General features: G+C 44.8%; 2 protein-coding genes across 4 annotated transcripts in view; one reads left to right on the top strand and one right to left on the bottom strand.

Moving 5' to 3' along the window:
• Positions 1-1,891: 1,891 nt before the first annotated feature.
• On the top strand, positions 1,892-55,166 carry LOC123754498 (RNA polymerase II-associated protein 1). Of its 3 annotated transcripts, none has more exons than XM_069326301.1 (12): positions 1,892-2,024; positions 21,778-21,935; positions 23,964-24,065; positions 26,591-26,724; positions 28,733-28,907; positions 30,239-30,756; positions 31,411-31,573; positions 34,485-34,642; positions 42,217-42,411; positions 43,337-43,443; positions 48,089-48,332; positions 52,770-55,166. In XM_069326301.1, exons 2-12 carry the CDS (start codon positions 21,785-21,787, stop codon positions 54,948-54,950), a joined length of 4,128 nt encoding a protein of 1,375 aa, XP_069182402.1. In that variant the 5' UTR covers positions 1,892-2,024; positions 21,778-21,784; the 3' UTR covers positions 54,951-55,166. The 3 variants fall into 3 exon arrangements, with proteins under 3 accessions (XP_069182402.1, XP_045592904.2, XP_045592903.2); XM_045736948.2 differs by lacking the exon at positions 1,892-2,024 and adding an exon at positions 17,147-17,284; XM_045736947.2 differs by lacking the exon at positions 1,892-2,024 and adding an exon at positions 17,191-17,507.
• A 24,177-nt stretch (positions 55,167-79,343) lies between these two features.
• The window catches only part of vap (RAS p21 protein activator vap), a 62,054-nt gene continuing 22,717 nt past the window's right edge, over positions 79,344-118,680 (bottom strand). The window contains exons 10-19 of the mRNA XM_045736949.2: positions 114,769-114,945; positions 112,923-113,063; positions 103,440-103,558; positions 102,251-102,400; positions 97,721-97,925; positions 90,941-91,056; positions 88,259-88,413; positions 86,344-86,510; positions 81,734-81,859; positions 79,344-81,576 (exon numbers count right to left, since the gene is read on the bottom strand). Of these exons, the coding sequence (XP_045592905.1) occupies positions 81,499-81,576; positions 81,734-81,859; positions 86,344-86,510; positions 88,259-88,413; positions 90,941-91,056; positions 97,721-97,925; positions 102,251-102,400; positions 103,440-103,558; positions 112,923-113,063; positions 114,769-114,945 (1,434 nt within the window). The 3' untranslated portion in view covers positions 79,344-81,498. The remainder of the gene's footprint in view (positions 81,577-81,733; positions 81,860-86,343; positions 86,511-88,258; positions 88,414-90,940; positions 91,057-97,720; positions 97,926-102,250; positions 102,401-103,439; positions 103,559-112,922; positions 113,064-114,768; positions 114,946-118,680) is intronic.

Raw genomic sequence — 118,680 nt, 5'->3', positions numbered from 1 at the left:
TCCCAGACCCGTGATCAGATAGTTCCCCGATGGTCTATAATTGCCGAGATCACCTGCCTAGATACCATCTTGGTCCACTTGTAACAGATGGTAAAATTATAGAGGAAGGATACGAGACAACAAACAATGATTACAAGACCACTACTTAAGCTGGACCAGGCATGACTAAGTTGACTACTTAAGCTGGACCAGGCATGACTAAGTTGACTACTTAAGCTGGACCAGGCATGACTAAGTTGACTACTTAAGCTGGGCCAGGCATGACTAAGTTGACTACTTAAGCTGGACCAGGCATGACTAAGTTGACTACTTAAGCTGGACCAGGCATGACTAAGGTGACTACTTAAGCTGGGCCAGGCATGACTAAGTTGACTACTTAAGCTGGACCAGGCATGACTAAGTTGACTACTTAAGCTGGACCAGGCATGACTAAGGTGACTACTTAAGCTGGACCAGGCATGACCCAGGATGTAAGTATTTTCCTAATGCCTCAACCAGCCTTAACCGGTCGGCCGAGCGGACAGCACGCTGGACTTGTGATCCTGTGGTCCCGGGTTCGATCCCAGGCGCCGGCGAGAAACAATGGGCAAAGTTTCACCCTATGCCCCTGTTACCTAGCAGTGAAATAGGTACCTGGGTGTTAGTCAGCTGTCACGGGCTGCTTCCTGGGGGTGGAGGCCTGGTCGAGGACCGGGCCGCGGGGACACTAAAGCCCCGAAATCATCTCAAGATAACCTCAAGAAGATAACGCAAATATTAAGTTTGTTTACTTTCGTGTGTAAAGCCAAGTTTTCAGGAATTATTATTTTATGTTCATTAATTATAAGTAAAGAATTTAATTACTTATGTTTACACCTGCAACTTGCGCACCGCAAAGGACTTTAGCAGTTTTTATTTGTTTACCTTTAGGTTTTTAATGTGTTCAGCAAACAACAGTGGCCGGGCAGTTACTGCGCTGCCGACAACACCTCACGATATCAGTCTATGAAAGTCACCTCCAGACTGAGCAGTTACTCCTGTTACAATGTTAGAGACCCCGAGTGACCGTACAATGTTGTTGTGGAATACTGGCGTACAACTGCTACAGTAATGCCACTCCTGCCTCGGGCTGTCTCCTTCCTGTCCTGCTCCCAACACAACTCCTCAACACAACTCTGGTGTATTGCTGCATTGTTAATGTTGACCAGACCACACACTAGAAGGTGAAGGGACGACGACGTTTCGGTCAGTCCTGGACCATTCTCAAGTCGATGTGAGTCCATTCTCCATTCTCACAATCGACTTGAGAATGGTCCAGGACGGACCGAAACGTCGTCGTCCCTTCACCTTCTAGTGTGTGGTCTGGTCAACATACTTTAGCCACGTTATTGTGACTCATCGCCTGTATTGTTAAGTTATTGTGCAACACCTGTGTGTAGAGATCAGTCACGTGGTCCTCACGTGAGGGAACCAGTACTCAGTACAAGTACTCAGTACAAGTACTCAGTACAAGTACTCAGTACTGGTTCTATCACCAGGGGAGTGCACAGTCCGCTCCAAACTCTGTCGCTTCATCTTCCCACAATCTTACCTTCCTGGAACATTTTGTTTACCGTTGAATTTTCAGAAGCAAACTGAACATTTTCTTCAAGTATCGGCATATTGATCCCAGATAATTGTGTTGTCCGGTTGCTGCAATTATGGAGACCATAGCTTGCAAGTGCACACCAGCCAAGCCTGTCTGCTGTTATCAACATACCTGCAAAGTTGATTGTTCGCCGATATTCCAACAATAGTTTACTTGTTTACGAAGAAGAGTGTGAGTGAGTTCTCAGCACCAAAGCTGGAGCAATCTGAGACAATGCAGTTGACGATTACACTTCCTGAACTGCTTGTTTGGCGGGTGTTTCATGGGGGAGGTGGTGAGGTGTTCCGGCCTCATTGTGAGGGAAGGTGTCTGCGTGAAGTGAGGCACTGAGAGCTGCTCTACTATTGTCTCACCTCGTAAATATGGAGTAAGAAATGTTTGACGTGAGATAGGAAGCGTAAGTACACACACTGGACAGTAGGAACACACACTGGACAGTAGGAACACACACTGGACAGTAAGAACACACACTGGACAGTAGGAACACACACTGGACAGTAGGAACACACACTGGACAGTAGGAACACACACTGGACAGTAGGAACACACACTGGACAGTAGGAACACACACTGGACAGTAGGAACACACACTGGACAGTAAGAACACACACTGGACAGTAAGAACACACACTGGACAGTAAGAACACACACTGGACAGTAGGAACACACACTGGACAGTAGGAACACACACTGGACAGTAGGAACACACACTGGACAGTAGGAACACACACTGGACAGTAGGAACACACACTGGACAGTAGGAACACACACTGGACAGTAGGAACACACACTGGACAGTAAGAACACACACTGGACAGTAGGAACACACACTGGACAGTAAGAACACACACTGGACAGTAGGAACACACACTGGACAGTAGGAACACACACTGGACAGTAGGAACACACACTGGACAGTAGGAACACACACTGGACAGTAAGAACACACACTGGACAGTAGGAACACACACTGGACAGTAGGAACACACACTGGACAGTAGGAACACACACTGGACAGTAGGAACACACACTGGACAGTAGGAACACACACTGGACAGTAGGAACACACACTGGACAGTAGGAACACACACTGGACAGTAGGAACACACACTGGACAGTAGGAACACACACTGGACAGTAAGAACACACACTGGACAGTAGGAACACACACTGGACAGTAAGAACACACACTGGACAGTAGGAACACACACTGGACAGTAAGAACACACACTGGACAGTAGGAACACACACTGGACAGTAGGAACACACACTGGACAGTAGGAACACACACTGGACAGTAGGAACACACACTGGACAGTAGGAACACACACTGGACAGTAGGAACACACACTGGACAGTAGGAACACACACTGGACAGTAGGAACACACACTGGACAGTAGGAACACACACTGGACAGTAGGAACACACACTGGACAGTAGGAACACACACTGGACAGTAGGAACACACACTGGACAGTAGGAACACACACTGGACAGTAGGAACACACACTGGACAGTAGGAACACACACTGGACAGTAGGAACACACCATAATCAGTTAATATACGTGGTTAAGTAACTGTTTACACTCACACTAAAGTGAATTATATTTCATTTATAACATCACAGCTGTTTACTTGCGACTTCATAACATTTATAGTGTCACATAAGTTATTTTAGAAATAATAATTTGTTGTAAACCATTTTACATATCAAGAATATCATTCCATTCTTGACAAACGGTAGAGCAACAGACTCGCTTCATGCAGGTCGGCGTTCAATCCCCGACCGTCCACAAGTGGTTGGGCACCATTCCTTTCCCCCCGTCCCGTCTCAAATCCTTATCCTGACCCCTTCCCAGTGCTATATAGTCGTAATGACTTGGCGCTTCTCCCGATAGTTCCCTCCCCTCCCTCTCTGGACAAAACTTACATTAGCTTTTGATATTTCGTGGGAAACAGTCTGTCTGTCAACCCGGTGGTGTTGGGTTTTGGATATATTGTTCAGCAGCGGTTCATGAGCACTGGTGCTGTGTCCTGAGCACAGGTGCTGTGTCCTGAGCACTGGTGCTGTGTCCTGAGCACTGGTGCTGTGTCCTGAGCACTGGTGCTGTGTCCTGAGCACTGGTGCTGTGTCCTGAGCACTGGTGCTGTGTCCTGAGCACTGGTGCTGTGTCCTGAGCACTGGTGCTGTGTCCTGAGCACTGGTGCTGTGTCCTGAGCACTGGTGCTGTGTCCTGAGCACTGGTGCTGTGTCCTGAGCACTGGTGCTGTGTCCTGAGCACTGGTGCTGTGTCCTGAGCACTGGTGCTGTGGCCTGAGCACTGGTGCTGTGGTCTGAGCACTGGTGCTGTGGCCTGAGCACTGGTGCTGTGTCCTGAGCACTGGTGCTGTGTCCTGAGCACTGGTGCTGTGTCCTGAGCACTGGTGCTGTGTCCTGAGCACTGGTGCTGTGTCCTGAGCACTGGTGCTGTGTCCTGAGCACTGGTGCTGTGTCCTGAGCACTGGTGCTGTGTCCTGAGCACTGGTGCTGTGTCCTGAGCACTGGTGCTGTGTCCTGAGCACTGGTGCTGTGTCCTGAGCACTGGTGCTGTGTCCTGAGCACTGGTGCTGTGTCCTGAGCACTGGTGCTGTGGCCTGAGCACTGGTGCTGTGTCCTGAGCACTGGTGCTGTGGCCTGAGCACTGGTGCTGTGGCCTGAGCACTGGTGCTGTGTCCTGAGCACTGGTGCTGTGGCCTGAGCACTGGTGCTGTGTCCTGAGCACTGGTGCTGTGTCCTGAGTGTTGCTGGGTCATGAGGACTCTCCGGCTGTGGTGGGAGGTAGAGAGGCTGGGGGGGTAGATAAGACAAACTATCTGGGGGTTAATAACTTGAGAGGGAGAGAGAGAGAGAGAGGGAGGGAGACTGACAGACAGACAGAGAGAGCCCCCAGCCTGGGTGGAGGCCAACAACAACAACAACAACAGCCTGCAGGTTGTATGATACATTAGTGTCAGGAGGGAGTTATGGTGGTGAGATACACCCTCCACAACACCACTCACCGGCCGCTACTGGCTCCTGTGTCAATGTGGCAGGGAGCCACGCGCCGCCTCTCTCCCTTAAACACCAATTTCCATAGTTTAGTGAAGTATAATGTTCAGAGCCTTGTCTAGTGCGCGTTGTGGCCACCTTTGTCGCCACTTGGCGCATTCCTGGGCACCAGGATGGTCAGCAGGGTGGGTACTGTGGGGCACCAGGATGGTCAGCAGGGTGGGGGTACTGTGGGGCACCAGGATGGTCAGCAGGGTGGGTACTGTGGGGCACCAGGATGGTCAGCAGGGTGGGTACTGTGGGGCACCAGGATGGTCAGCAGGGTGGGTACTGTGGGGCACCAGGATGGTCAGCAGGGTGGGTACTGTGGGGCACCAGGATGGTCAGCAGGGTGGGTACTGTGGGGCACCAGGATGGTCAGCAGGGTGGGTACTGTGGGGCACCAGGATGGTCAGCAGGGTGGGTACTGTGGGGCACCAGGATGGTCAGCATGGTGGGGGTACTGTGGGGCACCAGGATGGTCAGCAGGGTGGGTACTGTGGGGCACCAGGATGGTCAGCAGGGTGGGTACTGTGGGGCACCAGGATGGTCAGCAGGGTGGGTACTGTGGGGCACCAGGATGGTCAGCATGGTGGGGGTACTGTGGGGCACCAGGATGGTCAGCAGGGTGGGTACTGTGGGGCACCAGGATGGTCAGCAGGGTGGGGGTACTGTGGGGCACCAGGATGGTCAGCAGGGTGGGTACTGTGGGGCACCAGGATGGTCAGCAGGGTGGGTACTGTGGGGCACCAGGATGGTCAGCAGGGTGGGGGTACTGTGGGGCACCAGGATGGTCAGCAGGGTGGGTACTGTGGGGCACCAGGATGGTCAGCAGGGTGGGGGTACTGTGGGGCACCAGGATGGTCAGCAGGGTGGGTACTGTGGGGCACCAGGAGACGCTCCGCCACCTTACAACTCAGGAATGCACACGAGTATTCCGCCGCGCGCTACCGGAGCCGCACAGGACCGACCTGACCGCAATGACATACGCCACCAGGCGTATCTCTGAGCTGTTGTCTGGGGCGCCGCAACTCAGGCAGTCGTGGCGTGGGGCTTATGAGCAGGGGGCGGCCCCAGCCCTGTGTGGGGGCGGCCCCAGCCCTGTGTGTGGGGGCGGCCCCAGCCCTGTGTGTGGGGGCGGCCCCCAGCCCTGTGTGGGGGCGGCCCCCAGCCCTGTGTGGGGGCGGCCCCCAGCCCTGTGTGTGGGGGCGGCCCCCAGCCCTGTGTGGGGGCCGCCCCAGCCCTGTGTGGGCTGCCTCTCCTCCCTACAGGTACCGACCGGGCTCCACTGCTAATCTGCTGCAATTAAAAAGTAAGCGAGAGCGTATATCCTTAGTGTGTATCAGAGCCGTCAAGCTGGGGACGCCTCTGTGTGTGTGCGTTGTGTGTGGCCGCCCTTTCATTGCCCCTGCTGGTGCTGGGGTGTGTGGCCGCCCTCTCATGCCCCCCTGCTGGTGCTGGGGTGTGTGGCCGCCCTCTCCTCCCCCCTGCTGGTGCTGGGGTGTGTGGCCGCCCTCTCCTCCCCCCTGCTGGTGCTGGGGTGTGTGGCCGCCCTCTCCTCCCCCCTGCTGGTGCTGGGGTGTGTGGCCGCCCTCTCATGCCCCCCTGCTGGTGCTGGGGTGTGTGGCCGCCCTCTCATCCCCCCCTGCTGGTGCTGGGGTGTGTGGCCGCCCTCTCATCCCCCCTGCTGGTGCTGGGGTGTGTTGCCGCCCTCTCATCCCCCCCTGCTGGTGCTGGGGTGTGTGGCCGCCCTCTCATCCCCCCCTGCTGGTGCTGGGGTGTGTGGCCGCCCTCTCCTCCCCCCCTGCTGGTGCTGGGGTGTGTGGCCGCCCTCTCCTCCCCCCTGCTGGTGCTGGGGTGTGTGGCCGCCCTCTCATCCCCCCCTGCTGGTGCTGGGGTGTGTGGCCGCCCTCTCATCCCCCCCTGCTGGTGCTGGGGTGTGTGGCCGCCCTCTCATCCCCCCCTGCTGGTGCTGGGGTGTGTGGCCGCCCTCTCCTCCCCCCCTGCTGGTGCTGGGGTGAGAGAGAGGGAGGCAGAAGGGTTATAAACCCCAGGAAGAACCTTGCCGCAGAAGCAGTAATGTCGGGAGTAATGCAATTCAAAATTCAGGCGGGAAAAGTTCCCTGGAGGAATGGAAGGACGTTTGACAAGCGCCAGCTTCCTGTCCCCGGCGATGACACTAGAGATTGCCCTCAGGTAAACTCGGGTTAACTTTAACAAACTGTGAAAGCCGTTAGTGAGGACAAAAACCGTTAAGAGAGGTCGGTTGAAGACGGTTTATACAGTTCAAATTCAAATTCAAATTTTTTATTCAGAAGTACATATATATTTGATTTACAAATATAATGTGTGATTTACAGCTAGAGTTAGTACATATAATACCACGGGCTATGGTGAGCCCGTAGTGGACTTACCCGGCACAGGAGCGGGGCAAGTAGCACGGGGTATGGTGATCCCGTAGTGGACTTACCTGGCACAGGAGCGGGGCAAGTAGCACGGGCTATGGTGAGCCCGTAGTGGACTTACCCAGCACAGGAGCGGGGCAAGTAGCACGGGCTATGGTGAGCCCGTAGTGGACTTACCTGGCACAGGAGCGGGGCAAGTAGCACGGGCTATGGTGAGCCCGTAGTGGACTTACCTGGCACAGGAGCGGGGCAAGTAGCACGGGCTATGGTGATCCCGTAGTGGACTTACCTGGCACAGGACCGGGGCAAGTAGCACGGGCTATGGTGATCCCGTAGTGGACTTCCTGTAAAGTTGCCGGGGACTGGAAACTGGGTGAAGGGACTGATAGACTGGGAGGAGACTGTCTGAACCAGTACCGGTTTGTGGGGCGGAGTCCTTACTGACACAAGTCTGTGCCCTTGTATGGTCTACACCCTCTACACCCCCACCCTCTACACCCACACCCTCTACACCCACACCCTCTACACCCACACCCTCTACACCCACACCCTCTACACCCCCACCCTCTACACCCACACCCTCTACACCCCCACCCTCTACACCCACACCCTCTACACTAACACCCTCTACACCCACACCCCCTACACCCACACCCTCTACACCCACACCCTCTACACCCACACCCTCTACACCCTCTACACCCACACCCTCTACATCCACACCCTCTACACCCACACCCCCTACACCCCCACCCTCTACACCCACACCCCCTACACCCACACCCCCTACACCCACACCCCCTACACCCCCACCCTCTACACCCACACCATCTACACCCACACCCTCTACACCCACACCCTCTACACCCACACCCTCTACACCCACACCCTCTACACCCACACCCTCTACACCCACACCCTCTACATCCACACCCTCTACACCCACACCCTCTACACCCACACCCTCTACACCCACACCCTCTACACCCCCACCCTCTACACCCACACCCTCTACACCCACACCCTCTACACCCACACCCCCAACACCCACACCCCCAACACCCACACCCTCTACACCCACACCCTCTACACCCACACCCTCTACACCCACACCCTCTACATCCACACCCTCTACACCCACACCCCCTACACCCACACCCTCTACACCCACACCCTCTACACCCTCTGCACCCACACCCTCTACATCCACACCCTCTACACCCACACCCCCTACACCCCCACCCCCTACACCCCCACCCTCTACACCCCCACCCTCTACACCCACACCCCCTACACCCACACCCCCTACACCCCCACCCTCTACACCCACACCATCTACACCCACACCCTCTACACCCACACCCTCTACACCCACACCCTCTACACCCACACCCTCTACACCCACACCCTCTACACCCACACCCTCTACATCCACACCCTCTACACCCACACCCTCTACACCCACACCCTCTACACCCACACCCTCTACACCCACACCCTCTACACCCACACCCTCTACACCCACACCCTCTACACCCCCACCCTCTACACCCACACCCCCAACACCCACACCCCCAACACCCACACCCCCAACACCCACACCCCCAACACCCACACCCTCTACACCCACACCCTCTACACCCACACCCTCTACACCCACACCCTCTACACCCACACCCTCTACACCCACACCCTCTACACCCACACCCTCTACACCCACACCCTCTACACCCACACCCTCTACACCCACACCCTCTACATCCACACCCTCTACACCCACACCCTCTACACCCACACCCTCTACACCCACACCCCCAACACCCACACCCTCTACACCCACACCCTCTACACCCAAACCCTCTACACCCACACCCTCCACACCCTCTATACCCCCACCCTCTATACCCCACCCTCTATAGCCCCACCCTCTACACCCACACCCTCTACACCCCACCCTCTACACCCACACCCTCTACACCCACACCCACACCCTCCACACACTTTACACCCACACCCTCTACACCCACACCCTCTACACCCACACCCCCTACACCCCCACCCTCTACACCCACACCCACACCCTCCACACTACACCCACACCCTCTACACCCACACCCCCTACACCCACACCCTCCACACCCTCTACACCCATACCCTCTACACCCACACCCCCTACACCCACACCCTCTACACCCCCACCCTCTACACCCACACCCACACCCTCCACACACTCTACACCCACACCCTCTACACCCACACCCCCTATACCCCCACCCTCTACACCCACACCCCCTACACCCACACCCTCCACACCCTCTACACCCCCGCCCTCTACACCCACGCCCTCTACACCCACACCCTCTACACCCACACCCCCTACACCCACACCCTCTACACCCACACCCTCTACACCCCCACCCCCTACACCCCCACCCCCTACACCCCCACCCTCTACACCCACACCCCCTACACCCACACCCTCCACACCCTCTACACCCCCGCCCTCTACACCCCCGCCCTCTACACCCACGCCCTCTACACCCACGCCCTCTACACCCACACCCTATACACCCACACCCCCTACACCCACACCCCCTACACCCACACCCTCTACACCCACACCCTCTACACCCACACCCCCTACACCCACACCCCCTACACCCACACCCTCTACACCCACACCCTCTACACCCACACCCTCTACACCCACACCCTCTACACCCCCGCCCTCTACACCCACACCCTCTACACCCACACCCTCTACACCCACACCCCCTACACCCACACCCTCTACATCTCCGCCCTCTACACCCACACCCCCTACACCCACACTCTCCACACCCACACACTCTACACCCACACCCTCCACACCCACACCCTCTACACCCAAACCCTCTACACCCACACCCTCTACACCCACACCCTCTACACCTACACACCCTACACCCCCACCCTCTACACCCCCACCCTCTACACCCACACCCTCTACACCCACACCCTCTACACCCACACCCTCTACACCCACACCCTCTACACCCACACCCTCTACACCCACACACCCTACACCCACACCCTCTACACCCACACCCTCTACACCCACACCCTCTACACCCACACCCCCTACACCCACACCCTCTACACCCCCACCCTCTACACCCACACCCTCTACACCCACACCGCCTACACCCACACCCTCTACACCCACACCCCCTACACCCACACCCTCTACACCCCCACCCTCTACACCCACACCCTCTACACCCACACCCCCTACACCCACACCCTCCACACCCTCTACACCCCCGCCCTCTACACCCCCGCCCTCTACACCCACGCCCTCTACACCCATACCCTCTACACCCACACCCTCTACACCCACACCCTGTACACCCACACCGCCTACACCCACACCCTCTACACCCACACCGCCTACACCCACACCCTCTCAGGCCTAAAATTTACGTAATTCAAAATGAAATCGGCTCCTTAAAATGACGTAGAGTCCCGTTTTCTGTTGTGGGTCCTCTGGCTTAGGCTGTTAGGCTACGAGAGGAAACTTTCACATGACGGTTTTCATGAGGTGTTGACGCCTTAGGAGACCTTCCTGCCCGCCTGACCTACCAGCGGACCCTTAACTTGCTGTCTTGGAGAATTAATATCCTGAATTTAATTGGAAAATAAATTTTCATTTTGAATTGGGTCGATATTTGGCCATAGCGAACACGAGCAAAGGCGCCGTGGTTTGTAAGAGGACGGGTTCTTGCTAGGCTGGCTGGCTGGCTGGCTGGCTGGCTGGCTGGCTGGCTGGCTGGCAGGCTGGCAGGCTGGCAGGCTGGCAGGCTGGCAGGCTGGCTGGCAGGCTGGCTGGCTGGCTGGCTGGCTGGCTGGCTGGCTGGCTGGCTGGCAGGCTGGCAGGCTGGCTGGCTGGCTGGCTGGCTGGCTGGCAGGCTGGCAGGCAGGCTGGCTGGCTGGCTGGCAGGCTGGCAGGCTGGCTGGCTGGCTGGCTGGCAGGCTGGCTGGCAGGCTGGCTGGCTGGCTGGCTGGCTGGCTGGCAGGCTGGCTGGCTGGCTGGCTGGCTGGCAGGCTGGCAGGCTGGCTGGCAGGCTGGCAGACAGACAGGCAGGCAGGCTGGCAGACATGCTGGCAGACATGGAAGCAGACAGAGAGCGAGAGAGGGAAAGAGAGAAGCTATAATACACACTATATATGTACCCAGAGTATATATATACCCACACCAGAAGTATATACCGGGTGTGTGAGACAGAGGACCTGACAGAGAGAGACGGGAGAAGTATGAGGTGCAAGGACCTGTCACTGATCAATTAGAGATAGTGTTGGTCAGGCAGTTAAGGTGCGGGAGTGGAGAGAGTAATGGCTCCAGTAAGTCTACCTTAACACCTCACACACAATATATATTTGTGTCTTCTACATGTGTCTCACATCATATATGTGTCTGTACCCTGTACATGTGTCAGGGAATACATGTGTACCATGTACATGTTGTATTATGTGTACCTAATACACTATGGCCATCTTCTCTTTTATCTGAGCTACGACATGGTCAAAAGAGTTGAAACCGAAGTTCTACTGGATCATGCAGCCTCTCCGAGACACACACCAGGGTTTTACACAACTCCCCCCTGCACTCGAGCTATGTCAAGAGACCGTTCTCTCTCTCCGCCCTTACTTCATTACACACCCACACTACCAGTTCTCCCACCCACCCACACTACCAGTTCTCCCGCCCACCCACACTACCAGTTCCCCCGCCCACCCACACTACCAGTTCCCCCGCCCACCCACACTACCAGTTCTCCCGCCCACCCACACTACCAGTTCCCCCGCCCACCCACACTACCAGTTCCCCCGCCCACCCACACTACCAGTTCCCCCGCCCACCCACACTACCAGTTCTCCCGCCCACCCACACTACCAGTTCCCCCGCCCACCCACACTACCAGTTCTCCCGCCCACCCACACTACCAGTTCCCCCGCCCACCCACACTACCAGTTCTCCCGCCCACCCACACTACCAGTTCCCCCGCCTACCCACACTACCAGCTCCCCCGCCCACCCACACTACCAGTTCTCCCGCCCACCCACACTACCAGTTCCCCCGCCCACCCACACTACCAGTTCTCCCGCCCACCCACAATACCTACCAGACCAGATCTAACATGTCAGTAAGCATACATCATGCTGAGCACCTGCGTCAGGTCATCATAGTCTGACAGTCTGGCTGGTGCTTTACTGGCTTGGTGGGGTTCTGGGAGTTCTTCTACTGCCCAAGCCCGGCCCGAGGCCAGGCTTGACTTGTGAGAGTTTGGTCCACCAGGCTGTTGCTTGGAGCGGCCCGCAGGCCCACATACCCACCACAGCCCGGTTGGTCCGGCACTCCTTGCAGGAAACAATCCAGTTTCCTCTTGAAGATGTCTACGGTTGTTCCGGCAATATTTCTTATACTCGCTGGGAGGACGTTGAACAAGTGCCTTGTTTAAGGTTCTTCTAAGCAGACTACATCAACGCTATTGTTTCCAATATACGTGACTAATCTGCCAGTTGTGCGCGCACACCATTTTAAAAACATAAGCATTAAGACACAAATTATCAGAATAAGTTTCAGATATCCGCCGAGACCGGCTCTCTCACACACCACATGTGTGTGAGGTGTGAGAGTGATGGAGACATCTCCTCCCTCAGTCTACAGTGACCTTGGACCATCATGATGGCTGACTTTAACACAACACAATAATTGATGCATGATAAAACACACACAAATGGTTCAGTGTTTGTAAAATACATAACAAAAATCAGAATTACTGTTTTCGACCTAAACCATCTAACACTACCGATTACTCAGGTGGAATTAATTATGTAATAGGTAATTGTGTCTTAGGGAGCCGGTCGGCCGAGTGGACAGCACACTGGACTTGTGATCCTGTGGTCCTGGGTTCGATCCCAGGCGCCGGCGAGAAACAATGGGCAGAGTTTCTTTCACCCTATGCCCCTGTTACCTAGCAGTAAAATAGGTACCTGGATGTTAGTCAGCTGTCACGGGCTGCTTCCTGGGGGTGGAGGCCTGGTCGAGGACCGGGCCGCGGGGATACTAAAGCCCCGAAATCATCTCAAGATAAGAGATAGACAATGATATCCAGGACCATTAGCACAAGAGGTAACTAGTGACCACTATGCCTCGTGTAGCACATACACCATCATATATGTCAAATCAAAACATTGATCTGTTTTGACAGAGAACCCGTCCCTGCCCTTGTGTGGCAGTGCACAGTACAAAGGTGTATTTACATATATCCGTACATTGAAACGTGTATACAGTCTAATGTAGTTGACTGTAACCATGATATATATGTGCATCAGCCTACAGCTTAGACCTATTGTGTTGTGTATGACCTTCTGTGACAGTCAATACCAGCATTATCCTCACTCTAATAAGACCTAATTGAATTCTTCAGATTAGGCAAATTGTAATTGTTGTCAATAAAGATGTTAATAATAATAACCCAAACATTATGACAGAACAAGAGTTAACATCTCTGACAACAACACAAGCACTACGAACACAAACTCTGCGATTGATTGATTGATGAAGATTAAGCCACCCAAGAGGTGGCACGGGGGGTCCGTCTAATTACCACAAGCTACCACAAACTACACAAACTTCAGAAAACTTCCTGGCAATACGTTAGTAATGAATAAATATGATATATTAAGTTAGGCTGACCTAACCTATCCTATCCTAACCTATCCTAACCTAACCTAACCTAACTTAACTTAACCTAACCTAACTTAACCAAACCTAACTTAACCAAACCTAACCTAACCTAACCGAAGCTTGGATCGTCGACTTGATTTGGCGTCACCAGCTTTTTATTTTCGTCTAATTTCTTTATAAAAAGATACTTTTTCAGATTAAAATTATGTTTTTTCGTGTTGTACATTCAGCACCAACATTATAATGAATAAATATATCATATTTATTCATTACTAACGTATTGCCAGGAAGCTTTCTGAAGTTTGTGTAGTTTGTGGTAGCTTGTGGTAATTAGACGGACCGGGCACGGGCATGAATAGCCCGTAAGTGGTGGACCTTTTGAGCCATTACCAGTATCAAGAGCTCATACTGGAGATCTGTGGAGGCGCAACTGCACCCTGCGTGACGGGAGATGTCTCCCGGACCAAATGGTGACCAAATGGTGCGGCCCATTGATTGACTGATTGATGAAGATTAAGCCACCCAAAAGGTGGCACGGGCATGAATAGCCCGTAAGTGGTGGCCCATTTGAACCATTACCAGTATCAATAGATGATACGGGAGATCTGTGGAGGTGCGACTGCACCCTGCGTGACGGGAGATGTCTCCCGTAAACGGCCCATTTGACCCGCGCCACATTTATACCTGGCGCCACCACCAGCCATGGCGGCAGCACGGGGGCCTGATTCCGCTACAAGTAGCGAATTGGGCTACTTTTGAATGCCCCCCCCCCCTTTGAGCTCCCAAATTTTTAATGTCGCTACTTGCGACTTTTTGGGTTAATTTAAAAGCAAGTTGGGCTAATTTGGGCTGTTAATGTTAACAAAACTCAATGATGATTATTTATGCTTTTATAATGCAATGTGTACAAATCACAGCCACTTCAAACAGCCTGATTGACTAGACCACTTATCACAGGAGGCTTGGTCAGAGACCGGGCCCCTGAGGACGTTGATCCTAGGAACCTTCAAAAGAAAAAGTAACCACAAGGCAAAGTAATCCTCCCCAGGGGCCAGAGATTTCCCAACCTTAATTGTCATTAATACTTCATCCCAAAAGCTACAGCTGGTCCACAGAGCTTCAGTAAGGGGAGAAAGTTATCTAGAAATGTACAGATTGATAAATGATGGGAAAGGTCCCTTACAGTTAATACCTTTGTCATGAAGACGATGGTTGGCAAGGAGCGGTAGTGTAAAGCGGCTGTTAGATCACTGGGAGTCTTTAACTCATTACCAATTCACTTCTTCCGCTTGTGATAAGTATGTTGCAAGGTAACTATTTTAAATGTACGCTGATCCCCCCAAATAAGCTATATTTCACATTTCTCAAATCAATCTTAAATGATTTTGAGAGGATGAATTGACTTTATCAAAAAGATGAAGCAGATCAGTACAGCCTTCACACTGTCTTAGAAATCTTCACTCTTGGAATGCTCAGAAGAGTCGTACATCCTCATCATGCAAAGTTTGATGCTAATTTGGACTACAATTCGATATATCTGCCCCTGGAGAAAGTGGACCTTGGTTACGAATTTTCAACACTTCAGGCCACTATCTTACCTTACCTTGAGATTACATTGAGGTGCTTCCGGGGCTTAGCGTCCCCGTGGCCCGGTCGTCGACCAGGCCTCAGTTACTGGACTGATCAACCAGGCTGTTGGACGCGGCTGCTCGCAGCCTGACGTATGAGTCACAGCCTGGTTGATCAGGTATCCTTTGGAGGTGCTTATCCAGTTCTCTCTTGAACACTGTGAGGGGTCGGCCAGTTATGCCCCTTATGTGTAGTGGAAGCGTGTTGAACAGTCTCGGGCCTCTGATGTTGATAGAGTTCTCTCGCAGAGTACCTGTTGCACCTCTGCTTTTCAACGGGGGTATTCTGCACATCCTGTCATGTCTTCTGGTCTCATGTGATGTTATTTCTGTGTGCAGGTTTGGGACCAGCCCCTCTAACATTTTCCACGTGTAAATTATTATGTATCTCTCCCGCCTGCGCTCAAGGGAGTACAGATTTAGGCTCTTTAGTCGGTCCCAGTAGTTTAGATGTTTTACTGAGTGGATTCTAGCAGTAAAGGATCTCTGCACGCTCTCCAGGTCAGCAATTTCTCCAGCTTTGAAAGGGGCTGTCATTGTGCAGCAGTACTCCACTCTAGAGAGCACAAGCGTTTTGAAAAGTATCATCATCGGTACAGCATCTCTGGTGTGAAAAGTTCTTGTTATCCAACCTGTCATTTTTTTGCAGTTGTGACTGACAAAACAATTTTATAACCCAGGAAAAGTTTCAAAAGATTCAAGATGCCATAATTTTTTAGTGAAAACCTGCAAATACCTTCCTTCTCGTATTCTAAGTAATGCTGAGACTTAAAAAAAGGTGAAAAATCTGTCACCTGTCATATACCTTAGCCACACATGGCCACCATTTTCAGAACTTCCATTAGTATTAGCTGACCAATCTAAGCTTAGTGAAACTGAAAGTTAGTGGCGTCAACTGTTAACCATTGACTGATCCAACATTTGTGAGGGACAAATTCCAACATGTGGATTGTAACTTTGGACCAAGACAATAACTGCCATGAACGCTGCTGTCGATCCCATACTGACTGATCTCGCTCAGTTGGCACTGAAACTATGTAAACTAAACTTGCAATGTATCTGTTATCATTTTATTAATTCTGCTAGAATTGACCTACTTAAAATTATCTGTTAGATTAAGGACCTGCCCGAAACGCTGCGCCTACTAGTGGCTTTACAAGATTGTAATACTATGCTATGTATTCTCTCAAACCCAATGGACCTTCTTATAAATAAATAAATAAATATATCTTACCAATCAGTAATGCCCTGGTTGAACGGATATTTTCAAGAGTAACATCTGTGAAAACTAAACTGAGAAATGAATGGGACTTGAGTTTTTGACATCAATCTTGAGAATCAAAACATATCCTGAAGAAAACGGAACTTGTTGTTCATCATTTGAACCACTCATGTCAGTACTTAAATATGAGTCTGTAATATACAAGAACGAGGTTGTGGATGCTGACGAAGAAGATCTTGATAATCTTCAACTGTGAAGACGTAGGACTGTCTGTCATGCTTCATACACAGCAAACATTGGTAGCTTATTCTATTATCATATATTTTTTTTAAATATATATATATATATATGTATGCAGAGATAATATTAACAAAACAATTAAAATCGTGTAGTGTACTCTATATATTAAAATATATTACTTTCAAACCTGTATCGGTCACTAAACAAAAAAATGGGCTACTATTCGCTACTTTTAGCCGGCCAGTTCGCTACTTTAGCAGTTTGTATGTGGCAAGGCTGCCGCGGGAGGGACCAGCTGACGCTGTAAACACAACACTCCGGGCCTCCCTCTACCACACTCTGGGCTGGACGTGGTGTAGTGTGGTGGGTCTCTACCTCTAACACACTCTGGGCCTCTACCACCACCACAACCCAACACACGTGTCATACTCATCATTCTCAAGACTGACGGGTCTCCCAACCTTGTACTGGTGGAGTCATCACCAGGATAAACTCATCATACACGCTGTACTTACCATCAAGAACACCAGAAGAAGTTATCATTTGACCAATATTAACTTTGCCGTATAATTCAATAAAGAATACTGTACGTGATAGTTACCTTATGTGAATTTATAATTCGTTATTATTATAAAGTCCCCATTTAGCCATTCATGAGCTGTATCATTGTGGATATAGGATAGGTGATATTTTAGTCATAGAAAATAATATTGTAGTGTAATGTGTCTCCTGGTTATACCTTGATGTTGTCTCAATGACTGGCTAATGGTTTTGCTTGCGGGATGCCGGGAAACATCTTAAGAGTTTTCCTATAGAGCTGTAAGACATCCCTCTTCTACAGTCTGCATTAATACAGTTCCCACATAAATTGCCTGCAGTCACAATGAACTCGATACTTACATTTTCCAGTTCGTTGAGTCCTGCATCGGATTGGCTGATAAGTGCCAAGATTTTCCCTCATGATCTGTGGCTCTTGCTCTCTTGAGGATGGCAAAAGAAATGTTGATTATTTTTGCCTCACTAGACTTTATTTTTTAATTATATCCATTGGGCAATGGGGCTTGAATGTTCCGCTCTAAGGCAACTGTTTTTTTTTTTTCTTACTACACTGGGTTAAGGAGGATCGGTGACGTGCGTCATCTGAGGTCATCGAGTAGTGATAGTTTTCTAGCCTGTTTTGTGTGTGGGTGTAGGTCCTGTGCCAGCCTCCCAGGCATCACTAGGAGTTTCCTACACTGTAGATATCTGCAGCGAGGCATAGTTCTGAGTCCATTAACAGATGTCATGCTGCCAGTTTTTTTTTTATTATTCTAAGAAGTGTAAGAAGCAGTGCTCAAAGCCCCCATAATCAACAGCAACAGCAGAATACAAAAACCTTTCTCCTAAACAGATGATTTTAATTGTCATAACTGATGCTATATTGCTAGAAAATTGTTTAACAGTACTGTATTTTTTAGATGGTACATTTTCAAAAAATTCAAATTCAAATGTTTATTTAGGTAAAATACATACATACAAGGGGTGATACAAAAATTGATGAATTTATAGATAGAGCTAGTATATACAATGCCTAAAGCCACTATTACGCAAAGCGTTTCGGGCAGATTTTGCAGTATTGCGGTGCGTTACCTCGTATCCAAATGGTGCAGTGCATAATCGGTGTGTAATAAAATAGCATTGCACCCTGTTGGTCTGTATCTAATAGAGAACCCCCCATTGGTCTGTATTACAGTAGCACAGTGCCCCATTAGTTTGAATTTAAATTTATTGCAGTTAAATTGTACACGGCCATTTTACATGCTTTTCATTTCATTGACATTTCAAAATGTCTGTAATATTCTTAAACCTATACCATTTGCTGATGATACTACCTTCATTTATTCATTTCCCAACCCCCACCACACTAAATAATATTGTAATACCAAATTAACCCTTACACTGCACAAAACGTCATATGATGTGTGACACTGAAGGGGGGGCTTTAATTTTAAAAAAATATTCAAATTATGTAAAAATTACTTAAAAATTTTAAACATATCTCCAACTTATTGGCTTCAGCTTCGTGAAACTTTCATCAAAATATTTTCAGAAATTGATTTTAGACAAACATTTAAAAAAAGAACGTTTTGTTGATAAGGAGAACAGCTCCTATTAACTGGAAGTGATGGATAATGCAGTAATAAAGAGATGCAAGCACCTGTCTGACACTCAAAGAAGAATAGTAGTAGTAAGAAGTGTCCACAGAGTGGATATACAGCTGGTGCCTTTACGCTATTGCTGAGTAATACATAATAACACAAATAATGAGGAGGAACTATGTTATTATGCTCTATTTTGTTATATATCATATAAACACATTGCCCAATGTTGTTATCAGTTACTTTCAATAATGTCAAAAACTTTTTTTTTTCTCCTTTGTTTATTATTTGAATTTGTTTTAACCTTTACATTCTGGAGAATGCATACTTGTTCCTAACTATGTGAAGCCAGAATTAAATTGGTCATCAAATAAATCACTTACAACTCTCAGAACTTGGGACTTTGAATTGTGTTTGGCTGATTGTTTCACGGATTTCGAACTCTCTTTTCCTTGTTTCTTTAGGTTGTTTTGATGATTAGGGACCAGATTAGGGCTTTTTTACTTATATAAAGTATACCCTAAATATATTCTCTAAATCATTATAATTATTATAATTAACCCTATATATTTTTTTGGGGGGGGGGGGGGGTATTTTTTCTTGACTTCATTTCTACAGTCATTAACCTACAACTTTCACATACTTGAGTATGAATGCCAAACAATGTTTATTACAACATACAAGTAAAATCATGAGTTAGAACTGCCTTATTCATTGTCGATAACTTCAACTTCAGTTATATCTATAACTAGAATTTCAACTTACTCCTGTGTCCAAAAATCTAGTTTCTGACCGATTCCCACCATTTTTACATATAGTGTGCACAGCCGTCTGTTCTACAATCCCTATAGAATTGATTTTTCATAAACTAAACGTTTGGAGTTATAAATTTTTGTTGTCTAAATTTACGCATATTTCAAATGCCATACTGACAATTTTTTTTACAGTAAACTATACTGAAAACCTATATTCTAAATATATGAAAATGAAGATCATATATTATTCTGAGAGCATAATAACACCAAATGAACAGTTGGTTATATTTTTATATTTTTGCAGCCGATTTCAAAATCTGAAGTTTTCAGTATTCAATTTTATAATTATTTTTTATTTTCTTGTTTTTCAAGTTACACTGGTATCATTTAGACAAAGTTGGAGCATTTGCCTAGTAGATTATTCACAAAACATTTGAAAGGGTTTCAGGACATTTTAAAAACAGAGTTCAATGTCACACATCATATGAGGTTTTGCGTAGTTTAAGGGTTAAAGAAGTCTACAACTGGATGTTGACCAACAAACTCGCACTAAACATAGAAAAGGTTTACTACATTTAATTTGGAAGTAAATCATCACCAAATTCAACTTCAGGTAGACAATGTAAACATTTGGAATCAAAATAATGGAAAGTTCCTTTGCCTTTACATAGACAAGAGACTAAACTTTAGCACCCACATACAACACATGGCCAAAAAAAGTATCAAAAACTGTCGATGTACTCTTTCAAATCAGATATTATATTCCCACTGTGCTCTCCTTTCATTATATTGCTCACTAATCTATCCCTATTTTACGTGGTATCTGTGTAAGGGGTTCAACAACTGCACATTGCCTCAAGCCCATCATCACCCAGCACAAATCTGCTATCAGAACTATGAAAAACTCTGACTTCAGACAACACACAGACCCACTGTTTAAATCCCTAAACGTGCTAAACATACACTTACTCCACATATTCTTTTTTGGTATTTACATGTACAAAATCTTGTTCCTAAATACTAACCCTGATCTGAAACTCTTCCTTGAAAGATGTAATAGAACCCATGAGCACCACACCAGAAATAAATCTCTCTGCCATCCCAGAGTCAGACTAAATCTGTGCACACTCCATGCCAAATAAAAGGACTCGATCTATTGAAATTGCTCACTAACAAATTAAAAACATTTCCAACTAAAAATAAGTGCATGGGCAATGCAGTGATTTTTTTTTTTTTTATATGTGTGCCAAAATTTGAATATGCAGCAGAGATGTATTGCCAATAATTCAAAATGTAGCTGAATTAGAAAAAATCAATATAATTGAGAAACACCAAGATAGAAAAAAATATTGCAGTACTGTATTTCTTAAATAATAGAGTAGGTAATAAGGGTTGGGACAACCTTCTGGAAAAAGTTGTATGTGCCAAACTGTTGTTAGTTGTAAGAGTGCATTTTTCTAACACTTATAAGACAGGGATGCCAGAGGTTGCAGGTGACTGACTCGCTTGCCTTTGCCAACATGAGTAAAATAATACAAATAATGAATTTTGTTGAGGTCAGGAAGCCTGTGTATATATATATACTCTAGGCTTCTATCAAAGGCTGAGGCCTATATTCCAACATTTAAAAAAAAACTGAATTGGCATATGGCAACAATTAGTATTGAGGCATTGCTACTTGCTCTTTGCATCTGGTACACGAGCATCTCAAGTATTTAAGCGTAGTCATAGCAGTGAATGGATTCATTAAGTCGGCTGCTCTTAAATTCTACATATTACTCACGTGGTTTATATTTTGATATTTGTTGCTTCACTCTTAAGTGTTGACCAAACCACACACACTAGAAATTAAAGAGACGATGACATTTTGGTCCGTCCTGGACCATTATCAAGTCGCTTGTGATATGACGATAGAGCCCTTGCCTCCCTCATCCCTCCTTTCTAAGTGTTGTTTGTCTTTCAGAGGCACAATGTTGAGACGACCTCGTGCAGATGAATCGGACGATGACCTCTTGCGCCAAGAGGAGGAGTTGATGTCCCGTGGTACTTTTCAACCAGCTGCTACACTTGTCAAGCCTAACAAACGAAAAACAAATGACTTGGCCTCTGAAAGGCTGTCGGGTACTGTATTTAGACTACTAATAGGTTGTCATTTTTCAATGGTTACATTTACTGTTTTATCTTTATTTTCATATTATTTCATATGGAGTGCTATATAAAATATTTTTTTGTTTAGTAAATACTGTTTGTGTTGTTTTTAATTTCTTAACTGATGTAATTTCTGTGACTTCCTCAGTAGTTCTTTGGTGCTTCCACACTGATCTCTTACTGCCACCTGCTCTGCATGTTCCCACAGTTTCTCCTGTCTGTACAGGCAGTAGCTCCTTGGAGCTTCCACACTGATCTCTCACTGTCACCTGCTGTCTGCACAGGCTTGACTAGACAATGCTTTTGAAATGCACCTATTTTCTGTGGCGAGCCACTTCGGCTCCCTGGAGCTATAACGGGTTGATGTGTGTATATTAGACCATGGCAACAGTCAATCGATGGAGTTCTAGGCCTACCAGGGATCAACGCCAGAACCTGGCCCCCTCAGAGAAGCACGAGGAGCAGTGGCCTATAGACACCCCTGTGTAGTTGGCAGCAGTCTTTATCTGCCCTCTCCCAGGTCAGGCACCCAGAAAGGTAGGAGTCCCAAAACAAACTACAGCTGTTGAAAAATTGCTAAGTGAAAGCCGAACGAGTAAACAGAACTCCCCAATCAGAAAACAAGTAAACAAGCATGACGTCACCACAGCCACTGCGCCGCGGGGGTTGGTGGGGGTCCTACACCAGGCAGACCCCCACCAGCCGGGGGTTGGTGGGGGTCCTACACCAGGCAGACCCCCACCAGCCGGGGGTTGGTGGGGGTCCTACACCAGGCAGACCCCCACCAGCCGGGGGTTGGTGGGGTCCTACACCAGGCAGACCCCCACCAGCCGGGGGTTGGTGGGGGTCCTACACCAGGCAGACCCCCACCAAGCAAAACAAAACAAAGGAAAAAAAGCCTGCAAAAACACAAGATCCCAAGGGGAAGAGAACTGGCTGCGATACATATATTAGACAGCTGCACAGTACCTTGCACTCCAGTCAGCGATGATACTACCTCCTACCAAAGGGCAAACAGGAGTAAGAACAACCCCAGCTGAACCCAAGGGCGGACAATCACTGAGCAGCAAAAGAACGACATGGAGGTAGTCTCCTGAACGGCCTATGGAAGATAACCCTAAACCGCAAGGGCACTACTTACAGGGCACCTAGGGAAGGTGGCCCTAGGCACATGCAGCCCCAGTACTCTTGTGTTATTCCTGGCTAACACACCACCACACACAACACCGCTATGGACAGCACTGCTCAGAAGGATGGAGCAGTGCTGTTGTGTTTGGTGGCAGTCGATCGACTGCCACCAAACACAACAGCCAGTGACCTGGGGTTAGGTATCTGGTGTGGAAGGTCTGGGACCCCCCCCCCCTCCTCTCAGGGAGGGGGTAGTTGTGCAGACAGAGGCGCAGCAACTGTGGTGACGTCATTCTTCTTTACTTGTTTTCTGACTGGGGTGTTTACTCATTCGGCTTTTGGTTAGCAATTTTTCACCAACTGTAGTTTGTTTTGGGACTCCTACCTTTCTGGGTGCCTGACCTGGTAGATGGTAGATATAGTCTGCGGCCAACTACACGAGGGTGTCTATAGGCCATTGCTCCTCGTGCCTCTCTGAAGGGACCTGGTTCTGTCACTGGTCCCCAGTAGGCCTAGAACTCCATCGATTGACTATTGCCACTGTCTAATATATCTACACATCAGCCTGGTATAGCTCTGGGGAGCCTCCGGATCTCGCCTAGAAAATGGCGTTTCATTATATTCAATGCTGGTACATGTACAGTACATGTAAAATCAAATCTCTGAATTTCATTCTGGGATGAAATAATATGGAATTTTTAATTTGATATACTGTACTAATAACATAGTGGCCATTGCTTCAGTTTTCATTCATAATTTTAGAATCTCTTTAAATTGTTATTACTGGAACTTGCTAACGATTAACAATAATAAAATTATTAATACATCATATCTACACGTGTCAATTACATAATATGAAATTCCATATTTCAGATAATGAGTTGCCCTCCACACGCAGGTCCAAGTTTGCCCAAGACCGTGCTGCTAAGAAAAAGAAGGCGAGCATTGTTGATAATACTGTACTGACAGAAGCTAGTGAGTACAGTACATCACATTCTGTTGTCTTCAAAAGATAAGTATCTGGAGGTTTATTGGATCACACGATACTGTTATGTAAGACTGAGTGGTAAGAGATGGTAGTACTGTACCTTGCAAGGGTCCAAGAAGTGAAAATAAAAGTTATGAAGCCGAGACTTGATAGTGATCTTGAAGCAAGACACTGAACAAATGAGCCTCGGTTACATGTGACGTATACAAGGAAGGCTTGGTTAAGTGTCGAGTGTGTTTGGCGTTGGACAAACTGGTAGAAGAATGTGAGGAACAGCTTAGTGGCATGAGGAGGAAGTACAGTAGCAAGAACATTCATACTAATACACTATACACATATACTGTGTAGTATATATTTATAAGCCTAATTCTTATAATTGTACATTAGCACACATTTTGCCTGTAAATATATACATGGTAATCACTCATTTGCTATTGTTAAAAGTTCAGGGGGTTCAATGGCTCCCCCAAGGTACCATGCTGACACTAATTTTCATGAGTAGACAGCATAGAGGACACAGTAAACCTCCAATCTGATGTTAATCAAGTCTTTCAATGGGCCACAGAAAATATGATGTTTAACCACCGCACTGCGCAAAGCACCTGTAGGCACTAGATCGGGGGTGCACAGTGTGCCTGTGGGCGCTCATAGGTATAGCATAGCATTCAAACCTCCCGTGGCTACACAGAGTTCACATCAGCTTCCTCAGGGCTCTTGTAAACAGATGGCATTTTTTTTTTTTTTTTTAAATAGTGGGCAACATTCCCGGGTGTGAGAGCCTCAGTACTGAGTGAGCAACCAAGGTTGGCGCATGCAGCATGAGCTAACAGAACTGCTGTTCACTTTGTGACCACAGCATCGCCTAAAACTTTCAAATTATATGTGTACAGTAACTGGTATTATTTAGCCATGATAGTATTACAGAAGAGCCTGACTGTGATAAAGACTGTACAATGTTCAGACATCAGTGAATCAATGCTGTTCAAGATGTTCACAGCGCTAGCCACAGCACACTACATTATTTCGTCCATCTAAGAATCTTCAAATGACTTCTCATGTTCCTTTACAAAATAAACTTGTGGAAAATTATTCATTTACAGGATTTAGTGATCAGTATTCTGATAATAGCAGGATTGTGGTGATAGAGCATTGTAGTATTGTGGGAGGATGAATTTTGGTGAGGAGGGAGGGAATCGAGGTAGTGTCACTGTGTAGCAGCCACCCTTGTTTGGGCTCACCATACTAGCTTAGTGGTTCACTATGGTGAACACAAATGTAGATACTTATATATAACGTGTGTGTGTATAGTGTAATAACAGCAACAGGAGTATGTTGGGAGGAGCCATTTTGGTGAGGGAGGTGGCGTCGTACTCGTAGCGTCGTCGTCTGCTGTGTGACTTGTCATGCAGTGTATGACACCCCTGTGGTGGCCACTGTGCTGTTTGGACACAATACCAGCTTAGTTGTATAGTTATGGTGAATAAAACATGTAGATACTTATACTCAATGTGTGTAAATATTATAATAAAAACTATAACAGTATGGTGGGAGGAGGAATGTTGGTGGGTATGGTGTTGGAGAAGTGAGGGAGGGCTGGCTGGGTGTGGCAACTCTCTCTTGTTTTTTGGGCTCACCATACCATATTATGGAATGTGAAAAAATCACGGACTTTAGAGATAACGCCATCAATAGTGTCTAAGAAATGTGTAATTTCATGTGTGAACTTCATTCATAATGATGTGCTGCCTGAAATCTTAGCGAAGTATCCAAAATTTGCTTACTGTAGGTAATGCATGCACATGACTGTAAAGCTGCTGCCTAGTTGGGTGGGTGTGCAGCAAGACTAGTAACTGTGTAACTCACTATAGATGTAAAGTGCCGTGTATAGTGACTTGTGACCCTCTTGCTGAATCACTTGTGACACAAAAGATTATTGATGTGTGTATTTGTGTGGGTGATTAAATATGTATGTGTATGTACATATGTGTACATATATATGTACATGTATGTATGAGTATGTGTACATGTATATATAGCATTAATAATTTTGTAATTAGCATCAAAAGATTGTTATTTGCTTAGCTAAACAAACTAGAGGGTTCAGTTCCTGAACCGATTATGTGCCTCTGTAATCCTTTACACCACCGTCCACGGGATGGGTATGTGGTGCATAATAAAGAAAGAAATTAAATTGATTGATTGTAGAATATAATATATATATGTCACACATGAGCCCCATAATTTTGAGCATAGTGATGTTCCACACATTGAACTATATAAATTCCACAAATTGCACACTTGATATTTTTAGTATTATTTTATTAATATTTTCACTTTTTATTATTATTTTCATTATTTTTCATCCATTTGGCTTAGTGGATGGCAGATGCTTCCTACTGTACCTTTCAGGAAGCATTTACTCTATTATGAGATTGTGCAGTACTTGTATGTAATCCTTGCACTCTGAGGCCCACACGACTCCCAAGGTGCTGTAATGTTGTGTAACTTGCAGCTTTGCCTGAGAAGAAGGTCACGGTTCTTGGCCGGATCATCGAGCGTGCAGTACCACCTGACCATAGTCTCCTAGAATGGCACCCTACATTAAGTCCCCATGGCTTTCCTAAGGTCCAGAGACTGCATAATTTGGTAAGTGTTAACAGAACTTATATCAATGTTAATTCCTGTTTGTATAGTACTGTATAGGTTTTGAAAATCGTTTTTAGGTCGTAGAGTGACTTAACTCACAATCTGGCGATTCCCAGATGCCTCCCTTAACCAACTCAGTCACGGTGGTACAAAAGTTGACCAACCTAGAACTCTATTGAATTCTGGGAGGCTCTGGAGACCTCAAACTGGGGCCCAACCAGGGTTTTACAGCCAACCCGACCACACTCGGGCCTATGGTAATGGCGTTCACTCTCTTACGCCTCGGTCAGATTGCAATGAAATCACAATGGTGTGATATACCAATGAAAATCATTTTGTGGCAATGGAGTGACTTGAACTCACGATCTGATGATTCCCAGATGCCTACCTGAACCGTCTCAGCTACGGTGGTACAAAAGTTTTTCATTGATACATCACACCATTGTCATTTCATTGTGATCTGACCGGGGCATAAAAGTGTCAACGCGATTACGGTAGACGAAAGTGTGGTCGGGTTGGCTGTAAAAGCCTGATTTGGCCCTGGTTTGGGGCCTTCAGAACCTCCCAGATGACTCAGTAGAGTTCTAGGTTGGTCAACTTTTGTACCACTGTGGCTGAGTCGGTTAAGGTAGGCATCTGAGAATCACCAGACCCCGAGTTCAAGTCACTCCATGGTGATTTCATTGCAAGTATAGGTTTTATATATACAGGTAATGTATAGTATACATTACCTGTATTGCATGTAAAATGAATTAATGTAATTACTTATGTATAGTTACAGGATGAGAGCCATGTTTGTGCTGTCTTGTCTTTCAACTACTGTCATGTGATGCTTTGAAACTACAGTGCTAGCTGTTTTGGGTTCCACTGCCTACTCACTTACCTTGGTCTAACCATCTACTACTCTGTTCGCAACAGATAACTTTCTAATATTTTTTGACACCTTTGTTTTCTTAGCTTGAATATATAATCTCTTATTCTTGAAGTTGCAGGTTTCAAGAATTCCTCTGTCAATCTTTTTCGATTCGTTACTCTTTTGCATGTAGTGAACATATCACTTCTATTTAGTTAAATCTTCTAGCTTTGACATATTTAACACCTCTACCCTCTCCCTCGTAGCTCGTTTCTCAGTTCTGGGAGTCATTTCATACCATATCTTTGCACATTTTCCTGTATACTGTATTGATGTGCTTCTTGTAATATGGAGACCATCCATACAACTACTTCATATTCCAATTTTGGTCTCACGAAGGTTGTGAACAGTTTCTTTAATATTTCACCATGCATATATTTAAAAGTGATTCTACAGTTAGAAAGCAGACACATGCTCCTCGCAGCGTCCTGTGTGTGGTCCTCTGGTAAGAGTCTACTATCCACAACCATCCCTAGAGCTTTTTTTCTGTCAACAGTTCTTTAATGCCTTTCCACTTAATTGTCGTTGGGGTTTTTGCATCATTGTCGAATTGAGGGTGGAGCAGCTGGCTGACTCCTGGCTGCTTCCTGCCACTGCCCCCCACCCCCAAATGATGAGAGGGTGGGGAGAAGGAGCTGGCGCTAGTTTCATGACATTTACGATTGTTTGTTTACATTGTTTGGAGACTTCTATGGCCATTTTGCAGCCTTGCGTGTGGCCAGCAGTGGTTTGTTTTGACTCGCTGAGTTTCTGGATGCCTTCCTCGGTGGCGACGTAAATGAATAACTTGATACATAAATACCAAAGCTCTCTGCACATCTGTGAGGGTGGGGTGGGGGGGGGGTGTGCAAGTTCTGGCTCGTGTTCCCTCGTAGACCGTAGAACTCCATGACTGATGGCACCCACATCAGAGACAGTAGCTTCATGGAGTCACTGTGGCTCACCCAGAAATTGGCATTTCATTACATTGAATACTGGTTTTTGTGTATTTTGATTTTAATCGAGTACTGTACAGTATAAATTACAATAGAACATTATACTGTGTAAATAATCAACATAATAAATTAAGCTGTAAAATGTAATTTTTGTTTCCAGAATAGCACAAGTAATTGTGCTCCCGGAACAAAGAAGAAATCACTATACATGCAGCAGTTAGAAAGACAAGGCCAGTCAGAGAGGAAAGTGAAAGGTTCCCATAGTGATACTCTCAGCAGTACGAGTCTGCTACCTGCAGGCGGCACCCTGCCAGATTCTGCGCTCTCAGCCTTGGGTAAGATGACATACGAGCACATCATTTTGTGGCATGTTGTCTCAGTAATACGTTAATGTTATTATTTTTCAGCTTGACTTTTTGCCCAATGGCATGCTCTGGAACATTTCTTTCCTTCTCTCTGGTGGGAGTCTCCATGTGGCTCCCTATAGCTATCTTGCTCAGGAGATGGCCCCAAACTACTAGATTGCATCAGCTGTGCAGATGAGTTTGGCCTACTACGAACCAGAGCCAGAACCTAGTCCCCCCCCCCCCTCCTCCTCACAGAGGCACTGGAAGCCAGTGGCATTCCACCATCTCACCAGGGAAGGCACCCAGAAAGTCGGATAAACCTCATTTATCTTTGCAAACACACAGAGTTTAAAAACGAATGCAAAAAATAAAATACCGTTCAAAATTGGCCTCCTCACAGAGGCAAATGCAGTATTTGGAGCTTTCTACAGAAATCCATGCAGGGAAAGTTATGGACAGTGAGATCTGGATACCAGAATAGAATCTATATAAATGTGATGGGTAAATAGGTCACTTGGAGTAGGCTTGTATATTAGAGAAGTCCTTATATGCTCGGAGCTCCTTAACTTTACAAATGGGGTGTTAAAAGTATTGAGAGTAAAAATAGAGAAAATAAATTTAGTTATAATTCTAATATACAAACTGACACATTTAAAGGATGAGGAATTCACAGAACAGATTAATAAAATAGAGAATAGCCTCGATAATCTGGTAAAACCCAATACCAGGTATTGTCTGTCTATTACATTTCCTCCTGCCTAGTCTAAAATGGAGAATAGCAAACAATAATGTTTTACCAGGAAATCCATCAGAAAATAACCTACCACAGATTAGAGAACTACAATACTTCAATTCAATGACAAATTTTTGTTCATCCAGCAAATAACAGCCAAAAAGGGCTGAAAATATTCTAGATCTGATCTTCACAAACAACGAAGAAGTAATCAGGGACATTACATTCTCAGATACCACATAATCAGATCACAAGCTCATTGAAGTGTAAATTAACATTAATACCCATTCCACAATTTGATTTGTGGAATCATTGGAAGAGGAGAGGATTATTACATCGAGCAAGAAGAGCCATGAACTGGAGTTGAATCAGCCACAGAGGAATCAGCACAGAGAGGAGCTACAACTGAGGACAGGTTCCATCAATTTCAGTAGAAGTGAAAAGCAGCTTTCATTACTGCATGCTCTAGTATTGGTAACAATGGCTGAATACCGGTAAATTTACCATACCATCACATTTTTCTATAAACTATTATTTGTTTTCCAAAACCTTACAATTTTCCTTACTGCTATTTGTTCATTTTCAGGCAGTCGGAGTTATGTCCTCAGTGGAGATGGAGTTCTCCAAAACAAATCTGAAGTAGACGACATACATAAACAAAATATTGATAGGATTGCAAGCATGAGCCATGAAGATCGAATAAAAGAACAGCAAGAACTCCTTTCCCACTTAAGCCAAGAGAAGATTGCCTTCCTTCGATCTCTCCGCATTAAAAGGGAAAATGCAGAAAAGACTGGAGAAAATGGTACAGCATCGTTATATCAGTCAAGCACACTAGAGCACAATGAAAATGTGAAGTCCATAATAATGGAAAGTGAAGACTCCAAAACTAGAGTACAAGATGATGATTTGGCTGACTCTTCCACCTCTCTACCCTGCAGGCAGCCCTCATGTGAAGAATCAAGCACCAGTGATGAGACTCGTAAGGTTAAGTTTTCTGATGATGTTGACATGAAGGAAATAAGCAGTGATGATGAAACCATTCCAGAGTCTGAGTTACCAATCCCTCCATCAGAAGCCCGCAAATGGCTCCACATGGACAAGGTAAATGTTAAATCCTATTCAGCTTGGGGAAAAATGTGATTAGTAGTTAATACTTTTAATTATCAGATGTATCAATTTATTGAAGTAGCCAAAAGGAGTACAACAATTATTTTTGTTTTTATTTTTAAGAGTTGTTGATTTTTTCTTCTCCTCCTCCTGTTGTTAGGTTGACCTATAAATGTTGGAGTACTGGAGACTTAATAAGATTGAAGAGGTTTAAAGGAATGTGAAGAAATAACATTAAGCCACATTTCTACCTATAAATACTTGTTTTTAAAATCTTGAGTGTTGAAGAGAGAGAGAATAAGGGGCACCTTGCTAGCTTCCATGTACATTCTTGTTCTCACCATCATTGTTTCAGCAGAGATGGGCAGGTTTCACAAGCACAGTGACCCCCTCCCCTGCCTTGTTGCCATGGGTAGAAAGGCCGCTCAATTACCTGATATAATATCGATGTTGAGGGGTGACCCAGAGTCGGCTGCAAACAAGGGAAGTTACCGAGGTGTCGTCCAGAGAGGAACATTTCATTACGCTCGATACTATTTTGCTCGTTCATAATATTGTCCTCGCCTTGGAAAATTAATGCACAGCTGAATGTGGATATTCAGAGTAAATGTCATGTTAATCTGATATTTTGATTCTTAATATTTTTAGGTTGACATGGAGAAGCTGAAATGGATGACAAGTATGCCCAAGCCAAGACCCCTAAAGGACAAAGAGGGTTTTATTGCAAGGTTCAACTTTGAGGGTGACATCTTGCCTTATGATGCAGATATATCCTATAGAGAAGGGTTGCATCATCATGGAGAGGAGCCAGGTATGTTGATGACTTTCTCCACCTCTTATTACTCCTAATTATCACCACTACCACCCCTTCCACCCCTGCTTTCATCATGGAGTGATAAATCTTTCACCTAGAGAAGTTGCAAGATTACTTTTTTTTTTTTTTTTATGGGAACCAAAGAACAGGCAGTTCCCACTTTACAAACATTCGCCTTGCAAACATTTGTCCATATGAATACTCTCCCAGGTCCCCATGTACCCCCTTCATACATAAAATCATTATATTAACTCACTGGAGCGTCTCCTTTGAATTTGGTGGCAGTGCAAATGTCCGTGTGGCTGCCACAAGGCGGAGTACAGTATTGTACAAAACCATCTGCACGGCCCACTGGGTGGCAGGGCAAGTGAGTGTATTTACTATTTATGCCTATGGGTGGTCTTTGCACCTTTTCCAGTTTGTTGATGTGTTTCTTAAGATATAGACACCATACAATCGCTGCATATTCCAACTTAGGTCTAAGAAAAGTCATGAACCATCCATGTATTTAAAAGCAATTCTGAAATTAGAAAGTGTAGCATAGGCTCCTCACACGATGTTCATTGTGGTCCTCAGATCTCTTTCTTTATCAGAATTTGTTAAAGATTTTTCACATAATTTGTAGGTTGTGTGTGGCCTATGTTCTCCTATTCCACATTTCATAACATGGCATTTATTAACATTAAATTCCATTTGCCAAGTGGTGCTCCATACACTTATTTTGTCCAGGTCTTCTTGAAGGGCATGATAATTGTCTAAGTTTCTTACTTTCCATATTATCTTAATATCATCAACAAACATGTTCATAAAATTCTGTATTCCATGTGGTAAGTCGTTTATGTAGACAATGAACATTACCGGTGCAAGAACTGAACTCTGTGGTACTCCACATTTCTCCAGTTCATTACATTGCCTCTGATTACTGCCCTCATTTATCTGTCACAAACATTTTCATCCATGTTAGAAGCTTCCCTGTCACTCCTTCAGTATGTTCCAGTTTCCAGAACAACCTTTTATGTGGAACTCTGTTGAAAGCTTTTTCTGTGGGGAGCCCCCGTCGGCTCCCTGGAGCTATCGGACTGATATGCGATATATTAGTCTGGGGCATCAGTCAATTGGAGGTCAGCCTATTAGGGACCATGAGCCAGAACCTGGCCCCCTCAGAGAGGCAAAGAAAGTAATGGCCTATGGACACCCCATGTGGTTGGGTGCATTCCATGTCTGGCATTGACCAGGGTTAGGCACCCAGAAAGGTAGGCATAACAAAACAAGCCCCACTTGGTAAGAAAAATGCAACCGAAGACCGAACAGAGAGGCAGAACTCCCCCCCAACACACAAGGAAACAAGCAAACGTCATAAACATGCAGTCCGCCCCCCCCCCCCGAGAGAGGAGGGGGTGGGGAGACACTTGCCCCGCACCGGCTACTATCCCAGTTTGTTGGCTGATACAATCTAGGGTGGTTGTAACTTTGGCCTTGGTTTCTTGGCAGTGTTGTGCCTTAGTGGTGTTCTCTGCTGTTTGTGGTGTGGTGGCCATGTGTAACATCAGTGTACTGGGGCTGCATGCACTTAGGGTTGCCTTCCCTAAGTGCTCTGTAAGTACTACCCTTGGGTGCTACCCTTCCATGGTGCCTTTGGGACTTCACTTCCATAGGGGTTCTTGCTGCTCGGCATTTATCCTGCCATTGGGGCCAGCTGGGGTTTTGTGGCCTATGTTTGGCCTTGGGTAGGAAGTGGTGCTGTTTGCTGGTAGAGGCGCAAGGTGCTGTGCAGCTTGCTTACCAACACAGTGGCCATGTTCCTGTTCCGTCTGGGGATGTTGTACTTTTGCAGGGGTTTTCTTTTCTTTTTGTTTTTCTTGCCTGGAGGGGTCTGCCTTCTTTGGCTATTGGTCCACTTCAGGAATTTTGGTGGCCCTCCTCTAGGCCCCCATGATTGTATACATCGCAGGGGTTCAGTTTTAGCTCATTCCCTTTTGTTAGTTACTTGGGTTTAACTGGTTTTGCAGCATCTTGCCTGGGCTTCCCGTAGCAGTCAGTGGGAAAACCCCGTTGGGGCTTGGTAGACTGATGGATGCGTCTTCCGAGTTTTGAGGTGCTTACCTTTCTGGGTGCCTGTCCCGGTCGATGGCAAATATAGAATGCTCCAAAATCACATGTGCATTTCTATGGCCCATTACTCCTCGTGACTCTCCAAGAGGGCCAGGTTCTGGCCGTGCTCCCCAATAGGCTTAGGATCCATCCACATCGACTGATACCAAAAGTTAGGACTATCCCTATCAGCCTGGATAGCTCCAGGGAACCTCCTGGACTCACCCAAAAAATGGCATTTCATTACATTCAATGCTTTTTTTTATTATTATTTTTTTTTTTTTTTTTGTGGTTTTTGACATCCAGCCTTAGAACTGCAGATGGGATAGTTGACACTGGAGGCTGGGACTCCCCCTTCCCCCCTCCCAAGGAGGGGTGGGGGGGGTTGTGCAGACAGAGGCGCAGCGACGTGGTGACATCATGCTTGTTCGCTCATTTTCATTTGGGGAGTTCTGTCCACTAGTTCGGCTTTCAGTAGCAATATTTTAACCAGAATAGGGGGTTTGTTTTGGGGCGCTTACCTTTCTGGGTGCCTAACTTGGTCGATGGCAGACATAGAATGCTGCCAACCACACAGGGGTTTCTATAGGCCATTGCTCTTTGTGCCTTTCTGAGAGGCCAGGTTCTGGCTTGTGATCCCCGGTAGGCCTAGAACTCCATGTGCATTGATTAATGCCAGGGTCTAATACATTCATATCAGCCCGGTTAACTCCGGGAGGCCTCCGGGTCTCGCCCAGAAAGATGTGTTTCATTACATGCAACACTGGTTTTTTATCTTGTGCCTAATGAAATATTCTCAAATCTTCCATAATTTCAGGTCGAGCCGGCTACACTCTTGATGAACTTTTCACACTCATACGTTCGCAAGTGCTGCAGCAGCGTCACGTTGGCTTACGTACTTTGGCTAACATCCTCAGGAATGCCAAGGAAGGCCTTTATGATACATGTGTCAGCCCCCCTGTATTACAGCTAGCAGTAAGATCAAATATTGTTTTAAATATTTGTTATGATCTTCAGTACTTATTCAAATCTAATGCATTAATGGTGTCAATTTTCTGTGGCTCTCTGAAGCTATAATGCGGATTTAGTGCCAAATTACTATGAATTCCACAACTGTACCACCAGTTGCGGAATTCTTTTTGGCCTACCAAAGACCACGAGCCAGTACCTGCGCCCCCTACAAGGAGGCACCAAGAGCAGTAGCACTATAAAACAATTGACTGAATATTAACGATGTTTGCCACCAACAGGGAAGCATCCCAGAAACTCAGCATAATATAACAGATCACTTCTGGTTAGAAGCAAGACCAATGCCTCAATATCACTAAAAGAACCCAACTATGTAAACAAATGATAAAAAATTCATGAAACTTGCATGAGATAATTTGCCTCGCCTCTGCCCCTTGTCTGGGGGGGAGGAGGGCGGCAGACTGGGTCAACTGGCTGCTCCACCCTCAGTTCTTTGCTGATGGTAGATGTGAGGTGCCGCCCTCTGTCACTCTGGCTCCCGTGTTCTGCTTTGGCCAAGTGGTGGTGGTTTTTTCTTTGTGGCTGTTTCAACACATGTTTGTGCTGTGTGAGCCGGGAGTGTAGGGTACTTTATGCCTGAAACGCTGTGTGTATTAGAGGCCTTAGGCAGAGTATATACTTGTTCTATCTAGAAATCCAACATTGTTCTTGTGATTCATTTTGTATGTATGTACTTTTCCCAAAATAACATTATTATTGCAGAGGAACCTCGGTATTTGCACTGCTCCCAATCTGCACTTTTCGGCATTCAGGCGCCGTGTTCATGTTCGGTATTTGTCCGTTTGCTCGACATTGAGACGTAAACACGTGACCGTGACACATTAGTATCGCCATAGCTGTCACTCAGTGCACAACCCACTACTATTTTCTCTTAGATATTTTGGATATTATTGGTGTAAATAAGTCACCATGTCACCTAAGAAATTTTATGGTAAGAGCCAAGCAAAAAGGTAAATCGTTAGAACCATGATAGAGATGAAGAAAGAACTTGTAACTAAATATGAATGTGGTGCCTGTTTGTCTGTTCTTGCTACCGAATTTGGTATGACTAAATCTAGTTCTCTAATAAAAGAAATGTGTGCAAAATGGGGAAGGGAAAAGTTTTCTTGAAAAATATCACTCTGACCGAGCTGTGATAATGGTAGGGGGGCTCCCAAAGAATCTCTCTCCCTCACTACCTTCCACATGTGTCAACATCTCTCCTGAATGAATGTAAAGTATATACAGTACTGTATTTGTATTTATTTCATATATTTATTGTATAAATATACTGTGTTTATTTTTGTGGTCTAAAACATTAATCCAATTTACATTACTCCTTATGGAAAAAACTGTTCGGCATTCATCTCGCCTTCAGGAGTCAATTAAATCTGAATACCGAGGTTCTGTTGTATTATTATTATTATTATTATTGTTTTTGTTATTATAATAATAGTAATCCTAAATAATACTACTACTGTACTTGGAGCTGCATGTGCACAGGGTTTTTTTCCCCATGTGCTGTTTTCCGTTTTCCCTGGGGTTGGGAGCCACATTTTGGCTGGCGGACCACACTGGGGTTTGTGCGACCTAACCAAGACACACTGAGGTCGACTTTTTCAGCCTCAGGTGAGCTGTGTTTGTCTACTCTTAACCATACGACTACTCATTGTCCATATGACTCTTACCCCATTCGTATACCAATAAATAGAGACTTCCCTTCTATAGAAGACCTGTTTCCTATTCCTGGATTCTGGTGTAGTGATCCCAGTGCCTAGGCTTCGTGTCGGGCCATTACATGAAGACCCTGGAAAAAAACCTGCAGGTTTAATGGTGCAATGGATATCCGTGCCGAACCTGCTCTCACCATGTGCGAGTACGAGAGTTGTGTGTCGTCTGTGCCACGTGGTAATGTTCACTCCTTCTGCCTCCGCCATGCTGCCCGCTGGGTTGGGAAGCTTCATGCTCTCGTCCAGAGGCGGGGTTTTTATGCTCTTGGCCCTGGTTCACTAGATCTTTTATTTCCTTGGTTCCCTGTTCCAAGGCTCGTGTTTCTCAGGTTGTCCAGTATCATATTAAGTCTAGCAAGCCTGTGGTCTACTCTCATGCCCATGATGTTTGTAAGTATGCTGCCCTCTCAGTGCTCTCTGATAACATGTCCTAAGCTGATATTTGGGCTTGGGGGTTTTGGCTGTCTAACAGGGTCTTGGCAGCCAAGTATTTAGCTAATGTCCCAGGGCCTCGTCATGCTTATGTTGCCTTGGGTCGACTCTCTCAACCAGCCATCTCTTTTTGAGTGCCTGCAGTCTCTTCTCCTCCCTGGTGAGTCCCTGGTTTTCAGTTTCTGTGGGTAGTTAGTTTCAGGGAGTCACACAGCCCATCCTCTAAACAAAGCCCCAAAGTTCGTTCCATGCACCCACCAAACCCCCTGTTTTTTAATAAAAAATGGTTTACACACGACTCACAACTGATGATGTCCGAACACTTCCAGAACAAGTGCTTCCCTGATAACTTTTGTTCGAACGACAACTCTGTAAATGCTTCACCCACATACTACGAATACAAATAATCGCCAACAGAACCTAAACACCTAACCAGTGCCTAAATATACACAATATGCTAATATTTAATAATATTAATTTATATTTGAGAAAAGCTGTTTTGAATGAACAGAATGTTAAAATTGATGAATGCGTCTTTGGGATCGACCACTGGATAGAATGCCTGGTTGCCTGGTTGATGGGGTTCTGGGAGTTCTTCTACTCCCCATGCCCGGCCTGAGGCTATGCTTGACTTGTGAGAGTTTGGTCCACTAGGCTGTTGCTTGGAGCGACCTACATGCCCACATATCCACCACAGCCCGGTTGGTCCGGCACTCCTTGGAGGAAACAATCTAGTTTCCTCTTGAAGATGTCCACGGTTGTTCCGGCAACCATTGACATGGTCTGAGGATGGGGTCGAGTCATAAGAGGCTCTTCCAGAAAACCAGTATTAAAGTATTGAAACGCCTCTTTCTGGATGAGCTCCGGTGGCTCCCTGATTTTCTCCCTTTCTTTCAGATTCGTCAGCTGGTGTTTGTCTTCACATCTCCTCTAGGACTATATCCTCCCTATCTCCCCCAGCTTGGAGGGCTGGGGGTGATAGGGAACTCCACCTTCCCCATCATGCTAGTTTCAAGAGATTCGACAATTTTCTGGGAAAATCCCCTTCGGCTCCCTGGAGATATCCAGGCTGACATGGATATTATTGGTTTTCTGGCATCAGTCAAAGTGTATGGAGTTCGGCCTTCCGGAGACAATGAGCCAGAACCTGGCCCCCCTCAGATGAGGCACAAGGAGCAATTGCTTATAGAAACTCCCGTGTGGTTGGGAGCATTCTGTGTCTGCCATCGACCGGGTCTGGCACCCAGAAAGGTAGGTGCCCCAAAACAAACCCCTATTCTGGTGAAAATATTGCTACCGAAAGCCGAACGAGTGGACAGAACTCCCTAAACGAAAGGTAGCAAATGAGCATGATGTCATCATGTTGCCGCGACGCTGACTGAGCAACCCCCCCCCCCCTCCCCGGGAAGGGGGAGCCGCAGACCCTCGCGCCGGCGATCCAACCGACAGTTCTTGGCTGATGTGATACTGGCAGGTCATGTACCTCTGGGTCCTGAATTGGTCTCAGTTTCTGTGCCTTGTGGTGTGGTCTGTCTCTACAGGTGGTGTGTGAGCCAGGAGTAATATTTACAGTACACAGGCTGCATGCACCTAGGGTTTCCTTCCCTAGATGCCCTGTAAGTACTGCCCTTGGGGCTTGGGGGCCACCTTACATAAGACACCTTGGGACCTACCTCCGCTGTGTCTTTTACTACTCAGTACTTGGCTGCCCTTGGAGTCGGCTGGGGTTTTTGTTACCCTTATTTGCCTCTAGGTAGGAGGTAGGTTTCATCACTGGTAGGGGCACAGGGTACTGCATTGCTAGTTATCACCTATTATAGCGACTGGCTCTGTTCTGCCTGGGGATGTTGTCCTCTTGCAGGGGTTTTCTTTTTTGTTTTCCTGCCTGGTGAGGGTCTACCTTTGTTGGTTGCCCACTATAAGACCTGGGGGGGTCTTTATTTTGATATATATATCTGTGTTCTTGGTGGTACCCCCTGCTAGGCGCCCCCCCCCCCCCCCCAGTGAGTGGACACATCCCGGGGGCTCAGTTTTTAGAAGTTTGCTTGGTAGTGTTGGGTGCTGGTTCACAGTACACTGCCTGGACTTCCCTTAGCTTTTACCAAGGCTAAGGGCCCTGGGAAACCCCACGGGGGCTCCGGGATCTGATGGATGTGACCTTTGAGTCCCCTCTAGCTTCATGCAAGGTTGATGGTTGCTCTGTCCTGTTGTCTCGGGGTGACAATCACCGGTTGTGCCTCGGCCATGCTGCCTGTAGGGTCGGTGATTCTTTTGAACCTGAGTCGTGCAACGTTTTTGTTTGTACGTGCTCCAGTTCACCCAAGCTATTGATCATGATATGAGGGTGCAGGCAGCAGCTGCGTTGCTTGCTAGATTCAGGTTACTGCAACACAATAGGTTGGTCGCTTTCCCGGATGCCCCAAGACTGCCCTGTTATGGTTTTAGGGATGCGAACTTGGGGGTGGGAGTCGCTTCAACTTTGGTTCCATCCGCCTCCTTTGCCCCCATGTCCTTTCCCTTTTGTTGATAATCCAGTTCTGTCCCACCTTGCTCCCGGCTCCGAAACATCTGAGGGTTTTTGAGCCGGGGGCAGGGTCTAGTTGGTGTTGAGACTCGGGCGGTCTTGGGGGAGTCCCCTTCCGGGGGTGGCGGCGAAGGCATTCGAGCCTAATCCTCCTGTCAGAGCTTCTGGGTTTGACCAGTGAGCCCCCTTTGTTCCTGCTTTTTTGGTTGCTCCTGCCTTTTCTTTAGAGGTAGGGGTTTGGAGGATAACTCGGCCCCGGGGCCGGGTAAGGGTTGACTTGGGGGCCTTGGGCCCCATTGGACCCACCTGGGTTTTTGTACCCTCAGAGTGGGGTTTGGTGTTAAAAGGAGGTGGGGTTCTTTTTCGCTCCCTCCTCGTACTAATTGGATTTGGCGTCTACCCCTCCCTGGGTTCGGTTCCGTGACCCCGACGGTTCTTCGGTTCCGTTCTTCCAGAGGTTTTCGGTTTCCCGCGTCCCGTCCCATGTGGTTCAGGAAGCCCTTGCGACTTACCTCCTGCGCGACCTGGATTATGCTTTCATGGTGGTTTCTGTTCCTTCGTGTATGGATCTTCGTGTCCTTACTGGATTCGTTATGAATTCCGGAGTCATCCTGGTTTGCAGACTGCCCTCTCTTCTATTTGGAAAAGCGGCATACATTCTGTTGATCCCCACGCTTGAGTGGCGGGAGACTCGGACAACATTGCAGGTTTTCCTGGGGGGCGAATTTGAGCATCTCAATGCGTGCTTGTTTGCCCCTGCCCTTCCGCAGGATGTTTGAGTGATGCAGCTTCATGTGCAGCTTCCTTCCCTTTCGGCTGCATTGGTCGCTGAGGATTTGCATACACGTAGCCTGCTGGCTTCTGAGTTGTCCTTCTGGCTCCTTGGTGGCCGGCCCAGCCTTGGTTTCAGGCGCTGCTTGCTCAGTATCCAAACCCAAGGGTCTTCCCGTGGCTCTGCCTCTTTCCGCAGATCGGTCAAGCCCGGTTTGAGGCTGGTTCATTCTTCTTTTCGAGTCTTTGCGTCTGGAGTTTCTGACTCGGGTTTATCATCACTTGTATGGGGCGCAGGTGGCTTCGTTGTTGGTCTCTCACCTGCGTGCTTTGTCTCGGCGGCACTGTAGTTCTGTCCACTCGTTCGACTTTCGGTAGCAATATTTTCACCAGAGTAGGGGTTTGTTTTGGGACGCCTACCTTTCTGGGTGCCAAACCCGGTCAATGGCAGACATAGAATGCACCCAACCACATGGGGATTTCTATAAGGCATTGCTCCTCGTGCCTCATCTGAAGGGGCCAGGTTCTGGCTCGTGGTCCCCGGTATGTCCAACTCCATGCACTTTGACTGATGCCGGAAAACTAATAATATCCATGTCAGCCTGGATATCTCCGGGGAGCCAAAGGGGATTCCCCCACAAAAATTTTCAAATCTCTTGAAACTAGCATGATGGGGAAGATGGAGTTCCCTATCTCCCCCAGCCCTCCAAGCTGGGGAAGATAGGGAGGTCCTAGTCCTAGAGGAGATGTGAAGACAAACACCAGCTGACGAATCTGAAAGAAAGGGAGAAAATCAGGGAGCCATCGGAGCTCATCCAGAAAGAGGCACTTCAATACATTCAATGCTGGTTTTCTGGAAGAGACTCTTGTGACTCAATCCGTCCTCAGACCAAGTCCAATCTATCCAGTGGTCGACCCCAAAGACGCATTCATCAATTTTAACATGCTATTCATTCATAACAGAGCTTTTCTCAAATATAAATTAATATTACTAAATATTAGCATATTGTGCATATTTAGGCACTGGTTAGGTTAGGTTAGGTGTTTAGGTTCTGTTGGCGATTATTTGTATTTGTAGTATGTGGGTGAAGCATTTACAGCGTTGTTGTTCGAACAAAAGTTGTCAGCGAAACACTTGTTCCGGAAGTGTTCGGACATCATCAATTGTGCATCGTGTGTAAATCACTTTTCGTTCAAAAACAGGGGGTTTGGCGGGTGCATGGAATGGACTTTGGGGCTTTGTTTAGAGGATGGGCTGTGTGACTCCCTGAAACTAACTACCCACAGAAAGTGAAAACCAGGGACTCACCAGGGAGGAGAAGAGACTGCAGGCACTCAAAAAGAGATGGCTGGTTGAGAGAGTCGACCCAAGGCAACATAAGCATGACGAGGCCCGGGGACATGGCGATCACGTCTCCCCGAGCTCTTCTGTCTTCCAGAGACGTGAGGTGCAGTTTCCTCAGCCATTCCTCATAACTCGTGCCTCTTAATTCTGGGACTAGCCTAGTGGCATACTTCTGAACTTTTTCCAGCTTCGTCTTGTGGTGTGGCACCATGTCGTCTTGTCATTTGGGGTCAGGACTTGTTGGGATGGTCATCTCCGACCACATGTTGATGCCTGCTGGGGTTTCCCTATTGTTGGAGTGTCTCCTGCTTCTCTATAGCTGGTATGCTCTCTTATGCGGGTGTTGGGGCATTGTTACCCTCCAGAAAACAGCCACATGGAAATAAATGGGAAGGAGGCTCCCTTAAATTTGTTTCCTTGTGGCTTTTTTTTCTTGAGGCCTCCATTTGCCATTTGTTTTTGCTCATCATGTCTATTAGTTCGACATTCTGTGTTGAATGCATATTTCTTGTTAATTTAAGCAAGCGTTTTCCTCATCGTTTGAATACCCCTCTTTCATGTCAGAAATCCAATCTTGTGTCTGCATTATGGGGCTATCTATCCCTCCATTTGATGGCTGAGGTTTGGCATTCTATCTATTTCTATCATTGTCTATATATTTGGAAAGTACTCTGCAATAAGAAAGCATTTGATGAGTGTTTATATGAGTAACTGATAAATGTTTTATACTCAATACCAGGTAGAAGCTGGAGCTGTTCTGCTCCTGAGATTTGCTCTAGATGACTCTTCACACCTTGTGTACAGTGAAGCTGTTCGAGGATTGTTCTACCTGATAGCCAGTGAACCTGATGAACAGTGCTTGGCCTTGGCACAACCCTGGGTTCCTGCTGGGCTGGAGCCAGGAATAGCCAGTGATATTCATGCCAGTGAGAAGGTACAGTATATTGACTACTATGCATTTAGAATCCAAAAATTAATAGAAAGATTTTCTGGAGATGTGTATGATAATATTGTATAGATACATTAACACCATGACGTCTACCCTGCATCCAACTGAACAAATGTAAATAATTTATATTTCTGGGAGGAGCCCCTTCAGCTCCCCAGAGCTATTTAGGCTGATATGTAATATATTAGATTTTGGCATCAGTCAGTGTGAATAAAGTTCATAGGCCTACCGGGGACCACAAGCCAGAACCTGGCCCCCTCAGAGAGCCACGAGGAGTAATGGCCTATAGAAGTGCACATGTGATTTGGAGCATTCCATGTCTGCCAACAACTGGGTCAGGCACCCAGAAAGGTAAGCATCCCAAAACAAACCCATATTCTGCTTGAAACTACTACAGAAAGTCAAATGAGTGGACAGAACCTCCCAAAGAAAAACAAGCAAACGAGCACGACGTCACCACTTGCCACACCGCCGTCTCCGCAGCTCGGGGAATTCGCAGCAAACAATAAGTAAAATTATTCCCAGTTCCCATGTAAGCAGGAGATAGAATGCAGATAATTACAGTTTTTAGATTTCAGAAAATTATTGTAGTACTGGGGAAAGATTCACGAAGCAGTTACGCAAGTACTGTACTTATGAACGTGTACATCTTTCCTCGATCTTTGACGGCTTTGGGGACATTTATTAAACAGTTTACAAGCATGAAAAATTACCAATCAACTGTTGTTATTGTTATAAACAGCCTCCTAATGCTTCGGAGCTCTTTAATTTAACTGTAAAATAATTTTAAACAAAGCCGCCAAAGATTGGGAAAAAATGTACAGGTTCATAAGTGCTTGCGTAACTGCTTCGTGAATCTTGGCCCTGTACTGTATTTTGTGATGCACATAATGTTATTGAATTGTTTCAGGCACGGCTAGAATTGGACCAAGAGGAACAAGAGTTAAAAGACTACGAAATAGTTAAGTTGGATGTGATTCGAGCATTGGTTAGAATGGATACACACATCAGGCTCAGGTATTTATATGTTGCATTTGGTTTGATCATTTATGTATTTCTTGTCTACATTATGATATTTTGTAACTACAAAACATCGAAAACTCGTGTAAAACTGCAGTAAAATAACAGGTTTCTCTTGTTACACAGTGACAACTTGTAGTGGTAAAACAGGCCTCTCTTGTTACACAGTGACAACTTGTAGTAGTAAAACAGGCCTCTCTTGTTACACAGTGACAACTTGTAGTAGTAAAACAGGCCTCTCTTATTACACAGTGACAACTTGATGTAGTAAAACAGGCCTCTCTTGTTACACAGTGACAACTTGATGTAGTAAAACAGGCCTCTCTTGTTACACAGTGACAACTTGATGTAGTAAAACAGGTCTCTCTTGTTACACAGTGACAACTTGATGTAGTAAAACAGGTCTCTCTTGTTACACAGTGACAACTTGATGTAGTAAAACAGGCCTCTCTTGTTACACAGTGACAACTTGTAGTAGTAAAACAGGCCTCTCTTGTTACACAGTGACAACTTGTAGTAGTAAAACAGGCCTCTCTTATTACACAGTGACAACTTGATGTAGTAAAACAGGCCTCTCTTGTTACACAGTGACAACTTGTAGTAGTAAAACAGGCCTCTCTTGTTACACAGTGACAACTTGTAGTAGTAAAACAGGCCTCTCTTATTACACAGTGACAACTTGATGTAGTAAAACAGGCCTCTCTTGTTACACAGTGACAACTTGTAGTAGTAAAACAGTCCTCTCTTGTTACACAGTGACAACTTGTAGTAGTAAAACAGGCCTCTCTTGTTACACAGTTATGTAGTCATGTAGTGAAACAGGTTTCTCTTGTTTCATAGCCACAACTTAATGTAGTAAAATAATAAGGACATGAACAGTAAGGACAAAGTTCAGGCTCCCACACAACTGCTCGAGCAACTGCTGAGTCACCCGGTGCCTGCTCAACACTAAGCAACGGCAGTGCTGCAGCTGGAGCAAGGCCACCGGAGGCAGGGAAAGCAATGCCGACTTAGAATCCGAAATTAGACCCCAGCCAAATCTGTACCTGTGATGGAACCAACTGGGACATCCGCCAATTCACCGGGAACCCAAGCCCGGCAAGCTGGGAAAGAACCACATTCCTGCTAGCAGACACGGTCACTAGCTGGGAGCCCACACCGGCCAGTAAACGGGACAACCCAAAAACAGAAAGTCTGCGGCCCCATGACAAAGCCTAACCAATCCCTGAACCTCGGATGAATAGGGATGTGCCAGTATGCATCCCAGAGTTCCAGGAAGGTCATCAAAGTGCCCGGCTCAAGAATGAGACGGGCCTGGCACAATGTGGTGAAGGAATCAACCAGTTGAACCTGGACAGGTCGAGAATGAACTGGAGATCTGGAGAGTCCGGTGTTAGAACTGGAAACAGACGAGAAGTCACAATAACGTGGCTGAAATGTTGACCAAACCACACACTAGAAAGTGAAGGGACGACAACGTTTTGGTCCGTCCTGGACCGAATTCTCAAGTCGATCACATCCTGTCAAAGGGGCGACCCTCAAAAGGCCAATGCAAACCATGAGTCAGCCTTCTGAACAGAGCCTTCTCACAAGTCTAGCCTGGCCTCAGGCTGGGCTTGGGGAGTAGAACAACTCTCAGAACCCCATCAAGCAGGAGTGGGCACTGTGCCAACCAGGTAAAAAATTGGCTGCAGGAAGCACATTCGTCCCAGCATCTGGCTCCAAGGATGACTTGCTCCAACCAACAGCAGGTGATGCCCTTGCCCCATCAAACTGCTGTGGGAGGCCAGTATGACCCCCACGACCACACAGTAAGTCAGAAATAAGCTGACAAGCCGTGTTTGTAGATAACAGGAACCGGGAAACAATATCCTCCAGAATTAGGAGGGAAAAGGGAGAAGCGGACATGAGAATCAGGGGTCCACGCAAAGTCCAAGGACTGGGCCATTACAGACAACCAAAACCTGAAATGGAAGGCAAAAATGGCCACTGCCACCCAGAGGATCGGAGCACACAGCTTGAGGCCACCAACGCAGCTGCAGCAGAGGCCAAAACCCCTGTAAGAGGAACCTCACTGAGTGCTTCTAATGGCCACCACGAGCCAATCAGATTGCAGCATCAGAAGGCTTTAGAAGTACACGACAGAATTCAAGTATGAAAGAGTACAAAGGTCGTCTGCAACCAACGTAGCAGACAACTGAAGGTTTGAGCATGAGAAAAAAAGCAAGTAATGAGAGGCTCAAAAAGAGTTCCCCAGAAATACCTGCAGCACAGACACCTCCCTCCCCTCAAGCGTGCGGGAATGGCAGAAACAGTGCCAAACCCCAGAGGTGATCAAATGAGTCTGCTAGTCAGGACAACTCTGGAACCTTGCAACACACCCAGGAGGAAGAAGAATCGAGCTTAAAAGAGGCCGGGTCTGTATCAAGGTGTAATCTAGGTCTCGCAGGAGGTACTCACAAAGGACCTTCTGAGCCACTGTTGGGGGACTCAAGTGGTGGGAAACCTCCAGGACAAAACTGAACAACCCAAAGTCATTCGGAAACAAAGCCTGGGGAGGGGGGGGGGCACCCATTTTGAACACATACAGGGAGTGGAGAAAAGAAAACCCCTCCCCCATAACAAAAGAACCTCTGCAGATGGTACCAGACCCCATGAAGGGCCAGACAGAACCCAAGCGCCCCACATCGACTCCCCTCCCAGCAACAAGACCCACAGAAGAGGGCCCTGGAACAGAGCCAACGTCCACCACCTGTGATAGAAAAGTGGAGTCCAAAGGAGAGGTCTTAGAAGAGGAGGGCCGGCTGGAAAGACCCAGAAGCCTCGATGGGAACAGTAGGCTCAACTGCCTTCCTGCCCAAGTCGAAAGTAGCAAACCCCAACTCTGAACCCTCAGATGCTTCGGGATCGGTAGCAGAGGAAGGAAGTGAAGGGCACACACGGCTGCAAGAGTAGGAAGAAGTGTGAATGAATCAACGGTTCAGATAATCCCTCCCTTCCCCCCACTCCCCCGCCCTCCATAACCTTAACACAAAGCGCGGTAAATCCAGGACCTCCAACTGAGCACACAACCTAGACCACTTCAACACAGAAAATTGCAAAACATCTGGCTGCTGTCAGATACCTTAAAACTACATCAGGAGAGTGGGTAAGGAGAGTGTGTTGGGAAAAAGTCCCACACGACTCTGGGTCGAAGGTGTCATCGACCCATCAGGCAGCATGACAAGGTCAAATGTTACCAACAGTATCACCTCACTATAATTACTACTTCATACACAAGCAGCTGCTTATAGAACATTAATTCTTTCAAAAGCAGTTTCTACTAAATTAAATAATCCCTGAAAGAATGAACATCACCTGGTGGCACAGACGACGGACAAGCAATTCGTACAAAGCCAGAGCAGACTCGGCAGAGGTATCCATAGTACCACTGAACCTGCAGGGTGAGTGCTCCCTGTATGTATGCCCAGGCATGGAGAAATACTACACCAGTAAGACTGTATAGTTGAATAGGCACTCTTGAAACCCAATGCAGGCAGAAATGGTAAGAGAAAGACCAAAGGGGGATGATCTGCACCCAGACTCTAGGTTAAACCTAATAGCAGCAGGAACGGTACGAATAAAACCCCGAAGTGGAATGCTGCAAAAATTTAACTAAAAAGCCCCTGAAAGGACCGAAGAATGAAAACAAGGACTGCAAGTTCTCAAGGCACCAGACCATGGAGAACAAGTAAACAAGGGAGAATCATAGACCCAACCAGGTATATAAAGCTGGAAGGACTACCTCGGCATGCAAGCATGGTCGCACAAACCACAGTGTGCCCCACCAGCCAAAAACATCCTCGGACCGAAGAAAGACACAGTCCAAGACAATTGGCTTACCTGAAGGGGGAGGGTCACCACAAGTGGGCAGACCCTTTAAAGGGTAAAATCCCAAACGCTCCAGGGAAGATAACCCCCTGACAGCAAAGGGTCAACACCTAAATGGAGCACATAGGGAAGGTAACCCTGGGCACATGCTGTGCCAAATACACTAAACTCTTGGGTCACGCTGCACAACCGTGCACAGGAAAAAACATTGACAAAACACCAATTAGCCTAAGACAGGAGACCGGAGTCCGAACAAACTGAGAGGGTAACCAGGCACAGTACACACAAGAACTGGTGGAGCAGCAGCTAGCTGACCCGGTCTTCCTCCTCCTTCCCTCTCCCCAAATGAGAGGAGAGGAGGTGAGGTAAACTAGCTCATACTACTTTCACAAATTTTTGATAACTTGTTTACATTGTTGGAGTAGTTCTTTTGTCTGTTTTGAGGCTGCGGTCTCATTTCTAACCAAGCAGTGGTGTGTTTTGTTTCACTGACTTACTGGGTGCCTTCCCTTGGTGATGGCAGACATGAATAAATTTACATAAAATTTTTCATACATGCCTCTGCTCCCAGTGCTTCTCTGAGGGGGCCAGGTTCTGGCTCGTGGTCCCCAGTAGGCCAGATAAGAACTCTGCGACTGATGGCACTTAGTAGTATAGCACTATTATCAGGATAGTAGCTTCAAGGAGAAACTTCTTTAAAACAATGCTTCCTATTTCTCCATCACATTATCCAAATCAGAATGAGTCATTACATTGGAATGCCAACCCGCAGGTACATGTTGGAGACCATCAAGCCAGGTCCCGAGGCAGTAATAAACATCTTGGGAATCTTAACTCGCATGATCCGTCACTCTCTTACTGCTGCCTGGACACTGGCTCGGACACCCCGCCTCATCTCTGTTATTGTGGACAGTTTCCTTCCACACAATGTGTCTCCTCTGCTGACAGGCGAGAGCGTGGACTCAATGTCCTGTGTGTATGGCATACCTCTGAGGCATGCGCTCTATCTGTTAAAGGTAGGCTGCATCTCTTGAATTAAATACTATAAAATATATTTTATTACTGTTATTTGGCATAATTTATTGCGTCTGGTGGTGATGGCTTGTGGGAGCTGGTATAATCAGCTTCATAACAGTCCTTCGTCTTAACTATTCTCAAACTTAGTTCTCTTCCAACAGTTTGTTACAATATGTTCATAGAAAAGTTAACTTAAGAGTAATAGTATAAATAATGTCCTAATTGTTTTGCTTTCTGAGCTCTTTCAAGTCCACTTGAAAGACCAAAGACAAAAAGTTCCCTGACCCCTATGCCACATCTATACGTAATGCAAGGTCAACAATGTGCATCGACACAGCAAGGTAACAAGAATATGAATGACAGCCACAGTACACTACTGTGAGTACATCAAGAGGCAAACATTGGTGGAAACAGTGCATGAGCAGTAGGGCTGAAGCACTTTAAGTGGGAGTGAAGTTTTAATGCTTTTGTACAGACAACAAGCTATTATGAATATTATTATAAACAAGTTTGTGTAGCAGTGAAGATGCCACCATGAATGATCCAGGAGTGAGGTAGTTCTGAGGTCCTTGTTGTTGTGATGAATGTGGTAGTACTCGCCTAGTTGTGCTTGTGGGGGTTGAGCTTTGTCTCTTTGGTCCCGCCTCTCAACTGTCAATCAACTGGTGTGCAGATTCCTGAGCCTACTGGGCTCTATCACATCTATATTTGAAACTGTGTATGGGGTCAACCTCCACCACATCACTTCATAGTGCATTCCATTTATTATCTACTGACACTGAAAAAATTCTTTTTAACATCTCTGTGGCTCATCTGGGTACTAAGTTTCCACCTGTGTCCCCGTGTTCGTGTTCCACCCGTGCTGAAGAGTGTGTCTGTCCACCCTGTCAATTCCCCTGAGAATTTTGTAGGTGGTTATCATGTCTCCCCTTACTCTTCTGTTTTCCAGGGACATGAGGTTCAACTCCTTTAGCCTTTCCTCGTAACTCATTCCTCTTAGTTCCGGGACGAGCCTGGTTGCATACCGCTGAATCTTCTCTAACTTTGTCTTGTGTTTAACTAGGTATAGACTCTAGGCTGGAGCTGCATATTCCAGGATTGGTCTGACATAAGTAGTATACAGGGTCCTGAACAATTCCTTATACAAATTTATAAAGCCAGTTCTTATGTTGGCCAACCTAGCATATGCCGCTGATGATACTCTTTTGATGTGGGCCTCTGGGGACAGGTTCGGTGTGATATCAACCCCCAGATCTTTCTCTCTATTTGACTTTTGCAGGATTTCACCTCCCAGATGGTACCTTGTGTTCAGCCTTCTGCTCCCTTCGCCTAATTTCATTACTTTACACTTTCCTGAGTTGAACTTTAGCAGCCATTTTCTAGACCATTCCTCCAGTTTGTCCAGGTCATCCTGTAGTCTCTGTCTATCTGCATCTGTCTTGATTCTTCTCATAATTTTTGCATCATCAGCAAACATTGAGAGGAATGAGTCTACACCCTCCAGAAGATCGTTTACATATATTAGAAACAGGATGGGTCCAAGTACTGAGCCCTGGGGGACTCCGCTGGTGACATCTCGCCACTCTGATGTCTCCCCCCTCACCATTACTCGCTGTTTCCTATTGCTTAGATACTCCCTTATCCACTGGAGCACCTTCCCTTTTACTCCTGCCTGCTGCTCCAACTTTTTTAACAGCCTTTGATGGGGTACTGTGTCAAAGGCTTTCTGGCAGTCCAGGAAAATACAGTCTGCCCACCCTTCTCTTTCCTGCCTGGTCATAGAATACTATTAAACCTGTGAGACACGATTTACCATCTCTGAACCCATGTTGGTGGTGTGTTACAAAGCTATTTCCCTCCAGATGCTCTACAAGCCTTTTCCTCATGAGTTTCTCCATCACCTTGCATGGTATACAAGTTAGGGAAACTGGCCTGTAGTTCAGTGCCATGGTGGGTCCTTGTTGCTGTGTTGGGTGTGGTAGAGCCAGGTATTTATTATTCTGGCAAGTGTGGTAGTGCCAGGTCCTTGTTGTGTAGTTACAGGATGAGAGCTATGCTCGTGGTGTCACGTCTTCCCAGTAATCTGTCATATAACGCTTTGAAACTACTGATGGTTTTGGCCTCCACCACCACCTTGCCTAATTTGTCCCAACCATCTACCACACTTTTTTTTGTGAAAATGAATTTTCTTATATTTCTTTGGCAGCTTTGTTTAGTTAGTTTAAATCTATGACTTCAATAACAGAAAGTTTCAGGTCCCAGGAATTTTTCCATATCAATTTTATTGATAAGTTACTTTTTTGTATGTAGTGATGAGATCGCGTCTTTCTTCTATATTCTAGTTTTAGCATATTTAATGCCTCTAACCTCTCCACATAGCTCTTGTCCTTCAGTTTCAGGAGCCATATTGTGCTCCTGGGAGAGCCATATTGTGCTCCTGGGAGAGCCATATTGTGCTCCTGGGAGAGCCATATTGTGCTCCTGGGAGAGCCATATTGTGCTCCTGGGAGAGCCATATTGTGCTCCTGGGAGAGCCATATTGTGCTTCTGGGAGAGCCATATTGTGCTCCTGGGAGAGCCATATTGTGCTCCTGGGAGAGCCATATTGTGCTTCTGGGAGAGCCATATTGTGCTCCTGGGAGAGCCATATTGTGCTCCTGGGAGAGCCATATTGTGCTCCTGGGAGAGCCATATTGTGCTCCTGGGAGAGCCATATTGTACTCCTGAGGAAGCTCAATATATATGTATGGTCCACATACATATATGTATGTATGGGCATTTGGTAACGCCCAGTGTGTTGAGTTTGGTCGTGCTGGGTCTTGGTGGTTGTGTTGAGTGTGGAAGGTGTGCTGATGAATAGATTTTTAGGTTCTTAATGAATGGGTGTTATAGAATTATTGAGGATTCTGAAAATCCTCAATAAATGGATAATGGATGGGTGTTATTCTGAGGATAATGAATGGGGTGTTAAAAGATTATGAATATTGAGTGATGGGTGTTACTGTACTCTTGTATCCTCTGTAGGCAAGTGTATAAAGAGCTAATGATCTTGATTAGCTATTTTAATACAGGAAGAAGTAAGGATGGGATGCAGCTTAGAAAGCAGTATAATGGAGTGGTTGTGTAAATCCTTCTACTGTACTTGTAAATAGCAGATACTAGTGAAGTGTGAGTTTAAGAGAGAGAAGCTCACGACATTGGAGACGAGTCATCCGAGGCGGGTCTGGTGTTGGCTCATAGAATAAGAACTGATGTTGTCATGGAAAGATGTGAGTTAGTTTCTGTGTGGTAAGAGTGAGGAGAAAGATCTGTACTAGTAAAATAGTTCAGTTATCATGAACAGATGAATGATGCATTATTATAATTGGAAGGTATAAGGAGGAGAGGAAGAGTGAAGATAGTTATGCTGAGTAGGAGACACTATGGATTGAGTGTGGACAGAGCACAAGAAGCGTGGAAGAATAGATTTGAGAGGAAGCTTCTTGGGAGAGTTAATCATTGACTCTCATTTTAATCATTAATCATTTTCCCAGTTGATGACAGGACTAATGAAAAAGAGGATAACCCCACTCACGATAAGTTGCCTTGGCAAATTGATTGTTTATGGTAATTCACAAAGATTGTGAATAATTAAATTTACTGAGGATTTTATCAACAGTTTGGAACCATTTTCTACAGTCGCCCTGAAAAACAGGACATTTACTAGATGACTAAGCAGGACACTACAGTTTGGACATTAAAGGCCTGGGTTTTGCTCCATTAAGTACTTAAGAGTTATTCTTATGTAGCCAATACATAACAGGACTAAGAACATTTCACATTTTCTATTTTGGTTAAATGAAGAAAGCAATGGGGAGATATATTATGTTCCATAAAATATGATCTATCTTTGTAACTGCCAATTAATCTACCAACATTTGCATATAACATGCTTTACAGGGTAGAATTCTGGATAGGGGATGGGTTTTTGGAATAGGAAATGTTTGAATGACAGACTGCCACATTTGTTAGGCAACTGAAGCAACACTAATATGACAGGTGTGGATATTTATCCCACCGATGTATTTGTGAAAGTTCAGGATTAGGATATATGCAATCTTAATCCTGATTAGACGTTGAGATGCAAGTCTCGTCCTAACCACATACTCAGATCCTGACAAAGCACTCAGAGTAATTACCCAAGTGCACTTACAGGATGTGAGCTATGCTCATGGTGTCCCATCTTCCCAGGTACTCTTTGTTGTATAAAGAAAGTATTTGTTATTTATTGTATAAAGAAAGACTTGGTATAAATTCTTTATATAAATATTGCCATTACATTCCTAATATGACTGATGATGGGATAGTTTGGTGGTAACTATGTAACTAATGGGTACTACTGTCACCATTTCAGGTGATAGTTAATGCTTGGTAATAGTTTGTTTTCTTATCCTCAGATCTTGGCAGCCAAGGGTCGGCAGCTGGCAGCCATATTGGTCAACACTTACGATATTATGAGTCGAATCTTGACATACGTATCCCTCGAGCCAAGTGAAGTCAGTATACCTCTCAAGGAAGCATTAACCCTCAGCCAGGAAGCATATGCCTTGTGGGGTGTGCTTTTAAGCTATGGTCTCTCAAAACCCCAAGAAGCCATTACAAGCTTCTACCCAATGTTAGTTAAACAACTTTTGTTTTATAGGGATAAGGTGTCAGTCAATGAAGAGACGGCCAAAAACAAATTTAACTATGATGTAGGAACGCATATGATAACCGTTATGATGCGTGCTGTAAATGTAGCTGCTACACATTCTCTTCTTGTAAATAGAATGAAGTTAAATCAGGGCACAGTGATTGGTGATAATGGCAAGGCAGAGGTGCTAGTGCCACCAGAACTGACATGGACTGACCTCCAAGACCTACCTCAGTTAGTGGAGACATGTTTCACAAAATGGTTAATTCAACTAGTACGAAGCAATGAGACCACATTCTCGGCTCTTAGACTTATGGGTAGCTGTTGTAATTTCTTGGAAGCTTACTATGTTAAATGGAAAGATCAGGCTTCATACAGTAGTGAGGTCTACAACATCAGGATTAAGTATCTTTATAGCAACATAATCTTGCCTGCACTGAACTCTCCAACTTTTAAAAGGTTGATCAATGCCCTTCCAAGTCATTCCTCACTCATTAGCGACTCTGTTCCAGGTAATGAACGTGACCCAAACAATTTGGGTTCATTGGGTTGTGTGACCTTTGGCGGTGAAGTTGTTCGTGTTGTGCAGCCGTCTTCTCCTTACCCTTTGCTGTTGCCACTAACGAACCTCGTGTTGTCACTCCACACACTTCACCCAGCACTTGAGAGTCGATCAACATGTGCCATTTTAGACTCTGATGAAATGTTAACATATTTAAAGAAAGTTTGTTGTTCTACTCAGCGATTGTCTTCACAGTGGCTTACTCGAATTGAGACGCATTTCATATGCAACGTATTACAGCTCGCAGCTTTGATAGGATGTAATAGAAGAAAGTTGTACCATGAAACTGCGATGTGCATGATGTCCTGTATTCACAAGGGAGATGAACACTTAATTAAAAAACTCTTGATGCATGTAATCTGTACTCCAGAGTTTACATCGGATCTAGTTGAGATGAGTACCTATGTGGAGAACTTGGCTCTCAATGATTATGAGCCTCTAACGTCTCCTGCTATAGCACAGCCAGTTCTCTCTCCACTTCATTTGACAGAAAATATCTGTAAGGCTCTAAAGTCAATGGGAAGTGAACTTATAAAAAGTTTGGTCAGTAAAAGAGAATATGACTCCAGTATAGTACTAAAACATGGCATTCCATTCATTATAAATGGCATAACAATAAGTCAGACTGAATTTCCACTTGTTCTTGACAATTACTGGCCTCTGTATCCCATCAAACATGTCTTCAAAATATCCCAGCATCCCCCCCAACCTCAGCAGGTAAAAACAAAACAAGAACACACGAGTGATCAGTCTTCACCTGAGGATCTTTTAACAGTCACGAGGTGCTTACAAATGGCATACCTTGTCCTTAAGCACCGTAGAAACACCACATTGTACACAACCACAAATAGCACCTGGATGTACCACTTATCGTTAGTGTATTTGGTTGCCAGCGACATGTTTCTGGATGCTTGCATTAGCTCAAACCTTCAGGGGTGTGTTGTTGAACTGCTCCGTGATGGGGGCTATGCAAACTTAGACTATAACAGGAAAATTGAGGGTTTTAACTCTTGTATTGATTGGTACAGGAATATGCTGGAGCAGTTTACCAGTGTATCTTACGGTGATTCCACATTTGCTCTGTTCCTTCTCATTCCAATGCAGCAGTATTGGCCTGTGGACTTCCGTCAGTTAGTGTGGAGTGACATGTCTGATGCACTGCAGTTCTTTCGCCTCACTCCAGAACAAGTTGAACAGTTTATCCCCATTTGTCAGTTTGTGGAACCAGCCGAGGAAGATGAAGGAATGATCATCAAGTACAGGTCAGGCATTGGTTGTGGGGCTGTGACTGCAGCACGAAATCCATTTTTGTACAGAGTAGCATCACATCATTGCCATCTGTACCTTACAAGAGAAGCTAATATGCAGAGGCCCGCGACATAAACACACAATCGTTAAGTATAGTTTTTACTAGACAAGTGTAAATTCGAGTGTGTAAATTATTCCTACCGACTGCCTATGTTGGTAGGAATAATGCAAGGTTGACACTGTAAATAGTGTTTATTACTACACAAAAAATGTACTTTTCATAATCTCTTTATGTTCAAGTATGATTATCTGAATATCTTGTAAAAAGGAAATAAAACATTAAACAAAGAACATAGTCTTTGCTTTTCTTATTTTGAAGGATCACTGCTTTTTATAAGCCTCAAGTTTAAATGTGGCTACTGTATAAGGAATTTTACATTGTGACAGAGGAAAGACAGGTTACAATGATGTTATAGAAATTAGGATGTTGGAGAGTATGACAGTTAAGACAAGAAGATTTATATAAAGAACATGGTTTAAAGGGCATGAATTTCTAGAAGCTAGGATAGACAACCATATTGCATTTAAGTACCACTATCAAAAAAAGGCACCAAGTCAGGGAGACTTAAATAACAAGCAACACTGTTGGTGCTACAAAGGCACCAAGTATCACTCGGAATGTCAACATAAGAACATAAGAACATAAGAACAAAGGTAACTGCAGAAGGCCTATTGGCCCATACGAGGCAGCTCCTATTCTATAACCACCCAATCCCACTCATATACTTGTCCAACCCGTGCTTGAAACAATCGAGGGACCCCACCTCCACAATGTTACGCGGCAATTGGTTCCACAAATCAACAACCCTGTTACTGAACCAGTATTTACCCAAGTCTTTCCTAAATCTAAACTTATCCAATTTATATCCATTGTTTCGTGTTCTGTCCTGTGTTGATACTTTTAATACCCTATTAATATCCCCCCGGTTATGTCCATTCATCCACTTGTAAACCTCTATCATGTCACCCCTAACTCTTCGCCTTTCCAGTGAATGCAACTTAAGCTTTGTTAATCTTTCTTCATATGAAAGATTTCTAATTTGGGGAATTAACTTAGTCATCCTACGCTGGACACGTTCAAGTGAATTTATATCCATTCTATAATATGGCGACCAAAACTGAACTGCATAATCTAAATGGGGCCTAACTAGAGCAAGATATAGCTTGAGAACCACACCAGGTGTCTTGTTACTAACGCTGCGATTAATAAATCCAAGTGTCCGATTTGCCTTATTACGAACATTTATGCATTGATCCTTTTGTTTTAAATTCTTACTAATCATAACTCCCAGATCCCTTTCGCAATCCGACTTCGCAATCACAACACCATCTAGCTCGTATCTTGTAACTCTATCATCATTACCTAACCTCAGAACTTTACATTTATCAGCATTAAACTGCATCTGCCAATCCTTTGACCATTTCAAAACCCTATCTAGATCAACTTGAAGTGATAGTGAGTCCTCCTCCGAATTAATTTCCCTACCGATTTTCGAATCATCGGCAAATTTGCAAATGTTGCTACTCAAACCTGAATCTAAATCATTTATATATATTATAAACAACAGAGGTCCCAGGACAGAGCCTTGAGGCACTCCACTTACAACATTTTCCCACTCTGACTTGATTCCATTTATACTAACTCTCTGTTTCCTTTGGTATAGCCATGCCCTAATCCAGCTTAATATAGCACCCCCAATACCATGAGACTCTATTTTTTTAATCAGTCTTTCATGTGGCACTGTATCAAAAGCTTTGCTAAAGTCAAGGTATACAACATCGCAATCCTTACCACTATCAACTGCCTCAACAATGCTAGAATAAAAAGATAACAAATTTGTTAAACATGAACGGCCATTTATAAAACCATGTTGCGACTCAATTATTAATTTATGTTTTTCAAGATGAAGACGAATTTTATTTGCTATTATAGATTCGAGTAAACATGAGAAGAAAAGCACATATGGCGAGCGATATCAAAGGTATCGGATTCACGAGGGATTCTATCGAGGGACAAATTACCACATGGGACAGTTGGGAAGCAAGACAGGAACGTCCTGAAAATCATGACAATCTGCAAGACTGTAAGCGGGACAATGCAGCTCACACAATAAGAAGCAGGGTGGCATTCTATTAAATGCCTAGGTGTCACCAGAGCCATTTCCCAATGAGTATTAGTGGTGGGAGGAAGACTAAGGGGACACACTACCCTTATGAGAATGCAGTTTGTTATTTGTAACACAAAAGCAATGACTCTGCGAACAGTCTTTGAGTGAGCAATGGATGACTGGGTAGAAATCAGAATAGGAAAATATTTTTCAGGAAATAGAACAAGTACGGATAGCTTCTGCTATCCGTACCCGTACTAGCAGTATCCATCAAGAAGATACTGCTTCAGCGGCACTGTCCACATGCCCATGTAAGGGAATACCGATATGACTGAATCCAACAAAACTCAACTGTCTTAAATAAAGATTTAAAAGTCACAGCTTTGTATCATCCTTTGCAGACACATAAATTAGCATGAAAATTACCTCTGCTGAAGACATTATTAATATCTGCTTGAAGTTTTTTAAAGTTTTCGACTGGGCAACAGAAGATAACACGATGTTTAACAGTGATAAATTCCAGGTACTCAGGATGGTAAAAATGAGGACCTTAAACATAATACAGGGTACAAAACACACTCAAATCTGCCCATAGTAGGAAAGCAGCATGTAAAGAATGAGAATAATGATGTCTGACGACCTAACATTCAGGGAGCACAACCAAGCAAATATTGCATCAGCCAGAAAAATGATAGGATGGATTACAAGGCCTTTCAAATCCAAGGATAGCATCACAATGGTTGCAATATACAAATCACTTGTACTGTCCCGTCTTCTACTCAATACTCACTTCCCTCTTCAAAGCAGGAGAGATTGCTGAAATGGAGAGAATACGGAGAACACTGTATATGTATGCGGCATACGTAAATGCAATAATCGCATACAGTTCAGCAGTGAATATGCTAGCCTCCAAAGGATGGCAGCACAAAGATTTGGGCCAGAAAGACAGAGTATTCAACACTGTTGGCAGATTTAGACCCATCTGTGAAGAGGGGAAACAGAATTTGAGTGCAAAGAAAAAAGATCAAGGAAAAGGTGTTTCTTATCAATAGGAGGGGTAGAAGTGTTCACCATGTGGGTCAAGGTCTTGATAACTTAACAAGTGGGACCCTCCCTGGGAGGCAAGGATGGACTGACACGAGGAGACACATTGTAAACACACACTTAAAGGGAGGCTTGTGAGACATCCTTGTAGAAAAAAAAGGAAGGTGGTGCAAGGAAACAAGGGCTACCATAGGGGGCAACAGCCAAAGCCCAACAAAAGCGAGAATGAGGATGTTGTAGAGACCATGTGAGGAAGCAAAGGCAGTAATGATACTGATTATTCTCTAGCGACAAGACGATGGTCTCGACATACAAGCTTAGGGTAGAAGAACAAAGGCACCAGAGCAGAGGTACAACCCAGCATGGTGCAGAACATCAAGACAATGAAAGTAAGTAATTATCAAAAAGAAGGCACCAAACCGGGTCAAGACGATGAAAGACCAAAGGAGAAGCAGAGTAGTAGGTTAGGGCAGCCATAATCCAATTTAGGAAGCATGAGAAAGGAGTACCATGTACCATTTTGTGGTGTCCATTCTTTACTTCTAGTTCCTCAGTTATATGTGCTTGTATAAAATACACACTCTCTCACTAGTATGTATATAAGTTTTCATCAAGGTAAAGTCTACAGTTATGTGACTTTTTAAACTTAGTAATGTTCATGGTCGACTAAAAAAAAAAAAATTCTTGCATTAAGTTTACTGAAAAACTTACGGTATAAATTAAGAAGAGACATTATATCATGAGCCCGCCAGGGATGAAAGTGAAGGTTGTTGCAAGAGGGAATGCCAGCCAGGCAGGATAAGATAAGAAGTGACCTTTGGGGCAAGTCTCAACTGTTGCAAAAAGGGAAACCACTACATAGTTGTGATGCTACCTTTAACATCATATATAGGCACATGTGATTGGATTTAGCACCTGTGTTGTGATGCTACTGGGCAGTTCATAGACCTGATGGTCCTGCATGCCTCCCCATGTATGTGTGTGGCTGCATGTCCTAGCAAACTCCTTCAGGAGCCACCGCCGGCATTCTCGTGAGGAACATCATACCTGGCTGACGTGTGTTCTATCCATAGTCCAATAGACTACAGGCCATTACTTCCTCACTGTCAAGTTACCCCTTGTCTCTAATTAAATATACCAGTGATTGCCTTGAATAGTGATCAAGTGTGTGATAAAGATCTGTAGATGAACGAGAATGAAACAGACTGGTATGAGTAAAGATGTGACAATGCGAGATTGTGGTCATCTGTAAGCAGAAGCACCTGTGAGTGACTCGGTGACCTATAGTGAAAGAAGGAAAGTGCTGCCACCTACGTGCTCTATAACTTTACCTCAGACACCTGTCAGAGGTAAAATAACTTAACCGCTGCCACTTGGTGTCCCACCACTCGAATCTCCTGTGTGCGCGTAATTGTCAGCTGCTGCCAGTGCATGCTGCTCCCATACAATACTGTGACATCACCTATTGTCAAACTCACTGCCGTGTATTAGCGCAGCAATGTAGCCTAAGCATGAACCAGCAGAGGAAAGGGTGCATCAGCCAAATAGTGCTCTTCCTCTTCAACAGGGTAGTCCTATTGAATCGACCACTTGCCAGCATTGGTACAAAGATCTCTCCCCCTCAAGCACCAGCTCACACACCCAAAACCTACTTCTGGGAGCAGCCCCTCCAGCAGGTGATCCGATGACCCAAATGGGAAAACTAAGTTACAGTCGTTTCCTGACACACATGATATACCAAGAGGGAAGTTTATTGATAAAATGGAGAGTAGTTGTAGAAATACAAGTGACAAATATCATCCAAATCCTTAGCAATAGATTTGCTGTTTGCCAATGATTTACATGAAAATTGTAGAGTAGGGCGGGTTGTTAGTGCCATGCACAGTTCTTATCTGAAAGAATGGAATTAACCAAGGCCAGTTCAGGATGACTGCAGATGTTTGTCATGAAAATATTGGAACTGCTTTGCCACATCTAGGTCCTCAAGACCAGCCTGCACTAAAAAACATGAACAAATTAATGTTTTATTTTTTTTTGTGAATTGTTTATATTTGTATGTCTGAATATGTAACATACATTATAATAAAATATAAAAAATACAGAAAACAAGAGATATTAGCCAAAAAACCAGCGTTGAATGTAATGAAACTCCATTTTCTGGGCGAGACCAGGAAGCACCCTGGAGCTATACTGGGCTGATGTGTATATATTAAATCGTGGCAACAGTCAATTCACCTCCAAGGAGTGCCGGACCAACCGGGCTGTGGTGGGTATGTGGGCCTGCGGGCCACTCCAAGCAACAGCCTGGTGGACCACTCTCACAAGTCAAGCCTGGCCTCGGGCCGGGCTTGGGCAGTAGAAGAACTCCCAGAAGCCCATCAACCAGGTATCAACCAGCAGTCTCGAGAAAGCTTGTGGAACAGAACAGAGGTGACATCCACCCCGAACGCAAGCAGCAGCAGCTCCGCCAGCGCCACACAATATGAGGCATAAGATGACGGTCCTGAAACAACCAAGAGAGAGAAAGGACTAAACAACCCGATCAGAAATCGAAGACAAGCTAAGAAAAGACAAAGGAAAGGATCGCCAAGAAACTTCATGCTGTACTGCCGCTGAGACAAAACTTCCAGTGGGGCACCATCAAAGAAGAACCCTGATCACCATACAAGTGGTGATAAACCCCCATAAAAAAAACAGACCCAGGTAATAAGAGAGGTGCCAGATTTAAGCCTAAAGGAAGGCAACAGAAACGGTAAGCCTGTTGCCCCACCACAAAACCGAGTCAGTCCCTGAACCCCAGATTAATCAGGACGTACCAATACATGCTCCGGAGGTCCAGGGACACCATCGAGACCTGGGACAGAGTGGTCATCTGAAAGAAGGGGCAAAAGACTCGGGAGGTTCAGACAGGACAAGTCCAGAATGAACTGCAGGTCCGCACAGTCCCTTAACAATATTTCCAGTTCCTTAACGGAACTGGAAACAGGCGGGCGAAAACCCACCTAAAGGGTGTCGTCGTTTGAACCACGTCCAAGCGAACCCACTCCAAGATGACCCAACAGAGCGCAGGAGAAGAGGCCTGCCTTGCCAGCTCTGAACCCTCCGAAGGAGGAGCCATGCAGGAAGGAGGAAACGATCCGAAACACCCACGAACTGTGGGACCAGACGAGAGCAAACAGCACGAGCCTTCCCCCGCCCCTATCAATGGGGAAGGCCCCCCATCAACAGGGCAAACCGCGAAAGGGCCAACGACCCTTACGAGAGCCCGACTGATACTTAGAGCGATCACTGCACTGATGGCTCCGCAGGAAGGGCCGACCCCGAATCTGGCACAACTGGCTTACAACGACCGAATGAACCCCGACCCCTGGCATGACCCTTCCGGGCAGGACCCCCCCCCCCCCCCCCAAGAGAACCAATAAGTCCGACATAGGCTGGCAACTAGATGACGCTGCCTGCAGATAATGCACCACCGCAGACTCCGCAAACAACAATGGACAAAAAGGGGGAATGAAAATCTAAGGACAAGCTAAATCTGCCAGCACGCAAGGCGTGAAGTAAATAACAAAGACACCGCTTCTTTCAGAATCAGTGCACACAACTTCAACAAGGCAGCCGATGCCCGAGCCGCCGAGACAAGCACACAGGACGCAGGCCCGGAACCTAGCTCCTCCACATCCTGCTCGAGCCAGTCTGAAGACAGCTCCAGCAGGAAAAAGAAGCGCAAGACCAAAGTCAAATGCCCACGGGCGTGCAAATCCTCGGCCACCAGGGACGCCGAAAGGGAGGGAACCTGCACCTGACCAATATCACAAGGAAGAAGCACAGGGGTAAACAAGCACGCATTGAGGTGCTCAAACTCGCCCCGCCAAGTAAACCTGAATGACTGTAGTCAACTCACACCACTCAAGAGTGTGGGTCCGGCAGAACGCATGCAATCACAACAGCCTGTGAACTGAGGTTGGGTAGCCAGTGTGTGAGGTCTGGGACACCCCACCCAGGGAGGTGGGAGTTGCGCAGACAGCGGCATGATGACTGTGGTGACGTCGTGCTTGTTTACTTGTTTTCGATTGGAGAGTTCTGCTCGCTAGTTTGGCTTTCAGTTTGCCATTTTTAACCAACTGTAGTTTGTTTTAGAATTCCTACCTTTCTGGATGCCTGACCTGGTAGCTGGTAGATATAGACTGCTTTCAATTACATAGGGGTGCCTATAGGCCATTGCTCCTCGTGCCTCTCTTGAGGGGGCCAGGTTCTGGCGCTGGTCCCCGGTAGGCCTAGAACTCCATCGATTGACTGTTGCCACGGTCTAAGATATACACATCAGCCCAGTATAGATCCGGGGAGCCGAAAGAGCTCTCCACAGAAAAAAAGAAATTATTATGGAAATCTGGAATGCTATGATACAGATTTTCAGGGTTCCAGTAAACACCTTTTATATTGATGATGACCAGACCACACACTAGAAGTTGAAGGGACGACGACGTTTCGGTCCGTCCTGGACCATTCTCAAGTCGATTGTGATGAGGACAGGTAGGGACAGGCAATAAATAGGCAAGAGAGAGCTGAGGAGGAAAGTAAGGTGTAGGGGATAGTAGTAATAATGAGAACTGCAGAAGGCCTATTGGCCCATACGAGGCAGCTCCTATTATAACCACCGAAGGAGATAGTAATATGAATAAGAAGAGGATAGCAAGGGAGCGTAGAAGACAATGAACAGAAAAAGGGAGAAGAGAGAAAGAAAAGGAAGGAGAAAGAAAGATAAATGGAAGGGGTAAGCTTATGTTAAGTCACGTTTGTTAGAAAGATTAGAGCATTTGAGTATATACTGTGAAAGGGAAGAGTCCACAGCAACAAAGCCAGGACTCAAGTTCATGTTGGGTACATTGTGTATTAGAGCCGATTCTACAAGACGGCGTCTGTGTAGAGTAGAGGCAGGAAAGATTATTTTGGAGGAAGACCAATCAATGGGATGATTAGAATCCCTCACATGGCAGAAGAGAGCATTGTTAGTGTCTGCAGACTTAACACTTCTCTTGTGTTCTTTAAGTCTGTCATTCAGTGTACGGCCAGTTTCGCCAAAGTATTGGAGAGGACAAGATGAACAGGAAATAGAGTAGACACCAGCAGTATTAGAAGCAGGAGGAGCAGTGTGAACTAGATTGCTACGAAGTGTGTTAGTTTTTCGAAAGGCGAGTTTAATGTCAAGAGGACGAAAGGTATTGGTAAAAGTTTTGAGTTCAGATATGAAGGGAAGGCATAGTACAGTGCTACTAGTGTTGGAAGCAGGTTTAGGATGAAAGAAATTTCGTTTAGCTTGAGAGTAGACACAGTTGATGAAATGCAAAGGATAACTAAGATGAGAGAATGATTTGTAGATAAAGGCAATTTCAGAATCAAGAAACTGAGGGTCGCTGATGCGTAGAGCGCGGAGGAAGAGAGATGAGGACACTTTTCTTAACAGAAGGAGGATGGTAGGAAAAGAAGTGAATGTACATGCCACTATGCATGGGTTTACGGTAGACAGAGAAAGAGAACCCAGACACAGAGCTGTGAACATGAACATCAAGAAAAGGATGGAGGGAATTAGCCACGTTATTGTGACTCATCGCCTGCATTCCCACTCAACTTTGAAATGGATAAAAGGAGCCAGATTGTTAAGAGAGGCGAGGAAAGGCTGGAAAAGATTAAGGTCATGAGGCCATAAAGCAAAAATGTCATCAACATAGCGAAGCCAGAGAGAGGGACGAGTATCAATAGAAGGAAGAAGAACAGTTTCGAAGTATTCCATGTAGAAATTAGCAAGAACAGGGGAGAGAGGGGAACCCATAGCGACACCGAAAGTTTGAGTGTAATATTTACCGTTGAAAGAGAAAGGGTTAGAGTCAACACAGAGTCTAATGAGATCGAGGAAAACGTCAGTGGGAAGCAGGAGAGGAAGGAGGCCCTCTGACGCCTTCTGTCTAAGGAAAGAGAGAACGTCATCGAGCGGAACATTAGTGAACAGAGAGTCGACATCAAGACTAAGCATCTTACAAAAGGGATGCAAGCGCAGTCTTTCTATGAAGTCCTGAGAGTGACGAAGGTGGGCAGGGGAAAAAGTGCCAAGGTAAGGTGTCAGGGTTTTAGCGAGCCAGGAGGCAAGAGAATAGCTGACAGAGCCCCGTGAAGAAATGATAGGACGAAGAGGAACACCAGGTTTATGAGTCTTAGGAAGACCATAGAAATAAGGAAGAGAAGGGCAGATGACACGGAAACGTTTAATGAGATCAAAGTCAGGAGGGCTTTTTTTATATTTCTGATCATAAAACAATTGCTTTCTACTCAAGAGCAGGTAAGATTTTTAAAATGTTCAGAGCAGAATTATACACTGAAGATTGTATATTGCTTATCTAAACATATTATTCCTTCCACCGAACCATACTAAAATATTAATCCACTTTCATAAATGGAACAAATAATTTAACCATACAATATGAAAAAACATTACATGTTGTGTATACAGTTTACATACTGTAGTGTACAACTAACAACGACGCCAAGATTCCAGTTAGTTAGAGCACATATCACGACTCTAAGACTGTAGTAACTTTTCCAAATGCAAGTGCTAAGGAAGTGTGAGAGGAACAATGGTGCTAGGGGGCAACTAATGCCTCTCAACTGAATTCTGGTATTGCTTAATTAAAAAAAAAATACAAAACAGAATTTTGCTCAACTTAAAAATATTGAAATGCATTTAGACACAAAAAGAGGTTTAATAATAAACTAAAAATTCAAAACACTAATATCATATTGTTAAAGCATCACTGTATAAACAATAACAAAAGACCAGGAATTATTTTTACATTCTAAGAATCACAAAAATATTTGACCTATTGAATCTTGCACAAGACTGGCTACTTAGAAACAGAAATACAAACCACGAGTTCTTCTCCCACACAAACTAAATGTTATAAATAATTCCTTGGCGAGTCTTCCAGTATTGACACTTCCTCTCCAGACGGAAAAATATTGGCAAGCATCAGCAGAGCTCTCAAGTTAACCAGTCTTGGAACCATAACATCAAAAATTTGTACGAAGTTAGAGGAGTAAACCTGTACTGTCCAGAAGTAGGAGTAGATGGTTCCTTCATGTGGCAGCCGGCATCTGTAGCAGCTGACACTGTCCACTACAGTATACAGTATAGTTCTTTTGATAACTGTCATCATCCAGTAGCCTAATTAGATGGTTCTTTCTTGAAGGAGTTGCTACCTGAACCAGCTATCATCTTGATACTTATAGCATTTGCCACACCACAATTATACACCATTAATTCATGTACATTATATATTAGGCATTAAGAGGTACTATTCTGGACTAGACTTTCCTTCAACTCTGAAGTCAATATATGGCCTGCAATTTGTCTTATAAAATGATCTTAACTCATTTTAAAGATGCATACAGGTATATTTAGTAGCAATCTCAAGCACAGAGAAGGAATATTTGACCTTATGTGTAATAAGATATAGGTACAGTATACCTTTGTATTAGCAATTATTGCATTACTCACTCCTGATTTCAAAACTGATACAAACTTTTTGCACTGTCCTCAAAACCAATACTTAAGTGCATGCCTCCCCCCATGTGTGTGTGTTGCTGCATGTCTCCCCGTGTGTGTGTGTGTTGCTGCATGTCTCCCCGTGTGTGTGTGTGTGTTGCTGCATGTCTCCCCATGTGTGTGTGTGTGTGTTGCTGCATGTCTCCCCATGTGTGTGTGTTGCTGCATGTCTCCCCGTGTGTGTGTGTGTTGCTGCATGTCTCCCCATGTGTGTGTTGCTGCATGTCTCCCCATGTGTGTGTGTGTGTTGCTGCATGTCTCCCCATGTGTGTGTGTGTGTGTGTGTGTTGCTGCATGTCTCCCCGTGTGTGTGTGTGTTGCTGCATGTCTCCCCATGTGTGTGTGTGTGTTGCTGCATGTCTCCCCATGTGTGTGTGTTGCTGCATGTCTCCCCGTGTGTGTGTGTGTTGCTGCATGTCTCCCCATGTGTGTGTGTGTGTGTGTTGCTGCATGTCTCCCCGTGTGTGTGTGTGTTGCTGCATGTCTCCCCATGTGTGTGTGTGTGTGTTGCTGCATGTCTCCCCATGTGTGTGTGTGTTGCTGCATGTCTCCCCATGTGTGTGTGTGTGTGTTGCTGCATGTCTCCCCGTGTGTGTGTGTGTTGCTGCATGTCTCCCCGTGTGTGTGTGTTGCTGCATGTCTCCCCGTGTGTGTGTGTGTGTGTTGCTGCATGTCTCCCCATGTGTGTGTGTTGCTGCATGTCTCCCCGTGTGTGTGTGTGTTGCTGCATGTCTCCCCATGTGTGTGTGTTGCTGCATGTCTCCCTGTGTGTGTGTTGCTGCATGTCTCCCCGTGTGTGTGTGTTGCTGCATGTCTCCCCATGTGTGTGTGTGTTGCTGCATGTCTCCCCATGTGTGTGTGTGTTGCTGCATGTCTCCCCATGTGTGTGTGTGTTGCTGCATGTCTCCCCATGTGTGTGTGTGTGTTGCTGCATGTCTCCCCGTGTGTGTGTGTGTGTGTTGCTGCATGTCTCCCCATGTGTGTGTGTGTGTTGCTGCATGTCTCCCCGTGTGTGTTGCTGCATGTCTCCCCGTGTGTGTTGCTGCATGTCTCCCCGTGTGTGTGTGTGTGTTGCTGCATGTCTCCCCGTGTGTGTGTGTTGCTGCATGTCTCCCCATGTGTGTGTGTGTGTGTTGCTGCATGTCTCCCGATGTGTGTGTGTTGCTGCATGTCTCCCCATGTGTGTGTGTGTGTGTGTTGCTGCATGTCTCCCCATGTGTGTGTGTGTGTTGCTGCATGTCTCCCCGTGAGTGTGTGTTGCTGCATGTCTCCCCATGTGTGTTGCTGCATGTCTCCCCATGTGTGTGTGTTGCTGCATGTCTCCCCATGTGTGTGTGTGTTGCTGCATATATTAACATATATATATATATAACACTTTTACACAGCTTACAAAATCACTGATATTGAACATTGATTTAAATTACAAATCTGTGCATTAACATTTGACTATACTTCACTGTTAAAATATGCTTAATTAAAATTGAAAAACGTTATCAAATTTGGATGTAATTTTCTTTTTACCGGTGGTAAGTGTGCTGCAATCATCAATTGCTTACACTTAAAATTAATGTCATTTTTAAGGCTACTGATGCAAGTGGTTTTCAAGATGGCAAGTGTGCCAGCCAATGTAGATATACAAAATCAGAATTTTTAGGGCTCTTGAAATGAAACACTGCCATCACAATTCTAACAATTCAATACAAAATGCATAATCAATGGTGCATCCCGAACAAGAGCAGAGACGACCCTGCTGTACCAAGAGGCAGCACAAGGTACACTTCATAAACAAGAGCAGAGACGACCCTGCTGTACCAAGAGGCAGCACAAGGTACACTTCATAGTACAAACAAAAAAATTCAACTTGGAATGATTCTTATTCAAGTCACTAAGAAAGCATTTTTCTCTCAAGCTCGAGGTCTCAAACACAACACTTTGAACACAGACAAAGGAATCCTCCATGGCAGAGGCTTCTATGAGTAACTTCAGGAAAGTTAAACTTGATATATATACTTTAGGGCATCAACTTCCTTGGTTCCAATTACTCTCACTATGCTGTTATCTTCTAATTTGTCATAATCTACAGATTTCATAACACATTATCAAACTTACAATCTACAACTTAGATTGTAAAAATCATAATGGAATACAAAAATCAATGGATAGCAAGCATGCATACAGTATAAAACTGGCACCGGAACACATCTCAAGCATCTGGTGGTTCTCCTTCCATAATAGTCGCACACAAATTGAAACAAACAAACTAAACAACTGGTGTGCAAATTCAAAAATTTATTTTGTTATTCGTAATTGTAATTTTAAACTTCAGCGATGATTTGAGCAAGTGGCAGGTCTATGACGTCACTAACAACACCCTCTGCTCACAGCTATTTCTTACCAAACTAACAAAATTATATAATATATATATATATATATATATATATATATATATTATATATATATATATATATATATATATATATATATTATATAATTTTATATATATATATATATATATATATATATATATATACTCAGCCACAGCACGGGCCCTGCAAAGCAAGCACCCACCCAGAGCCCCTCAAGGCGACAACATCGTTCCGCCATCAGCCGACACCATTTCAGACCCATTAACAGTTGGTGAATCTGAGGTCTACAAAGCAGCCCTTTCTTTTCCACCTGGGTCAGCAGGCGGCTTTACAGGGTTAAAACCTCAACATATCAAGCAAATGTTAAATCCTGCGGTTGGTGATGCTGCACAAGATCTTCTTATGGAACTCACAAGGTTCGTCAACATGTGTCTGGCTGGTGAGATACCTGAGGTCATCAGGCCTCTCTTTTTTGGTGCCTCCCTCTGTGCTCTCAAAAAGAAGGACGAAGGAATCAGGCCAATCGCTGTTGGCAACACTCTCCGACGCCTGATTGCCAAGGCTGCTACGAGGGTTGTCAGCCAGCAAGCGGCTGAATTGCTGAAACCAATCCAGCTAGGATTTGGAATCCCCCAAGGCTGTGAAGCGGCTGCCCATGCAGCACGAGCATACATCACAAACATTTCTGATGAAAAGGCCCTGCTCAAACTGGACTTTAAGAATGCCTTCAACATGGTAAGAAGAGATGCAGTACTTTGTGCCGTACATCGCCATTTCCGGCCCCTCTACCCGTTCATACTATCGTGCTACAGTGGCGAGTCAAAACTGCTCTTTGGTGAACATGAAATCAGATCATGTGAAGGTGTTCAGCAAGGTGATCCTCTTGCTCCCCTTCTTTTCTGCTTAGTCTTAAAAGAAATCACCGAAAGCTTGTCCAGCGAGTTCAACATCTGGTTTTTGGATGATGGCACTATAGCTGGCACCGTAGACCACCTCTTGTCAGATATCAGGAAAATAAGGGAGCAAGAAGTAAGCCTGGGTCTCGTCCTGAACCCTTCCAAGTGTGAAGTAGTCTCCTCCAACCCAGACATCGTAGCTAGAATAAGGTCTGCCTTGCCTGGAGCCCATGTCATTAGGGCCGAGAACAGCACCCTCCTTGGAGCTCCCCTCGGGTCTAACGCCATTGAGGAGATCCTCGACAAGAAAATCGCAGACCTTAGGAGGATGGAAGACAGAATAGGTGACATCGATGCCCACGATGCTTTTTATCTCCTCACCAAATGCCTATCCCTTCCGAGGCTAACCTACTTTCTGAGGTGCGCCCCATCTTACAACAACCCAAAGCTTGACGAGTATGACCTCCTACTGAAGACCATGCTGGAAAAAGTTGTTAACCTCTCTCTCAACGAATGCCAGTGGAAACAAGCCACTCTTCCTGTCAGGCTCGGTGGCTTGGGTGTCCGCACCGCCACCCAAATTGCAGTCCCAGCCTTCCTGTCTTCCTCCTCAGCATCAGATGACCTGGTTAAGGAAATTCTACCTGACACCCTGAGTGATGTAGCGGGGATACAGGACCCCCACTACACGGAATGTGACACGAAATGGGGTGCCATGACAGACCCAGCACTCAGACCAGCCATGCCGAAAGCCAAGAAACAATCCAGTTGGGACAGCCCCATTGTAGACAAAGAAGCCACAGCTTTGCTGGAGGCAGCAACAACCCCCAGTGATCGTGCACGCCTCACAGCTGTGCAGGCTCCCCATGCAGGGGACTTCCTTCTGGCAGTCCCTATGTCTGCGACAGGCACACGTCTTGATCCGCAGGAGCTCCGTATTGCAGTCGCTCTCCGCCTTGCTGCCCCTATCCACACTGTTCACAGGTGTATTTGCGGCGAGGCAGATGCTGACGAATATGGATTGCATGGCCTGCACTGTGGAAAATCGGGTGGTTGGCACACTAGACACGACGAAGTCAACGACATCATTAAAAGAAGCCTTGCCTCTGCTCAGTGTCCAGCGGAGAGAGAGCCCCGCAACCTACTGAACCGTGACTCTGTTAGCTTTGCCGGCCGACCAGACGGAATCACACTGCGTCCGTGGAAGGGTGGCAGGCAGTTAGCATGGGACTATACTTGCGTATCCACCCTGGCAACGACATACATCACCCTCTCTGCCGGCACGGCAGGAGCCGCAGCGACACACAGAGAAAAACAAAAGTCAGTCAAGTACAGGCAATTAGATCAAAGGTACAATTTCGTTCCAATAGGGTCTGAGACCCTAGGCCCATGGGGTGAGAGTGCAAGAAGGTTTCTTAAGGATCTTGGTTCCAAGCTCATTGACACCACAAGAGACCCTAGAGCAGCAAGTTTTCTCTTTCAGCGCCTCAGTGTCGCGATCCAGAGGGGAAATGCCCGCTGCATCCTCGGTTCCTGCCCGGCGTCGGAGGAGTTCGAGGAAATCTACAGCCTCTAGGAAGCGAACTTTTTCTTGTGTCCTCTTAATGTTCATTTTTTGTATGAAATCAGATATGTAACTGTATAACCTTGCATAATAAAGTGTACATCATAATAAAAAAAAAAGGGGGTGGTAGGAGAAGTGAACACTCTTTCGCATTCAGAGTTAAATGTCAAGTTTTTCCCTGAGTGCTCTGTGTTCCCTTCTCTGAGGCTGTGGGTCCCTATAATTACACCAGTGGTGGTACCCCCCTATATATATATATATATATATATATATATATATATATATATATATATATATATATATATATATATATATAGTGTATGTGTATATATGTATATATATGTATGTATATATATGTATGTATGTATATATATGTATGTATGTATGTATATGTATGTATGTATGTATATTGTTAAATATGACCGAAAAGGTAAGATTAATAATTCTAACACGAATCTTCTCAATATTTCTTACGTTTTTCTTCACTGTCGAGGGTAATTAAAAAATTAACTATCCAAAATTAATTTTTTTTTACATTTTTATTTATGGTCTGACACCTAGAAGCATTTCACAAGACTTCTCACATTTTCTAAGACATTTTTATGTACTCCGTTTCATGCTTATATTTTTTTTTGGGGTGAGGTGATAGGATACAAATGTTTTGGGTGAAGTGACAGGAAACAAATCAATGGGAAAAGACAGAACACAAAACAATGAGTATAAATGTAGTATACATTTTATCTGCTTGCTTCTGTGCTTGTTTGGGGTCTTGAAGTGGGTAGAATGTAATTATGTGTTAATTGGCTGTTGATTGCTGGTTTTGACTTTTTCGATGTGTAGGGCGTCGCTGATGTTGAGCCTCCCGTTATCGTTGTATCTGTCGATAATTACTGTGTTGCTTGTTACGATTTCGCTGGTGATGGTCTGGTTGTGTGAGGAGATTATATACTCCTTCATGGAGCCCTGTTGTTTATGCATTGTTAATCGCCTAGAAAGAGATGATGTTGTCTTGCCTATGTACCGAGATCTTTAGGGCTGACAGTCCCCAAGTGGGCATGTGAAGGCATAGACAACGTTGGTTTCTTTCAAGGCATTCTGTTTGGTGTCTAGAGAGTTCTTCATGAGTTGGTTAGCCGTTTTCTTGTTTTTGTAGTAAATTGTTATTTGTATCTTTTGATTTGCGTCTGTGGGGATAACGTTACTATTAATAATACCTTTCAGGACACTTTCCTCCATTTTGTGAGCTGATGAAAAGAAGTTCCTGTAACACAGTCTAATAGGAGGTACAAGTGTTGTGTTAGTTGACTCTTCAGAGGTTGCATGGTGTTTCACCTTTCTTTTGATGATGTCTTCTACATAACCATAAGAGAAACCATTGTTGACTAGGACCTGCCTTACTCTACAGAGTTCTTCGTCGACCTGCTTCCAACCAGAGCTGTGAGTGAGAGCTCGGTCGACGTATGCATTGACAACACTCCTCTTGTACCTGTCTGGGCAGTCACTGTTGGCATTAAGGCACATTTCTATGTTCGTTTCCTTAGTGTAGACTGCAGTGTGGAAGCCACAATTCCTCTTCGTGACTCGTTACATCTAGAAAGGGCAGCCTCCCATCACTCTCCATCTTGTAAATGAAACTCAACACTGAATTTTGCTCGAATGCCTCCTTCAGCTGCTGCAGACATCTGACATCAAGTAATTGCATAAAAATGTCATCTACGTACCTACAGTATATGGTGGATTTCAAGTCCATTTCAACTAAGACCCTCTGCTCTATGGTGTCCATGTAGAAGTTCGCAAACAGGACACCTAGGGGAGAACCCATGGCGACCCCATGGGTTCTCGGAAACAAGCACAGAAGCAAGCAGATAAAATGCATACCACATTTATACTCATTGTTTTGTGTTCTGTCTTTTCCCATTGATTTGTTTCCTGTCACCTCACTCAAAACATTTGTATCCTATCACCTCACCCAAATACAAATATAAGCATGAAACGGAGTACATCAAAATGTCTTTGAAAATGTGAGAAGTCTTGTGAAATGCTTCTAGGCATCAGACCATAGATAAAAATGTAAAAAAAAAAAAAAAAAATTATTTTTCATTTGAACTCCAAAGTTAATTTTTACACTTTATTGTGGTCTGATGCCTAGGGATGCGTTGCACAAGGTACACCTTACATTTTCAAAGACAGTTTTACCATGTTTAGCATCGGATTATATTCTCTTTGGGCGAGGCGGTAAAGAACAAGTGGATGAATGGAATAACGGGGGCATTAATTAGGTATTAAATGTATCAACATAGGCAGCTTATGTCCCTAAGGTAGGGTCATTGGATGCTATCTCTGCGTTGGCTCGGGGTCTTGAAGTGGACAGAATGTAATTATGTAATTCTACCCACGTCAAGACCCTGAGCCAATGCAGAGACAGCATCCAATGACCCTACGTTAGGAACATAAGCTGCCCAGGTTGACACATTTTATACCCAATTATGGGGACAGGAAATAAAAAAATATTTGAATTATGTAAAAATTACTTATCATTGTTAAACACAGCTCCAACTTATTGGCTTCAGTGTAGTGTAACTTTCATCAAAATATTTTCAGAAATGGATTTCAGACAATTTTTTTTTTTTTAAGAATGTTTTGTTGATAAGAACAACAGCTCCTATTAACTGGAAGTGATGGATAATGCAGTAATAAAGATATGCAAGCACCTGTCCGACGCACAAAGAAGAACAGTAGTAAGAAAGTGTCCACAAAGTGGATATACAGCTGGTGCCTTTATGGTATTGCTGAGTAATACATAATAACACAAATAATAAAGATCATGTTATTATGCTCTATTTTGTTATATATCATATAAATACATTGCCTAATGTATTTATCACCCTGCCAAATGTGATTAGTAAATGTAAATGTACTGCCTAATCTGGTATTTTCATCAATGTCCCAAAAAATATTTAGTTCTTCTTGTTTATTATGTGATTTTGTTGTAACCTCTACATGGTGGAGAGTGCCTACCCGTCCCTAACTATGTGAAGATAGACTGGAATTGGTCAAAAAATAAATCGATCACAATTGGCAGAACGTGGGACTTTGAATTTTTTTGCCAGATTTTTTCACCTATTTCAAACTATTTTCTTTGTCTTTTTAGGTTATTTTGATGATTAGGGACCAGATTAGGGCTTTTTCACTTATATAAAGAATAAATATAGATGCCCTAAATCATTATAATTAATCCTACATTTTGTTTGTTTGTGGGGGTTATTTTTTCTTGAGTTCATTTCCACACACATTGACCTACAACTTTCACATATTCCAGTATGAATGACAAACAATGTTTGTTAAAACATACAAGTAAATTAATCAATTAGAACTGCCTTATTCATTGTCAATAACTGCAACTTCAATTGTATTTATAACTAGAATCTCAACTTTGAGTCGGCTTCGAAAATCCAGTTTCTGAACGGATTCTCACCATTTTTACATATAGTGCGCGCAGCTGTCTCTTCTACAATTCTATAAAATGGATTTTTCATAAACCCTAAATGTTTGGAGTTATAAATAAATATATATATATATATATATATATATATATATATATATATATATATATATATATATATATATATATATATATATATATATATATATATATATTTTATTTTTTTTTGTCTAAATTTGGTGCATATTTCAAATGCCACATTGATGATTTTTTTACAGTAAACTGTACAGTACTGAAAACCTATTTCTAAATCTATGAAAATGAAGATCATATGCTATTCTGAGAGCATAACAACACCAAATGAACAATTGGTGATATTTTATATTTCTGAAGCTGATTGGAAAATCTTTAGTTTTTAATATTCAATTTATAATTATTGTTAATGTTCTTGTTTTTCAAGTTACATTGGTGAACATTTTGACAAAATTGGAGCATTTGCCTAGTAGATTATGCACAATTTTTTTTAAAGCATTTGAGCAAGTTTGAGAAACTAAGTTCCCAGCCCCTACCCCTATGTTATTCCATTCATCCACTTGTTCTTTACCGCCTCACCCAAGGAGAATATAATCCGATGCTAAACATGGTAAAATTGTCTTTGAAAATGTAAGGTGTACCTTGTGCAACGCATCCCTAGGCATCAGACCACAATAAAGTGTGAAAATGAACTCTGGAGAGTTAATTTTTCAAGTTCCCTCAACAGTGAAGAAAACCATAAGAAATATTGAGAAGGTTCGGCGTTAGAATCATTAATCTTACCGTTTAGGTTATATTCAACAATATATGTTTACATGAAAGATGGCTACCATAATATACTAATACTGTGTGTGTGTGTGTGTGTACTCACCTATTTGTGCTTGCAGGATCGAGCATTGACTCTTGGATCCCGCCTTTCCAGCTATCGGTTGTTTACAGCAATGACTCCTGTCCCATTTCCCTATCATACCTAGTTTTAAAAGTATGAATAGTATTTGCTTCCACAACCTGTTCCCCAAGTGCATTCCATTTTTCCACTACTCTCACGCTAAAAGAAAACTTCCAAACATCTCTGTGACTCATCTGAGTTTCCAGTTTCCACCCATGTCCCCTCGTTCTGTTATTATTACGTGTGAACATTTCATCTATTTCCACTTTGTCAATTCCCCTGAGTATTTTATATGTCCCTATCATATCTCCTCTCTCCCTTCTTTTCTCTAGTGTCGTAAGGTTCAGTTCCTTCAGACGCTCTTCATATCTCATCCCTCGTAACTCTGGGACAAGCCTCGTCGCAAACCTCTGAACCTTCTCCAGTTTCTTTATGTGTTTCTTCAGGTGGGGGCTCCATGATGGCGCGGCATACTCTAAGACGGGTCTCACGTAGGCAGTGTAAAGCGCCCTAAAAGCCTCCTCATTTAGGTTTCTGAATGAAGTTCTAATTTTCGCCAGTGTAGAGTACGCTGCTGTCGTTATCCTATTTATATGTGCCTCAGGAGTTAGATTAGGTGTCACATCCACTCCCAGGTCTCTTTCTCGAATCGTTACAGGTATGTAACGATTGTGTGTGTGTGTGTGTGTGTGTGTGTGTGTGTGTGTGTGTGTGTGTGTGTGTGTGTGTGTGTGTGTGTGTGTGTGTGTGTGTGTGTTTTATATTATATATATATATATATATATATATATATATATATATATATACACACACTGTGTATGTATATATAAAATAAAGTAACTCAAACAATTTAGTAATCAAAATACACAAAAATCCAATGCTGAATGCAATGAAATGCTTCCTTCTGGGTGAGCCCCAGTGGCTATCTGTATTTATCTGGCAGAGATGACTCTCATCTATTAGGTCACATCAGCTGTTGAGTTCTTTTTGACCTACTGGGGACTAGAGGCAGAACCCAGCTACTTCATAGAAGCACAGAGAGCAGGTGACACTCTGCCATCCCACCAGGAAAATGTCCAGAAAGTCAGGAAACCAATACAGACAATACCAGCGCTGGGTTCAAAGAGACTGAAGCCTCAAAACTTCCAAAATGAACACACCCAAACAATGTAAACAAACTATTGAATCTTTCAAAACTAGCCACAACTCGTTAACACCCCCGACATTGGGGATTTGGAGCTCCAGGTCTTTTCCAGCCCTCCATGCCAGTTCTGGAACAGAAGTGAAGACATACACACCAACTGATGAATCTACAAGGGAGGGAGAGAATCAGGGAGCCACTACAGCTCATACAGAAAGAAGCATTGCATTATATTCAATACTGGTTTTCTGGGGGAAGCCCCTGGTGGCTCCCTGAAGCTAACTACCCACAGAGAAACAAAATCAGGGACTCACCAAGGAGGAGAGACTGCAGACAATCAAAATGAAGAGATGGCTGGTCAGGAGAGAGAACCAAGGGCAACACGGACAAAATGAGGTCCAGGAGCTAAATACTGCACTGCCACATCCTTGTTGGACCACCAAAATCCCCATGCCCAAATATCAGCCCAGGACATTTTAGCAAAGACCATTGCAAGTGAAGCATATTTACGAACATTGTGGGCACAATGGTAGACCACAGGCTGGCTAGAATTAACTTCACCGCAGATGACCTGAGGAACACGAGTCTTGGAACAGGGAACCAAAGAAACAGGTTCAACTTAGAAAGCATTCACTGAAGCGTAATCAGTGGCATGAAGGTAGCAGCAGAGAGCTGCCACTGGACACAACACATGATGCACCCATGGCTAAACCAACCAAGCATCAATAACCAAAGAACCCCTCTGGAAGCCTGTTGACTCATTCTTCACCTGAAAAGGAAATAGCTGCAATGCTCATAATGCCTTCCAGGGGCAAAACAACAACAAATTATGCCACTGAAGATGAGCAAGAAGCTCCCCAACCCTGCAACAAGATGTGAGTTCCAACAGGAAAACCACCAAAGAAAAGTAATCACAGACTATGGGGGGAAACTGTAAACCGAGGAAAAGAAAGGCGAGGAGATTGTGAAGAGACCAGGATGGTTCATGCAGCACATGACTAGGCCAGAGGTGAAACAATGTGCAAGACAGCTTCTAAAATGGAACCAAGGTAGTATCCATGTCAAATACAAATACTGTAGTAGCAGCTCTACCTGAGCTGAATAATAATAAGTGACAGTATTAGGCTAAGATGCCAGTTGAGAAACAATCAAGAAAGGAATGAAAGTGCCACCTGAATAGAGAGAAGAAGAATGAAGATGAAAGGAAAGGAACTGGCAAAGAGAGTGCCAACCATATTCATACTGGTGCCTGAAAGACAAACAAAGGTGGGACACCATAAAATCTATCACCTGCTCACCATATAGATGACAATAATGATGCATCAGAATGACCAGACAAGAAGTCCCCGAGAAGAAATTCCTACCAGCTAGGTACATCACTGATCTTCTGAAAGAGGTGCAGGTGTGGAAAAACACTCGAGTTCAGACACCGTGCAAACAGCAACTGAAACTAAGGTTTCAGTTGAAACCAACAATTGTGGCAGCAGCAAAGGGTGGGAATTAGAGAAACCAGAACAAAAACCACACACTGCCTATCAGGAAAAACCATGCAGGCGAAGTTCAAGTCTCTGCACAAATGCTTGAGCAAATACCAAGTCACCCAGGGTGCCACCTTAACACCAGAAGGCAGTGGTGCTGTAGTCAGAGCAAAGCCACAGGATGAAGGAAAAGCAATGCCATCTGACAATTCCAAACAAAACCCAGTCAGAACCTGGGAAGGAACCAACTGGAACTTCTTTCAGTTCACTGGGAACCCAAAACCAGCGAGCTGGGAAGAACAAGATCTCTAGCTGACAGACACGCAGACTATCTCCAAGCCAGCCAGTCATTAGGTAGGTCAAAATACGCACCCCCCAGCAAGTGAAGAAAGGCCACCATGACCCGAGCCAATCTGGTGAACACACCGGGAGCCAGATTCAAGCTGAATCGTCAGTGCAAGACTGGCGCTGATGAGCAGGAGGAACTGACAGTGGGAGGCTCATACGACCCAGAATCTGGCTCCAATGATGGCCTACTCTGACAAGCAGAAAGTGACGCCCTGGCCCTACCAGACTGCCTCTGAAAGCATAGAAGAGAACAGATCGGAAATAAGCTGGCAGGAAGCCTCTGCCAATAACAAACACTGGGCCCTACATCTTCAGGAAAATGGAGAGGCAGACAAAAGCGTCAAGGCTCAAGTTAAATCTAACAAATGGGCCAACGCAGCCTCTCACCATGCGAGACTCCCGCCATGAAATGCATGCAAAATGACATATGCGTGAACAACAGAAGTTGTGCCAAGCCTCAAGGAAAAAAGAGAGGATTGATGTTAGAGTGTCAAGAAAACTCTGGAACCTCAGCCCGTATAGCAAGGAGGATCCAAACTCAAGAGGCAGGGTCCATCAAAGATGCAAACGCCAGGTTATGCAAGTTATAAAAAAAAAAAAAAGTGTTGAATGTTATGAAACGCCAATTTCTGGGTGAGCCCCAGTGGCTTCCTGAAACTATCAAAGTTTTCCCCAGAAAAAGAGATCCCCCCCAAGTCCCTGAAGAGGGGATCTGAGAGGGAGGAAACCTTCGGAAAGATAAGCCCAACAGTGTATGGTATGCAGAAAGGAACCATGAGGAGAGAAGCAGAGAGAGTCATACAAGGCAGGAGAAATAAGAAAGCGTGTCCCCTTGAAGCAAGAGGCCCTCATCAGCAGGAACAAAGGACCATGTAGGGTCCAAGGAAACCCAAGGACTCTACTGAACATCCCAAATCTGTGGAAGTCAAACATGAAAACTCCATGGTAGAATCCAAGCCCACACCCACTGCCTGGGATAGAAAAGTGAAGTCTGGAGAAGAAGTTTCAGAAGAAAGGGTCGGCTGGAAAAAGGAAAACCCCAAAACCATGGCAGAACTACACAGCTCAACTGCTTCCATGTCCGAAATGGAAAGAGACATTCCCGGAGAAGGCCAAGTCACATCCCGAGCTAAACCCTGTTCCAAGTAAGAAACCCTCAGACATTTCGGAGCAGGAAGCAGGGGAGGAGGAACAGAAGCCGGATGCACCACATCTAAAGGGGAAGGAAGGAGAGGTGTAGACAGAACCCAGGTGGAATTCACCAACACCCCCCTAATTCCAGGTCCCAAAAAAACAAGACAGGCAAACTCCGGGGCATCCAACTGGGCACAAGCCACAAACACTGAAGAGCGAGCAAAACAAACTCACATGGTGGCAGCTGTCTGAGGGGATTTGTTTCGCTTCCCCTTTGATGGTTAGGAAAGGATATCCTTAAGTCTTGTCAAAACCCTACGAGCCAAGTCCACACAGCACACTCTATACAGAGAACACACTTGTAAAGCCAAGTATAATTTGGAACAACAGCCAGCAAATAGTTCCTGCAAGACAAAGTCGAAGGATGGATGAAATTTAGCTTAGAAGCATGGGACCTGCACAACTTGGTGACAATCTCCTCCTTCCTGTTTTTCTCTACGGGCAGGTATCTTCAAGGATGCACACGGGGGCTATCCCAAAAAAACAATGTGGAATGCAAATAAATTGCATATTTCTGGACGAGACCTGGTGGCTTTTCGATTCTCTCCCTCTCTTTCAGGTTCTTAAGTTAGTGTATATATTCTATATATCCACTCCACAACTGGCTTGGAGGGATGTGATGAACCTGAAGCTCTGGACCCTCCCCACCAACCATTCACGGGAGTGGAGGAGGGCTTAACGAGCTCGCACATCAACTAAATAATGTAAATCGTTTATTTACGTTGTTTGTGGGGGAGTTTGTTTGGCAGTTTCAAGACTTCAGTCTCTTTGAATGCAGCGGCAGGCTGTACTGGTTTGCTGACTTTCTGACTGGGGTGGAAGTGTCACCTGCTCTATGCTTCTGCTAGGGGTTCTGGCTCTGGTTCTAGATTGACCAAACAAAACTCTGCAGCTGATGTGACCTAGTAGTTGGGAGTCATCTCAGCGAGATGAGCATCAGGCGGCCACAAGGAGCTCTCCAGAAATTAAAATCTAGCAATTCTCTAACCAGCTCTCATTTCGAGCAAATATCGTCTTCTTGTGGTACATTGTCTTAAGTATTAAAACGGTTGTGTTAACCCTGAATCTGGCAATTAACTGTTGTTAGTCCCATATCTCATGGACTTAGTCCTTATTCAGCTTTACAGTCTATTACATAAACTGTTTTTAATGCAATCAGCAAAGAGTTCTTGGACATCCCAGTCACCAGATTATCTGCTGTATGATTAACCGAGGGTTCTTCTCCGTGTTAATCTTCCTGTGTGAGGAGAGCAAGCTGTAAGGAGTAAGGAAGCTGGGATGTGATACCAAGGAACATCTTTGTTTACTCCTGGCACAGACTAGACAGAGCAATTTTATACATTTATATATTGAGTCGTGTAGCTTGAGAGGACTCTATGATCAGAATAGTCACGGTGCAACGTTTATGTCTGCTGCACTCGGCCAGTTACACACAACACAAATACATGGCACACCTCTCTTATGGCATCTAATGGGAAATGACAGAATGGAAGAGCCCAACTAGCCCGTTAGTTAGCACCATCACAGCACAGTTGTACGTTACACCTGTGAAAACTTCTTTTTTATTCAATGCCATATCCAACATTTCCCAGGGGCCTAAACTCAACTTATATGCTTTATATGCTCCAAGCTTAATAATGGCATCCAACCAGCACATACAAAAGGCAGAGCACCTTTGGCAACAGTCATCGCTACTTGGGATTCACCTGTTGCCATTTTGAGATTCCATAATGCCATCTTATCACACACACATGCAATTCAGCCATATACACCCTAATTTATTTCAAATCTTTTAAGATAAAACTTTGCGAGTAGAATTAAGTATCTGATCATATTTGCACAAACAAATCAATAAACAAATTCAAATATATAATCATCATATAAATAATTGTGTAAGAATCAAATGATGTTACCACATGCAAGATCAATCTTTACAAAATTTGACTTGCACATTGTAGCACTGGACAGGAGTCAGGCCCAGAAGCACTGCCAACTGATGGCTACTTGAGATCATTGTGGCGTAGGGCACAAACTCGGCTCCATCGATCAAGGACGAACCGAATTGCTGAGGCAAGCGTCCTCGTCGCCAAGTGTAGGACCGCGTATATTAGCCACTGCTGATCAGTGCCACACTTCACACTGGAATAGTTACACTAATTGTCAACACTGTGCATAGTTGTCATTTAGTCAGTGAATGAGTTCATTGTCTTTCAACATTTGCATCATTCACCTTAGGTCAGACACACAATGCTTCAGCTTAACTCCCAGTACCACAGGTTTCTGGCCCCTTCAATATTGCAAGTAATCCATCCTTGGTACCTTCTCATGCTGCACACCATTAACCAGCCTTGTAAAAAGCACGGAGCACTTTCGTGTGCTAACACTTCTCATAGGTCACCATTACAAGTAGTTCAGCAAGCAATGGGCTGGACTGTTACCACAAGGCTAGGAGTAGGCCGACACTTCCTGGGTAATTCCAGCAACTTAAGTGTACTAACAGTCCACGGGGTCGGGAGGGAGCCGACATCACCTCATCATTTCTTGGTATTTTTCTTTGTGTTTCTTAAGCATGTCTGTTACAGTCACTAATTTTTTTAATGTTACCTGAAATAAGGGTAATAATTAATACAATACTGTACAGTATTCATATATTATAGCTAGTATTTAGCATGCTGTAGTGCTAATATTTGACTTCATCTCTATTTATATCCACAATAGATTTCTTGTGGTGAAATGTTAGGATGAGCAATGGGGAACAAACCTGTGTCTTGGCTTTAGTAGTTAAGACACCTATGTGTGTGACACATATATGGTGCAGCTGAGCTAGGTCTCGTGATGGTTCGCTCTTAACCGGCAGTTCTTCAATCTCTGGCCGCTCACCGACACTCTGAAAATAAGAAAGAAACACTAGAAACATCAGCAACAATCAACTGCCTTTTATCAAGATTATCCAGTAATTGTTATTTATGCTAGAAATATAATTATTCATTGCTTTCATAATTATAAACTCACAGTGGTAAAAACCAATGTTGAATGTCATGAAATGTCAGTTTCTGGGTGAGCCCCTGGAGGCTCTTTGAAGTTATGATCACTGATTAAGTACCATCAGTCATCAGTCATCTATTAAGTGCTAGTGTCATCAGTCGCGAAGTTCTTTTTGTCTACCAGGGACCACGAGCCAGAACCTGGCCCCCCCCCCCTCACAGGGCGTGATGTCCTATGAACACCTTCCATTTGAAGGATATATCTTTGCCATCACCAGGAAAGGCACCCAGAAAGATAGGTGAATCAAAACAATTCACTGCCTGGTTTAAAAATGCAACCAATGTCCACAAAATGCCAAAAGAACTCCCTCAACAAGAAAAAAAAACACAACTTAGTGACACTAGCCACAACAAAAACCTGTGTATGAGGCACCTCATTGAGCAACCCCATATCCTCCACGAGACAATCGGAAGACCGCTCGTGGAGACACAAGAACCGCATGATAGAAGACAAGTGCGAACAAGTCCAAAAATTGTCAACGACCAAAGCTACTGAAAGAAAAGGAACTTGAGTGTGCAGCTGACCTAGACAAACATCATGGGAAGGGGCAGGAGCAAAGAGGCAAGAACTGAGGCACTCAAGAGAGCCCCCCAAAAAATTAGCGTTGAATGTAATAAAATGCCCTTTTCTTTATCTACCATCAACTGGGGTTAGGCACCCAGAGAGGTAGGCATAACAAACCCCCCCCCCACATGGTAAGAAAATGAGAACTAAAAAGAGAGGTGTAGCACTCCCTCCAATCCCAAGCAAACAAGCAAATGTCACACTATTGCCGGGCCACTAGTCCATACAGCCCTTCCCTCCCCATGCCGGCTACCCAGCACTCCAGTTTGGAAGCTAAGCATGAAATAACGCGAAAAACCGCCGACCAGAGGGAAGGAGGGTTGTCAGGAAGCCTTTGAGGCTCGCCCAGAAAATGGTGTTTCATTACATTTAATGCTGGTTTTCTGTGTGGGAGCTCCTTACATGACCAAAAATAAGGCAAAGAGGGACTTGCCCAGGAGGCGGCCGCCACAAACTCCTCAACGTGAAGTCAAGACAACTGGCTGCAACCTGCAACTCAAAGCAACACAGCAACGCCCAGGAGCAGGAACGTTAACCAAATAATGAGCGACCAGGGCCCAGTACTGGTCACAAAGCCCCAGCCAAGAAACAACGATTTCATGAACACATCAGAGCAAGGCATTGAACCCTGAAAACCCCGAAGAGGAAGCCGGTAATGCAGCAACCAATGCAAGACCCCCAGAGGACGAACCCAGCAATCGCAAGAGAAGCGACGGGGGCGTCCTCGAAGGAACTAGAGCAGATGCCGAAGCCAAACCCGACCCGGAGGGTAAACCAGCATGACGAAGTTCAAACTCCTGCACAACTGCTCGAGCAACTGCCAAGTAAACCAGGAATCCCCAGAAACAGCCGAAGGCGGGACTACAGCTGCAGCAATACCTACAGGGGAAGAGACATGGAAGAGATCCCTTCTGCCACTCTCGTAATCGCTGGGATCAGACCCTGGGGACCTTGCGTTGCTGGTTTCCTCTTCAGATTTTGAGGAATCCATGGTACAAGTTCTGTGCCATGGCATCTACCCAAGCCCTCGTTCCATGTGTTCACGGATGCCTCATCTCTCAGCTGGGGCTTTGTGATCAGTGCTCGCCAGGGTCGGTGGGGTCCGTCCTTCCGTCGGGCTCACAGCATGGAGCGGGAGTTCACGTAGGTGTGGTATTCGCATCAGAGGCTTCCCCTCGCTCGCATATTGATGATTCAGCTCCATTCGGACTGCTCCCCTGTGGTTCATTGTCTGAACCGCGAGAGATCAATGAGATCCTTGGCTCTTTGGGGCTGGTCGCTTCAGGTGATTCATTTGCTGAGTTCTTGGGGTTTGGCTCTCCTGGCGATTCATGTCCAGGGAATGTCCAACGTATTGGCAGACGGCCTGTCCTGTTTCATTTCCCTGTCCACAGAATGGACGGTCAACACCGACTCGTCCCGTTGGCTCTGCCGGATGTTCGGGCGCCTGGAAGTGGAACTCTTTGGGTCGGCTTAGTGGAGGTGTCTTCTGGTATATGTGGCGTCCTTCCCCAACTGGGAGGCTGTTGGGGTTGATGTCCTTCAATTGGACTGGTTGAGGTGGGGTTACCTGTACCTCTTCCCACTGGTTCGGTTATTGCTACAAGTCCTGGCTTGCTTGGAGACTTACCAGGAAAGGGTAGTCCTGCTGGCCCCTTGGTGGCCAGCTCAGCCCTGGTTTCAGGCGATGCTTGCTCGTTGTCCGAACCCGAGGGTCTTCCAGTATCTTCCACGTGTATATTATAGCCAGTTGTCTCAACTTCAAGTTGAGGAGCGAATGGCGGCCGCCTCCTGGGTAAGTCCCACTTTTCCTTTATCTTTGGTTTGGTAGCTCCGGGGAGCCGAAGAAACCCACAGAAAAAACATTGGTTTTCTCCACAGAAAACCAGCATTGAAAGTAATGAAACGCTATTTTCTGGGCGAGACCTGGAGGCTCTCCGGCATCCCTCCCTCCCTCCCTCCGGTCGGCGTTTTTTTTTTTTTCGCATTTTTTATATTCAGCCTCTGAACTGGGGTTGGGTAGTTGGTGTGTTTAAGTCTGGGACCCCCCCTTCCCCCTCCAAATTTTTTAACTAGCTATAGTTTGTTTTGGAATTCCTACCTTTCTGGGTGCCTGATCAGGTAGATGGCAGATATAGACTGCTTCCAATTACATGGGGGTGTCTATAGGTCATTGCTCCTTGTGCCTCTCTGAGAGGCCAGGTTCTGGCGCCGGTCTCCGGTAGGCTTAGAACTCCATCGATCTAAGATATACACATCAGTCTGGTATAGCTCCGGAGAGCCGAAGGGTCTCACCCAACAAATGGCGTTTCATTACATTCAACACTAGTTTTTTTGCATTTTCTTAAATTCTGCACAGAGTTTAATAATTCTATAATGAAAAATTTTCTTTTGGCAATTTTTTACTTTTTTGTGAATAGGCGGGTATGACCATTTTTAAATAGCAGCTATCTAAGGGTTAAATATATGGATTATGAAATACCAAAGAAACTGTTCATGACTTTTTTGAGACCAAAACTAAAATAAGTAGCGGTTGTATGGTGCCCATGTCTCAAGAAACACATCAACAAACAGGATAAGGTACAAAGACATGCAAAACAATGGCTTCTGGAACTGAAAGTAAAGATCTAATACGAGAGGCTAGAGGTGTTAAATATGCCAAAGCTAGAAGATAGAAAGAAAGACAATATGATCACTTCATACAAAATAGTAATGAGAATCAACAAAATCGATAAAGAAGAATTCTCTTCACCTGGATCTTCAAGAACAAGAGGTCATAGATTTATGCTAGAGAAACAAACCTGCCAAAAAAGCAAATTAGAAAGTTCACTTTTGCAAACAGAGTGGCAGCCAGTTGGAACAATTTAAGTGAAAATGTGGTGCATGCCAAAACTGCTGGTAGTTTCAAAGCGTCACTTTAAGAGATGGTAGTCGGGTTCATTCTCGACACACAATCTAGAACTCAGGGTTTAAATCCTGGGTGGGACAGAAATGTTTGGGTACACTTCATTTCACCTAATGCCTCTGTTTACATTGCAGTAAGTAGGTACTGTACTCAGGAGTTACAGCTTGTTGTGGGATTGCATTCTTGGCGGCGTCAGTAATTCGACCTTGGGGAAAACCTCGATATAAGCCTAACATGTATGAATATACCCTGGCTTCCTGTCTCCCAACACAATGAATTATATTATTATATACAGTATATGACAGAACAATGGGAAGATGGAATGCCACGAGCTTAGCTCTCATCCTGTAACTATACTTGAGTTATTACACAGTTATTACAGTATAACCATATTAACATCATTTATATACACATCAGACAATAATACCGTAATCGTCACATGATAACCACAATGGTCCGGAATATCGATACACGGTTTGTTTTGCTTGGTCTGTACACTGTCGGATGTTCTTGAGAATAATCTCGGATCTCCATACTCCTCCTTTCCTCAATGAGCACCAGACTGTGTGTGTGTTGTATATGCACAATTCTTGACATGACACAACTTTCACAACATTTAAAATATTAACCAGCAAAATAGAGATTTGGATTACAGAACAAGAAATAATAAACAGCTGCTTGGTAATTGGTAACTGGCTACAAGCCAGATATTTAACCACCAGTACACATCTACCATATTATATTTTATGTACCAAGACACTCTTAAGAGGATAATAATTCTTATTTTAGGCAGACAAAAACTGTGAAGAGATTCTCTAGGCAAGCTACTCATTAAAAAAATTAGCAAAAATACTTACCGATAATGTATCAAGATAGGTGATCATGCGCTCCTTGTTCTTGAGAATGAAAGGGTTGACCACCTCCATGTATGGCTCCTTACCACCAAACTCCACCAGGTTGGCCAGGTTCTGTAGGCACTTGGCTATCATGATAAGGGAGCGTGATGCTACAGGGTGAGGCGGCTCTGTGGGAATGTTACATATGAGGTTTGGGACTCCCTGTATGTGTGCGTGTGTATTTACTATTTGTGCTTGCAGAATCCAGCTATAAGCTTTTGGACCCCGCCTTCTAACCAACCTATTTTTCCCATATTATGTCTACTACATTTTTTCTCTGTAACTGTAACGATGTCAACGTCATCTGTTGAGTGCACCCAACCCCAATTAGAGGTTGGGTGCAGCCTTTTTTAACTCCACATAGACACAGTCAACCCAACCCCTTCTTTCCTGTAATATCTCTGTGTCTCTATCATAAAACTAAGAAGATTTGGTACACAGGATCTTCCTGTTCGAAAACCATACTGTCTGTCCAATACTAACTGACAGTTGTGTGTGTAATGACACACACAATTTTCTGTATGGTGGGTGGGTTGGGTGAGGTGGGGTGTGTATTCACCTAGTTGTGCTTGCAGGGATTGAGCTCTGCTCTTTCGGCCCGCCTCTCAACAGTCAGTCAACTGTTACTACTATTTTTTTTTCCACACACACACACACACACGGTTGTTCTGGAAACTGGAACACAATGGAGGGGTGACAGGTAAGCTTCTAACATGGATGAAAAATTTTCTAACTGATAGAAAAATGAGGGCAGTAATCAGAGGCATGTCACGTCTCCAAACTGAGTAGCCCCTTGGGAATACGACCTCATTTAAAATATTTTCTTCAGGTTTCGTCTCTGTTAGTGTGACAATATCTGGGACCTTGAGCTGAATTATATCCTTCAACTCCAATATTTTCGATTTCACTCCATCTATGTAAGTATACTGTATACTATTTTCAGGAACATGTTCCCCTTCCCTTTGTTCTTACCCCCCCTTCCTTTAATGATTTTGTTGCTTTGTCTTTATGCACCATTCCACAAGCTTTTCAGTCCCTGATACTTTGTAGAAAATAGAATTACTTTCTTCTTCATTCCTATTCCCATTTAGACGTTTCGCTTTAATGAGGTTCATTTTCAGCTCTTCCCTGTCCTCCTCCTCCTCCTCCTCGTAACTCCCTCCATACCCAACGGAAAGTGGCTATTAGGACAACTTACATTCATCCAGAGTTAATTTTTAAGTATGGCAACTATGATTCAACTTTAACTGTAAAATTTTCAAAGGCCATCGCTCCCTGCACCTCTCTGAGGGGGCCAGGTTCTGGCTCATAGTCCCTGGTAGGTCAATAGAACTCCATGACTGATGACACCTGATAGTATGACACTGATCAGTGCATGATATCTTCAGGGAACCAATGGGACTCTCCCTAGAAATATTGGTTTTATGAAGAATTTTGGTTGTCCAGCAATGCATCCCCCATTCATTGCATCACGTCTATGGGAAAGCTAGTTCCGCGTTCCAAATACAGTAAAATGCTATGCAAACACATTTTCAAAACAAAACCCGTTTGTAGTGAGGGGACTGCCTGTATCAACTGTACTCTTCCAGGGTACAACCTTCTGCAGAATTTAAGTAATTTCTCATTTGTGCATCCCCTGTCTCGTATGTGTAGTGTAGTTGCATGTGTATGTATTATTGCTGAACTACGGAATTTGGTCCTGTTGTTAACTGAAACTATTATATTAAATATTCAGATAATATATTGTTACTATCTTACTTAGATAGTAAGCTGATGAATTTTTTAGTTACAGTAACAATATATTTGTCTGATGATTATACCATAAGTAAGTGATTAATCATGATCAGAAATCCTTTTAAGTATTACAAATACTCACCTTGTAAAAGGTTGAACTGTCTGGGATTTAAGATGGCCGGACATATCAAACGTAGGAAGATAAAGCCTGATACCACTCTTGTTTTAACTAGCCGATCCTGTGGCCACTTCTCTATCACTTTACGTTGTAAACATCCACAGATATATCTTAAAGGCCTAGAATACATCCACAAGATGATTAATGTCAAGATTTTATTAATGTCAATTACAACTCATTTACAATTTATTCACTGAAATAAAACCAGACATTACCATGTATCTCCATCACACACCCCTTGTTGTGTTTGTCTTGAGACAAGCACCTTGTTAGATGTTTGTCTTGAGATAAGCACCTTGTTAGATGTTTGTCTTGAGATAAGCACTCTCATCAACTGCAGCATCACAAGCATGGATTGCACTACTTAAACTTTCTAATTTACCAGTTGCAAATATCACTGGCAATATGGATCACTATCCCCACAATCCAGGGTCTGATCAGGACTCCTGGATGAAGTTTGGAACACTCATGACAACTTGTGTATTACATTCTGATGAGACGCACTAGCTACACTGCATTAGCATTATACATAAGCTCCATTTCTATCATGTGTGCATCTTCTTATGAAGATACACACATCATAGAAATGAATGTGAATCCCAATATGAACCCGAGCCCTGGCTTTGTTGCTGTTGACTCTTCCCCTTCTCAGTACAGTATATACTCAAATGTTCTAAACTTTCTAACAAACGTGACCTAACATAAGCCTACCCTTCCTTTTATCTTTCTTTTTCTTTCTCTTGTTTTCTCTTACAATCCCTTTCTTATTCCAATTATTTCACCCTTCATTACACATTACCTTCCATACCGTTTGCCTTGCACTATCTTCCTTCAAGATTTCCATCTCCTCACCTCTCTCTTGCCTACTTAAGGGGCCCGGTGACAGAGGAGACTTTTTTCATATATGAAATAGTGAAATATTTTAAACAAATCTCCCGTTATTTGGCAGCAGCGTCATGGAAATTTTATCCCAATATGTTAAGAAATGGATTTTTTTACATTTTTGTTTTTTAATAAATGCGTGTGCTACGGGCGGCAATCGGTACTGATAATTATGATAGCACCTATTTACTGGCATCAGGGATAAAGTGATGCAAGCACCTGTCCGACGCACAAAGAAGATGAGTAGTAAGGAGGGTCTACAAAGTGGATATGCCGCTGGTGCCAGCTGGAGGGCCAGATTTCACACATAATAATGAGCCAGTATGTTATTATGCTGTATTTTATTATATATCACATATATAATACATTGCCTAATGGCAATATTCCTCATGTCCCTTTGTATAAAAAGCTAACAACCCTCCCCCTTTTTTCCCCCCTTTGTTTATACGCGGATTTTGTTGTGACTTCTATATCTTGGAGAATACATATCCGGCACTAAGCATGTGAAGTTGGAACAAAATTGGTCAACTTGATAATCAGCCGCAGGTGGCAAAAGTTGTGACTTTTATTTTTTGGGGGGCCGATATATATATACAGATTTCAAACTCTATTCTCTTTGTCTATTTAGGTTGTATTGATGAATGAGGCCCCGATGAGGGCCTTATCACTTATACATGGGCAATAGAGTTACTGCAATATATATGTTTCGTTATAAGAACATAAGAATGAAGGTAACTGCAGAAGGCCTATTGGCCCATATGAGGCAGCTCCTATTTATATACACCCAATCTCATTCATATATATGCCTAACCTGTTAGACAGTTAAGGGGCCCAGTGTCTGTTTTACAGTTATCCCTAACATATCTCTATATTTTTTTTTTCGAGGGTTATTTTTCTTGACTTCATTTCAACACATATTGACCTACAACTTTCACCTATTCGAGTATAAATGCCAAGCAATGTTTATTAAAATATACAAGAAAATTCATTTATTAGAACTACCCATATTTATTCTCAATTACTTCAACTTCAATTATCTCTAAAACAGGAATTTCAACTTTGAGACCTGATAAAATTTAGGTTTCTGACCAATTCTCACCATTTTTACTTATTATGTGCAAAGTTCTTAGTTCTATAACACTCATCATTTTGTTTAGTCATAAAGCTATAACATTTGGAGTTATATTTTTTTCTCTGTAAATTTGGCACCTATTTGGATGGCCAGACTGAAAAAATTTTGTACAGTAAACTATACTCTCAAATAATATTTTTATCAATGATTCATGAATGTTATATGCTACTCTGAAACCAACTGCTAATAAAATAACAATTGTTGATATCATAAGATTTTTATCACTACAGGAATTTGAAATTGTGAATTTTTTATTTTTGTTTCTATTAATTTTTGTAGCTTTTTTCTTTTCATGGTAAGATGTTGATCCATTAAGAAAAGTTGGAGCATTTACCATGAAGATTATTCACAAAACAAAATTGAGTGTTTTTGAGGAAGTTTGGGTGCCCCGTCACCGGGCCCCTTAATGCCCACGCCTCCCTCCTCTCATCACAATCAACTTTATAGTGGTCCAGGACGGACCGAACGTCTTCCTCTCTTCAATTTCTAGTGTGTGTGGTTTGGTCAACATTTTTCAATCACATTATTGTGACTCATCATTTGCATAGGAAATACAGTTCACATTGAGGATACCTAATCGAGTCATGTTGAAGCCCACCGAGGCCTATCTGATACCGACAGTTTATACTCACAGAGGGCAGGCTGAAGCCGAGGCAAAGATGCTCTGTGTGATGTCGTCAAGAACCTTCAGGAGAAACTCTGCATTCGCACACGCATCCATAGGATTATCCATTTTTGTAGGATTGAGCTGTAAGAAAATAACCATTATAGAAATATTCACTTTCCTTCAAATCAGTAAGACATCACAGTCTCAAAGTTAACAAAACTTTAATTAAAATATTACCACTACCACTGTCCCTATTTACACATATTAACTGTCACTGTTCTTGTTAATTCACAATACCTGTCACAGTTCTGGTAACCTCACAATACCTATCACTGCACTTGTTACCTCACACTACCTGCCACTGCCATTGTTATGTCTCAGTATCTGCAAATGCACTTGTTACCTCACAATACTTGCCACTCCTGGTGTTACCTCACAATACTTGCCACTCCTGGTGTTACCTCACAATACTTGCCACTCCTGGCGTTACCTCACAATACTTGCCACTCCTGGTGTTACCTCACAATACTTGCCACTCCTGGTGTTACCTCACAATACTTGCCACTCCTGGTGTTACCGCACAATACTTGCCACTCCTGGTGTTACCTCACAATACTTGCCACTCCTGGTGTTACCTCACAATACTTGCCACTCCTGGTGTTACCTCACAATACTTGCCACTCCTGGTGTTACCTCACAATACTTGCCACTCCTGGTGTTACCTCACAATACTTGCCACTCCTGGTGTTACCTCACAATACTTGCCACTCCTGGTGTTACCTCACAATACTTGCCACTCCTGGTGTTACCTCACAATACTTGCCACTCCTGGTGTTACCTCACAATACTTGCCACTCCTGGTGTTACCTCACAATACTTGCCACTCCAGGTGTTACCTCACAATACTTGCCACTCCCGGTGTTACCTCACAATACTTGCCACTCCCGGTGTTACCTCACAATACTTGCCACTCCCGGTGTTACCTCAAAATACTTGTCACTCCCGGTGTTACCTCACAATACTTGCCACTCCTGGTGTTACCTCACAATACTTGCCACTCCTGGTGTTACCTCACAATACTTGCCACTCCTGGTGTTACCTCACAATACTTGCCACTCCTGGTGTTACCTCACAATACTTGCCACTCCTGGTGTTACCTCACAATACTTGCCACTCCCGGTGTTACCTCACAATACTTGCCACTCCCGGTGTTACCTCACAATACTTGTCACTCCCGGTGTTACCTCACAATACTTGCCACTCCTGGTGTTACCTCACAATACTTGCCACTCCTGGTGTTACCTCACAATACTTGCCACTCCCGGTGTTACCTCACAATACTTGTCACTCCCGGTGTTACCTCACAATACTTGCCACTCCTGGTGTTACCTCACAATACTTGTCACTCCCGGTGTTACCTCACAATACTTGCCACTCCTGGTGTTACCTCACAATACTTGTCACTCCCAGTGTTACCTCACAATACTTGCCACTCCCGGTGTTACCTCACAATACTTGCCACTCCTGGTGTTACCTCACAATACTTGTCACTCCCGGTGTTACCTCACAATACTTGCCACTCCTGGTGTTACCTCACAATACTTGTCACTCCTGGTGTTACCTCACAATACTTGTCACTCCCGGTGTTACCTCACAATACTTGTCACTCCCGGTGTTACCTCACAATACTTGCCACTCCTGGTGTTACCTCACAATACTTGTCACTCCCGGTGTTACCTCACAATACTTGCCACTCCTGGTGTTACCTCACAATACTTGTAACTCCCAGTGTTACCTCACAATACTTGCCACTCCCGGTGTTACCTCACAATACTTGCCACTCCTGGTGTTACCTCACAATACTTGTCACTCCCGGTGTTACCTCACAATACTTGCCACTCCTGGTGTTACCTCACAATACTTGTCACCCCTGGTGTTACCTCACAATACTTGTCACTCCCGGTGTTACCTCACAATACTTGTCACTCCCGGTGTTACCTCACAATACTTGCCACTCCTGGTGTTACCTCACAATACTTGTCACTCCCGGTGTTACCTCACAATACTTGTCACTCCCGGTGTTACCTCACAATACTTGTCACTCCCGGTGTTACCTCACAATACTTGCCACTCCTGGTGTTACCTCACAATACTTGTCACTCCCGGTGTTACCTCACAATACTTGTCACTCCCGGTGTTACCTCACAATACTTGCCACTCCTGGTGTTACCTCACAATACTTGTCACTCCCGGTGTTACCTCACAATACCTACCATTGCCATTCTTATGTCACAGTATCTGTCACTGCTCTTGTTACTTCACAATACCTATCACTTCCATTGTTACCTCACAATACGTGCTTTTCTTAATTTATGTAACTGATCTCCCAGAGTGAGTGAGTTCGTACATGTACATGTTTACAGATGAGACAAAGTTAATGAGGAGAGTAAGGACTGAATAGGACTGTAGAGTGCTGCAAGAATACCTTAACAAACTTCACGAGTGGCCAGATAAATGACTGTTGGAATTCATTATAAATAGTCACGAATTAATGAAAATGGGTAAGGGGGTATAACAGACCTTTATTTAACTATACCATAAGAAGATAATTACAAACAACCAGCGTTGAATGTAGTGAAATGCCATTTTCTGGGCAAGTCCCGGAGGCTCCCCGGAGCTATCCAGGCTGAATGGATGTGTATAACTTTCTGGCATCAGTCAGAGTTCTTCCCTACCAGGGACCACGAGCCAGAACCTGGCCCCCTCAGAGAGGCACGAGGAGCAATGGCCTATAGAAACCCCCCTGTGGTTGGGGGCATTCTATGTTTGCCATCAACCGGGACAGGCACCCAGAAAGGTAGGCGCCCTAAAACAAACCCCTATTCTGGTGAAAATATTGTTACCGAAAGTCGAACGAGTGGGCAGAACTCCCAAACAAAGTTAGCAAACTGGCATGACGTCATCACGTCGCCGTCTGTGCAACCCCGCCCTCTCCCCAGAAGGGGAAAGGGGGAGCCCTAGACCCCTGCACAGGTGATCCAACCGGCAGTTCTTAGGCTGGATGTCAAAATACGCGAAAACCACCGCCGACTGGAGGGAGGAAGGGATGCCGGGAAGACGCCACCACGAAGACGAAGCACGCAGGTGGAAGACCAACAACGAAGCCATCAGTGTCCCACACAAGTGACTAGAATCTCGAGACAAAAACCCCGAGACGCGAAGACACGCGAGGAAAAACGAACCAGCCTCGAACTGGGCTGGACCGATCCGCAAAAAGAGGTGGAGCCACGGGAAGACCCTCAGGATCAGACGCCGAGCAAAGCAGCGCCCCCAACCAAGGCTGGCAAAGAACCAGAAGGAAGGCCCGCCAGGGAACAAAGGAACCCAAGCCCGGCAAGCAGAAATGCCTCATCCGAGAGAACCCCATGCCCCCGGGACCTATGAAGGACCAACAAGGCTGAAAACAGATAACAACGAGAAGAATCCGTTTGCTGAAAGAGCCGAACCGCAGACACCGCAACAGCAAGGACCAAATGGCGACAAAAACCAAAGAGCCAGGGACCAGGCAGAGGCCAACGAGGAAAACGAGCACCACGAACCAAATCGCGGGATGCGAAGCAAAAACAGCGACCCCGCAACCCGCAGGAGCAGCACAACCAGCTCCAGCAGGGAAGACCGATGCACACGTCTCCGAGTTACATAGGAAAACTACTCAGGACGTGTACCGCACGAAAACAAAAAATGTACGATCTGGAAAAGAAACACAAAGAAAAGCCGTAGCCAGGACCATAATCCTAGCTCCTCCCGTCCCAACGAAAAGGACCCGTAGGGGCAGGCGTGGTTGATCGGAAATCTACAACCACCCGCAGACATTGCAAAACAGAAACTGCCAGGGACATACAAGGAAAAATTAAAGAACTGTGTTCCATAACTGAACACAGGGGCAGTCCAAAATCAGGGAACTGAACATGTAGAGAGGCCAACCTAGCACCAACACCAGTACAGTCAATAACCACCTACCAAGATAGACAACGATGAGTAGTATAGAGGTAGGAAAAACGGAAATAGGTAATGAGACACACTAATGTATATATAAGGGTACAGCCAGGCACTGAAAGACAGGCAATGAAGGACGTGTCCAGAGATCATAGGCCGAGGCAATGAATGAGTGTACAGACAGCATGGACCGAGGCAACGAAGGAGTGTCCAGATATTGAGAAAAGATCCAGGCGCCAAAAGAATAAACAAAAGGCACTGAAATTCGGGGCTGCACCCCCAGTGTAACTAAGAACAAGATACACGGACAAAGGAAAGTCACGTAAAGATGTGACTGATAACAGAAAGTTATACATATCCATTCAGCCTGGATAGCTCCGGGGAACCGACGGGGCTCCCCCAAGAAAATATATTTTTTGGACATTGATGAAATTAACAGATATTAACATTGGGCAATATATTTTTACGATATATAATAAAGTAGAGCATAATAACATACCTATTCATTATTATTTGTGTTACTATGTATTACTCAGCAATGCCGTAAAGGCACCAGCTGCATATCCACTTTGTGGATACGTCTTACTACTATTCTTCTTCTTTGAGTGTCAGACAGGTGCTTGCACATTTCTTTATTACTGCATTATCCATCAGTTCCAGTTAATAGGAGCTGTTCTCCTTATCAACAAAACGTTCTTTTTTTTTTTTAAATTTGTCTAAAATCAATTTCTGAAAATGTTTTGATGAAAGTTTTACGACCCTGAAGCCAATAATTTGGAGATTTGTTTAACATTTTTAGATAATTTTTTATATAATTCAAATATTTTTTGCTTCTTGAAAGAGGCGAGAGAGGACTTGGAAGACATGTTCATGGTCACCTGGAGCCCTAAGGAGATTTTCAGGGCCTGCATGGGAAGGAGGGGATAAATCCCTACAGGGAATCCAAGCACTGGGCTTGGATTCTTTTTTGACACATTACCCCATTTGAGACTAATGCATAAGCTGGAGATGCAGGCAGGAGTAAAAGGGGAAGGTACGCCATTGGATAAGGGAATACCTAAGCAACAGAAGACGAGTAACAGTGAGGGGCGAGGTCTCAGAGTGGCGAGGCGTCACTAGTAGTCCCACAGGGATCAGTCCTTGGACCTACCCTGTTTCTGATATATTTAAATGATCTCTAAGAAGGTATATTCTCGTTCCTCTCAATGTTTGCTGATGATGCAAAAATTATGAGGAGGATTAAGACCGAGGATGATAGGAAGAGGTTACAAGATTACCTAGACAACCTGAAGGAATAGTCAAACAAATGACTACTAAAGTTTAACCCAAGTAAAGGTAAGGTAATGAAACTAGGTAGAGGGAACAAGAGGCCAGACACAGGGTGTCAAATGGGAGACAAAGTCTTCAACAAAACAGAAAGAAAGATCTAGGAGTTGATCACGCTAAACCCGTTTCCTGAAGCCCACATCAAAAGAATATCATCAGTGGTGGATGCGAGGCTGGCTAACATCAGAACTGCCTTTAAAAACTTGTGTAAGGACCCATCTAGAACCTTCTACACCATCTTATCTTGAGAAGTTATCTTGAGATGACTTCGGGGCTTAGCGTCCCCGCGGCCCGGTCCTCGACCAGGCCTCCTCTTTGTTATACACCCCTCAGGAAGCAGCCCGTAGCAGCTGTCTAATTCCTAGGTACCTATTTACTGCTAGGTAATAGGGGCATCAGGATGAAAGAAACATTTTGCCCATTTGTCTCCGCCTCCACCGGGGATCGAACCCGGAACCTCAGGACTACGAATCTGAAGTGCTGTCCACTCAGCTGTCAGGCGCCCCAATATAACAATATATGCAAGACCAATTTTTGAGTATGTGACTTTAGCATTGAGCCCATACCTTGTTAAGCACAGGATGAAGCTGGAGAAGGTTTAAAGGTTCACTACACTAGTCCCAGAACAAAGAGACATGAGTTATGAGGAAAGGCTGTGTGAACTGCACCCCCAGATCACTAGAAGACAGCAGAGTTCGGATAGATATGATCACCACATATAAAAGTCTCGGGGAAATTGACAGGGTAGATTAGGATGGGTTATTTAACATGAGTGGTACTCGCACAAGGGGACACAGGTGGAAGCAGAGTACCCAAATGAGCCACAGACATTAGAAAGAACTTGTTCAATGTCAGAGTAGTTAATAAATGGAATGCATTAGGAACTGATGTGGTGGAGGATGACTCCATACACAGTTTCAAATACAGATATGATAGAGCTCAATAAGCTCAGGAACTTGTACATCAGTAGACTGACAGGTGGGAAATGGGACCAAAGAGCCACATCTCAACCCCTGCAAGCACAACTAGGCAAGTATTGATCTTGTTACCAAACAATACAAGCCCTTGCCATTGTTACCTCACAATACCTGCCACTTCCCTTTGTTACCTTAAAATACATACCACTGCTCGTGTTACCTCACAATACCTGCCACTGCCCATTTTACCACACAATATCTCCCACTGCCCTTGTTATCTCAATACCTACCACTGTTCTTGTCACCTTACAATATCTGCCACTGACTATTTTACCTCAATACCTGTCACTGCCATTGTTACCTCAATACCTGCCACTGCCCCTGTTACCTCACAATACCTCTCAAGTAATTGTTACCTCACAATACTTGCCACTACCCCTGTTACCTCACAATACCTGTCACTGCCCCCTGTTACCTCACAATACCTGTCACTGCCCCCTGTTACCTCACAATACCTGTCACTGCTGGTTATGTTCAAGAAATGATTCCTCTCACCGAAGTCTTACCTCACACGACTGTTTAGACTCAAGGATGCGGTGGATGGTATCAGATATGGCTTCTGTGAGGAACTCTGTGCAGGTGGACTTCATGTAGAGGTCAAGTAGTGTGGTGGTGAGGGAGGCGGCACGGAACAAAGTACTAGTCTCATGCTCTCGTTCAATCTCGTGTTCAGTTAGTCGCTGGAGTAGGTCATGCTCCCGACACTCATTCCTGTAGCACAATTTATCTCCTAAGTCAGTTTAATGGCTCCCAGGTCAACCACACATTGTTATGGCCACAAACAACAAATAAGAACAACAGGCATTGAATGTAATGAAAACTCAATATCTGGGTGAGGCCCTTTGGCTCCCTGAAGCTACCATCTCCTTAGTAAGTGCCATCAGTCGCAGAGTTCTCTGGCCTACTGAGGACCCTGGGCCAGAACCTGGTCCCCTCACAGAGGTGAAGGAAGCTATGGCATTTATATATTAAGTTATTCATTTATGCCACCACCTGGGAAGGCCCCCAGAAAGCCAGCGAGTCAAAACATAAAACATCTGTCTGCCTCAGTGACCCCTCAGGCTCGAAACCTGCCATAAAACTCCCCAAGCTATGTATACAAATGATCAAAAACGTTATAAGCCAGCATGTGCTCATTCACACTGCCCTCGTTTGGGGGGAGGAGGGGAGGGGGCCATTCCAGCCGAAAGGCATGCACCTTGAGGGCATGGCAGTGCTTAAAAAGTAAGACGCTGAGACCAAGCAAATGCGTAGAGGTCCATATATGGGTGACAGAATGTCTAGCAGAGCCAGAGGAAGCAGACGGCATCGACAGGTTCAATCCGTGGAGACAGGATAGAACCGGGACAGACCGTCAATAATGACGTTGGACAATCCCAGGACGTCAATGGCACAAAGAGCCAAACCCCTAGAACCCAAAAGAGCTACACACAGCATCCAGCTCCAAAGAGGCAGACACCAAAGTGACCTCCAACCCCCGGTTGAGACAATAACTATGGAAGAACAGGTCGAATAGAGCCGGACTACGTAGCCTGTAGGATTCCGTATCCTCCACAGAGTATGCCACACAGCCACAAACTCCTGCACCGTGCTGTGAGCCCAACAAAAAGGGGAGACAAATGCCCCTGACCAGCCTGATGATAGCTGGTGACAAAGACCCAGACGAGAGCCGAGGCATCAGTAAAGATGCCAAGCGCGAGTGGAAGGTGTTAGGGAACCAAACCCTATAAAGCCCGAAAACGAAATCGACAACACAGCAGCCAACATAGGTCCAATGGCATCCAAACTCAATGGTCGCAGTTGGGCCAAAAGATAAACACCGGAGGAAACACAGCTTCCGAAGCCAAACTCTGCCCAAGGGGTGAACCAGGAGGGCAAAGTTGAGGCTTCTGCACAGCCACACAAGTAACTGCTAAGTCAACCGAGATCGAGTCAACACCAAAAGATGGCGGTGCTGCAGCCAGGACAAGGTTGTCAGAGGTAGGGACTGAGAGTCCCAAACGATGCCCAACCAAGTCTGGACCAACTGGGACTTCCGCTAATTCACCAGGAACCTGAACCCGGCGAGCTGAGAAAGAACCAGATATCTGGCTAGCAGGCTGGAAACCCAAACCAGTCAGTTATGGAGGAAAGCCATAACCTAAACACCCAAGAGAATAAGGTTGGTCACCACGACCCAAGCTAAGAGAGCAAAAAACACGCGGAGCCGGAAATAGGCCGAATGGGAGAATCCAGAAGCCGCACCACAAATCATAACTAATCTCTGAACCTTGCACAGATAGTAACACACCAATGTGTGTCCAAGAGGTAAAAGAAAAGAACCCAAGCGCCCAGCTCGAGAGTGAGACAGACTTGGGACAAAGCTGGCTCCGGGAAAGGGTCAAGGAAGAAACAGAGTCAACTGCGAGAGGTCAAACAAGAACTGGAAATGACCCAATGAAGATGTGGAGAGGAAGTCAGCCAGGACAGACCCAAACCTCCCAAAGGAAAAGGGAGTAACCAAATCCACCAAAAGCCGACAGAAATGACCCGAAAGGTCCATCAAGCATGGGACTAGGCTCAGGCAAACAGGCCAGCCGCCCCCACACTACCCTGCCAAAGGAGTGAACCGTGATAAGGTTGGCGTGAACCCTGAGAAGCCATCTCACAAGCAGAGCAAGCACCCCATCAACTAGACACGAAAGAAGCAGCTATAGGAAGGTATGCACACCCTGGTCAATGGCTTCACAGATGGCCCACCTCAACCACTACCAGGTGCAGCCTCCCCCACCCAAACAGACTCAAAAAATTAAAAAAAGCCCTGCTGAAGGAAGAAACTCTGAATACAATGACAGTGCACAGGGGCAGAAGACTATAACCAAGTCACTGCATCCCCTGGGAAGAGGAGCGGAGAAGAGGCTGAAAGAACAGTGAGGGCCCAAGCTAAATCCAAAGGAGTAAGCACAGCCAGCTGACATGCAAGCAATGCAGAGAAGAACATGACCACCACATCCCACAGAAGGGAAGCACACAGCTTCAAAAAAGCTGCAGACGGCATTAAAAACCCCACAAGAGAACTACCCTTGAGCATACCCATGACCTTTGGAAGCCAGATGGAATGCAGCTCAATGAGACTCAGAAATGCATGACATAGCCCAGGAGCTGAATGGCACAAAGGCCAAGTGCCACAACTGATGCCGACAGCAAGGAACATGCACACAAGGAGCTGAAGCACTCCTCCACCCAAACACTGCCAGCCAAACAGGCAGCATGAAGGGATGCATAAGAGAGGCCCTTATGCCCGCCAAAATATTTGAAACATGCTCACAAGAGTGCACCCCTCAAGCGAGTGAGGCTAGCAAAACAAAGCACCAGGGAAACAGGAGAAAATAAAGGAAGGTCCACTAGAGCCTGGTAGACTCTGGAACCTTGCAATACACCCAACAGGGAAAGAGGATTTGAACACAAATAAGTTCAAGTTCAACTGCACAACCGGGCTACACAGGAGGCACAAAAATGCCCCACGAGCTCTGAAGGGGAACCTGTGAAGAAGGAAACCTCCAAAAAGATGTCCCCAACATACTCAAAGACACCCGGAGGCAAACCCAGGGGAATAACTGCACACAAGAAACCCCACTCCCATTAACCAAAGACCTTCCACAGAAGATGCTTGGAACCACAAAGGGTCAAAGAGGACTATGGCCCCAACTCTGACTTACCCAAAGCCTAAGAAACTGCAGCTCTGCCCTGCCTCGGGGGCAGAGCTGCAGTTTGCAGTAAGGGAAGCAGCAGCAGTAGTGGAAGAGGACCGAAAGGAAAGCGAACCACGCTCAACAGGAGGGAAGATGAAGCACAGTTGGAGCCAAGGCCGAGGACCAACACCTCCAAGACCAAGACTCGAAAAACAACCTGGGGCAGCCCCGGGACTTCCAAACGAGCACAAAATGTAGACTGCTGTAACTAAGAACCTAAAACAAAGAGTGGTCGCCGCCTGATATGCCTGAGCATAAACATGAGGGCAAATAAAAACAGTAACATGATGGGAACACATCCCACTTGATTCGAAGGTGCCACCAACTCAACAGTGAGGGGGGGGGGAGGCAAAATGAACGTCACCTTGTGGTACAGATGACGAACGACTCTTATCTCACCAGAAGCGTGAGTGGGGTCGGGGGCCTCTCAGAGGCCCCCAAACCCACAGGGAATTACCAGGGCCTGAAAAGTACAAGCCAAGCAGGACACACAGGCACTGGGACGCAAGGCCGGTACTCTTAAAATTTCTATGTAAATTACCCCAGCCTGGCTAAGATGGCTGGAAAAGCCTTCCTTGGTGCACCGAAGTGCAGAATGTGTATAACCAGTGTGCCTCACCAGCCAAGGCACTCCAATCAGGTGAAAGATGGAAGTGAAAACCCCCCAGACTCACCCCAAGGCGAAGGCTGCCATAAGCGAGGTGGACCTCTAAAGGAACTCCACCCAAACACTTCAGGAAAGAAAACCCTGGAAATGTAAGAGAAGGCCAGAGTGACTGTGGTAGCTTTGGCACACATCAAAGTTGAACTGAGGGTGAAGTGGCTCATGAGTCGTGGCCTGCCAATGAGCAGGCGCTGGCTTATAACATTTTCGATTGTATGTTACATAGTTTAAGGAGTTCAAAGGCCAATTTAGAGCCTGCAGATCTTGGAGGCAGCCAGCTGTAGTTTGTTTTGACTTGCCGACTTTCTGGGAACTTTCCTCGGTGATGGCATTAATTAATAACTTAATATATATAAATGCCACAGCTCGCTTCGCCTCTATGAGGGGACCAGGTACTGGGTCCCTGGTAGGTCAGAGAACACCATGACTGATGGCACCTACATCGCAGATGGTAGCTTCGGGAACCACAAGGGTCCCCCCCCCCCCTTGAGAAATGCAATAGATGGAAACTCAACATTTTAGAAGGAAACACAAGATTATAGCACTAAACAAAAACTTCAGAAAAAATTTGATTAATTAGAATGTTAGAAAATGGAGTGGAAGGTTTTGACGATGGCATTCCAACACATTGTTGTTTTTACCTAAATATACGAAGTAAGGAGGTAGCAAGAGGGTTGCGGTCCCTGTGAGAGACGTCGGCCAAGGCTTGAACCGCCTCAAGGCTGGGATCCAGCAGTAATTCCTTCAAACTGTTATACTCTTCACATGGCATTATCAGATCATGGAAGTACCTAAGGATAAACAACTTTTCAATGGGTTTATTAATAAAATATAAAATGAAGATATTGCAATACAGGTATATATATATATTCATGTGGGATTTTAATCCTTTATATTACCTAATTTATTGACAGCCTGTGGCAGCCACCCAAACAGCCAAAGCTCAACCCTCGCAAGCACAATTAGGTGAGTACCCACCAAAAGCAAGATAAGAAAGTGAGTAGATCTCATGATCTATCACACACTAGGCAAGTACCTAAAAACTCAGTTGTCCTAAAGCTGAGCCAACCATTAACTCATAAACCATCTAAACCAAACAATAAGTTTAAACTCAAAATTTCAGACCAATACATGCTGCCTGTCATCAAAGAGGGTTTCATTATATCTAACTTGAAAACCGAGCTATTAGCAGCTAGTAAGTAATATTTCAATTTGTCCGAGCCTGAGCTTGTTTCAAGCTTCAACTTGATATGTACGTTACTCACTTACAGCCTATTGTATATTTTATTTAAATAAAACCTGTGCTCCTCACTCCTGGACTATGAGACAAAACATCACTTAGTAAGTTGTTTGTCTCGGAGAGATGCAAAGCTGCTCAGGCCATACCAGTGTTATTGGTTAACTAATAGCTTGGGCTGAGGCAACTACCAAAAAAAGCCTTGCATAGATTAAAAAAAAAATCATAAATGCTTACAGTGCAAAAATTTGTATGGTATTAGTTGTAACTGATACTACTGGGATTACCCAGTAGGTCCAGGGCAAGTGTGTATAAAGTTAGAGCATTATACTGGGATTAAACACTGGGTTCAAGGTAATTCTACATGACCAAAATATTACAGGGAATCACTTGAAATTTTGGGATAACAATAGCATTATGTGAATTAAGCAAAAAATTATAAGGTATACCTTTTAGGCTGTCTAATAATTAGGTTAATAACCTTAATGTATAGAATGGAAGAGGCTGAAGCTATAGCATCTTGGCTGTAGTAGACAAAGATGAAGCTAAAACTATGTGATGGTGGTCACATCTTGTGGTGTGAGCATTCTCACCTGTATCTTAGCCTCACAGCCCCCCAATCCCCCACCGGTGTGATACCAGTCAAAGGGTGCCACTCCTCCACTTCTTCACCATTTTGTAGTGTGTGTAGTTCCACCGTGACCTCCGCCACCTGCAAGCAATCTCATATTCAACTGCCTTTTCATAAAAATAATTTAGCCCCAAGAAAAGCTTGCCCATGAAATACCATTACCAGTCTGAAAGTTTAACGTTCTGTTAAACTAAAGTATGGTTCAACCTCAATTCAATTAACTATATAGGACCAACACCAATTTATTTCATTGAGGGATTCATTGCAACTGGAGATGCCTCCAAGATGCATTTCCCATACTGTACGTGCTAATTTTCATTTAGCGAAATTTCCATTTCAAGCTAAAATATGATAAATAACTACCAAATGAACATGTCTGTAGAGAAATTTATCCACATTTAGCTTATTTATCATGTCCCCCAACCTCAAAACTTATTTTCAAAGGCAGTATGGCCTTTTGATATGATCTGAGTATACCTGGGCGAATGAAAACTCTTGCCAATTCAAAAATTAAAATGGAGCATAGAATTTTGGTTTCAAATATCTGCAATAGCTTATAGCTTTCCTAAGGCTTCAACTATTTCTTGTTGAGTGTTCATCTGCAAAAATCATTAACACTTTCGTGCTTTGGGGCAAGCGCTAGACCACCCCAAGGTGGGCAGGGCATTCCATGCAGGTGCGCGGTAATACTGAAAAGTGACTCTTCAATTTTGTCACCAAAATTCTCATCCTAGGTTTTTCATTTGGTATCAATGTGTTCGCAATAGAATTCCATACAGGAGTATATGCATATAAAGTCCAAAAGCCCGGCGTACCATCCCACATCAAACCGAGAAATTGGCCGTGTTTTATCCATGAGCGCGCAAGAGCAATAAAATGTGTATACTCAGGGGGTTCACTTTGGTCACCTCAATTCTCTTCCTAGGTCTTTCATTTTGGTATCAATGTGTTCGCAATAGGATTCCCTATAGGAGTATATGCATAGAACCCACAGCCAAGCTGAAAGCAGGCCAAAATTTTTAATTTTTGACACTGTACTGCATCGTCCCCGAGCGAAACTGTTAAAAACATGATTGGAGCCATATTAAGTGTTACCATTCATACCCATATCAGTAAGGCATCAGTAATTTTGTCATAGTGCTCAAGTACCTGCAAAAGGCATGGTCTTACCATGGTAAATCCATATTGGCCTGAGCTGTGGAGGTCATTGGTCTCCATGAAACTGGAGACCTAACTCCTGATCACTCTCTCAAATACTTTTATTATGTGGGACATTAGTCCAACTGGTCTATAATTCTAAGCCAATGCTTTGCTCCCTCCCTAGTGTAGAAGAGCTGTATCTGCTGACTTAAGCACATCTGGTATCTCACCGTGTCCAAGCTCTTCCTCCACACTATACTGAGTGCCTGTGCTACTGGCACTTTGCATTTCTTCATAAATATTGAATTTCATGAGTTTTCATGTTTATTTAATCCCAGTACTGTATATCCTTTTATTATTAAAATTGAATTGATTGAATAACCTCTCTTGCTTGATCATTGTTTTAGGTCTATTACAAGTACTGATGTTAGTTTACATTTCAATGTAAATGTGATCTGAGTTGTGGTACAGAATCTAAGAATATAATTTCCTGATAATGTCTTCGTGTTTGTGAAGATCAGATCTAGAATACTTCTGTTTTTAGTTGGTTCTGTTATCTGCTGGTTGAGTGAAAATTTGTCACAGACTCTTACAGTAGTTCTCTAATCTATGGTTGGTTATGTCCAGATAGATTTCCTGGTGCTGTATAATATTATTGTTTGCTATTCTCAATCTTTATGCTTTACAAGGCGCAGATTCCATTCAAGTGACGTGTATTCCATACTTAAAAAATCACAGTAACGTGATTTTCGCATGTGTGACGATAATCTCCTTCAAGAGATTGAGCCTGCTCTTCCCTCCAAAATTACGTCTTCACAACTATATAAAAGACTATGGAAGAAATGTCCAACAACGACAACAAACACCAGCAAGGCTTGCCAGGGTGAGCAGAAACGTATGCAACCAGCCACCTGTTCGAACTCCAACCACCAAACTACCCGTTGATCGCTACGACTCCGCTGATTGGTCGCCGGTCTGGCTGCACCTGCCTCGCCCCCCCCCATACTACCCGATGTCTGGGGTCGCCCCAACATCAGTCTTCAGAATGTTCCGTGCTTTCGTAGCCAGCACACCTCCCAGCTAGACTCTAGAGTGTACTGAGAGAGGTGGTGGCTTTAAGCCAATATTCCAGCACCTCCCACTTACTGTTGTATTGCACTTCTTGTTATTTTGCCTTAACGTAACTTTTCATTTTGTCATTTAAGAATTCTTATTATTTTGATTCATTGATTTTATTATAAGAATTTGTTTGTGCATTATTTTCATGTTTTGATTTATTTAACGTCATTAAAATTTCATTGTTAAAGTTTTACTTGTGTTTTGTGTGTCTTCTCCTTACCTTACCACAGACGAAGTTCCAGTTTTTCTATTTTTTTTTATAACTATGTGACGAGGCCATACCCCTAGCCTTAAACAGCCGAACACCAACGCGTTACCGTCACAAGTTATATGGGGGCCTGTCCTAGGAGCCTCACTCAGGTACTGGTGCCAAGTGGTAATTTATGGTAAGCGTATTTAACTCTGTTAACGTAGCTTTACTATTTTTCATTCAATTTCATTTTTTATAAGGTGCGGTGTATTGTGCATTACGAGAGTAACATATAGTGAAGGTGAGACAACTTTGGATTACGTGGTGACTGTAGGCCGCAGTCATACTCTTAATTGGTCATCTCTCCCTCCTTGTTATTACTCGTATTTACCATCTATGTCCCTTGAATATTTCTCATTCTGACAGATCATCATATTGGTACCCTGGTACTGTGGTCTGCCCCGGGTCAAGAGTACCCAATCTTCTGCAATCTGACTGTAGGAGGACAAAGAGGGCCATAGTTCCTCTAGCTCGAACTTTAGTTGCTGAATTGGGACCTCAGCAGCAGTTCTCGTCACCAGTTGACACCTCGCACCCCTACACGTCAGTCAGAGATGATGATACATACAACGGTAGGGAATTAGCTTATTTTTTCAGAGCACAAAAGTTCGCTAATTCTGTAAGTATCATATTAAATTCAGTGGGAAAAACTTGCTTTATGTCCTATAGAGACTTGGCAAGGTATGCCTACATTCTTGGACTACCAATTTTACTTTTGAAGCATTTAACTGTTTCATTTGTTTTCGAAACTTTGTTTCATTTGTTAGTAGGATTTTCTTGCCCTTATTCTCTTACATGAGTACCGGGTACAAGATTTCCTGCGCCCTTGATTTAATTCAATCATTTAATATCTTTCACTTAACGTTAATTGTTAAAGATCACACAGGATAGGTACCAGTTGCCACGTTGTCCTGTTTCTGACATTTCATTATTGAACATTCGTGTACCTTTATTTGCTAATTTCACCATGTTTCGTCTCCAAACTTTCCGTGCAAATCCAGCAGGTGAAATAGGGACTTTAAGTCGTGCCAAGAGGACTGAACTACAAACTCTTGCACATGAGTATCAACTAGAAGTTCCCTACCAAGCCAACAAAAATGACCTACACAACCTGTTGCTGGATTACTATTTAGAGCAAGGTAAGATAGACTCTGAAACACATGAAACTTACTATATTGCAGAGAAAACTGACTTGGCAGCGATGAAACTTAAACTAGAGCTGGCCAAGATTGAACGTGAGCAGCAAAGAGAAGCAGCTGCCATACGAAGGGAAGAACACGAACGCGAAGCTGCTTTGAGGAGAGAAGAACACGAACGTGAGGTCGCCTTGCTCCATGAACGTGAGAGAGTACAGCTTGAAACAAAACAACGCGAGTTGGAAATACAACGCGAACATGACAAGCAACAAGCAACTCTGGCTCTAGAGTGTCGTCAACGTGAAATCGCCTTGGAAACTTCACACTTCACTCAACGCCAGCAAGCTACTGCAAATCTTCCCGTCAGTTTTAATATATCACATGCAAGTAAGTTAATGCCATCCTTTGTAGAAGCAGAAGTTGATGTGTTCTTTACCACCTTTGAAACCCTTGCTAATCAACTCAGTTGGCCTGTCGACCAATGGGCAACACTTCTCAGAGTCCATCTTACAGGTAGAGCTGCAGTCACACTCAGTACTTTGGCGTCTGAGAATGACTACTACACTCTGAAACAAGCAGTGTTAGACGCCTACCTACTTTCCACCGAAAGTTATAGAAGGAAATTCCGTGACCACCTGAAGGCAAGTACCACTACCTTCCTCGAGTTTGCTAACACGAAACGGAGGTATTTCATGAAATGGCTGGAAGCAGCACATGTCTCTACTTTTACAGAACTCGTGAACCTGATGCTTGTTGAAGAATTCTTGAGACGTGTGCCGCCTCCTGTCCGCCTCTACTTAGCAGATAAAGAAGAAACCGACTACCTGAAGTGTGCTAAGTCGGCTGACACTTACAGCCTCATCCACCGGCTGACACCTGAACCATCCTCCAGTAAGAAGTCGTGGTACAGTTACGAGAAGGTGAGCCCCGATCAAGCTGGTTCACAACTGTACTGCAAGTATTGTAGACTCTATGGACATACCATAGACAAGTGTGGTAAGTCTCAATACAAGGGATCCACTGACCAACAACGACCCAAACCAACTCCTCCTAAGTCCGGTAAGCCTGTGATGAATGTTGGTGTTGATGTTAATGATCTTTCTCTTTTCAGTAACCACCTGTATACTGGAACTGTCTCTGCCAACGGTTCAAATCCGGAGGGACGTTTCAAATTGAAGATCTTGAGGGACACAGCGGCTCTACAATCGATCATCTTGAAGTCGGCTGTGCCCAACATAGTCTACACCGGGGAAACGGTCTTCATCACTGACCTCACTGCTACTACTCCATACCCTCTCGCCAGAGTCCACCTGGATTGTCCCTACGTGAACGGGGAAGTCCAAGTCGCCGTCAGGGAAAAGCCTTTTCCCATGCCTGGAGTGCAACTTCTCCTAGGCAACGACTTGGCAGAAGACCTGCAACCAACCAACCTGATCGTCATGGACAAACCCCAGGTGTGTAACTCTGTGCCAAGTAACCCTATTCTTGAGTATGTTCCAGCAGAGGTTCAAGAGAGTGAAGTTTCTCCTCCGGTTCTCGTGACCACCCGTGCACAAGCCGCACGTCCACAGCCAGCTGACTCTACTGCTACCGCTGTCCCTCAAGACCCTCAGAAACTACCCCCGCATCTGACCAAGTTGGAGTTCCGTAAGTTGCAGAGGGAAGATCTTACTTTAACACCATTGTTTTTCCAGGCTGAGACTCAACCCGACAGTATTCCTGGGTTCTTCCTAGAGAACGACTTGCTCTACCGCAGATATAGACCCAGTAAACTGAAGGAGGAGGACGATTGGGCCAACACCGAACAACTTGTGATTCCCACCAGCCTGCGGCCCACTATTCTACACCTGGCCCATGGAGCATTCTCCCACTACGGCTTCAACAAGACTTACCATGGGATTCGCCAAGACTACTACTGGCCAGGTATGGTAAATAACGTCAAACAGTACGTAAAACAGTGTCACACATGTCAGATGGCAGGCAAACCGAACGTCTCCATTCCCAGAGCACCACTGATTCCCATACAGGTGCCTGCGGAACCTTTCCACAGACTCATAATAGACTGTGTTGGTCCTTTACCTCGGACCAGTTCAGGTAACGCCTACATCCTAACCATCCTGTGTCCTACCACCAGATTTCCCATAGCAGTTCCAGTGAAGAACATCACGGCTGCTACGGTTATCAAACATCTATTGAAGATCTTCACTCAATACGGATTTCCCAGGGAGATTCAAAGTGACTGTGGCACCAACTTCACCAGTGATCTCTTCAAAAGAACACTGGAGGAGTTCAACATCAAACAGGTATTGTCCAGCCCCTATCATCCTGCTTCACAGGGTTCTCTTGAACGTAGTCATCAGACCATCAAAGCACTCTTGAAAAAGTTTTGTAGTGAAACCTCAAAGGATTGGGATAAGCAGATTGACCTAATAATGTGTATTTTCAGAAGTCTCCCCAATGAGTCCCTAGGAGTATCTCCTTATGAGATGCTCTACTGCCGTAAGTGCCGTACTCCCCTTAAGGCTTTCAAAGACTCTCTCAGAGATGCCACCTTCAGTGAGCATCAGAATGTGCCCCAGTTTCTTCAAAACCTTCAGCACATTCTAGAGAGAGTCCACCGCTTTGCCCATGATAATCTATTGAAAGCCCAGGTGAGAATGAAGACTCATTACGACCAGACCAGCAAAGTAAGAAAATTCAAGCCGGGAGACTTCGTCCTTGCTTATTTCCCTATCCCAGGTTCACCTTTACAAAACAGATTTTCAGGACCCTACTGCGTCAAAGAGTGCAGGAATAATAATAATTATGTGATAGAGACTCCAGATAGGCGGCGGAAGACCCAGCTGTGCCACGTCAACCTCCTGAAGCAATATAATGGTACTCCTCCCACTGTCTTGATTAATTGTTCTACCTTCACAGAACCCTACATCCACAGTGAGACCATCCCGGCTTCTTCTCCCGAAAGCACTGACAAGGAGTCGGCGCTTTCTAATTCCAAAATCCTTAATGATCTTCCCAAATGCTTTCAGGATAATACTCGTGCTCCTATGCCCTCTTCTAATTCCACTCTCACCTCGTCAGATAAGCCCTACATCCTCCATGTCGACGCCAATGGTACCGACGATGGTGGTGTCGTGATGCAGCAACGAGGCGAGAAGAATACACCTGTCAGCGACTACTGCTACAAGGAACGACGGAACAATTGGCAAGGAGCTACTCTTCCTCATCCTGAAGCTTCAGCACTTCACTCCACACCTGAAAAGTGCTCGGTCCACCATCAATACGGACCACACCACCCTACACCTCCTGCAGCACGCCCACTTCTCATCTCAACGTCTTCTACTATGGGCTTGCTAACTGCAGAAATTCAACCTGGAGACACGCTATACCAAGAGTCTGACAACATCTTAGCCCATGATCTCTCCAGAGTTTATGAAGTAGAAGCGACTCCATCCATTACTCCACCACATAACGACGTACTTCTTCCAGAACCGCAGGCTTCGGGGGAGAGTTGTGACGATAATCTCCTTCAAGAGATTGAGCCTGCTCTTCCCTCCAAAATTACGTCTTCACAACTATATAAAAGACTATGGAAGAAATGTCCAACAACGACAACAAACACCAGCAAGGCTTGCCAGGGTGAGCAGAAACGTATGCAACCAGCCACCTGTTCGAACTCCAACCACCAAACTACCCGTTGATCGCTACGACTCCGCTGATTGGTCGCCGGTCTGGCTGCACCTGCCTCGCCCCCCCCCATACTACCCGATGTCTGGGGTCGCCCCAACATCAGTCTTCAGAATGTTCCGTGCTTTCGTAGCCAGCACACCTCCCAGCTAGACTCTAGAGTGTACTGAGAGAGGTGGTGGCTTTAAGCCAATATTCCAGCACCTCCCACTTACTGTTGTATTGCACTTCTTGTTATTTTGCCTTAACGTAACTTTTCATTTTGTCATTTAAGAATTCTTATTATTTTGATTCATTGATTTTATTATAAGAATTTGTTTGTGCATTATTTTCATGTTTTGATTTATTTAACGTCATTAAAATTTCATTGTTAAAGTTTTACTTGTGTTTTGTGTGTCTTCTCCTTACCTTACCACAGACGAAGTTCCAGTTTTTCTATTTTTTTTTATAACTATGTGACGAGGCCATACCCCTAGCCTTAAACAGCCGAACACCAACGCGTTACCGTCACACATGTGTATTCCAGTACTGGTCAAACATATGTTGTGTAGATTGCTTTGAAGGAGTCTTGATTCAGGTTCCAAAATGACGCTCTTACATTTGCCAGCGTCCCATATGCTGCCAATGTTATCTTGTATGCGAGTGTGCGCGTCTCCAGTGTGAGTGTCGTCATTATATTCACTCCCAGATCTCCATCTTCCTAATTCCTGTAGGTGCCTTCCCCGTATGGTGCAGATGCCTTCTGATCTTCTCTCCCCTTTTCCCATTCTCATTACCTTTCACTTGTTGAGATTGAAAATTTAATTCCAGCAACCATTTGTCTGACCACTTCCAGAATTTGCCAATGTTTTCCTGTAACTTTCTGCAGTCCTCATCAGCATTGCATCATCTGCAAATATTGACACGTCTGAGCTCACTCCCTCGGGTAGGTCGTTCACATAAATTAGGAACTGCACTGGTCTCAGGACAGAGCCTTGTGTGACCCCACTTGTTACATCACACCAGCTTGAAACCACCTCTCTGGATGTGATTCTTTGCTTTGTGTCCATCAGATACTCTCTTCCCTAATTCATTGTTTTCCCAGTTATTCCAGTCTGGTTCTCCACCTTGTACAGCAGTCTTTCTGTTACGGCCTCACTTAGCCAGTAACCGGGTTCTTTACATTTCAAACTTTATATGAGGCCTTAGAGCCTCTTCTTACCAGATCCAACCACAAATCATAAGTAAGTTATTAAGAGCTGGCAATAATAGTCAATCAAACGAGACTGGGAGGTAAACAGCACTAAACAAAACCATTACTATGTGTACTTCTTAACTATACACACTTCTTACATATGTACATAACACCTCAGGCGTTACTTTCACACAGGACACTACAAAAGAACATCTGTGATCTTCAATCCCAGCGAGTCCACCTCTATCTTCTATCGTACAACACTGGAGGTACCTTCCCTGAGCCTTTCGTCAACAGTACTCACGCTGGTGTGTCCACCTTTCTCAGTAAATCACGAACCATTCCTCTACAGTAGCGTCACGGCAACACCACTTCTACTCTCCAGCAAAATGCTGGCAGGTCTCCAGCAACACACTGGCTGACTTCCACACAGGCTTCAACTAGAACAACCCATAACGGATGGACATTAACATCTACATGGCCCATGACCCAAGTGGGTTGTGCAGATGCTTTTGCACCATCCTACATCATCATGTGGCTCTCCGGACATTTCACTATCACTGCTCAAAATACGGGGTACAGCAAAGTGGGTTCAGATAGTGAAACGATGCTCGAATGTGGCCGTTCAGATAGACGAGTGTTCATATAGTGGGCATCCATATAACGGGGGACTCGGTATACTATAACAGACTTTTCATTCTATGCAATTACAGAATTTAAAGCTTCAGAGACATATTCCATTGAAATCCGTATAAAACCCATGATACAAATCTCATCCAATCTACAGGTGGTATTGTCACAACACTAACTAGTGCTGATCACACTGCAGAATTGTAGCTATAATCAATTTTCAATAACTGCTATAATTACCAGCTGTGGTTATTATTACACTGTTAACAAATACATGCTTAATGTGATGACAAAGACATTGGTACCCACCTCTGAATCTTTGCTGCGCTTCCCATGGTTATATACAGTAATGGTGAACATGATGACATCGGCAGGAATTTCATCTAATATAAACTCTTCATCCCACACTGGATCTGGTCCCGGTTTTGGTCTGGTTCGACAAACTTTAACCTGAGTGACAAAGTACTGAGTAGTTATAATTGTCACCGTGAATTTTGTGAAAAAAAAGAAAGAAAAAAAAAAACAGCATTGAATACAATGAAATGCTTCTTTCTGGGGAAGTCTCAGTGGCTCCCTGTTGCTAGCCACACTGAGACAGTTCTGCATGCTGTATAGAGTGTGTGTCACGCTAGCAAGTCACACTAGTGAGTTACTGTGAGGGTTGAGGCCTCAGATTGGCGAGACGTCACCAGTGGAGTCCTACAGGTATCAGTCCTTGGACCTATACTGTTTCTGATGTATATAAATGATCTCCCAGAGGGTACAGAATCGTTCCTCTCGTTGTTTGCCGATGATGCAAAAAATATGATGATTAAGACGGAGGAAGATAGTATAAGGCTACAAGATGACCTAGACAAACTGAATGAATGGTTCAACAAATGGCTACTAAAGTTCAACCCGAGTAAATGTAAGGTAATGAAACTAGGCGGTGGAAACAGGATGCCAGACACAGGATACCGAATGGGACATAAAGTACTTCATGAAATGGACAGAGAGAAAGATCTAGGAGTTGACATCACACCAAACCTGTCTCCTGAAACCCACATAAAAAGAATAACATCTGCTGCATATGCAAGACTACGCCACAGATGTTATCAGAACTGCCCTCAGGAACCTGTGCAAGGAATCATTCAGAACCTTGTATACCACATATGTAAGAGCAATCCTGGAGTATGCAGCCCCAGCATGGAGCCCGTACCTTGTCAAGCACAAGACAAAGCTGGAAAAAGTTCAGAGGTATGCCACTAGGCTAGTCCCAGAACTAAGAGGCATGAGTTACGAGGAAAGGCTCCATGAAATGCACTTCACGACACTGGAAGACAGAAGAGTAAGGGGAGACATGATCACTACCTACAAAATTCTCACAGGAATTGACAAGGGTAGATAAAGATAAACTGTTTAAAACGGGTGGAACGCAAATAAGGAAACACAGGTGGAAACTGAGTACCCAAATGAGCCACAGGGACATTGAAAGAACTTTTTCAGTGTCAGAGTAGTTAACAAATGGAATGCATTAGGCAGTGATGTGGTGGAGGCTGACTCCATACACAGTTTCAAATGTAGATATGATAGAGTCCAGTAGGATCAGGAACCTGTACACCAGTTGATTGACAGTTGAGAGGCAGGACCAAAGAGTCAGAGCTCAACCCCCGCAAGCACAACTAGGTGATTACAACTAGCCCCAGGAGCCCTTAAATAGCCTACACAAGACCAGAGGCCAAAACCTGATTGCCTTCCCCTTCACAGGGACACAGTGAGCAGGGAATTCATGATCACCTTCACCAAGGAAACATACCCCCAGAAATAATGCAACTCAAAACAGACAATTGTGAGGGTTCACAGAAAGTAAATAAACAATGCAGCAAATAAATCGACAAATGATCCAACCAGTAGTTAGGTCATACCTGCTCTATTCATAATTTTAAATCTTACAATATTCTAACAAGAGTAATATGCTGGTGTGCGCACACTCTTCCTCCATAATATCACAGTGTGTGCAGTACACTGGTTAAGGGTTGACACAGTAACTGGAATTAACTTTTTATGTGAGAAAGAAATTTACATCCATGACTTAGTAGAGGACTTTACAGTGAAAATGTTTCTAACAAGAAAGTCAATACAGATTATGCATTCCATTTTCACGTTTCTGACTTACCTGGTTAAGAGAAACAAGGCAGTATGGGCTGGGAACTATCTTAGAGGGTAATCTGGTAGCCTGCATAATAGTGAGATGCAGTGACTTCATGAATTTAAGCGTCTGCAGCTTGGGTGCTCCTACCATCTGTGGAACACACAGCGGCCGCAGCACAGCCATCCAGTCGTTGGTCATTTCCTGAAATGCAAGTATATTTAAACAGTACAAAAACATTTTAACAATAATCACAAACAAAATAATGAACAAATTGGTATAAATAAATAAACAGCATGCATATATGAAGTAAAAACCAAGCGTTGAATGTACAGTGCAACATCAATTCAATGAACTATATGGGACCAAACCCAATTTGCTGCAGTGAGGGATTTGTTGCAACCGGAGATGCCTCCAGGAAGCCCTTATTTGTGAACGAAAACTGAGAATTCTCAAAATTACAACGAACTATAGAAAATAGTTGTAAATATGCTCAATGACTTTCCCAACACCTTAACTCCTACTTCTAATGTTGCATCCAGCTACAAAAATTATTAAAAGTGAGACTGGAGCTAAACTAACAGTTACCTGCTTGATACCTGCTTAAATGGGGCTCTGGGAGTTCTTCTACTCCCCAAGCCCGGCCCGAGGGCAGGCTTGACTTGTGAGAGTTTAGACCACCAGGTTGTTGCTTACAGCGGCCCGCAGGCCCACATATCTACCACAGCCCACTTCTTGGAGAAAATTATCTAGTTTCCTCTTGAAGATGTCCACAGTTGTTCCGGCAATATTTCTTAACACTTTCGCGCTATCTGAACGCGCCGGCGCGTCCGGTTTCGTCTAACGTAAACGCATAGTGGACATAAAGTTATGTCAACTTTTAAAATATTTGTATAAAATTCAATTTTTATCCGATTTACTTTGGGTTTGTTTTAAACTGCGCGCTATGAGGCTCTCTTTCTCACCACTAGGCTGCATGGTACAATAAGTTCATGAAAGGTGTGGATAACTTCGATCAAATGGTATTTTGTCCCAAACGGGTTGCAGGTGGGTGACTTTAGCTGTTTATACTGGTAATGCTTCCCCCATATCATGTATTATATGCATATGTCTGTTTAGGGAATTTTATTCCGATCAATATACAACCAAAAATAACTGTGTGCAACAAGTATAAACTTGACAAACATAACAAAAGTAAAAACATTTCGTGTGTGTTTGACGCTCACTGATATGTTCCAGCGTTGTTTTATATTTGGCGCTATTCTAACTTACGCTTTGTTGATATTTTTTACCTATGGGCACATAGAACATTCTATTGCGAACACATTGACACAAAAATGAATGACGTACATAGAAAATTAATGTCATGAGAGTGAAATAAGTATAAACTTTCAAAGCGCCGTGCGTCGTCCCGTCACCGATACCGGGTAACAATTTCACCACTTCCCACACTCTTGCGGGCGGGCCGCAATCATTATTCTACGCTTATATTCATATCACCGTGTTGGGAATTTCATTGCGAGTCCATTGATACCAAAATTAACGCTGTAGAACAAGTGTGGAGGTGATTACAATCCCAAGAGTAAAAACATTTTGTTGCTGATGGGCGCTCACGGCGAGTCATCTTCGTAGTTATTTATTTGGTGCTGGTATCCCTATACGTTTCGTGACTTTTTTTTACTGATGTTCTTCTAGAGAATTTTATTGCGAACACGTTGGTACCAAAATGAAATACGTAGCATGAGAACTAAGGTCAGAAGAGTAAAAAGAGTATACACATTTTTGTTTTTACGCTTAAGCGATAAAAACGCAGCGCGCACATTCAGTTGGCTGAGTGACCTTTGCGGAGAGCGCGAAAGTGTTAATAGTTGCTGGGAGGATGTTGAACAACCGTGGGCCTCTGATGTTTATAGTGTTCTCTGATTATGCCCATGGCACCCCTGCTCTTCACTGGTTCTATTCTGCATTTCCGTCGCGACCCAAACCGTCGCGAACTCCTGCACCGTGATGAGAGCCCGATGGACGGACTGAGCCCAACGCCCCTTGCTGGCCTGGTGAGCACTGGTCACAAAGCCCAAGCCGAGAGACAAGGCATCAGTGAACACATCGAGCGAGGGCTCGGGGGAGGTGCCAAGGCACTGAACCCTGAACAACCCGAAGAGGAAGTCGGCGACACGCGAAAACACAAGGTGCCAAATTCAAGCCGAAAGGCAGGCAACGAAAGCGGTAAGCCTGCAGCCCCACCACGAAACATAACCAGTCCTTGAACCTCCTTGAACCCCAGATGAATTGGGACGTGCCAATATGCGTCCCAGAGGTTCAAAGACACCATCCAAGCACCACCTCCAAAAGCTGGACCTGGGATAGAGTGGTCATCCAAAAAGAGGGGCAAGAAATCCAGGTAACTGTCATCCTGAGACAAGGGCACAGAGCAACCTTCAAACTCGCACAAGGCGAGTTGGAACTCTGAAGATGCATCCATCGGTCAAATGAGCCCCAACGGGGATTTCCAGGACCCGCAGGCTGACTGCTACGGGAAGCCCAGGCAAGGTACTGCAAAACCAGTTAGGCCCAAACTAACACTGGAAAACTGCTAAAAGCTAAACCCCTGCAACATGTATAATCACAGGGGGCCTAGAGGAGGGCCACCAAAATAACAAAAGTGGACCAATAGCCAAACAAGGCAGATTCCATCCAGGAAAGGAAAACAAGGAGAAAAGAAAAACACCTGCAAAAGTACAATGTCCTCAGAAGGAACAGAAACCTGCCGCCGCATAGGAAGGCAAGCTGCGCAGTACCTTGCGCCCCTACCAGCAAATGATACCAATACCTACCCAAGGGCAGGGCAATTGCCGAGCAGCAAAAACTCCTATTGAAGCTGTTCCCAAAAGCTCTGTGGAAGATAATCCTAGAACCCAAGGGTAGTACTTACAGGGCGCTCAGGGATGATAGCCCTAAGCGCAAGCAGGCTAGTATTCTTGAAGTTTCTCCAGACCACTGCACCACACAGCAGAACACATCACTAAGGTACACAACTACCAAGAATCTGAGGCCAGAGTTGTCGACCGCCCCAGATTGCATCAGCCAATGAACTAGAGTTGATGAGTAGCCGACGCAGAGGATCTGGGGTTCCCCCCCTCATCCTCCCGGGGAGGGTAGGGCTACGCAGATAAGAGGCGCGGCGGCGGGGTGTGAGTTTTGTTTGTTTTTAGGTTGGGGAGTTCTGCCTCTCTGTTCGGTCTTCGGTTGCAATTTTCTTACCATGTGGGGTCTGTTTTGTTATGCCTACCTTTCTGGATGTTAACCTCGGACAATGGCAGACATGGAATGCCCCAAGTACAAGGGGGTTTCCATAGGCCATTGCTCCCTTTGCCTCTCTGAGGGGGGCCAGGTTCTGGCTTGTAGTCCCTGGTAAGCTGAACTCCAATTGACTGATGCCCTAGACTAATATATCGCATATCAGTCCAATAGCTCCAGGAAGCCAGAGGGGCTCCCAACAGAAAACCCCTACACTAAACAGCGGCCACGGAGAAACATCAGCACGCCTAAGCACTAGCTGAAGAGCAGGCAGCGCCGACCGCAGTGTGCCCCACCAACTGGCTGACTGGAACACTACTGGTAGAACCTGCCACCACAACATCAGCAACAGAAATGGCATGTCAGCTATGGACTTGGACCGGGTTGCCTTAAAGTGGCCATCAGTGCTAATGAGTTTCCAGTTAGCTGTAGTAAATCCCATGTTCAGTGCAAATTCTTTGCAGAGTTGGTAAGCTGTTTCAAGGCATGGTTTCCTATGAATGCTCCTATGGTCTGTAAAGCTTGGCCAACTTTCTGGACGCTCTCCCCGTGAGGTGGCAAATTTTCACTCGCTGCTTGTATCTCTATGAGGGGATTAGGTTCTATCTGTGGTCCCCCAGTATGCCAAAGAAAACTTCCATG

Source organism: Procambarus clarkii, chromosome 18 (assembly GCF_040958095.1).
Source record: "Procambarus clarkii isolate CNS0578487 chromosome 18, FALCON_Pclarkii_2.0, whole genome shotgun sequence".
NCBI lineage: Eukaryota > Metazoa > Arthropoda > Malacostraca > Decapoda > Cambaridae > Procambarus > Procambarus clarkii.
Note: the sequence above shows the minus strand (reverse complement) of the source record. Positions and strands in the feature narration are given on the sequence as shown.

Coding starts and splice junctions, on each gene's coding strand:
- LOC123754498 (XM_069326301.1), top strand. CDS start 21,785: ATGTTGAGACGACCTCGTGCAGATGAATCGGACGATGACCTCTTGCGC. Junction 26,725..28,732: donor TCCAGAGACTGCATAATTTG/GTAAGTGTTAAC, acceptor TTTTGTTTCCAG/AATAGCACAAGTAATTGTGC. Junction 34,643..42,216: donor CCCCTGTATTACAGCTAGCA/GTAAGATCAAAT, acceptor ACTCAATACCAG/GTAGAAGCTGGAGCTGTTCT.